The sequence below is a fragment of the Embiotoca jacksoni genome, unplaced genomic scaffold, assembly GCF_022577435.1.
Source record: "Embiotoca jacksoni isolate LCO1_2020_lvr unplaced genomic scaffold, fEmbJac1.0.p SCAF_34, whole genome shotgun sequence".
Lineage (NCBI taxonomy): Eukaryota > Metazoa > Chordata > Actinopteri > Embiotocidae > Embiotoca > Embiotoca jacksoni.
The window spans coordinates 2,337,071-2,481,249 of NW_027185386.1; the positions used below are offsets into that span (position 1 = coordinate 2,337,071).

At 43.5% G+C, this 144,179-nt stretch overlaps 3 protein-coding genes across 5 annotated transcripts; all 3 read right to left on the reverse strand.

The window, feature by feature from the left end:
• Positions 1-6,718: 6,718 nt before the first annotated feature.
• Positions 6,719-21,915, reverse strand: foxk2b (forkhead box K2b). Its single transcript, XM_069165187.1, has 9 exons — positions 21,386-21,915; positions 14,043-14,237; positions 13,073-13,226; positions 11,529-11,675; positions 11,214-11,407; positions 10,633-10,838; positions 10,208-10,450; positions 9,914-10,105; positions 6,719-8,571 (listed from the first exon to the last, which is right to left on the reverse strand). The coding sequence occupies exons 1-9, from the start codon at positions 21,676-21,678 to the stop codon at positions 8,375-8,377; spliced, it is 1,821 nt and encodes a 606-aa protein (XP_069021288.1). The 5' UTR covers positions 21,679-21,915; the 3' UTR covers positions 6,719-8,374.
• Positions 21,916-30,174: 8,259 nt separating this feature from the next.
• LOC138207891 (phosphoinositide-interacting protein-like) lies at positions 30,175-31,008 on the reverse strand. The gene has a single exon (XM_069165461.1). It carries the CDS (start codon positions 30,764-30,766, stop codon positions 30,359-30,361), a length of 408 nt encoding a protein of 135 aa, XP_069021562.1. The 5' UTR covers positions 30,767-31,008; the 3' UTR covers positions 30,175-30,358.
• Positions 31,009-50,259: 19,251 nt separating this feature from the next.
• Positions 50,260-118,255, reverse strand: LOC138207813 (protein shisa-6-like). Of its 3 annotated transcripts, none has more exons than XM_069165335.1 (9): positions 118,165-118,255; positions 116,757-117,679; positions 110,979-111,136; positions 104,362-104,457; positions 103,811-103,867; positions 62,155-62,217; positions 61,233-61,253; positions 59,719-59,847; positions 50,260-55,172 (listed from the first exon to the last, which is right to left on the reverse strand). In XM_069165335.1, exons 2-9 carry the CDS (start codon positions 117,323-117,325, stop codon positions 54,523-54,525), a joined length of 1,743 nt encoding a protein of 580 aa, XP_069021436.1. In that variant the 5' UTR covers positions 117,326-117,679; positions 118,165-118,255; the 3' UTR covers positions 50,260-54,522. The 3 variants fall into 3 exon arrangements, with proteins under 3 accessions (XP_069021436.1, XP_069021433.1, XP_069021434.1); XM_069165332.1 differs by having other exon boundaries at positions 59,695-59,847; XM_069165333.1 differs by lacking the exon at positions 61,233-61,253 and having other exon boundaries at positions 59,695-59,847.
• Between the last annotated feature and the right edge of the window lie 25,924 nt (positions 118,256-144,179).

The window sequence follows — 144,179 nt, forward strand, 5'->3', positions numbered from 1 at the left end:
GAGACATGAAGCAACAACCTCAGCGTAGCCCCGTTATATCATGCTGTGAAAGTAAGCCTCGCAAAATGGAGAACGTGGCGTGAGATGTGCAGGAGGCAGGAAATCCCACGTATAGGACGGGCGACGATGGTTTCCACGCAGGTGCTTTCACCTCAGGGAGGAAAAAAAAACACACAAAAAACACAAAAGGGGGCCTGAAAAGAAATACGAGTTAAACACATTCAGGCCGACAAATGATACTGAAAAAGACAACAACACACAACCCGTCTCTGCTGCAGTGTGAAAGCGGACTCGTCGTTTCCTTGGGAACTAAGAAGAGGCTTTCCATCTCCGAGCTGAGTGCCGCCGGAGAGTGAAACTGGCCAATTAAGAGGTGAGCGAGCCGGCGGCGTTGCCCCCTCACATGGCCTCGGCACATTACCTTCAAGAGCCTTTACAGCTTTTCCAGCTTTTCCAGCCTTCGTAGTCACCGCGGAGGAGAACAGAATTAACCAAAAAAAAAGCAGGACGAAAAAAACAACAACTCCATGAATTATTAAAGCTTTTGACTTGACTTTATTTGAAGTGCATTCAACTTTATTCATCACGTATCCTGGAATTTTCTCTTAAAACCTCCGTCTTAATCGACACAAGCGGCATTTGAAGTCAAAGTTTATTAGTCGAATTGAAAGCTTTTAGGATGCGTTTGGGTAAAAGGCACTCTCGTATTTCTTCAGGTAATCGTCTTTTTGGTGCGAGCCGTTACGTTTTCTAGATGGTTTCTGATCGTCAATGACATTTAAATCAGCCAGAATACAACTTGAAGTGGGCTCAAATATCGGTCCTCCGTCGTCTCCCATTGGACGAGCTCCACAACAAGCCGCCGATGTCCTGTCACCAATTTAAATGATAAAAAAAAACGCACTCGAGGAAACGTTATAGGGTCGTCAGAATCTTTCCGAGTCGTCCTCTGAGGACCACGACCAGCCAAACTCAACCGGAGACAAAAAAAATACAAAAACAAAGAAACTTGCTCGATCTCTCTCACAGCAGTTTCAGCTATTGATTAAATTGAATGGATTTCTGATAAACAAGCTAATTCAGGTTCATGCTGTATTTCTACTCAATTTGTCTCAATTTATTCCAACAGTATCTGATGTGACGGAGTTATTAGTGTCTTCATGGATTCTTATAAACAGACCAAGAAGACATGAAATTTTAAATTCTGCTCAAGTTGAATGTTTTTAAATAAATATCTTCACCAGCAAGTTGTTCCTTTTTACATTTATTTGACTTGAAAGTAACACATTTCCTCGTCGATGACTTTTAAAATGAAACGCTATGAAATTCACACATTCAAAGGCGCTTAAAGGCGCTATCGGCACGTTGTCTGAAGGTTTCTGTAAATTAAAGAAACACACAAACAAAGGCGTGTCCTCAGGACGAGTCCACAGGGGTCGTATGTCCAAGGTCAACGAGCTACTCTGCGAGGACTAGAATCAGCCAATCGGGACGCAGAGAAAATCTGTTGTAAACAAATGGCAGATTGAAATTTACTCAAGATTTTGGGGGGGTGGAGGGGGGGGGTACTTTTTAAAGTATTGGAGCTGCCGTCGACCATCCGTACTGTACGGTGTGCCGTTGCCTAGCGACGGTGTACCGCTGTCGGTGGGCGGGACGTAGTACCGTTGCCATGACACCCTGAAAATGCTCCAAAACCACATTTCACACGAGCGCAATGTGTCACGTGAGATTTATCCACACGTGGAATTCGTTCAGTTTCTGTTTACGGGTATTCTTGGTGGAGGTTTTTTGCTTTTAGTGAACTAAATAATCAATATATAAAAATATATAAGAATATATAAGAATATATAAAAATATATAAGAATATATAAGAATATATAAATATATATAAGAATATATAAGAATATATAAGAATATATAAATATATATAAGAATATATAAGAATATATAAGAATATATAAAAATATATAAGAATATATAAGAATATATAAGCCAGAGTGTTTGAACCCTGCAGCAGCTTCACATCTACATGTTTCACAAAGTATTTTCCACACCGGCTACTTCGCTGTTTGTAGGAGAACAGATAACCCTCCCCCCCCTACACCTCCCCCCCTACACCTCCCTTTGAGCTGCCTCTCATGTAGCTCCAGGAGGATCGTCATGTGATGTTTTCAGAACCGCTCGATGACCCGGAGGCACTGCTTGATCCTCGAGAAAAGGGGGTCAAAGGTCAAGGGTGGAGTCGTCCTTCGGGAGGTCGACACAAAGCAACAAGCACCTCGCACTCGGTGTGTCGAGGGTGTTTTAGCATCCAATTTGCATGTGAGCATCAGCAGCTGAGTGTGTGTGTGTGTGTGTGTGTGTGTGTGTGTGTGTGTGTGTGTGTGTGTGTGTGTGTGTGTGTGTGTGTGTGTGTGGAGGCTTCTCAGTGAAGTGCTCTCAGCATCCATTTTTCTGCTGCTGCTCTCCGGAGTGTTTTTAAGGTTGGTGGGAGTCCTGCATGGTTTTTTTTTTTTGGTGGTGGTGGAGGGGATGGGGCGGAAGGGGGTGGGGGGTGGACTCTGTGATCAGCTGTTGTCCCGGGAGGGGGGGAGGGTGGGGGTTAAAGTCTCAGCTCATCCTCGTTGGCTTCAAACGTCCCCACAGCCTCCCAGAAGTGGAGCATCTTTTTACTCTGCTCAACAACAACAAAAATCACATCTCCCTACTTTTTTATTTTTTATTTTAATTTTTTTTATTAACTCTGCCGTTCAGTCTCCATCACGCTGTCATCCCTCTCCAGCCTCGTCCCCCTCACTTCCTGCTGCTGGTGGAAATAATGGCTGCCATCGGATATCGAGGCTGAGAGAAGCGACAAAATAAATATTAATAATAATCGTTTACATTCAGGAAATGGGGCCACTTCTGCTGTAAAGTGTTGTGAACTCTGGTTTAGTGTGTGTGTGTGTGTGTGTGTGTGTGTGTGTGTGTGTGTGTGTGTGTGTTGACCTGCATGCTCTGCTCTACGCTGCCATCTTGTGGTTCAGCAGCAGTGGGTCAGTTTTTCTGCTCTAATCTGCTCAGCTTCCATCGATACCGTGATTTATATCCTCCGACCTGCTGATGTTTCGGAGTCGGACCACAGAGCGCCGCTACGACGAGACGGAGAGCAGCATCTTCACCCCTCCCCCCCCTCCCCCCTCCCCCCCGCCCGCCTCAAACCACCTGCTGCATGTCGTACTGTCCTGTTTGAATTGTATCTGACGACTAAAATCTCTTTAATAAAGTTTAGAGTAGAGTTTATACACGAGTTCAAACTCATTTTCCTTTTACTTTGAAAAATCACCCAGAACACAGGAAGTGATGTGTTCACAGAGAGAGAATCGTTTTGAGGCATCGCTGCACGCACAAAGCACCAACACAACTAAAAGGTGCCTCAAGCCATTTCTGTGGTTCTGAAATATTTCGGGACTCATTTCTTCTACGGGCTCAGATATGAAGTTCCTGGAAAAGAAAAAAAAAAAAAAGTTTGACCGGACCGGCACCGTGCAAACCTGCAAAATCTGGACCGCCACATGTTTTCTCCTCTCGTGTTTGAATTCGACAAGTTGAGGACCGATGAAAACAAACAGCACACCTGCAATCATCAGTCCCAGCAAGGAGAGAAATGCAACGCAGCGTCGGTGCCGTCGGACTTCCTGCTTCACTTCCTGCAGCTCTCCGTGGAACACAAACTTCTTTCTGCTGAGGCTGAAAACGCTGCTTTTTTTTTTTTTTTGGTTGTCAAAAAACAAGGATTGCTATAATCACCAAATAATTGGTTTTGTGTAACCGGGCTTTGGAGCTCTTTTTTTGGTTTTGTTTTGTTTTTTGCTTGTGTTGGAAAGAAGCCACGTTCAGCTGTAACGGTTCAGTCGCTGTCCTCCACACAGAGACGACTCTGAGGAGGTCCAGCGAGACGCCGAGGCTGGAAACCGTCGGGAGGATTTAGAGGCCTGGAATAGTTTTTTTTTTTTTTTTTCTTCCCCTCTGGGAATATAAAACGGTAGGCGGCCGCACGACCTGAGAGAAGAGCTAAGAAAAGACTCCAAGGCTCCAGTTTGGTAACTGGTCAGGTCATCGTTTAAAGGGAGAAAAAAAAACCCTCCTGAAAAGGAAAAGTGAAAAATCATTTTCTGTGTGTGTGTGTGTGTGTGTGTGTGTGTGTGTGTGTGTTTTGGGTTTTTTAGGACAGCTGGCTCACTCTTCATCATCTCTCCGAAGCCCCTCCAGCTTCCAGAGTATCAACACTTAAAAACGCAGGCAGTCTGGTTTCCATGGCGACGCCACCTACACGGCCAGCAGTGGAGGCAACAAAACACACACACACACACACACACACACACACACACACACACACACACAATCATCCGTCTTTCTCTGCAGCGTTTTAAATGCAGCTGCTGCTGTTTCTTCACCATTCGTCTTCGTTCGACGTCTGCCAGCAGGCCTGAATATTTAGACAGTGTGTGTGTGTGTGTGTGTGTGTGTGTGTGTGTGTGTGTGCGTACGTACAGAGGAGCTTTCCTGTCTGGAGCCTCCAAAACTCGTTAGTGTAACAGTCGTTACATAACTCGCTCTTATTTTGAAAAGTCTGTGAAAGCACCTTCTGCTGGAGGCCAAACCGTTCAGTGTTTCTGTTTTTTTTACAAGCCGAGCTGCAAAAAGAAGACACTTGAGTTATTTGGGACTATTTCCTCTCATTACAGATGATCAATTCAGCACAACACCAGCAAAACAAAGGAGTTTGCACGACCTGCAACAAACGTGGTGCGATGACCTGCTAATAAATGACTCCGTTTAAAAACAGCCGACAAGAAAAATGTGGAAAAGCAACGTGGCAATTTATCTTACTCAATTATCTGATATCTCATCGCTGATTGTTTAATATTTGGTGCAAATTTAAAAGCAAATAAGATGCAGACGGATGACGGGCTTAAAGAAAGATTTGTTGTGCTGTACATGATATTCATGAAAACTATTTAATACTACAAGTTCTCTCTTTTTTACACCATAACTTTTGTTTTTGCACCATTTTTATCCTTAATATTTGTTCTGTGTTTACTTAAAGACATATTCAAAGTTGAAAAATATATCCAAGCAGGATAAATATCAGTTTCTGGCTCCACTTTAAAACCTTTCACTTCCTTTCTGATCTCATACTATTAATAAATGACTGTAGAGTTCCTCAATCTGTAAACCTGAGAACGGAAACAGAAAGTGTTGAACGCGTGTTAATGAGTTTCTAAACCTGTTAATGTCAGCAAATGATGTTGAGCTGAAGTTTAGTGTGAAAGTATAAAACTTTTTCTCTTTAACATCTAAAAAAAAGAAAAGAAACTGCAGCTAACGAGCAAAATATTCAGTAGATATCAACGTTACTGCTCACGAAAGGAAGTGAGAACGCATAAAAAAACAACCAGGATTGATGCATGCAGTACAGCCGTCAGTCCACTAGAGGGCACCGTGTCAGTGTCACGTTTTTTTCTCGGCGTGAAAAGTACACGCATGTCGTTTCGGCATCAAAAACCGAACCAGCGAGACGCACACGGCCAGAATCCGAACTCCAGGTTTCACATTCAATTCGACAAATTATTAATTCGATTTCAGTCTGTTGACGTCAAATCAGGACACAAAGTTTTATGGAATTAATTTAAAATCTTTTCTGGGTTTTATTTTTTTTAATCGAGAAGTTCGATTTTTAAAGAAATTTCAAAAGGAAGTAAACAAATGATTTTAACGAAGGATTAAAAGGAAAAGTGAGTTTCTAAAGACGTTAATCTCCAATTGATTAAGGACATCAGTTTAATTTGCATTTTAGAGAATTAAGTTTTCTGTTTTTTGTTCTGACTTAGTGACTCGGCACGTTTCAGCTCCGAACATTGGATTTCAATCTTTAACAAATCACTCGGAAATACGGACGACGTGAACGGAGCTTTATGACATCATCTTTTTCTCTAAAGCGTCGTTATGAGTGGAGTTTTTTTTTCTGAGGTGAGGAAACACCTTCGACTTCGGCTTTATTTAGCTCCTCCGACACAAAAGCAGGAATGCAGGAGCTCGGCGGGGGTGCCGGCGGGATAATGGTTTTTCGCGGCGTCTGTTTACCCTGAAAACATGCGAGAACGACGGCGCCGAGGAAAAACCGGATCCACCAGAGATTTAACGAGCCGCTCCGCTTCACGGTCCGATGAACAGACAAGTTCTGCTCACCTTTAGATTTTTGGTTTCTTCCTCTTCAGTTTTATTTCCCTCTTTTACTCCTCGTGGCAAACATGAAGCAGTTGAAATGCTTTCTTGGCTTTCTTGTTATTCATTTTCATATTCAAAGTGTCTTTTATCTTGAGGGGGGATAAACCTCTTCTGGTTTTAATGTCGCTTTCAGTTCTTATATTCAAGTTTTCTGCATTACAAGTCCAACTTTTGTGTTTTTTTTGTTTTTTTGTTAAGTAAACTTGAATCTTAAACTTTGAGTGTATTATTTCCTTTTTCCTAATATTTGGTTCTACATATTAAGAGGAGCTAAAATATTGTGCACCTGAGCCCTCCTGTGTCCTGAGGAAAACAGCCATCTTAATGCTCCTGTAACTTGTCCAATAAGCTTAAAGACGTTCCTGTGCTGCCCCTCTGTGGACAGGAGTGGAACTACAACCAGAACTACAACCTTAAAAAAAGAAAAAAAAAATCACAGAAAAAGGACTTTAAATTAATTTATTTTAAAAAAGCATTTCTCCACTGAAGCAGAACAAACATCAATTTTTTTTTTCACTTTTTTTTTTGACTATTTGTTTGGATCGTGTACAATCAGAAAAACAGACTCGCCAGGTTGCCAGAACAGAGCAAAAAAAAAAAAAAAAAAAAAATCAAGCAAATGGAAGTGATGGGGGGGGGGGGGGGGGGGGGGGGGGGATGGAGGAGGAGGAGGGAGGAAAGGGGGGGGTCTGCCAACACCACAACGTCAACACAGCCGGGAGGAAGGAGAAGATGGAGGAGGAAGAAGAGGTAGAGGAGGAAGAGGAGGATGGGAACAAAAAGAAGAAAATGAAGAGGAAGAGGAAGGGAGATGAAAACACAAAACATTGAACTAAGTGCAGGTGTTGGTTTGGACAAAGCAGGGCTTCTTTTTTCTTCTTTTTTTTTTAAACCTCTGTTCAAATTTTTACAGTTCACAACGTCTCTGTTGTCGGATACATGCAAAGGTTCGACATCTGGAACTACACATGGAGATTTCATATGCTTATATCGGTTATCTGTGCAAGTATTAAAATATGTAGGTATAACGAAGCAAATTTCATACGGATATGTCAGAACGGGGGCGGAGGGGCGGAGCTGGGGGCGGCGGGGGGGGGGGGGAACGAAAAAGTTTTACAGAACAAAACTATTACACTGATTCACCGAACGGAAAAAAACAAAAACAAAAAACAGAAGTTCACGTAAAAAGAGTGAGATCTCTAACTTAGTTACCGAAATGTCACCGACCTCGCCGTTCTGTACGCTTCCTTTTTTTTTTTTATTATTAAATTATTACTTATATCTAAGGTAAGTAAAAATACGCAAGAAAAAAAAAAAGAAAATCCTATGCTCCACATTTTGAACAACAAAATACTGCATATCTACGTACAGCTGCGATTAAGGAAGGTCAGTATCGTGAGAGGCTAGCTGCCAAGAGTTTCAGGAATATTGGCTCCGAGTTGATCCCTTTCTGAAGGCGCCGACTGTTTTTCTTGTATTTGTTTATTAATAATAATAATAATAATAATAATAATAAAAAAAACTATAAATCTAACCATTGAATGCTTGTCGTTACTCGTCGCTCGGTTGGTCACGTCGTCCGGAGAGCCGTCCCCCACGCGATGCTGCCGCCGTCGCCCTGCCGGAGTCTCGCCGTCTCGCTCTGAGGTAGGTGGCGACAGAAAAGGCGGGCGTCCTGCCTCGGGTCGCTGGAGGTCAAAGGTCAGCTCTTAAGGGGTTTTAAATGTTGTTAAGGCTTCCTGTGGTCGTGCTTCAGTCACTCTCCTCTCCTGCGCAGGCGACAACCTTCGGGGGTTTCATCTTCTGTCCCGTTTTTTTTTTGTTCTCGACCCACATTTTCAGTCTTTTAAAGGGGGGGGTGGGACTTTTTTGTTTTCATTTTTATTTGATTTTTTTATTGTTTTTTTTTCTTTCCCCAAACTGAAAGCGAAAAGGATTCCTCTCTCTCTCTCCGTTTGGCACCGCGGGAGTCAGTGGTAGAAGAAGAAGAAGGAACGAAACAAACGACGGGGGACAAAACCGTGACGGGGGAGGGGAGGGGGCGGAGGAGGGGGTGGTGGTGGTGGTGGTGTGCGTGTGTGTGTGTGGGATGAACAGACTTTTAAACGAGGTGGGCGCCCTGGTCGTTAGCTGCCGACGAGTCCGAGACCGCCGGGACGGCGCCGTCCTCCGCTTTGATGCGCTTGGCGTCGGGCTGCTCGCCGGCCGGACCGTCGCCGTTCTGCCGCTTGGTGGGGAGGCAGGCGGAGGCGGAGGCGTGGGCCGCCAGCAGGTGGAGGGGGCTGGCCACGACGGGAGCTGCACAGGAGGAGGGAGGAGGTGTGGGGGGGAGAGGGTTAAACGGCGGAAGCATTCGGCTGCAGCGGCGGTTTGGACAGAGGAGGAAAACCGGAAAACTGTCACAATCGCTTCCAACTCGTGTTCCTGCGGTTCGTTCGTGGCAACGATGCCAAATAAAAAAAAATAAAAAAATAAAAAATCACTGACATGATGGAAGTCGAGCCGAGACGATTAAAAGTCACTATTTTAATAAGCGGTTAATAGTCAAGACACTTTTTGAGCTCCATTTCTGCATCCTGCCAACGTACTGAAGTTTTCACACGATGATAACCATCAATTTCACTTTCAATTTCATTGTGTGTGTGCGTGTGTGTGTGTGTGTGTGTGCGTGTGCGTCTGTGTGTGTGTGTGTGTCTGTCTGTGTGTGTGTGTGTGCGTGCGTGTGTGTGTCTGTGTGCGTGTGTGTGTGTGTGTGTGTGCGTGCGTGTGTCTGTGTGTGCGTGTCTGTGTGTGTGTGTGTGCGTGCGTGTGCGTGTCTGTCTGTGTGTGTGTGTGTGTGTGTGCGTGTCTGTGTGTGCGTGTCTGTCTGTGTGTGTGTGTGTGTGTGTGTGCGTGTCTGTCTGTGTGTGTGTGTGTGTGTGTGTGTGTGCGTGTCTGTGTGTGCGTGTCTGTCTGTGTGTGTGCGTGTGTGTGTGTCTGTGTATGTGTGCGTGCGTGTGTCTGTGTGTGCGTGTGTGTGTGTGTGTGTGTGTGCGTGCGTCTGTGTGTGCGTGTGTGTGTGTGTGTGTCTGTGTGTGTGTGTGTGCGTGCGTGTGTCTGTGTGTGCGTGTGTGTGTGTGTGTGTGTGCGTGTGTGTCTGTGTGTGCGGCGTCCACCGCTGAGTCTGACAGGCAGTCGAGGAGAAAAAGGATCATCTCAGTTTGTTGCATTTTGTTTTTTAAATGGTAATAAACTCTTGTGCAGGTATGATAACCATCAATTTTAATAGCCGTGTATAACCGCTGCAACCCGACTACCAGTATTCAAATCATTTTTAATTTTTTTTTATATATAATTACGGCTCATGTATGTCCTCATGTTTTGTTTTGTGTCCTGTGATTTTTATTCCGTCTGATGTTGAGCAACACTTTGATAAACTTATATTGTGTAAAGCGTCTAATTTGAGAAAATCCTCACCAGATTCATCCATAATAAAACAAATTTAAATAATGATAATTTGGCCGCTTTGTGAAGCTGTAACTGTGACACAAAATCGTGTTTGTCCCAAAAACAAATTTTTGTTATTAAAAATAGTTACACATAAGATTAGCAAAACAAACAAAGCAAAAACATGGTGCTGGAGGCCCATTGTGTGTCTCACCTGGTCCCTGGATGGCAGTGGTGATGCTGTGGGTGCCGTTCTGTGTGATGGCCTTGATGGGCAGCTGGTGTTGACCCAGAGGGCCCTGCTGCACTATGGTGACGGTCTGCAGGGGCATGGCCGACTGGGAGCTCTGGATGATGCGACTGGAGGCGCCTATCGAGGTGATGGTGGGGACCGTCTCCACTTTGACTGAGAGGAGGGGACGGAAACGTCACAAAAAAAAACAAAAAAACAACAAATGCAGAAATACTCAAATAAAAAAAATGAAAAACAGGATAAATGCCGCGTCACCTTTGACCTCCGTGTGCTCCCCGTTCTCCAGCAGCTCCTTCTTGATGATGGCGGCTGGCTGGGCGAGGACGGCCGTGCTCAGGGTCCCCGCCGGGATCTGCTGCAGGACGTGGACCGTCTGGACCGCGGGCTGGGAGGTGCTGGTGCTCACCGGGGAGGCCATGGTGTAGGTGACCGGCTTGATGGTTTGAGGTAACTGACGCTGGACTGCTATGAGTACCGGCTGGTTGTTGACAGGCGAGCCTGCGGGTGGGAGGACGGGCCAGAGAGGAGACCACGTTCAAACAAACCTCCTCCGACGTTCAGTGAAACAAGCTTTTTTTTTTACAGTTTTGCAGCTCAACACTTTTTGTTCTGCATCTTCGTAACTTCTTAAAACCGACTTTTAAAAAGAAGCCGTCTGAAAGCGAAGCGCCGACTCGTACCTGTTGTGTTCTGTGCAAAGCGCGCTTCCTGGATCACCGCCAGTTTGGGCTGAACCGCCGCCGGGGTGGACACCGGGGCCGGAGCAGCGGAGGGCTCCAGCTCCAGGGGGACCGGGGAGCCCTCCCGCGATAGGCTGTCGGGGGTCTGGACTCCGCTGGAGTGTGCGGAGAGCACCCCCGAGTGGTTGGGGGAGGCCGGGGCGCTCCTGAGGAGGAGGAGGAGAAATGTGGATCAGTAAGTACTTCGACTCTGCAGCATCAGTGATGATTTTTTTTTTTTAATTAATTTTTTTAAATGGAGAAATATGGAGTCTGGAGGTGTTAACTTAGTCTGTAAATATAAAAACAAGACTAAAAAAATAAAAAATAAAAAATAAAATCACTGCTGGTTTCTTCAGATTAAGATGAGGGCAAAAAACAGGCTGTACAACCCTGTAGATTAGTTGCTGTATTAATATGTAAACTTCAAAGCATCCTGCACCAAAAGTCAATGAGGTCACAACATGTCTGACAAAAGCAGCTTTTCCACCGCGTCCATCTGCAGTGAATTTGTGTTTTTGTTTTGGTGATATCAGTGAGACCTGGAGGAGAGCGGTCCGTGCGGGGTCCTGAAGCAGGGGACGCCCCGCGGCCTTCGTTTCCTGAAGGCCTGCTCGATGAGCTTGCCCTCCGAGGACGGGTCTATCCTCCAGAAAGAGCCTTTGCCCGGCTCGTCCTGCGACCGCGCCACTTTGATGAAGTAGCGGTTCAGCGACAGGTTGTGACGGATCGAGTTCTGCGGCGGGAGGAACGACACGTTAAAAACAACTCTGATTACGATTCAGGTTGTGTTGTGTGTGTTGTGTGTGTTGTGTGTGTGTGTGTGTGTGTGTGTAAGGCGAGCCCCCAGAACCGACCTGCCAGCCCTTGTCTGCGGTCCGGTAGTACGGGTAGTTCTTGGTGATGTGATTGTAGATGCCGTTTAGTGTGAGCTGCTTGTCCGACGCCAGCGTTATGGCCTGGACGATCAGCTGTGCATAGGAGTACGGAGGTTTGGAGTCGTCCTGCAGGGGTGGAGACGAGGAACGCAGATTCATTAACGACAGAACAACAACAACAAAACATAGAAAACAAACTTCCAACTAAAACACAGGTCCAGTTCTTTTCCTTGTTCCTGTATCATCGACAGCTACGTGTCACGTGATGTTCTCCATCAGGACTTTGTTTTTATCTATTTTTTTTATCAAATGTAAAAGCATATTTGCAGACTTTAAAAAAAAAAAAAAAACTAAAGTAAATCATAAATATCTAATGTAATCTGAAATTTTACTGAAAGACTTGTTGCATCCCTTCAAGATATAATAATATTGCAATAATGAATACAAGTTTAACCATGTTTGCAGGAACTTCCAATTTTGAAAAACTCAAATGAATTCTTCACAATAAACTGGTACAAAAAACCCCCACAGCAAAACAGGAAGTGACAGCGTTCATGGATATGTGTTCCTATTAAGTGACCGTGACGCTCTCACAGTTGTGTTGCACTTTGTTTGAGAATACAGTCTGTGATTTAAAAAGCATGTTTATTATCACAGAAAGAAGTGATTAATAATAATAATAATAATGTAGTTAATAAGGAAAACAAAATATTCTATTTTTATCAGAAAAGCTGCTGCTGAGTCAAATATTTTCTGATTGCAGCGATCTCGACATTAAAAAAAAAAAAATCTGGACAGATTTGATTTGTGTGTGGGAGTTTGTTTGAAACGAGACGGTCGGATGGTGAATTTATGTTTCGAGCTGAAAAAAGAAAAACACTTGGAAAATATTTTTCATGCAAAAATAAAAAAAAAAGCCACACATTTGTCGGTTCCAGCTTCTTCACGGAGATCAATGGACTCTGGGAAATGTTTGTTTTTATCATGTTTTTTCTGACAATATTTATAGAATAAACAGTTACTAGTGAAAAAATACTTGGCAGAATAATTAATGACAGAAATGAAGGAGATTCTTAATTAATAAGGAGCCAGAAACTGAAAGGTACGACCGAGTAAGACAAAGAAAATCAATATCTCCATCTCAGAGGGAAGTGACATCACTGAACAACACTCACCGCCACATTTTAAAGTGAGGACGTTTTCCTGACTCGGAGGTGTTTGCTACTTGTTGATGAACAGAAATAGGATAAAACCACTCAGGTAATACGAGGAAACCGGTGAAACAACGTGATGACAAAAAAAGAAAAGAAAAGAAAAAAAGACTACATGGAAAATGTTATATTTTGATAAATTGCAACTCAAATTTTAACGTGCAAACTAAATTCCCTGATTCTCCGTAACTGGGGCCAGAAAAAAGATCCCGATCCGATACCCTGACTTTAACTGTCTGTAAAACGGTTTAATAAAATAAATATTTGTTTCCCCCCCCTGACTAGTGGGACGCCTTCGTCTTCAGCTCTCACCTTGGGACTGTCCCCTCCGGAGGCCTCTTTGTCGTTCTCGGGCTGGGAGTTGTCGTTCATGAGCTGCAGCTCCGCGGAGCTGACCATGCGACCGCCCATCCTGTAGCCTGAGGAGCCTGCGCCCCGCGGGCTGGAGGGGCAGGAGTTAGCAGCGCTGCGGGAGGGAACCACCAAAAAAGACAAAGACGAGTCAGCTGCCGAGATCATTTATGAGACGGGAAACAACCGACAGGTTTGGAGTTCGAGTCGCTTCGACCCGAGATAAAACGAGCGTGGCTTTTCCTTGTGCTGCAGAGGCCGCGCGACTTAACGTAACGGAGCGTTTCCATATTTAATGATTGTTTCAGGCCTCGGGGGGAGGAGGGGAGGTAAACCAAACAAAGCGACGGCGGTTCAGGACTCCCGTGTGTGTTTAATTGTCAACAGTAAAACACACTTCGTTGTTTGACCGTCGCTGAAAGAAGAATCTTGTGTGTTTTTTTTTAAAGCCATCTGGTTGAGATCAGAGGCTGAGAGGATCTCAGGGTCCGAGACGGAGCCGCCGCTCTCAGACTCCAAGAACTAAGCCTGAACTGATCACCAGGTCAAGGTCAGCCGACGCCTCAAGGTCAACGAGGTGCGGCGACGTGGGAGAGACTTTTCTGAACCGCTGATCCAGAATCAGAAAACGTTACGACACCAGAAGAAGAAGAAGAAGAAAAAAAGGTCTATCTGCGATACATCGACGACTGATTGATGTTTAGTTCTTTACGACATTCAAGTGCTTTTATCAAATACAACAAATCCAGGACTTTCCATCGTTGTCCCCGGTGCTTTTCACAGCATATCAACTTTCATAAAAGAGGAAGTGAAGCATTCAATGTGTAGCAGAAATAAATTCTGGGAAAATAAATATATTAAGCTGCTGACTTTTGTTGTTGACTTTGAAATCAACTTTGCGGACTCCGCGACATGCGGCGCCGCCGCGTACCTGATGGTGCCGGTGGGCGACGGCAGCGGGCTCATGAGGTGAGCGATGTTGTCGGGAATGTTGATGGTCAGCGGGGAGATCTGCGGCTGGACTGGTTTCACCGGAGACTCCGGCGCCTCGCGCTTCACCTTCTTCCCGCTGGACAGGGCCGTGAACGTGATCTTGATGTTTGTGCTGGGGAACCTGAACGTGCACCTGCGTCACACACACACAAAAAAAGAACACGGACGTAGGATTAAAAACAAAACAAAAACACCTCGACAGCAGCACCGTCGACGAAAACAAAAACACAAAATTGTATGCGAGAGCCGGATGACATGAAAAAACGTTTACGGATTCTCTGCCCGACTTTAATGTGCGAGCTAATTAAATTGAAATACTGATGCAGGAGCCTGATGGCACGCCGATATGTCCCTGTTTTCAGAGGGGGCAGCCTCAGCGGAGCTGAATTAGGCCACGTGGTAAATATAAGATGTGGTTGGAGTGCAAACAACAAAATGTGCCTCAGATTAAACTTTTTTTCCTGTAGATATTTTCTAATTATTCTGATAATAATATTGATGAATCAACATAATCAGTGATTTTATATCATGAAAATGAAATATTTTCACAGACTGCACCGACAGCAGAGATAAATCCTACTGTTCTGATCTTGGATTTAAAGCACATGATGGCGTTATCCTTTATAATTTTGCAAATTAACATGATAACGTATCATTTTCGGACATTTGGTGGTTATTTGTTAAAATAAATCTTATCTTATTAAACTCTTCTGTTATCTCTCAACATCCTCTGAGCATACCGACATTTTCCAGAATGACTTTCACCACTCTGCAGAAAACAGGGTCAGGACTCGTTCCATTTTTCCTTCCAATGCAGGATTCCTATTTGCTGCATTAAAAACGATGCCGCAAACAGGCTGCGTTCAACAGAGTTTGTTGTCTCTGGATGTCCCACGTTTCCCTCAGTAAATAACGGTTATTGTTGCCGCCTTCATTCATGCAAACGTGGTAAAAGCAGCTGATCAGTGTTTGCTGATCACCGTGACAACAAACCACCTGAAGAGGAGCGCCGTGTTGTTTTTGGGGGGATTTTTAAAGCAGTTTGATGGAACAGTTGCGGATAAATGATTAAATCGTTTTGATGACCTAAAAAATAAACCCGCAACCTGCGGAAACATGGTAATGGCACCAAAATGAGGCGTTAACCGATGTTACCGCACCAGGCTGAGGTCAAAGTTCAGAGAGGCGGGCCAGGCCCGGGTGTCACCGGACGGGGGGAACACATGACGGTTTTTACTCTTGGTTGAGGTGGAGCACACATTGCTCACATTATTACATGACATCCATGTCCATCATTTTTTTTCTACATCGTTTTCATTTGCATTTCTTGTGCTGATTTTCCGGTTAAAATTTTGGTTGGAAACCGGGCGACGGAAAGATGAAAAAGAAAAAAAAAAGAAAAACCTCGACAGTCTGGGGAATATAAATATGAAATAATAACAGCAGAATCACTCAGTAGGGCAGACAAACACAGAGGCACTCCAGAGTTATTAAATAAAAAGAGAAACACCATATTTATCAGATTTCAATCGGCCAAAAACATCAAATAAAAAGTTCGACATAACGACCCGTCCTCGTCAGTATTTGGGAGTACTGCCTTCCACACCCGTCTTAATCCTCAAACCCAGCTCCTACAGTGAAAGACAAACCTCCAGCAGGTACATGTTGACATGGTACCCATGAACTCAACTAAGTCTTTGCACCATCAGAGGCCTCCCAACCTTTTTCTTTTTTCCCCTCCGAGAGCTACTTTTACAAAAATGAAAGTGTCCGTGAGCCGCTCGTGTTTAGCAACATTTACTCACATAGCTGAGCTCCACCCCAAACCAGCCGAATAAGCTTCTTTTTGCGTGAACGATAACACGGTCGGGACTCCAACGGGTCGGCCGACAGCGCGCGTGCCGCGTCCCGGTTTCATGTCGTGAAGTGCTTCGTTCGTTTTCGTTCTTTTTTAACATTATGAACTCTTCCCGGGGCACGTCGGTATTTCCGAGGCCGTCCGCGAACGCCTGCGCGATCCAACGCAACGGGTGTACGCCGCTGGCAACCATGTTAGAGAGAGCCTGGAAGCTTTTCACTTCCTTTGAGATCCAAAAGGGGGAAAAAAACAAACCAACAACGAGGACATTGCCAAGAAACACCGAGGTTGTTTATCGGGAATATAACGTTTTGGATTTGATTAATTTATTTATTGTAATTCCTTGTTGTTAGGATGTCCAAATTACTCATTAAAAACCTGCAGCTGATCCAAAACGCCGCAGCAAGAGTACTGATGGGATTTATCAAGAGATCATATTTCTCCAGTTTTAGCGTCTCTTCACTGGCTTCCTGTTAAATCAAGAATAGAATTTAAAATTCTCTTGATGATTTACAAAGCTCTACATGACCAGGCTCCATCATATCTTAGAGATCTTATAGAACCATATAATCCTAGCAGAGCACTTCACTCTCAGTACGCTGGTCTACTTGTGGTTCCTAGAGTTTACAGAAGTAGAATGGGAGGCGGAGCTTCAGTTTTCAGGCTCCTCCCCTGTGGAACCAGCTCCCAGTTTGTGTTGGAGGGGCAGAAACCCTCTCTAGCTTTAAGATTAGACTCAAAACGTTCCTTCTTGATAAAGCCTATATTTAGGGCTGGCTCGGGTAGACCTGAACCAACCCTTAGTTATGCTGTTATAGGCCGAGGCTGCTGGGAGACCTCGTTACATGCTGAGCTTATTTTCTTTCCTCCTACTCTTTAACTGACTCATACCTCACCATCTTCTTCTCTCCCATAGTTTCTTCTTATTGTCTGTTGTCTCCATTCAGTTCCTTCGCTCACGTAGTTTCTCTTCTTTCTTTTCCAGATGTCCCGTCATGGAGCTGCATGTCTCTGCCCTGCGCTTGTCGTCTCCAACAACAGTTCTTCTCTTCTATCTCTATGCTGTCCTTTTCTCTCTCTGCTCTCCTCTCACCCAACCGGTCGAGGCAGATGGCCGCCCACCTCTGAGCCTGGTTCTGTCAGAGGTTTCTTCCTGTTAAAAGGAGTTTTTCTTCCGTCTGTTGGAGGTTTTTCTCCCTTAAAGAGGAGTTTTTTTTCCCTCCTAGCTTATGTGGGAATTGTTGTGATTTGGCGCTATATAAATAAAGTTGAATTGAATTTAAAGGGGCCCGTCGTCTGCGTTCATATCAGAGGGGATGAAGGGGGAAACGGCGGAAGGAGGTCTGAAACGTTTACGGACACTGAACAGAAAGACTAATTGGCTGCGAGGACCGACACCCCGGAGACGGTGCGAGCACACGTTGGTTTCCACTCAGCTGCAGACTGCCAGGCGCAGCAACTTTCTCCTGCCAGGTCCTCGCAGAGCTGGCATCTGCTGAACGAACTGTACGCCCGACACCTACATCTCAAATTAGCTTCGCCGCTCGCAGGAGGAGACCGAAAACACTTCCTGGAGCCAGACCGGTGAGGTGGGGGTGGGGGTGGGGTGGGGGTGGGCACTTTCGTGATGCATGTAGTCTTTCAGGAAGGGTTGAGTCGTCTCTGCAGAGCAGATCAAAGTTACGGAGGATCCTTAAATAACATCAGACGCTTTTAACTTCTAGGAACTGACAGAGTGGGGACAATGAAATCTAAATATATCGAGAAGAGAGAAAATATATATATATAAAAAAAACAAAAAAAACAATTCAGTGTCTTTTTGGTTCTTCCCCGAGTGTCGGCATGCTGTCGACGATCGCAGCTCTACGCTACGTTAACATGGGAGTACAGGACCAAAACACTTGCAGCTAAATGACATGGGAATAAGAGGATTTAGACAAATCCCAATGATCAACTAATTGACAGTAATAATACAACTTTTGACGAGTCTGATATTTAGCTAAATTGTTTGGACCAATTCTGAAGGGAGTTTTTCCTCGTTTTCATGTGAAATAAACAATTGAAGGAGAAATGCAGGTTGATTTCATAATGAAAGTATTAGTTAGTTGCTTCTATACAAACTACGAGATAAAAAAGAAAAGCAGCATAACCTCACGGTGGATGAGCAGATTGGGACAAAAAAGACAATTGGATTGATTTAAAGGACGCTCCTTGTCTTGCGCTCACGCCATAAATTCGGGCTCAACGAATTGCCATCGAACTCGCCGTCTTGTAAACAGCTGATGAAATGCGCGTCTTCAGTTTCATCTTTGGGACGAGAAGCCGTCGTTTGCTCTGCGTATCCAACATCGGATCGTCTGCTCGGTGCGCAGCTGTGTCAGACTGACGATCTGCAGAGTTTGCTTTGCATCTTACTTTTGTAAATGTCCATACAGAACTTTTAGGCTTGTTTCCGGTGTTTGTACCGAAGCATCTAATCTCACAGCAGCACGCGTTTCACCGCAGCCTGTTAGTAACGTCTTTTTGTTTTTACGTCTTCTCTCGTTTTGTTTTTTTAATGGCAATTGGTAAACAGCTTTTACGTATTGCCTCCAGAAAAAAAACAGGAAAATATATTTTAAGACAGGACAAAAGGCACATAAACTATTGAATTTTTATGATTTAATGACTATTTGTCATTCTTGCTTGCGTACAGATGATTGATTGATCGATCGATTTCTTTTTGTGAACGAAGACAGAGCACCGTTTGAAAAAGTTACAACATCAGTGCTAATTTCAGACTTTCAAAAGTGATAACAAAACCTACACTGTTAAGTATATTAAAGAGTGCTAAACACTTGAACTAATGTTTTCTATAACAAAACGGCTCCATACACTTAAGAAGAAGAAATCTAGAAAAGAAAAGAAAAAAATAACGTGTAAAGTTAGGAAAGCTTCAGGAAACATCTGATAGGATAAAACTATCAGAATCGGATTTTGTTTACTGGCTGTTTTAGTAAACTGCTGTTAAAGTAGTTTCAGCTCTACATGCAACACGTCACTTTTAATTCATAACCCTGCATGTTTATTATCTGAATCAGGCTCACAGAAGGGAAAAGCTGTGCTTTATGTTGTTATTGAACATCCGACCGCCCCCTCCCTCCCTCCCTCCCTCCTTCCCCCTCGTGTATGCAATCACTGAAGCCTCTTTATCAGCCCTAGTTTTTCTCCTGTAAGAACAATGAGGCCTGAACTCCAAACACACACAGTTGCTACGCTGCTAAGCTGCGAGGACCGCAACAAACAAAGCTCAGTTGAGTTGAAGGCTTTCACTTGAGTTTCACCCCCCACCCCACCCTGCAAAAAAAAAGAAGAATGTAAACAAAAGGAGGACAGAGTGACAGGAAGAGCACCAACTTGGGAGAGAATCTGGGGGGAGGAAGGGGGGAGGAAGGAAGGGGGAGGAGGGAAGGCTTGTTGCTCTGTTTACATCACTGGAGAGGAATCCCTGGAATATGAGCCCTTTGACCTGTCCTCCCCCCCCCCCTCCACCCCATGCTGTCAATGTGCTGCACCACATCTTTAGGGGTCTTTCCTGTAGGATTTAAAGCACGTGAAGCCTCCGTCAGGTGGAGCACAGACTGATTAAAAGCTCCTTATTGGCAAGTCGGTGTGATCAATACGAGGAAAAACAACAAAAACAAACGCTGCTGCTGCATAATGAAATGCATTAGGTGATGTGGCCACAGACGTTTACCTCGACATGCTTTTTCGTGCAAAAGGGGCCAATTTAGAAAATTGCATCAAGTCAAAACAAGTTCTTCTTTCAGTGTGTGTGTGTGTGGGGGGGGGGGGGGGGGGGGGGGGGGAGGGAGGGGAGGGGAGAGAAAATACAAAATAAAATAAAAAGGAGTTTCATATTGAGGGATTTGCACAATATCTGAGAGCAGTGGTTGCAAAGTCTGGGGTTGGCAGAAGCTGGAAGGTTTGTCTACATTACAGAGAAGTGAATAAACTCTGCCCACATTTTGGGAAAACTCCAAACAAGGCTGTCTGGACAAAGTGTAAATAAACTGCTTTGGCTTTTATTTACTTGAGCAAACACAAAGTGTTTGAAGTTTAAAACTCTGCATGTAGTTTTTCATTTTAAATGGCAGGAATTACACGTCAAATTCCATTATCAAAACATAAATCTCCCTCGTCCCGCTTCCTTCTTTTGATTGTGTAAAATTTAACGAATTTAGTTTATTTAAATTAACCATTATAAAAAAAAAAACCTAATTAATTAGGGATTTATTTGCAGATTAATTAAATTGTTTGGTCTGTAACATGGCAGAAAAACAGTTTCAAAGAGCTAATGACTTCCAATTAATCGCTGTTTTTAGGGGGTCGGAGGGGTACAGCAAAGAAAAAGAGAAAAAACACTGGATGAAACCAATTATGATGACTGGTTTCCTGGTACATACCGAGATAATTATTACCTACAACTTTATCTGTATTCGCAACCTGGCTTCCACCCAAACAAAAACAGTCACCTTTTTACTGTCTGGGCTCATTAGTGAAGAGAAGGCTTCAGCTTTGAAGGAGAAATATTTCACAACAGCAAGCCTGAAAAGTCTCGGTGCAGGCTGCAACCTGCAAGACACAGCTCGGGAAATTAAACCAAAAGTCCGTTGCGAAAACTTGTCCTTTTAACTTTGCAGGGACATATCGATGTCAAGTTCTTTATGAATAGTTAACGACAGGTGATTATTGGAGAAACACACCGGCTGGCGTGACTTCGGCTCCCGTGAATAGAGGTCAGAGGTGGCGCAGGGAAAGCGGCGCTGTGAGACAGCAGGGCGGGGACCGGTTTGTTTACGTTTATGGGGTCGAGAGGAGCTCCATTCACAAACTACGGGGAGGGGGGGAGGGAGGGGTGGGGGTGAGGAGGAGGAGGGGGGGGGGGGAAGAGCAACAAAGCTATAACACTAGCTAACGTGTTTGGTAACGACCACAGTATGTTTACAACATCACGAGAACACGTTTCTGACTTCAGGGCGTCCACGTGACGAGGAGAAGGAGAAGGAGAATAAAAACGAGGGTGTTTGGACCACCCGGCTCCCCGCGGAGACCCTGCGTGAATGCGGCTAATGCTACGTGAACCACCGGGCTGACATGTGGAGGCAGGCGGCTAACATGAAAGCTGCTAACAGGAATGTCAACAAAGAAAACGGCGTCGAAAACAGGATGCGGGGACTTTCTTGCTAACATGCTAAAACACGTGGTCCCTCTGTTGACCCGCCGGCTGAACAACCCCCCCCCCCCCCCCCAAAAAAAAAAAAAAAAAAAAAATGTTGGGTCACAAATTCACTTTTAGCTGGGTGGTGGAGGTAGGGTGGTGGTGGTAGGGTGGAGGAGGGGGGGTACACTCGGGAGCTAAAGCGTCCACATGTTCAACTTACATCCGCGGCAGCTGCAGAGGAGGAGCGCCCCGCCGGAGGAACACTCCGTCCACGAACACCCCGTTTTTACCGAGACACCGCAGGTAGAAGTCGCCGCTGCCGGTGCCGTCGTCGCTGGCGGTGAATATCTCCAGGTGCCTCCGCGAGATGAAGCTGGAGTGGCCCATGCTCACGTCCACGGAGCCCTGCGACGAGTTCCGGCCGATGGTCACCGAGCGCTTCTTCATCAGGTATTCGAATTCACGGCCCTCGAGCCGGGCAACCGGCCCAGACGATCCGCTCACCACGGCCATGCTTCGGTGGGGAGGAGGAGGAGGAGGAGGGTGGTGGTGGTGGAGGAGGAGGAGGAGGGGTGGTGGTGGTGGGGGAAGAGTGTCTAAACGCCAAAAAAAAATAAAAAAAATGCTGAGGGGTGGGGAGGTGGTGGAGGGGGAAGGGGGAGGGGGGGCAACTAAAAACACCGGTTGTCCGGCCGCCCGACTTGCGGCCTCTTTTCAGAGGCGTTTAAATTGGAGCAAAAAGTAGAAGAAGGGGCATCAAATGGAAAAACCGAAATCTGGAGGGGAACATGCGAGGCCAGGACAGCGGCTCGACCCACCGCCGAGAGAAAGGCTGAGCGGAGGGAGCCAACCACACGGCGCGGGAGGCGGACACGGCTCGACTGACGTTCCTTTCCACCAATCAGAACGCGGGACGCCGGCGCAGCGTTCCGAGCCCGACCAATCCGCACGCGAGAGGTAAATCCGAGGACACTTTTCAAGGTCGGTTGGTGTGTAGCTATACGCGCATATGCTAGCTGGAGAGGGGGGGGGGGAGGGAGGGAGGAAGAGACGGCATGGTGTCAAACGCACACATTGAAAAAAAAAAAAAAAAAATAGGAACGGATTGATCCGTTTTTACACGTGCAAATCAGTCGCGACAACCGCCGCAGCTGAAGATAATGGATGATCCGTGGATGTGCATCGGTATCACCGGTTCGTCGCGGATCCAAAACCCGGAATCGATCACCCGTTTGGAGGGAGTTGATGTGATTTATTTCTGCTTTGGGTGTTTGGGCGCAGCAGCAGATCCACGGTGCATGACGGGTCTTCCTCTTCCACTACAGACTCCACGCCTGGCGTTGCACGTTGCTCCCTTTGCGGCATCTTGTAACTTTGTAAATATGAAGTTAGCTGTTGTTTTTTTTATTTTATATATATATATATAATTATATCTACGATCTGTAATCAACACAAACACATGTCGTTTCCCTGACAGACAAACAAACAGACTTCATCGGACCCCGCTGTCTGCAGGACCTCGTTATCAACAGGGTGGAGGTGTTGGAGGAGGAGGGAGGAGGAGGGAGGGGGGGTGACCCTGCCATCTGTAGGCCACTTGTTTGTAAACACTGTCTGCACTGGAGTGGTGTGGGCGCGTGCGCACGTGCAACCCTCAAGACCTCTGACCAGGTGGAAAGTCATCAGGTGTGAACAAAGTGGTGTCCGTGAACGCAGCAGGGGAGGTAACAAAAAAACAAACAGCTCAGCTATCAGGAGAATAATGGATCATGGAAAGCCCATTTTAAGTTGGAGGGCAGAAACAAAAACAAACAAAAAACAAAACAAAGATATATATATATATATATATATATAAATAAATAAAAATAAAAAAAAATGTTTCAAGGTGACACTTTGTGGAAATGGTAGTTCTTTGTCCTTTGTCCTTTGTCCTTTGTGATGTGAAATCTTTAAAAGCTTAACTGATTAGATAAAAGGATTGCAGGTAATTAATACTAGATAAGACTAATTAAGTCATTATCAAACACAAACAAATATGAAGATTTGCAGCCCGCTTTTCTCTTTATTATCATAAATTACGCATTTTTCAATTGTTAGAAAAACATCAATTTGAAAACTTTGTATGGACTTACATAGTTCTTCACTATATTCTAATATAGTGAATTTTTCTTGTAGATTAAATATTGATTTTATTCTAAATTAAATACCGAACTTATGTATTAATTGGTGAATTTTTTTATGGAGTAAACTGAAGTCTTATTTGGGCATCATTTCCTTGTGATGGGACACTATAGTGTGGTAAGTTTAGTGGGTGACGGTGTCAGACTTATAGGCCTCATAAAACAACAAAAAAGACTCACCTGTTATATTATAGCACTGTTACATTTCATTAATGTTGTATAATCACTTACAGCGACAGTCTATAATTAAAAAAACAACATTGCATTTTCCTTGTCGTCATGAAATATGAGCGTAAACTGAATTTTCTTGACGTGTTTCTGTTAATAAAACCGTGTAAAAACAAAGCTTTCAACTCATTTTCTAAAGAAATGCATTTTTTAATTCTACATATTTGACTGTTAAACCTGAAATTAACTTTAATTATTAACAGTGTTTGACAGTATCTTTTAAAAAAAAAATAATACATGAAATCCATGTAAAATTATGAAATTTTACACAACATTGGATGCAAATTTACCTTTTTTTTTTTTTTTTTTTTTTTTAACAGTGTGGTAACTTTAAAAGATTTGATAATGTCGTGCCTTTAAATATGTACATTTTAAAGACAAGTATTTCCCCTGAAATAAACAAGAATGTGTTATTCTTCAAACTTGTTGCAATCATTTTATTATCACATGAAGTGGGTTATTATTGTTTTATGTTCTATTCTCTTTTTTCCCTTTTGTAGTTGAAGTAGAGGAGCTGATTGCCCCCCCCCCCCCACCCCTCCCCACATTAACCTGTAACTTCAACTCTTGACAGCCACTGGAGGGAGACATCCACCGTCCCCCATCAACCCTCCAAAACATGACATCATGAATTCACCCAGCCATTTTAAGACTTCAGGTTTCAGAGTATAGTGAGAGTAAGAACGAATAATAAAACACCGTATCATCACTTTCGTTACCTTCCCAGAAGACACATCTGTCTGCAGCCGAAGTATGTAAACAAGCACTTATCTGCTTATTAATAACAGCACGAGTAGAGTAGCAGATTATCAACATGAACTTGCCCAATGGGCCCGATCTTTATCTGACAACAGTGAATTGTTTGAAGTAATTAATTCGAATTTCTTTAAGTAAGAACTCAGGTCGAGATGATTTAAAGAGGCCCCACGTCTGAAATATTAAAGCATCTATTTACTTATTAATCTGGAGTTTTCTTGCTCGTAAACATTTTGTTTGTTGCAGGAGGGCTAAGCTGGCCGATGGCCGCCGACTCTTACGTCCGAGCACTTTTCCGAACCGCGTGATTGTGATTCACGGCCATCGGCTCCGCGTTACCTCCAGGACGAGAAACCTGAGCCGGGCAGGACCTCTCACAATCTGCGTTTCTCCCGGGAGCCGTTTCTACGCACAGCGGTGATTAAGATTGTAATCACATATATACCATCAAGGCAAGTTGGGGGGCGGAGTCCCGTGGGGAAGGGGCGGGGCTGAGTAGCAGGGTTGTTGTTTTTTTTGTTCATCTCTTTGAAACCCATTACGCCTCTTCTCCATTTCCTCTCTCGGGGGCAGGAACCAAATGGACAGATTAATAACACTCTCCATGTCTGAGGGGGTTAACAGTGCCTTGAGTGCTGATTACGGCTGGGAGGGAATCGGGCGTGGAGGAAGTATTAGTTTCATCCTCTTCAGCCTGGCAGTGTTTTTACAGTCAGATCTGCGAATTGGCACCTGTGATCAGGAACACGCTTCCTGCCTCTCGACATAGTTTTTTTTTACCTGCGTGTGTGTGTGTTTACGTTGGGCGAGTCGCGCTAATATAACATCATACTGCCAGTTCGGCTGGTTTTGCAACTTCACAGAGAAAACAAACACGTGCGGATCATTTTAAAGCATGTTTAGTTGCTTCATTTTTTTCCCCTTCTTACAAGAATAATCAAAGACATGCTGAAATGTGAATATTAAATTACAATAGATGGTAATGAGATAAATAAGGCAGGTTTATAAAAAAAAAAAAAAAAGAAGCTTCCTCCTGACAAAAGTGCTCAGAAATAAATTTGTTCCACTCCGTCACCGTCGGGGAATCACTGCTGCTCAGTCCACTGAGAAGTCGGTTTCTCCCGGGATGAGTCGGATGCGATCCTTCCCGGATCTGGATTCCTCATGTATCCGTCTAGAGAACCGCACGCAGGCTCGATTGATTTCATGCCTTTCGATTGAAGCCCCGGCCCGATCTGCCGGTTCCCCTCCTCGAACGCCTCGGCGTGTCAGGGTTTCGGAGGAGTCCAGGTTTGACCCTCGCCGGCCCATCACAGTACGTCCGTTTTGACCAGGTTGAGCTCCTCTTCGGTCACGGTGAGGTTCCCCAGGTACCAGAATATCCAGAACACCAGGCTGAGGAAGATGAGCAGAGGCCCGGACAGCACGAAGAAGTCCCAGAAGGTCAACGGCGCGAAGATCCCGATGAAGAAGAGGAGGAGGCCGACCACATCCAGGAAAATGGCTAGAGCGAGGAAGAGGATGGTGCAGCGGCCCTGCTCCATCGCCGGGGACGACAGCTGAGACGGACAGGTGGACGTTGTCCGCAGGTCGGACGAGAAATGAGCCTCTCAGAGGAAAAGAAGAGTTTCCATATCAACACGCCTTTACATTTCTTTCATAGCAGAAGACTTAGTAACAAGTGTGAGCCGACCACAACAACCGGTTACGGCGCTCATCAACAGCAGCTCAACGCTGCCTCTGGCCCGACTTCATTCCTCTGCAGGGACCGACTCCTTTATAATGTCATTAACGCGAAACATCGCGCCATTGTCTTTAACCAGCGTGACAGATTTATGCACATATATTTCATAATCATCTGCCACTGAGCTTGTGTTTACACAGTGATAAGGTTGCTGTAATTAATCAGAGGCGCCCCCCCCCCCCCCCCCACACACACACACACCCCCCCCATGTTCCTGAGTCCATGCAGTGATTTCCACCACGGATTTGTGTCTGTTTTTAATGCCTGACGGGCCCGAAGAATCACCGCCACCCAATATTGGTTTTCAGCCTTGTCCCTTGAAATTTCCGCAGATCTTTTCATGATATTATGAACCGGAGATGATGAAATTAATAACAAATTCTTTAGTTTTACGTTGAGGAACATTATTCTGAGATTGTTGCACTATTTTCCCACGCAGTCTTTTCACAGAGTGGTGAACCTCTCCCCATCTTCACTGTGCCTCTCTAAAATGATCTTTTTATACCCAATAAAGTTACTGATCTGTTATTAATTGACCTAATTAGTTGTGAGATGTTCAATTAGGTGTTATTTTTTTTTTTTAAGCTTTACAACTTTTCCAGTCTTTTGTTGACCCTGTCACAACTTTTTAGAGACGTGTTGCTGCCATCAATTTCAAAATGAGCATATTTTTTTCATAAAACCTAAAAATTTCTCAGTTTCTGTCTTTTTTCAATTAAATATGAGTTTGTGTGATTTGCAAATTATTGCATTCTTTTTATTTTATATACATTTTACACTGTCCCAACGCTGTTGGGGAAATGGGGTTGTAACACAAATGTCTTTTTACATCCAGTTATGTAGGGTGGACACACTGCATTCAAGCCTTCTCTAAATATTTGATAATTGACGGTTGGTGCGTCGCCACAATAGTGACACCCATTGTTAGGTGAATGTCACAAAGAGGAACCAGCGAATGGAAACTTCTCAGCGAGCAGCTTGTTTGACCAGTCCAGCTGTCGCTGTTTGTCCTGTCTGCTCGTACAGCTAGTGTACACAGAGATGAGTTAAGGTTTTATTTACTGTAACGCTGTCCTCACTATGATTAAGGGGATTCATGTCCTCATTTATCAACTGAACCATTACAGAGCTGGCGTTTGCACAAGGTGTGCACTGTCACTCAAACATGCATCAAACTGTTCCATGTTTTATCTACAGATACAAACTCATTGTAATTAGCAGAGATACCACATATTGTAAATCCTAGCAGCGATATATATGTATATAGATAGATAGATATATATAGATAGATTTATATAGATAGATAGATATATATATAGATAGATAGTAAATTAAGGTCCTGAGTCACATGATCCTCTGTTGAGGATTTTTTTTTAAAGTTTGTTTGACCAATAAAACACCAGAGTGAAACCAGTCGGACCAGTGTTTCTGTTGCTTTGACAGCAAATTAAACAACAAACATGACTCGACTGTTTCACCTCGGTGGACTGAAGGAAAAGTGAAGGTAAAAGATCTGAGCTTTGACCCAGCAAATGTTTAAACAGTGTCTAAACTGAGAATTTGACCCCTCAACAAAATGGGGCCTCAAGATTAGGTAATAACGCAGGCGATGCCTCATCATTTCAGTCTATAATGAGCTTCATTAATGGCAACCTTAATACAAATTTACCTGAAACTAATTATCACTAACTAGTCACATGGGGAATCCAAAGATAAATTAATAAATAAAAAAGTATGATAAAGGAAATGTTGGATTTTTATAGAATAATTCCTGAGAAGTTTTCTAGAAAGAATGACGTAACAGTAAAGTTTCATCCATAATCAGCTGACCTGTGCTGTGATGACAGGCCTAGTGTGGTTACACCAGCAACTAATTTGAATTGATTATTTGACCTTTATTTAACCAGGTAATATCAATTGAGAACCAATTCTCATTTACAATGATGACCTGTCAGCACAGTCCACAGACCTGAGGTGCATGTTTTTGGATGATGGGAGGAAGCCGGAGAACCCGGAGAGAACCCACGCAAGCACAGGGAGAACATGCAAACTCCTCACAGAAAGGCCCAGGACCGGATTCGAACCCAGAACCTTTTTGCTGTGAGGCGACAATGCTAACCACTGCGCCACCGTGCCGTGATTAAATGATAATGTATGTTTTCTCTTCTTTTAAATTATTTCCAGGAAACTTGAGAGGAAATCATCAGGAAAATTAAGGCACCTGAAAAATAAAGTGAGAATTAAAACCAACTGAAAATTGAGGAGAACTTTTTGAGTCAAAACTGTCTCTGTTCAGTCATTTTGATGGCTTCCTTCTGGGTTTGGCCCAGAATAACGACCCTGTTTTGAAGTCGATCAAAGCAGCTAATCGACCATAATTGTTCTGTGAAGGTACCAGTCATGACGTCACATGGTGGCCACGTTCTTCTCCACGTCAGAGGAGTCCATGGAGTCATCGTACCCTGTATTGTCGTAAGCGGTGGATTTGCCCCACGTCACCCTGCTGGCTTTGCGCGGCGGTGACGCGGGCCGGCTGCGGTTCTCGTCCTCCACGCACTTCACGCGCTCCCCTTCCCCCTTCAGCTTCTGGCTCAGCCGCGCGGACATCTTCCACGCCAGCTCCACGAGGCTGCTGCTGCGGCTCCTCTTCCTCGCGCCGCCGTCTTCGTGGCCGTCCTGCGACACCTGCAAGTTGCCCACGTACCACATGAGCCAGCAGGCCAGGCTGAAGAAGACGACCAGGGCGCCCGTGTAGATGAAGAAGTCGCCGTAGAAGCGGCCCTCGAGGCGCACGTTGGCGAAGATCCCGACGAACAGCAGGATCACACCGAGGACGTCGCACGCGACGGCGACCAGAAACAAAGGCAAGCAGCCTCCGATGCACTTCATCAGATCCATGGCGGTGCGGGCATCACGGCTGCCGAGGGCTGGAGTAACGGCGGGATGCTTCATCCTGCGGACCTGAGCCGAGGCTGCGCACCTGAGGAGAAACGCCCCACCTTAAAGTGAAAACAAACACGGTGTTCCCCAGGCTCGCACGCACGCACGCACACACGCACACACACACGCACACGCACACACACACACACACACACACACACACACACGCACTGAGGAAACACACACACAGCAGTTTCCCTCACGCCACCGGATCACCAAAAAAAAAAAAAGAATCATCTGATTTGATGCAAATGACGCAGGACTGACGGGACTTTTTATTATTTTTTTTATTTGGTTGTCAAATGAGGCTTCAAACTTGTACGTCATGTTTGTCTTATTTTCCTGAATGTTCCTCAGAACTCATGAATATGAGGAAGAGCAGCTTTCACTGTGTTTGGAGAATCAAACGTTGAATCTCCTCGGACCTGACATTTTGTTTATGCTCATTAGATATTTTTTCCACCCAATAAATCCAAAATCTTCACGTAATTTAGCTTTTGTATGCCTGCTGGATGTGTACAATTAGAACACATTTCTGTTCATAGTTGTTTTATCCATAAAAGCTCTGCAGTTTTGTCTGATCAGAAATCAGGAAACCAAACAATGATCTGAAGAGCTGAGAGGAAACTGAGCAGATGGGCGGTAACTCTGCAGGGTTCTTCACTTCACGTCACGTGATCCCTTATTAATATCAAATATATCGACCATCGCCGTATTAAACACAGTCTGCCGGGGCGGTGAGATGCACCTTGAGTGGACAGATGAATATCTCATGCCGGGTCTGAAACGTCATGTCACCTGATATGTAAATCACATGAAAATGTGCTTTCAGGTCACACCAGTCAAATTCGCAGCCTTTACATAATTCAAAGACGAATTCATTCAGATTCAAAGCATCCCTTTGGTTGTTTTTTTCAGTTCCACAACAAGGACCAAAACGAGACACAGTAAAAAACCGGGAAGTAACAATTATAAGCTCTCACAACTTTTAATTATGCATGAATTGGCATATAACTGTACCGCAAAAGCATTAGGAGCTCCCTCATGTCCACTTTTCCTCCTTCATAAATATTCACGAGGACACTTTGCGTTCTGGCATCGTCCTCGCTAAATTGCGTGTGAACGTGTGAATAATTGCATTTCATACGGCGCGTTGTCGTCCTTTTGTGCTCCCGCGGTTATTAATGCAAAAAGTCGTCATGCACACTCGGGACTGAGATCGTCAATCCCGGACAAATAAAACAGAAATGTCACCAAACAAAAAATATTTTTCCACGAATCCCATGCTGAAGAAGATGAACTCCCTTCTTCTCCCGATTTACTTCCAAAACCTCACGAAAAGCTGTCAGAGGTTGAACACCGGGGGCCGGTAGTAGCTGGGGGGCCTCCTCATTTTGGAGCACTTCCTGTTCTCCTTGGTGATGGGGATCAGGACCACGCCCACCACGAAAACCATCAGCCCGATGGACAGCAGGGCCGGTCCCAGGATGTTGGTGACCTTCTTGCAGTGGCCGGCGAAGTACAGGCCGCTGATGATGATGCCGCACGCCAGGAAGCTGCCGCCGGTGGACATGAAGTGGATGGGGAACCAGAAGACCTCCCGCTTGCTGGGGGCCGCCTCGGTGGTCCACAGGGAGTCGCTGTGGGACAGCGTGAACACGGTGCTCTCGGTGCGGCTCGGCGGCGTCAGCTGGTCTTGGGACTGGGAGAGCGTGCACTCCCCCAGGGGGATGTTCTCCGGGCTGCCTGGCATGGCCTCCTGGGGGGTCTCTGTGGAAGTAAAGAATCTATCTCTGTTAATAAGACCATCTTTACGTTACAAAAAAAATGCACAAAACTGTGACCTGGAAGTCACATTTGAGCACGTTAATCAAGCTGAAGCTGAAAATGACTTCAAAAATCGCTGTTAAATGAACTTTTTCTTTGAGGAATGACACATTTTTTCTCTAAACTCGTCATTTTCGTCATTTTTAAAACCACCGCTCGAACACAAATTGCTGCTTTTGCCTCCGGAAATAAGGTTCCCACCAGAAAAAACTATGACGTAAACAAGAAGACAAACACCTACCTTTAAAATCTGGATCAAATATCCCTGTTTGTGAAGAATCAACAATAATTTTAAAAGCCACTTAAAGGTCAGAAAACATCCCAGAAATCAGAAGGAGAAGCTGAGAAGAAGATTTCCGTCCCACCGCGCAGCCGGATAAAACCAGTAAAAATGCTGGCGATGAGCAACCATCTGCCCCCCCCCCACACACACTCCCCCCCTTTGCTTCCTCCACCTCCTCAAGAGATGCCACTGACCACCATCGCCTTACCATCGTCCACTCTGGTAGGCGGACTGTCCTGATGCTGCATCTAGAGCGAGGAGCTTCCCTTCGGGTCCCCAGAGGATATCCATGGACCCCTCCCCTCCCCTCCGCCCAACCTCCCCCCCAAACCACTCTAAAATGATCTCCAAAGACTTCCACAAACAGCTTGCGTGATGACTTGTTGTTGTTGTTGTTGTTTGTCTGACATTTTCCAGAGTCAGGACAAAAGAATGTCTGCTATAGTCTTTCCACACAAAGCGCAGCAGGGCAGGGCAGCGGTGAGGAAATGGCTTCTCTGTTATAAGCCGGATTGATGCGGCGAGCAATCACCCACACGGAGACTTTCCAATGCGGCCTGGTACGTTGGCACCGTATTGATCCCAAAGTACCCCCGCAGCAATTATCTGCAAGTTGTAATTTTCCTCACTGAAACATGAGATCGATGCGATCGGGGCAGCACAATTAACCCTCAGAAATATGGAGGAAATGGTACAAAACTTTTGCTCAAAATTAGGGAATTTTTTGGTTGTTGTTCAGTTTCTGTAAGGGGGGGGGGGGGAGATGGGGGGGATGGGGTGGGGGTGGGAGGGATGTTGCTGCAACATTACACTCCTGCTTCCATCAAACAGCCTCCTGATTTATTGCATTTGTGTCTTCGCTGCTTTGTGTTTTCTTTGGGAAAAGACACAAGTGGCAGCGTGTGGCCATCGACCCGAACACGAGCTCACACTTTAACGCGATGACGCTCCGCAGAGAGCTCCGTGGCAGCGGCTGCTGCTCAGCACAACGCCGCGCCTCCTGCCTGATTTCATTAGATCGCCGTTTAAAACGCACCGTCCCGTGGTGCAACGCGGAGATGATCGGAAGCTGTCGATACCTGCGATGAGCCGCGCCGTCCGGCAGAGGGCGGTGCCGACACGCGGCTCGGCCCGCGGGTGAGCGTTGGGGCCTCAGCTTTGCTGTGTCATTAGCTTTTGCGTGTGACGTTTCATAACTGGTTAATTCGGTGTTTTGGTCATTTACCTTCGTTCGTTGCGACATGCCTTATGGATCAAAAGTCTTCTATTTTGCAGCCACACGTGAGAAATGAATCCCCCGTCCGGCGGACTGATGCAGTGTCTTGCGATGATGACGTGCCGAATTCTCTTTAATGGTCCGTTTAAGTGGGTTGCACCCTCTTCACTGGATCACAGTCGTGTGAAGGTGTTTTCCACCGCAGGAGGATGAAGAGGAGCTGCAGACGGTCACGTGACTCTGTGTTTTAGATGTTTATCAAACTCATGAAAGCATTTTCGTAACATGCAGGACTCTAGTTTTCAGTTTTTAAAACAAAAAATACTCAATGTTCTTCAGCTTCTCCATTGTGCAGCCCTGTATCGTGTCAAATGTGTGTAGTACACCCGTCTGTCCACTAGAGGACACCGTGTCAGTGTCACGCTTCGCCTCGCCCAGGCGTGAAGAGCACACGCATGTTTAACCGGGGTCGAAGACGGAGGTCATGTGACTTTGACGAAGGACAAAGAGTGATGAAGTCTGAGTTTGGAGGCGGTCGGGGGGGAAGTTGGATGGAACCGAACACATTTCTTTTAAGCAACGTAAGTATGTTATGAACATAACGTAACGTATGTTAAGTAACTTTACTTATGTAATATGACTTATTTTAATCCCAACCATGATCTTTTTTCAATTTAACCATGTCGTTTTTGGTGTACTTTTTTTTAATGAAATTTTAATGAAATAAACATTTATTTCATTAATTTGGACCCACTGACCTCCATTCAGATTATTTTGGGGATTTTAATCATGATTTACAGCAAGTTTTTCATTCGTGATATTTCATGCAAGAATTAAACCATCTGACACTAAAAGCAAGAAGTGAAAGATGGATTGATGAACTTAATTTAAATGTCAGTAACTGTGCGAGACAGCGGGACTCACCTCATTTATCTAATAGCCCTCATCTATTATCATCCACTTCACACTCAGGACCGACTCTAACATTCAAATTATTTATCTTCTCATAACACAAAAATGTAAAATATACTGTAATTAGGATTGTCAGACTTGTGCCTGTGTTCAAAGAGACACTTCTGTCATATCACTTTATGGTGTTCAAAAGTTTAGAGTTAGAGCCAGTGTATTGGTAAAGCAAACTACAGGTATCAGGCTAATCCGGTTTGATAATACAAACACTGAGGGGTTTCCAGGGATTAGAGCTAATAAGCCTCGTCTTCCGCTGAGTTTGTTGGTTTGGCGGAGGGTTTTAAGGACGGGTTTGAAATGAACTGTGGACTTTGAGGTGCAGCGTGCGCTCACACCCTCTCGTTAAAGCCACCAGAACTAAGATGCTCTAACAACTCTAACCCTTGCAGGGCTTTTTTTTTTTTTTTTTTTTTTTTTTTCTCGAGGTTTTGGATTAAAACAGGAATACTTTTTGGCCAAATGAAGCCTCACGCGGAGCCTCGTTAACTCCTGAGCAAATATCAATGAAAAGGCGTGCAGCAGCTCATCTGCAGGTCTGCAGACAAATCTCACTTCAGGAAATACACCGCTGGTTTATTAACACACACCGAAGCCCTTTTTCTGTACAGGTGACCTTGCTAAACTAATTAATCTTCTTTGCATATTTACAGTTTTTTGTTGAGTAATCCCAGAGGAGCATCACGAACAACTGTAGCATAAAGGCTCCTTTTCCCTCCTTGTCCTGCAGAGACAAATGTGATATTCAGAGTTCTCTGAAAGGTAAACACCAGCCGCTAATACTTTTATTTGATATCAAATGATATCAGATTTTTCCCCTGAGAGATGTGATGCACACGAAAAAACATCAGTTTGGCCATCGTTCTTTTTTTCCATCTGTTGAAAAAGAATAAACATTTACCAATTAAAATGCAACTAAAAACGTGGATTCTCTAAATGTGTACTCAGCTGGATCTCTCCATTCAGTTTTCACAAACATTTTTCAGGGTTGAGAGTGAAGGCATGCTTTCACTCTGTGCCCATCCTTTTTTGGGGGGGGATCATCTCAACAGCTGAATGCATTAATGTGCACGGCCATCCAGGGGATTCAGAGTAAAAATAGTGCCCATAATACGTGCAGTGAGAGAAAAAGGGCCTCCGGTGGTCCTTGGACTCTCGTGACGTCAATGAACCCGGACCTCTCCTCCCCCTGCTGCGGCATGTCAGAGGTGCTGGAGAGGCAGGCGGCGCTGATAGAGGCTGTGGGAAAGAGGGGCGGAAAAAAAGATGTGGATTGCATAAACAGATCAATAAACAGATTTGTTTTCCCAGTCTGATAATTGGAGGAAGAAGAAAACTGTGCCGCCCTCCTGCTGCTCCAACGCTTCGTGGTTTCTGGGTTTCTGGGTTTGTTTTTCGGTCAAGGTGGAGATGTGGGAAGGTGCCGATTGACTGGACGCTGGTGAGAGACAAAAGAATTCAGTTAATTGTCTTTTTCTGCACTCAAAAAAAAAAAAAAAAAAAAATCCCAAAGGTAAATATTCTTTTGAATCCATCTACGTCGAACATCCGGCTGCGTTTTGAGCGTAATTGTTCACGTAATTTGCCGATACTTCCACTAGAGGGCACACCAGAGAACTACGGGTATAAATCTCTATATTTGCATCATGTAAACAGAGAACAGCGCTAATGCATCATTCTATTGGAAATTGCTCTGAGTGGACCGGTAATTGGTAAAAATTGCTTAGCGAGCTGATGTCTGTGGGACCGAAACACCGTCCACGCTCTGTTTTTCCAACATTTTCCACCGTGTACAGACGTAAATGGAAACAGGTCTCTGACTTGTTTCCATTAGTTGTTGTTTTTTTTTGCAGGTTTTCACGTCACCTTCGAAAAATGGATGGAAGCATATTTTTTGAGTTCGTACTGATGCAGGCAGTTGCAGACTTGGTCTCTTCGAATCCAAACTTTCTGCCGTCGTTGTCGCTGCTTACGCTTTTGCGTTCATTTCCGAGGATGCGCACAACCGACACTTATAGGAAAAGCGAGGCAGGACGTCACACAAACACAGAGTTTAAAGCAAGTACCGTTTACCTCTTAAGAGGGTAAAAGCGAGATTTGTGACCTGAAGGTGCTTCAGGTGAAAAACCAGACAGAAGGAACGTCGCCGATGACGACAGAAACCATCTCTGCACACACACCCGAGTCTCAAGCGAGTGAAGCACACGGGCCGGAGGAACGGACTCAAAGGGCGATTTTCACACTTGAAATGAATAATTTGATGATTTCTCTAACATGTTATCTAATAATGAGTCCGCGGTGACTCATGTATTTGTCCCATTTTGTTTGTTTTATTTTAGCAGACAGGCAGAGACGAAGAGGGCCGGCAGCCTTCAGATAGAAAACAGCGCAGAAAACCGAAACGTGGAGTCTAAGATAAAGAAACCAAACACCTCTTTGTATTTTTCGGTGTTTGATGTTGGTTAAATTGATTTCGGCGGGCGATAAAACTCCCTCCTTACGAAAACAGCAGCGTCGACATTTTGATTCAGGCTCTCACGCTGAACTTTCACCGGCGCATTCGGAGGTGTTTTTAATGTACAAACCCAATGGTGCACTTCAGCTGAATAACCCTTTAATATCAGCTCCACGAGGGTTTCTTGTGGTCCTTCTGTTAATGTATACAACAGCGAAGAGGGAACAAGCGCGGTATAAATTGTGTTGTTGGTCTGTACGAGAGCTTAAAGAGGCGCTCTGCGAGACTCTCGTAGGTCAGAGGAACGTCTGCAGCGAGGTGACGCTGAAAAAAGTTCAAACGCAGCGTGTAAAACTTTAAGAAAAGAAAAAAAAAACTCAAGCACATGAAGCAGCGTGTGTAATAAGTGCAGTTATACAGAATATACTGAATGTAATCACAACATCAAACAAATCATTACTTCACAATCATTTTCTTATTTGCTCTCCCGATTTTAAATGCATGTTAATTTGTCTTGATTTTTTTTTTTTTATTTCTATTAATTTTTGTTTTAATGTATTTTTTATTATCATCAATTTGTTTTATGACTTCACTTGTCTGTAATTAAATAATAAAATGTGAAAAAATATACATGAATATATACTTATTTTTGCAGTTTTTCCATTTTAAAACGTAACCGTCGTTGCATAAAAAGAAGCACTTTATATTCCAATTTAATTAACAGAAGAAGATTAGCATGAGGTGGAAGGCAACAAACAAACAAACAACAACAACAACAACAACAGGATGACTAATCAAGACAAGGGAGACGAAGGAGACGAAGGTACAAGCACCGCCCACGGGATGTCAAACGTCATGAAGAGAGACGCCAAAGACGATGATGTCACAGGTCGGGACATTGATTGACAGGTGACCGTCGCGAAGTGGAGCACCAAATTACCACAGCAGTGACAGAACATAGGAAGATCATCCACGGACGGCCTCTTTCAGGCCAGAGCGAAGGTTTCTCCAGCGTGGACAGACGCCGCGTGACGGAGATCAACGGGAACGACAGCAGACAGGTGGACATGAAACTTTCAAGACGTCATGGAGGATCACGTCAGGTCTTTTTTGAGCGTGAACGTCTCTCCGAGCCGGAGTTTAGACCACACGCAGGGAGGAAGGGATGATTTTCAAGATTATTTTCTCATCACAGAAATAGCTTTTGCACATGAGATTTAGAAATGAAACGCAAGCTTGGAAAATGTGAGAGAAACCGACTGAAGCTGCAGTCCGTGAGAAAAAAAACCTCGGGAGTCTCGCTGAAGATTGCTGCGATGCGACTCGCGTCTGTTGCTTATAAAAGTTTCAGGAAACCATCTCCGCTCTGCTACGATCCTCTTAGAAGCAATAAAACTGTAACGATGTCAGCCCCGAAACTGAAGTTGAGAGCGTTCGTTCGAAGGTTTCAAATGGAGTGAAGCAATATACGGCGAGTTTATGACTCCGCTTCACGGCGGAGACGCTGACATCTAATTTCAGATATCAGGAGGGCTCGCCTTCCTGAACCTTGGGAAATAAGAGCAATCTATCCGGGGTCAGGCTGCCCCGGACCGCTATCTCCAAGATTTTTTTTCGAGTTCGGAGCGCCGTTAATGCGGCGGTTTCCATGGCGACCGCAGCTGTAAAGCTGCGCGGCGTTTGATGGAGGAACCCTCCAGTGGCTGGAACACTACAGATGAGGCTCCGGTTCCTTCTGCTCTCCGAGCAGCGGGGACCGATCAATGGCATCGATCCGCACGCCCGTCGGGGGTTTATGGAGAAGATCCTGTGGTCACATAGATAAGTATTCCACCCCCACCCACCCCCACCCCCACCCCACCCCCACCCCCTTCTCCTCTACATTTTGTGTGCGTGCTGAGCCGAGCTAGCCGCGGCTAACGCTCAATGACGCTTTTGATGGCCGAGGCTGTTCGGATGTTCGGGCCTAATCAAGATAAATGGGATCCCATTGTTGCCCGCGGAAAAGTCGATGCAGTCGTCCTGCCGAGATACCTGGAGAAACTCCCCGCGGAGCCTCGCAGACTTCAGATCGCTCGCAGGAAACAGTTCAGGGCTCTCAAAGCAAGCAGCAATTAGCAAGTTTCCTTTCGACTGTACTCGGACGCTGCTGTTTCAGCTGAGAGGGGCACTTAGCTCAGGATTCAGAAAAACAACACGATTCGACACGACGTTGAACACTGGGATAAAAATAAGGTTGTGACACATACGGGCGCGGTCTCTTATATTTTGGTTGCTTCAGTTTTCAAGTTGAATATGCCTTTAAATAAGCACATAACGACGGGGCGGCAGGACCTGACAAAAATGGACTATAATCAAGCGAAAAACAGTTTCATACAGAAAACCTTTAATTCTACCAGTTTAATTATTCATTTTCAGCCGCCTTTTCCGGCTTTTTTTTTGTTGACAGTGAGTTCCTTTATGTATTTAAAAAGAAGTCCGGTGCAATCAGGAAGCATTCGATGCGGACTGAAGATGAGTGGGGGAACCTGGGACACATAAAATCACATCATCTGCAAAAGAAATTTACTTTGAAATACCGAGTAGGATTATTCCCCAAACAAACTATCGTCAGTTCTGAAACTATGATGTAAAAATCATCATTTATTGGTGTTGGCGTGACCATGAACTGTATGTGGTATGTATGGCTGTTTATCTCAGCGTGACGGGCGGCTGCGGCCTCCTTTCATTAAATTTCCCTCTGAGTGGAGACAACTCGGTCTGTTTACGTGTCAGTCTGAAGGAAGAATGAATTGCTTTTACGCAATTTTGATTATTTGGTTGTTATTGTTTTTGTATTGCCATGAAAGAGGAATTAATGGCATTTGTTTAACCCTTTATTCACTGCAGCAGAAAAAGTCCCTGAGATGAATGTAGATGTGGAGTTCCAGTGAATATTTGTAAAAGGTAGATCTGGATTCTGCCGGCGGTCCAGACAGCGAGTCCACTATGAAGACGTTTGCTCGTCGCTGAGCTTTTTTTTTCATTTATTTTTTTTTATCAATGAGCCGCTCCATTAGACGTTCAGTTGATGTAATTTATTGATGAAATTCCTGTCCGATGATGAAAGTCTCACTTCCTGTTTGAGCTTTAAAGATTTCAGTCAGTACTTCTCCGACAAACGAGCGGAGAAACACTTCAGATTCAAATCGATACACGATTGATTTCTTCTTTTTTTTTTTTTTTTACTCCTCGTTCATTTTCATCTCTCTATCCAGACAGACATCAATTTTCTTGTTTTTTTTTTGGACTCGTTTCATTTCAGAAAAGGAAGAGGATTATAATTACAGCAGCTCTTCGGCATCTGAAGACTGGAAAACAACCCCCAAACCCCAAAATGCTTTTGTTTGGCCCGGATGTATTTATTGTGCAGTTACACTCTCGAAACGGTATCTGCATTCGTCACCTGCTTTCCGTGCGTTCACACTTGTGTTTTGTAATTGACTCAAACATTGTCAGTACCAACACAGTCTTGGCAGCTTTACTTTCCTGCGCTCGACGGTCATTTTGAATTATTCATGAGTTTACTGTTTTCTTTTCCTCCCGAATCTGTTGCCGTGCGCTCCGAACTGTCATGCCGCATTTTAATTGTTTTTTTTGCAGCCTCCACAGATTTGAAGAGGAAAACACAAATAGCTCTGACCTTAATGGGGCAGGGGGGAGGCAATCTTTTTTGCTATTTGAGATCAAAACATTTATGAGTTTTCTTTTTTTTTTTTTTGCACTTGCAGGACAACTGAAAGGCCAGATAATGTGAGTTCCCTGAAGATGCGGCTCCTTTTTTTTTTTTCTCTCGGTGCCGCACGCCTGGTAAGGTCAACAGCCTTTTATCAGGCTCAGTGAGAGCTCGCCCATAAATCCAGCGAAAGGAGTGTGTTTAAGAATTTCTTACACTCAGATCAATATGTGTGTGACTGTGAATGATTCCTACGCCAACCCCCCAAAAAAAAACAGAAACCAGAGAGGGAAGACTCAAAAACTGATATTATCAGGTATACGGCCCGGAGCTGCTGCACAGACGGGGAATTAGAAAAGATAGCGGAGGTGAGTGGTGGAGCTTCCAGGGTTATTTTCTGGTGATATAAGAGCACATCTGGCAACACAACAACAACAAAAAAATAAATAGCAGGAAGCGACACCTGAAAACAAAAAAATACACATCTTCCGCCCATGTTTCCGTCCGGCAGCTTTCAGGGTTAAAACTGTCTTTACACATTCGTGGGGCAATTTTATCATGCAATTCATTTTACTTTCACACAGAATGAAAAGCGGATTCTTTTTCTTGTTTTCGGAGCTTTTGCATCATAAATAAAGACGAACGCATCACATCGATCTGAAGCATGGAGTCCGGTCTTTTCGGCCGTCGCCGTCTTGCTGTTTTGGAGCCAGAATTGACCCCAAATAATCCTACTGGTTCACTGCTGGTTTGGTTCATGCATTATAATAAAAGATTTTTAGTTGAGAAAACAGTTTTACCAGAAGGTCTGTTTATTAGCTGCTATTGATTCGGTTAAAAAAAAACTTGTTGTAGTTGCTGTTCAACTGTTATTTGCAAGAGACACGTCCTCTGTACCTGATTATTTTCATTTGATAGTGTCACATCCTGAGTTACTCTGTGGTAACAGGAAATGAACACATTCAAACTGCCACCCACGGCATTACTTCTTTTTAATGCTCATCTTTCACTTTAAGTTTAAAAACGAAAGCAAAACGTGGAAACTTTGACAGCGAACTCGTATGTGAATGTTGAACAGTCCAACACAATGGCCGCTAATCTGCTGCAGTGGCAGCCTCCCTCTCCGCTCTTCCTCCCTCCGGAGTTTTTTGGACGGACTGCAGGGATTTGCTTCCCAATCAGCCACCAGAACGCCGGTGAGGTCCAACACTGATGCTGGGTGATAAGTCACATTCGGTGTTCCAGCTCATCCCAGAGATGTTGGCTTCGTGCACGGGGGAACAAACCCAAAACTGCTGCTACAAAGCACTATTGTCTGCTGAAGCTTTAACCCATCGAATCCCAGAGTTTTCGTTCGACCACTCTCATTCTCAGGGCGTCGAATGCTGCCGTCGTTGGCGTCAGGGAGAGTTTTTGTTATGCAGCATGACGGTGAAGGTCGAAAAAGATCAAGTACAAATGTGGGGGAGAAATCTACATTGGAAGGAGGAGGTTGGAACAAAGACGGGACTTTTACGTAGGTTTAAAACCAAGAAACTTTGTCCCTAAGCCGAACCAAATGCCGACTGTGTCCATTTAATCCCAAACAGGATCTTTTTCCAACTGTAAACATGTCGGGTTTTTTTTGGTTCGTGACGTAAAGCACATTGTTTCCGTCTATAAACTGTGATAAAACATGAGTAATTGACGCCCTGGAAACAGCCTGTAAGGCTCTAAACTTTCTTTTCAGCACCATTACTTGGATCTAAACGATTTTAAGCTTCCCATCTTAATTTAACAACGAGGTCACGCAGAAAGTCTGTGCACGTTTCATTTATCATCCAGGTTAAAGAAAGTATCTAGAGAAAGAAAGTAAATATAATCCCTGTTTTTTTGTACAAAAAACAATTCAGAACAGATTTCCTACAAGCTTCAGGGCACAGATACTTCTATTTTCTTGTCTGTATCAATTCATTTCTCTGGTACCTGTGCTGTTGAAATATTCTGTAAACACAGATCTTTACCTCTACTTTTTTATTGGATAGTCCAGCCCCTCGGGTAGATTGGATTTTTTTTTTTCCTGCTGAGGAATATAAGGGCAGGAAATAGCGGTTAAAAGGAAAAAGGTGCGTGTCGGGTGGGTGTGTTGCTTCACGAAGAGATTAGACGATGAAGGTTTCAAACACGGCTTTCAGTATCACCAACTTTAAGGTGTTCTCTCTCTCTGTGGTCTGAAATAGGCCGCACCAGATCAACCCGCTTCAAACACAAGGTGCAGCTTTTTCTTTCGGCTTAAGGAAATAAATCAGAGCTCTGTAGGTTCCTCTACTGTAGAAATCAAGGTCATACAGTGTCTGTTGAAATCTGGGACAGTTCGCCTCATGAGACGAGCTGTTCATCTCCCTCGTATTACTGAGGAGGCACCATGCAACTGCACACAAAAAAAAACCTGCACCACAAGTAGGAAATGTCACTGCACAGCTGGACCGGTTCTCCACGCAACCCTAAAAAAAAACAACCACGTTGATATGAAAACTTTATTTACTCGTCCTTAGATCAAGATGTTTCTGATGTAAAAGGAACCGGCGGCCCACTGCAGGGTCCCGGACCCCGTGTTGCGCCCACTGCGGCATCAATGCTGTTGATTGATGAATTTCGGTCGTCGAACCAGCCGGCCTACCGCGGCTGTTTACTGCGCTGAGTGTTTCCTTCTCTGTTTTGTGCTTTACATTGAGCCCTTGCAGTAAATCCCTCAGAGAGACTTCAGCCCAGTTGCCCAGATTAAGAGTCTTGCTCGTTTAGCGGTCGGCTCGAGCAGGCGTGCAACTTTTAAGAGAAGAAAAAGCCAATTACCCCGCCTGCAAATCTAAAAAATGTGAGCGTTGTAATGTAATGTAAAGCGCTTAAAACAAAAGGAAACGGCGTGCGAGGAAAACACAGTGAACACGTGCAGCAGCACACAGAAACAAGTCTGTGTGAACGTTTCTCTGCTGGCGGCTCTTCTCCGTCAGAAAGCTCTCAGCTGCATCTTGTCGACGGCGCGTGAACATCCTTGTTTCGTCGTGTTGGAACGGTGGGAAGCCTCGCGTCTCCCCTCAGAGGAAACACACCGCGGTGCCGCCAGAAAACCCGACCGCCACATGTAACGCTGACTTAATTGCAAACGCGCACGAGACCGATCGGAGAAGTTCCCTTCCTTCATCAACATCAGCACCCGAGTTCCACACGGTTTTTTTTGTGACCGCTTGGTGCGAGGACATTCGCGATTTCACCGCGGAGCTGAAACCGGAAGCAGAGAAACGTCCGATTTTGACCATTTTGTCAACGTAGACCCTCGAAACGCTTCAGAAAGTGTAACGGAGACGAAGCGGCGAGCCGGGCGAGGTGTTTCTGAGTGACGTTCCCGTTTCAAAGAGGGGCGGAGCTTCACCGTCCGAGACCGAAGAAGGCGTGTCAAGTCAGGAGACACCAGCTGGGTTTTCTTTGACGTTGGCGGTGGTTGCGTCACCGTGAATTCGTCCCCCAGAGTCAGACTGTCAACACCGAGTTCCACTGGGACCTTCTGAGGCATCTGAGGGTTGTTAGCTCTTTGTAAAAATTTTGCAAAATGAGCTGTTTGTTAGCTTTCTTAGCCGATTGCTTAGTAGTTTTTTAGGGAAGCTTAATGTCACTGCAGAGTTAGTGAATATTTTCTGTGGGTTGAACCCTTTCACATCAGTCGATTAGGTGTAAATATAAAAAAAATATTCATTCGTTAATTTTCAAATTTTTCCAGTCTCTCTTTTTTTTAAAAAACTTTTAACCAATATTTGTTAAGTTAAAGCACAGCATTAGTTTTAACTTTAGTTGTGATATCAGAGCTCCTCTCTGGAGAGTAGTCATTCATTTTTTAACGAGTTGACAGCACGGTGGCGGTTTCACCTTTGAGTGAACCACAACCTTCAACTGACTGCTCATATTATGACAGCAAATAAAGTGGGAGCGCTGCCATTCGGCCGCACTGTACAAAAAGGTGTTCTCTCAGATTATTCTACATATTCATATATTTCACATCTGCTGACATTTGATCAAATGGACACAGGAGCAAGTGTCAGACTCTGGAGAGGACCTGATCTCTGCTCATTGATCCGCTGTCTGACGTCTCTGCTTCATGACTTGAAGTCCAGACTGGGAGGGAAAAAAAACCTCAGTGACTTTGACCAGAAGATGGAAAAAAAACTTCAAGGTGAAAAGAGGAAGGAAGGCGGTGGAGCATGACAGAAAAGAGTAAGAATCCAGCGTGTGTGAATTTAGCAAAACCACTGCCATTGTTATCTTGGTGGCAGATGGAGAATGAATTGTGTGTGTGGTTTGTGATTAATGAAGGTGGTTGTCAATAAGACAATGCAGGCAGGATATTAATTCATCAGTCTGGCAGGATGCTCTGTCTATAATTGAACGCTGCATGTGGAGCACACAGAAAATAGAACTTGTTTTTTATAACAGGGAATATGGCTGCAAGTTATGTTCAACGTCAGAAAGTAACGTCGGGAAATTAAACATGACGTATGGATCTCGCCCTTATCGCAATTCAACATATTTTAATAAGGAATTTGCAGTTTTCCAAAATGCAAAATCCACTTTTTTTGCAACACATCCACATGACAAAGTTCGTCAGTGATTCCCCCCCCCCCCCCTTAAGTGTTCACACTAGAATAAATCTGGTGTTTACCATCACTCACTCAGAAAAGTGGGAAGAACCACAGCTAACCTGCTCTTCTGTCCGAGCTACAGACGCCTTTCAGTTTTGGGCACGTTACTGGTTATAGTGCAACCCACCACTTGTGGAATATAGTCTTTACAATTTTGTGAAGACATTCATGCAAATTAGCAACTGTTAGCATGCTGATATGTTACAGTAAGATGGTAGACTATGGCTGTGTTTCAAATACTTGTCTTTGTACACTAACAAATTAGTACTCCTACCTGTTAATACTCTTTTTTTTGTGTGTAGTATCTGAATTTAGTGCACTTCATATCTCAGGAATGCCTAGAGGGAATTTCTTCAAAGTTGGTACAAACATTTACTCGGTGCCAGGGATGAACTGATTCAAATTTGGCAGTCAAAGGTCACATTCCTCCAATCCATTCACCCTACTTTTGTAAAACGTAATATCTCAGGAATGCTTTGAGGGGATTTCTTTAAATTTGGCACACCCATTCACTTGGACTTGAAGATGAACTGATTCGAACTTGGCGGTCAAAGGTCACTGCAACCTCACACAACACCACACAAGATTTCGTACCCTAATTAAGACACAATTTAACAAATAATATCTTATAGGGTGAAATGATGGCATTTTATAACCAAAAGGTCAAAGGTCACCACAGTGATACCATAAAGTTCTGCAAAACCACTTTCCTGTCCAGTATCCAGCACCATAACTGAGGAACAGAAGGGGAGTTTGTGACCATATTTCACGTGAGGTCAGATACTGAGTTGGTGACACTGATCTTGGGTGTTCACTCTTAAACTGTGCTGATTGTAAAGATCTTCTTTGCTGTCAGTTGTGTGTGAATTATGGATGTTTCAGAATTTGTAGCTTCTCTGCAGCCACATCCATATTTGAAGCGCTGTCTGCTGTCAGTCAGATTTATTGGCCGTGCATGTGAACACAAACAAGGATCCCTTAAAAATCTTCACAACATTATATGAATCTGGACAGATATGGATGTAAACTGGGAACTGAAGGGTTGATGGTAAATCTATTTTTTTGTGGTTTTTTTGTGGCTCTACCAAATGCTCTATTTTTTCTGTGCTGAACTAAAATCACTGCCATCTACTCCTGTTTATTGAGTAAATATGAATACTTATTATAAAAAGAGCAGCGTGTGGATGCTTCACGAGGTTTAAAGCAACATCTGCTGCGATTTGTTGTAAAACTCTGCAGCTGCTGTGGTAAACATGAGGCTCTCTTTGAGCACAGCGCTCTCTGATGACAATGTGTCCGTGATATTTGAGGAGGGTTTAAATAATAACTCCCATAATTGTTGTGATTACTGTTATGATGGTAATTATCATCATCATTTCCTGATTCATCGCTGATACTTTGCGTTGCTCAACGGCCCCGTAACTTGGAGGGGAAAATTGGCCTGAGGTGATGAGGTCTGAACACATTCGGGGTGTACGGCGGATCGTCTGCCGTCCGGCGGTGCTTCGCCAAGCCTCATTAGGAAATTACTATAATCATATCGAATGTTATGGATTATTACCGACAGGTAGCCGCTTCATAATCATTCACCTCTTCATCTGTAAAGGCGCCAGGTTATAAAAACAGGAGCGATCTCACTTTGTAGACTGCACAATGAAAAATCTCCCCGACACAAAGGAAGTAATGAGGTTTATAATGACGGTAAAGTCTACTGCCAATCACACCGGGGTAAAAGGAGGGTCTTATAAAATATAATAATCATGTTTGACTTAATTGGTGGAGTTGCTTATTGGTCTTAATTGGTGTTAATTCCCTGGCGATGCCACAAATGTGTCCGTATGTAAAAGCTATAAAGGAGACGGAAGCAGACATGAAGGTGATCTAAGCCGGAGCAACGAAGAGGACTGAGCGAGCTGAGCAGTTTAGTGTTAAACCATCTACAGAGAGCAATAAAACAGACTAAAAATCCTCTCTGTTGCTAGGGCGTTGATAAGGGTCGGACTACTTCCTGGTGCAGTAAACATTACGTACGTTACATACGAGTCTACTGACTGATTGTTTTCCAGTTCTTAGTCATACCCCATGTGTTGCCATGGAAATGGAAAAAAAAAAGTATATGTTGAGAGCGAAATTACTACATTTTGACAACATATTTTATTTAGTTAGAAACCTGTATAATTGCAATATTACATAGGAGGATGTGCTTTAAAGTCATTAATTGGCATGACAACGATGAGGTCAGCGCTCTGTCGGCATCTTGTGTAATATTCCTTTAAAAAAAATAAAGCGCTTTAGAAAGATTTTCATCTCATTTCCCCTCCCAATCTTTGTCTATTCAAGGTCACCATTGACCTCTTATGAAGGAATATATTACCCAACACATTCTTTTTTGAGCCTCAGATGAATGTTTGATGGTTACCGTGTTTCATTTTCTCTTTTAAACTCACATAAAAACTGAAGCAGCTCATAAAACTCAAGACATTCAGACCAGTGTACGTTTACAGTCGACGCAGTGATCAACTTTTGTGGATTTCTCTCTTTATGCTGGTGTTACACAATTTCCTACCTTTTTTTTTTTTTTTTTTTGAGAAAAAGAAATTGTTCTTTCGCTCCTCATTCAACAACCATCCATTCCACTGCAGAAACACTCGGGGCCATCTCCCAGACAGCGCTGCTATTGACTGCTCTCATTTAAGCAATGGTGAAGCAGTATGTCGGAGGGATCGATACCAGCCGCCTGTTAGAAGCACATAGGTGTGTGTGTGTGTGTGTGTGTGTGTGTGTGTGTGTGTGTGTGTGTGTGTGTGTGTGTGTGTGTGTGTGTGCAGTGAGAACAGCCTCGTCCTATGTGCTGCATTCATCATCAGACTCCCATGGCGGTATGTGCTCGCCGGTGAATGCCATGTTGTTTACACAGCCTCCTCCAGCACCCTACTCTATTAACTCTCTGCATTTACATGATGCCCGCATCCATTCATTTCTCTCTCCAGAGGTGAGAGCTCCAGCAGCGAACCATAAACTACACGAATTGTCCAATTTCTGCTCAGGTTGGATGCCACTGGTGCGATTACAGCTCAGATAATGGCTCCTACTTATTCTGGTCGGCAGTGGAAAAGGAGCTCACGACATTTAATGTTTGACTATTTCTTTATTTCGTACTCCACCAACTTTCAGTCCAACACCGATGCTTATTTACATACTCAGCAGTTCCAAAGCGACGTTCATCTTACATTTTGAATTTGGATTCTGTCTGAGTTTAATTTAAGTCTAATATTTAACTTCCTTTTAACTCTGTTAACTGTAACTGTTTTTGGTCTCCACCAACTGCTGAAGGAATCATCCGACTCTTCAGCAGCTAAATGCTCCACCGCAGCGGGAAGCAACGAGTGAGACTGTGACCCAAAACAATGACATATCTAAAGAGGTTTTTTTTGTGATTGTTAAAATAAAAAAAATGTTTGATGCAGTGCCGGCTTTTGTTTGGTAGAATTTTAAGTGACTTTATTGCAGCAAAATGAGCTCAAATTACTCAACTTCTCTCATGAAATACAAAGTCAATAAATGTTTTGCACGAGTTATTTCAGTGTCGTTAGCTGAAGTCACCCCTTCTTATTAGTTTTCTGGGAGGTCATCTAAAAATAATCCCATCATGAATTATATATTAGGCCTCAAAAAGCGGTATGTTTAGGGGTGTGTCTGTTTGATTGACAGGTCTGTGGTGCAGTCAGGTTTATGCTATATGCCCAAAACGCTGAACTTGAGGCTTATTGCTGCAGCAGAGCTTCTACTGAAGACCTTTTTGAGAAGAAATCATGGGAATTTTGCTTACATTAGACAGTCAATCAACATTTGTGCATCAATAAAGGCTCTAAGGCAGATTTAAACCATTTCCCTACTCCTGCCACCGCTGTTGGCCCGACTATGTTTGTTCGTGTCTCTGCCTGGTTTCCTTCTGTCCGTTCCTTGTTTAGCGTCAATCAATCAGAGCAGAACTTGTCCCCTCACAGTGCCGCCGCCTTGTGATCGGATCAGATGCAGAAGGTCAACCGCAGCCCTTTCAAATCCTTCACTCTGCCAGTCAACTCGCCGAAGAAATTTCAAGACTAATAAAAACAGAATGAAATAAAGTCCGAAAGCTCCGGGTTCTTCCCGGAGGTCTGCTGGGATGTTTTTGTTCTTTTTTTCATGCGAACTAGAAAGGTCATCCAATCGGAGACCGACTTCAGGGTTTGATATCAAAGATACACAATGTCTGTAAAGGAAGATTTATGGGCAAATGTGGGTACTTTACATTGCTGGAAGTTGTGATCATGTAAAAATGCACACAACAACTCATGTTTCTGGAAAGTAAATTGATGATCGGACTCCTTCAAGCAGCCCGCTGAATTAACCGACCTGATAAAAGACACCGGGAGAACAGAACTAAATTGTTAAACGGCCACGTTTGACCATCGCTCCACCGTTTGGGCCGCAGTTGTCCAAATAACCTTGTTTCCTTTTTCCATCTAAATGCAAATGGACGGGTGTTGAAGAAACCACTGCTATTTCCTATCTGCTCATTTGTGTGTGCACTATTGTGACCGTAAGGTTTCTTTCTTCTACCGTAAGAAATGCATTGCCCGCTCTATGAATTTCAAGGAGGTCTCAGATACTCCAGGACATGATGGGAACAGTAGGTATTAATAGAAGTGTCATAGATGTAATGAGAGTCTTTTTGTTGATGGTGTCAGTGACCAGATCTAAAAGCTACCAAGGTTTTAGTCCGGCAATCAAAGGCCGGCTGTTTTTTTTCTTTTTCCATGCTGTGTTTGAAAGTAGTTTCGATTTTTATTCTTAGAAATAGGAAGCAAAAATCTTGTGTGACAGCACAGTTGGCACCATTGACTCAATATCAATCCGGGTCTGAAAAGTGAAACCAATGCGGAAGTGACATAATGTGCAATACCATGAATAGCCACTAGTTTCAAAAACCCTCTTCAAAAACTTCTCTCATGAAGTGAAAAAACAGAAGAGCTGAAGCAATAAAATTTAAAAATACTCAAATTCATAATTATATGTGTTTAGTGTGAGTAATGCCTGACCAGCGTGAGACGGGCAACTGAAAAACACAGCTGTAATAAATGTAAATATTCACTACACAAGTGATATTCAAACAGGGTCTTAGTAGACTTACGAAAGCTGTTTACTCAAGGTAACACAGATCACAGATGTATCTGTGCAACAAACAGATAAAGACTACCTTTGAGTTAATGTTTGTTCAGTCACATTTTGGGATTATTTTAACTCTGAGAGGTTTTGACAGTGTGAGAAATAAAAAGCGCCATATTTCATTACACTGTTTACTGGTTAAATAAACCTGACATCAATAGTTAAAATCTTGCGCTAATCCATCTGCTATATTTGTTCCGTTTCCCTTGGCACAAATTCACCAAAACTGAAAAACTAATTGTGAAAAGTAGAACTGAAAACAGCAGTATTGTCACGTTCATTTTTTCGACGGATAGGAAGTTAATATATTTGTTGTTGTTCCCAATACATCTTTTCCGTGTGTCATCATGCTCAAAGAGTCCTTTGGGTCCATGTTGCAAATTCTCTAGCAGCGGTGTTTGGATGACTTAACCACTTGAACGCTAAGCATACCGTGCACACGACTGCATGTTGTAACCACGAGCTCACAAGCATTTAGCCAGAAGGATATTTTGGGAGTAGGTCGCACTGAAACTCTATATTTTCCTACTATACAGCACATTGTTCCACTTAATTATGATATGTTTAAATAACAAAGATAATCAGTCCATGCCAGCTGACAAAATTAGGTCTTATCCCATGAAATTAGGTCTGTAGTCTGCTTATTTTTCAGAAAATATCTTCTTCTGGGTCACAAGCTGTCCCTGTGCTTTGAGAACAATGCTGCTCTAATATTGCATAGCGACGGATCTTAAAAACTCACCTTTGTTTTAATCTTGGCAATTCGCAACGTAGCAAATCTCAGCCGGGCTAATGGTAGTTTAGCAAACTAGTGGGTTCGACAATTTTTTTTCAGCAAACAAGTTATATTGTTCACTAAATCTGTTATTTGATGACTTATTCATAAATACGAAAAAGCATAAGTGATTAAATTGATGTATACGACACGTGATGTGCTTTAATAATTCGTAACAAACAGAAAAATCCACAAGAACAGTCATATTTTGTTATGAAGCCTTTAAACTAGTCTCCAGTAATTTGTGCAATTACACAGACACCTGTTTCATTCATACCACATTTATCTGTATTATATAAAAAAAAAAAATATCCTCATCGACTATGAAAGACAGTGCAGTCCTAAATCAAGAAGGACAACAAGCCCGTATGGCAGCAAATGAACCTCACAACTTTTTAAAAAGAGTAAGTGGCTATAGATTTATACTGCATGAACAGGAAATATTGCACATAGAGAAAAAGGCTCTTGGGATGACATCATTATTAATTAAGTGAAAGGAAGGAGCTGAAGTTTGTGAGATTAGTGGATGGATACAGATAATCTGTCTAAAGCAGTCTCCCCAACAGTTAACACCCCTCTCTCACCAAGAGAGATCAAATGTTCTTCCTTTTCTTTGAAGCACTCTCGGACAAAGAAAGGAAAAAAAAAAAATCATATGTACAAAAAGAAAAAATTTGGAAAAACATGAACCTCTAATTGACATCATTAAATACATACCTGGCATAAAAAAAGTAAAGTGGCACATCAAGTTAAAAGAAATACATTTTCTCAAACTAACATTTGGCCAACGTTCCACGCATCCCCTCTACGACGTCAATCAATCATAAATTCATTATCATTAAAAGCAAAGCTGGAGCCAACTTAACAAAGACGTGCAACAAGACATGAGCGTATTTAACGTACGGTGATGCTGGAAAACTTGTGAACATTTGACAATTTTGTAAAAATTTTGTGTAAGTATGACCTAAAACATCATCTGATTTTTAGTCCTAAAAAGTGGATAAAGAGAGCTTAATGAAACAAATTATACAAACATATCATACTCGGTCATTTACTTATTAAGAAAAAGATCCAATACTGCATATCTGTATTGGGCAAAAGTATGTGAACCTCCAGAATTAGCTGTTTTCAGTCAATAGGATGACAATCAAGTATGAGTGCGCACCTAGTTTTTCATTTAAAGATGAGGGATCCATCAAAGTCTAAGCTTCACAACAGATATTTCTATATTTGTGGAGGAGCCATCATGGCAGGACTAGAGGGGATTTCTGAGGAGCTCAGAAAAATAGTTTTGATGCTTATCAGCCTGCAAAAGGTTAAAAGAAAAACTATCTCTGAAGAGTTTGGATTCCACCAATCTGCAGTCAGACAGATTGTTGGACAACTGGTTTAAATTCAAGACTGTTGTTCCCCTCCCTGAACAGCAAAGGTGCGCATGGAAGGGTTGCAGGAAGAAAGCCAAAGCTCTCCAAATTTTTGTATTTCTGCCCACCTGTAGTTTGCTAAAGAACCCGTAGACGAGCCAGAAGGATATTAGAAAAAAGGTTTTGTGGACGGGTGGACGGATGAGACCAAAATAGAAGTTTTCGGTTTACATTGGAAGTGTTATGTTTGGAGAAAGGAAACATGGTGAAACATGGTGGCGGTAGTATCATGGTTTAGGCCTGTTTTGCTGCATCTGGACCAGGATGGCTTTCCCTCATTTATGGAACAAGGAATTCTGAATTATACCCCCAAAAATATCAGAAAACCTGTTCGTGAAGTGAACTTGAAGAGAAAGTTGGTCATGCAGCTGGATAACGATCCGAAGCACACGAGTTGTTCTACTAAAGGATGATTAAGGAACAATAAAGTTAATGTTTTGGAACAGCCAAGTTAAAGTCTTGAATTAATCCAATAGAAGTGGTGTGAAAGGACCTAAGAGAGAAGTCAACTAACAAAAATGTGATATTGGATAATTTTCCTCAATAAAGAAATGACCAAGTATTATTAAGTAAAATCTGATGATGTCCCTCAGTCATATTTACGCAGAAATGCAGAAAATAATGAGGAGTTCACAAACTTTCAAGCATCTCTGTATTGAAATGATTTATGCGTAATGAGACGCTTCTCTTCTGCAACTGAAATAATACAGTTCAAATCGTCATCAAGTAACGTCGTGTTCAAGTTTTTAATATACATTAGCTGACAACTCAAATATCTGAAGAAACCTTCCTGATGCGTTACTTCAACTACAAAGTCAGTCTTGTTCAGTGTTTCTACCAAGAACACAAACACAATCGTAACTCTTGGCATTTTGGGAATGGACATCCTGAAGACTGTTTTTTGACCTTTGAACCATGAACACACTTTATCAAAGCCTTTGGACTCACCGGCGGAAGTTCGTCACGGGTCCAAAATGTTTGGTCACACCCGAAAATTCAGCCGTGGAACATCTAGCGAAACGTTTGCAGTGTCTTAACCTCGGACTTTATTTGTCTCAAAGTTAATTGTCGGTACGCGGGACATAATTGTGATAAGTTGGGGCTTAATTGCTTCGAACCTGAATGGGGACTCGAGAGCCAAAACACATGACTTTGTCAGGCAGCAGTATGATGCTCCACCAAATAACCTGCACTCGTTAAACTTCTTAAAAACTCAGATGATCAAACCTTTTATATTTCCTGAACTTCATAGAAATTGGCCTTGGACTTATTTTCGGCGAACATCACGACACAATTTGGTGAGTCAATGTGGAGCCACTCTGGAGTAGAAATATTGGCACACACTCAAGACCTGCGGCAATAAAACAAGGTCCTACCGACATGATTTCATTAAGACTGTATATAATTTGGATCCTGTCCAGCTCGGTTCCTGCATTGGATCATTCATTATGGGGAACAAGGAGAACCCGTGAAGACTTATGAGCCCGCAAACCTTAAACAAAGCTAATTTCAGGCACTGTAATGGGTGTAGTTTGACAAATTTCCATGAAGAATCAGAAGAACTAAATGATTGTTCAGCTTTTAAACTTTTAAACTTCCTCAACTGAATTTAGTGTTGTTGAGGTGTACCGTATGTGCCGTGCCATCCAGCACTGTACAGGTGTTCACTGCTGGTTCTGCTGGGAAATTATAATCAAAATATTGCACAAAAAAGCTGAGACGACAAGACGGACAAAAGCATGATTGTTCAATTAAGAGCATATGGGATTCCATACAATAAGGCATTGCTTTAATGAAAACATCTGGACAAACATGTCACAGTTTAATTACTGCTTGATTGACTAGCGACTATGACATCCTTTGATTGTTTCCGTCAACACAAAAAACGATTACTTGACCTATACGCTCCTCAACACTGAATACCTGATATGTAGAGATGGAAGCAGCTGGCCAATCACAAACCAAGCAGGGTGGGCAGTTCGGGGGGGAGGCGGGAGAGGTGGGGGAGGGTCATACTTCATGGATGACAAAGCAAGAAAATTCAGCAATGACCATCAGGCTCCATTTTCACCAGTGGAAATGAAGCTGCCAACTGACATTGGTGGAGGGTTGTTTCACACACAGTCATCCTATGCTACAAGCACAGTTAGAAAAGAAAAAATAAATACTCCCAATATGCATATTAGATCCACATATTTAGCAGACATCTGTGGAAATAATATTAATTTGGGATCTTTGCCTTATCTAAAATCAAAAGCATTAAGTGGGAATCTGTGATTGATCCCAGGTGGGAGAAAATAAAAACGCGAGAGGGCCAGCTTTTATTGTTTAATGCTGCTAATATAGCCTATTTACAATCATCTATTGTTCACAACAGAAATAGCCTCTGTTTTTCACTAATAAGCTGATATGTTCTGGCCGATCACCGAAGAAGAAGAGAAAACTTAATCCAAAAACAGAAAATAAAACCAAGGGAATTCATTAATTGTGCTTTTTAACCCACAAATCCACTTCATCGTTGAAATGGGACAATTTCAAGAGGCACCACTTGAAGTGCTTACATTAGTTAATGAGAATCTCTAAAGCTATAACAAGGACTGAAAATACAAATAGTAAATATAGTATATTTATATATTTATAAAGTTGATACAATTCCCCTCCACTCCCATGTCTAGTTTTAAAAAATAGTTTCTTCACGTTGTCAAACGTCTGACATGAAGGATCTTTGTGTCAATGCGCAAAGCCCTTATGATGCTCTAAGAGAGAAAAAAAAGTCTTTGCCGGGGTTGATTCTAGTTACCCCCAAAAAATCTGGATGACACAAAAAGCTTGTGCTAAAAAGCAGGAAGAGTTTTTAATGTCGGCGGTTGTTTTATCGAGAAGACCGAGCAGCTCTGCCGAGGAGACTCGCTGATATTTCTGTTTCATGTTGTGGTGGTGTGCGCCGACGGGAATCCTTCCACTCTGCGGTTAAACAGTTACCTCGTTCTTACTGGCAGTGCGGTATGTGTGGTGGTGGCCGGGAATGTACTGTAGGTGGTCCACCGTGTGTGTTCGTCGGGAAGCGAACGCCTGCCGCTTAGACGTGGTCGCTTGGTGGTTGACCGTCAGCGTGTTGTAGGAGTTGCTAGAGGCACTGGGCTGAGAGTGCATCTTGGGCATCTTGTGGCGGTCCACGACGGGCGTGGTGGGCATCAGCATGTCAGCGTGAGACATCGCCCTTGCCATGGCCTTCTCCCGGAACTTGTCGCGCCTCATCGCCGGGGACAGCAAGGGATCCTGGGAGTGGAGGCGGTCCGCCGAGAGTAGCTGTTCCTCCGAGAGGTGGCGGCTGCTTCCGTACGCCGCGGCGGCCATGACGCCGTACGAAGACAAGCCGTAGTCTCCGCGTCGGGGCGTCCGGGGAGGAGACAGGACGTGGTCCTGGGACATGGCCCTCTGGACGCGACGGGGACGCTGCCGCTGCTGGTGCTGCTGATGCTGCTGATGCTGCTGGTGCTGCTGATGCTGCTGGTGCTGCTGTGGTTCTGCACTCAGCTTCACCATGTGGGTCGGTCCCCGGCCACCGAAGTCGGGATGGTGATGCTTCCTTGTGTAGTAGTCATCTATGTCTTTATCACCTGAGGATTTCGAAGACGAAGATAATCAGAGAGCGAGATCGTGGAATCAATAATTATTTGCTTTGCTTTGAATAAATACACTCTTTGGATGCTGGTACAGTTCGAGGTGCGGTCAAACGGTTCAGAGACGGCGCCTTCAAGAACCAAAAAAACGTACAATGTTGTGGGCAAGAAACTTGTGCATTTTCAACACAAACTGGTCAAAGTTCAGGTCAAATCTTTTCCCTCAGACAACTCGGAGCGTCACGGTAAAAACTCAGCTTTGACAAGTCTGACGAAAACCCAACCCGAACGCGCCTTCGGCCTCGGACCGTGACCTTCTGCCCCCAAATCTGACGTTGCAAGCGACGCAACTTCCTGACAAATCACATCACTGTGCAGATGTTTTTGTGCAACAGGAACCTTCTGAACTTTTCGATCGCACCTCCAACTGAATGGAAAAACACTGATTTGAATACTCGTCTGTAACTATCGGGTGTAACACATCTCCTTTTAGAAACTCTCTGCATTCGATTCTAAATAGTGATTCCCACATCTCCTAGAATATGAAATACAACTGTCACGATAAGATACCTCGGGTTCATCTCAATAGCATTTTGCAAAAGAGGATAGGTTCTGCTCATTCATTTCGACAGTACATGCATAATAAATGCACCCCATGCGTGACCATGCAAGAGCCCGGTGCCGACAGGTTTTGGGCAGATTTAGGAGAGATCAAAGACTTCTCCAGTGACTCACTGCCCAGCTGGAAGGAAGCTCCTTATTGAACATCCCTTTGTCTTATCTAAAGGTTTATGGCAACTCAGATGTAATTACTGGGAGGCTTACACTGGTGTTTGGAAGGACTCGGCACAGATCAGCTGTTGCGCAATGTCTTTTTCGTCACATTAATAAATAACGTGCCGAATGTGATCCGTTGTGGTAATAGTGGCAGGAACAGGAAGTTATAATGGTAATCAGCACAGCAGTTGCAGAGACCTACTCAAACTGTTTTCAATTGTTTTGTCCTCTTTCCTTCATGAAAGAACAAGACAGCGTCGGGAGCGTCGTAGCTGCCCTTCAGCACCGAGGGTGCTCGTCGGCACGCCGCGGCACTCGACGGTTCACGCGCTGGCTGGATGGCCGACCGACCGACCGGTCCTTTGGTTCAGCTGCCAGAGAGACGCTCGGTCATTACGGCGGTACGAGCCGCGGGCTGCTCCCGGCAGACTTCACCCTGTCTGTTTTTTTTGACTGTGGGAAAGTCTTCAGGGGAAAGTCTACCCAGGTATCCCTCTGATTAACTGCTGCAGCTGAGGGGTCGTTACTCCGCGGTTGTTAATTATTGCCGGACGCCGAGGTCGAGTTGTCGTTTTTAGGACGCTTCGCCGAGTTGTGGAGAAAAGGGACGGTGGGACTTGTTTGTCTGGATGCTTGCCTCTCTGGGAGAGATGTCACGCCTGGATACAGAAGGTCACCTTATTGCCCCCCCTCACCCCCCGCCCTCCTCCCTCCCTACCCACTGCAAGAGGTTTCATGTCCACTGCTCGGTGCATTCCTAATGAAGGAGGCCCGACTCCGGCCCTGCGGCGATGCGCTCCAGCATTTTTTTCCCCTGCAGAGCTGGTTTTAGAAGTGACATTATGGCAGAAAATGTCAACCAAACTCAACCACAGGCTCCAAGTATACCGCCGATCGACAGGCCGCAGCCCACGGCGCCATTAATAGGTCAAACCGAAGTATCCAGAGAGAGAGTAGTGATTAGACGCTCCGATGAGAGGGTGGTAGGAATGTATAATATCCCGCTCCGACGGGAAAAACACACATTATATATTCTCCAAAAAAAACAAAACAGATGACAGACCGTGTTAAAAAAAATAACAACAGCGGAGGTTGGGTCATAAAAGACAAGAAAAACAACCTGAATTCATCGTGACAGCATCGAGCAAGGAGACAATGCTGATCAGAAAACAGGGAGGCGTCTCGAAGTAAGAAAAACGCTCCCGGCGGGAAATGAATGTAATGAAACGTGCTGCTCCATTGGTTGATCCATAATAATGATCAAATACGTGTATAATTTCAGTAGATTTGAGGCCTTTTTCTGTCTTTAAGGTCAGTATAAACTCTTCGTCCTGCTGAAGCGTCTCTGCTGCCCTTTGATTCAAGTCCTGGCTTTTATGAGCGTTACAGCGTTCACACCTTCAGTGATTTAAGAAGGGCGTTGATAGTAATGCACCACTTTACTATTAGCGTGATTGCGAGAGGCTGAAGGGTCCCCGACGTGGAGCGCAGGGCTACAAACACAGGAAATTGCTAACAACAGCTAATTAAACCCAGGCTTCCACTTTGCTAGATTGCATTCGATATCGCCAGCGTATTTATGTGTCAGCTATTGATGGCAGAAGACTGTAATCATATAATGCACTCGTGAAACTGGTGCAACATCAATTATAAAGTGATCTTTAGAGGTTTGGAGCAGGAGTGGTGGGATATAAAGGGCGAATGCGGCAATGTCTGTTTTGTTTTTGAGTGGGGGCGGGAGGGGTTAAAAGGTGTTTTTGTTCTGAAAAGGTGTTTTAATCCCTTTTGTTTTAGGGTAATTAAGGTGACGGACAACCGAGCCGAGGAAGATTTGTTTCTCCACGGAGCGGCTCGGAGGGTCATTTCGGAGCAGCGTCCTCGATCTCCGCCGCATCAGTGAAGGACGGGCGGGCTGGAAGAGCCTCACACACACACACACACACACACACACACACGGTTAAAATTGCTAATTTTAAATTGCAAATAAACTACTAAACGTACTAATTTAATTTAGTAATCATCGCTCCAGATGGTTTAATTAAAACAGCAACTAATTATATTACTTTCAGGCTTGTTTCCAAAGACCTCACTCATGCTTGGATTTTTTTGTTTTTCTCTCTCTCTCTTCGCCTGTTTGACAAATTCTGCCGAGCTCCTGTCTGAAAATATGAAGCTGCTCTGTAGTCGGCTGTGATTCATCTCTGTGATTTTTCGGCATGTGTACAAGACTCCGGCGAGATAACAGCAAAGACCCCCCCCCCCCGCCCCCTCCCTCTCTCCCGAGAGTTGATAAGAGGGAAAGAAAAAACGTATAAAAAGAAGAATGTGTCAAGAGGAGATTGCAACGATGCGTGTTTTTCTGTCGTGAAAAAAGGGGAACAATGACACATTTAAATGGCTTTTTCCCTCTCTGTGTAACTTCTTTAAGTTTCAAGGAGCCGTGAATGGGAGCAATTGCAAAATCTGCTGTGCATCAACTTCATTGGCGCAAGGAAATGTTGCGGGAAGGTGCTCTGCGTGTTTTCACTGCCGAATCATGTTAAAGCTTTAATAGCGGGAAGGTTTCGGAAGATTTACCGTCAACAAATCTGTTGAACGTCGAAACTCCCGACATCATACACCAGCAAACGAACCAACGAGCGTTGCTGCACATTCGTGTCGGTTCGTTCTCTTGAGTGTTTTAAATAATATCAACATGTGAAAGCAGAGAATTTTTTTTTTAAATAGATGGTCCCAAGCGCAGGATCTGAGGTCGAAGTAAAAATTATTATTTTTTTTTTAAAAAGAAATAAAGATATTTTGGTTTCTACTATTTTAAAGATTTTATTTGAACCACTTTTGCCAAAAACCCTCCAGAGCGTTCGCTGAGTTCGGAGCAGAAGAGACGTAAATACACAGATTTCTGTTTTTCATAAACTTTGTTATCATCCGAAGCGAGCATTCAAAATAAATGTGTTTTTTTGGGAAAGCTGCAGATTTGAAGAATAAATTACAAAATAAATGTAAATTCAGAAACGCTGCCTTCATGTCAGACAGTCAAAAATGTGTTTCATGAAAAATTCACCTTTTTTTTTTTTTTTAAACAGTCAAAACTTTTGGCCACGTTTCTCTCGTAAAAGATAACATACCGAAAGAAACTTGCTGCTTTAATAGAAATAAAATCGATCAAAGAGAAGTGGGACGATCACATGAAACATGCAACCAGTCGACATGCGCCGGACTCGAGCTTCCATCAGCGTCCACCTCATCACCAAACCGTAAATGTCACGGTGGCGATAATTAAGCGGAGTATTGCTCAGACATTAAAGCGCCATCCTGTTGGCGTATAAAAACCATTCAGCTTAATACGTCATTAAAAGACATTAGCAACATGACATGGGCCGCAGATGGAGCCAAATTACACGCCAATTAGATGTCAGCCGATGAGGCGGCGGATGAGTCGATGGAGGCTGCGAGCGCGTCGGGATGCATTTCAAAAAGGACGTTTATTTCCCTGAAAAGAGGTGAAAGGAGCGAGAGGACTACGTGCGTGATGAGCCACCAAACATCTGGAGACACTTATCTCGATGTCCGTCACAGAGACATGCATGATGAGGCGTCATCAAGGCCGGACGCTCGCGGTGAACGTGGCGACCTTTAAATGCGATGATGTCATTCCTGGGACTTTTTTTTTTTTTTTTTTGGTGCATCAGGCAAAAAAAAAAAAAACACAATGATGGAGGACGAATGAAGGAGCACCTACTTAATCTGTGCAGAGAGTATTTACTTAAGTCAGACTTGAGGGCCAGCTCGTAGGCCGGCGGCAGATGGCTGAGGTTCTGGAAGGATCTGGAGAGGGACAGGTCGTAGGGCTCCGTGGCCGAGGTCAGGATGTTGTTCATCCGCTGGGGTCGCTCTACAGGGGGTACACGGGGGGTGGGGGTGGGGGGCGGAGTCAGCACACAGTCAGTCAGAGGGATGGGTTACGTACTGGAGGAAGGGTAAGTGATGCAGAGGGGAAATGTGCAGGACTACGGAGGGTTTTAGGTGTTGGACGTCCTCTCTTTAGTGTTTAATTTGTTAAAAAAGAAAACGGCGTGTTTCGAGCGTTCTGCAGACGGGGAGCCTTAACATGCAGTTTACTTCTAAAAATGCATTCTGACTAAATACGACTGAAAAAAAAAAAAATACGCTGCGCTAAGGGAAAAACACTTTTGGATGAACTGACCAGAAAAAGATCATCCTAAGAAACGAAGAACTGATTCTGGACAGCATTTTTTAGAAACTATGATGTTTCTGTCAGGGAGGCTGAAATAAACGCCCCACCGAGGCTCTTATTGATTTATTGTTTCCCCGAGTCGTAGCACCCGTAAGATCGACTGATCTGTCGTCTCTGCTGTTCTGAGTCAGCTGGAAGCTGCATCTGTCGTCTGTCTCGAAGCAGCTCGAGCGCCGGTTTCAGTTTCTGGCTGTCGGTGATGCGCGTGACGCCGTTAAGGCTCCCTGCGCTGCAGCGACGCTCCCGTGGCTTTCGGTAAATTTGGGACGCCCAGTCACGGGTCAGGAGGCGCGGTGGGGCGGGGTGGTGGTGGTGGTGGGGGGGATGGGGTACGGGCAGGGGCGCTCTGGTGCTGGATTTTAAAAATAGGACTGGGTGACTACTGCAGCAAGGAGGGCAGGGACACACAACACCGAGGAGCATATGGTGGTGTGTGTTTGTGTGTGTGTGTTTGTGTGTTTGTGTGTGTGTGTGTGTGTGTGTGTGTTTGTGTGTGTGTGTGTGTGTGTGTGTGTGTGTGTGTGTGTTTGTGTGTTTGTGTGTGTGTGTGTGTGTGTGTTTGTGTGTTTGTGTGTGTGTGTTTGTGTGTTTGTGTGTGTGTGTGTGTGTGTTTGTGTGTTTGTGTGTGTGTGTTTGTGTGTTTGTGTGTGTGTGTGTGTGTTTGTGTGTTTGTGTGTGTGTGTGTGTGTGTGTTTGTGTGTTTGTGTGTGTTTGTGTGTGTGTGTGTGTGAGAGAGAGATAGAGCCGGTTCAGTGGAGTGAAAGAGGAAAACTAATGCGTGAAGAGAGATTGGACTAAAGGTCATGGATTGTGATGCAGCGGCGTGAAGTTTTGTGAGTGCAAAAGATTCACAAACGCTTTAAAAAAAAAAAGAAAAAAAAAAAAGAAGAAGAAGAGTGCAAGAGGGGAGGAGAGCAGGGAGGAGGGGTAATTTCTCCTAAACCGTACATGATATATGTTGAAGGAAAAGGTGATGGGGAAAAGAAATACACATAAACACCACGTGTATGTGTATCACTTACCGTATCGCATTTGTCTGTGGGCTAACAAATCCAAGTGAGAAAGAAAGGATCAATGAGTTAGACAGCACGCTTCAGCCAAACCTTCCAAAAACTACACGTTTCCGTGGTAACCCGACGCCGCAGGAGCGCCGAGCGAAGGGTTAACGCCAAAGCGCGCAAACCGACCCCCCTCTTGAATTATGCATCGAATGCGAGCTGCGATCCTCGTCAGAAGCTAAGTAGACTTCAAGAGCGCCGTTTGAAGAGAGTCTCTGGGTGCCGAGAGGACTTTTGAAACCCATTTTCCCGGCAGGAAGTTGAACCTCGGCGCTCCGTTAATACCGTTAATGGCGGGAAAAAGGTTGTGTAATAACTCGATCTCTTAAAATACTGACACTAAACATCAGCCTCGGCACTTTTATAACATCAGAGGGGATTTTTTTGTAAAAAAATGTAGGAACAAATAAGTCCCCATTCCCTCTTTAATTACACGGTGTTTCATTTCATTGTCGTCTAGTCGGTGGAGATGGGGCGGGGGGGCGTTCGGTTCCTCCACACTGAAAGCTGCTCCCGTCACAAAAAAAAAAAAAAATCACATTTAGAGAAATAGATGGGATGCCGTCACCGTAATTGGGTTTTCAATAACTTTAGAAAACTGCGAAGATGATCTTTTGATTATCAAACACTTTTTTCTTTTCATTTTCTCTGAGGATCTTTCTTTATCAGCGTCTCGGATTTTAATTTCCCCGTGAAAGACACACTTTTATCTTGGAAATTGGAAATAGTCTCTCGCAAGAATTGTTTGGCTTTCTTTCATTTGGAGAGCGAGAATAATGCATATAATTTTTGGAAAGTCAGGTCAGGTCAAAGCGTCCAAATCTTTTTTTAAAGGTTCAACATGGCGTGATGTCATTCAGAGATACGTGACTTGTGTTTTTCTTACCCAGTTTAGGCGTGAGCGCCGTCAGGTCCAGGTGGCTGTACTGGTAGTCGTGGTGGTGGTTTCCTATTACGAGAAGAACAAAGGGAATTAAAACGGAGCTTCAAACGACCGTGTGTTGTTTTGAACCTTGATGTCAAACCGTCGGTTCACTCTTACGATAAAAAAAACAAAACAAGTAAAACTCAAGTTTGAGATTTCTGCTGCCACACCGATACAGTGGAGGAATGGCGGCAGGAGGCATTTGTGGTGCTCAAAGCATCGAATATTGTCTTCAATAGTTCAATTATTACTAATTTATAGATTAATTATGTTTATTTAAGCGGACTCATAAATAGAGATGCTGGTTGGTCAGTTGGTCCAAATGGTATCTCTACAACTATTGGTTTTGTTGACATGAAATATTCAGTAGATATTCTTTGTCCCCTAAAGAATTCATTCCTTGTGTCTTTGGTATCTCCAGACTTTTTCCTCTAAATCAGAGGTGCCTATATTCTTTCTGATGAAGGGCCATAAATACATTTTTTTAAACTGTGGCGGTAGCCGCCTGTTGCTCCACACTGGGATTATAGTCTGGAAACCCGGCCGGAGACCAATCAGCGAGCAGAGTCTCTTTGCGTACCGATTGGTTAAAGCCGCTCCAATTGTTTCAAAATGACCCCGAGGTCTTGTCCAATAGGATCCAACGACTGCAAGCGATTCCCGATGGATCGTACCCGGACCGGACGTTACATCGGGTCACAAACTCGGTCCACGGGACCCAAATGGGTCGACTCTGGGTGCCTCCATGAGATTAATCCAGCCGGCTTCACAGATCCAGCTCCGCCCGCAGTCTTCTTGAACACATTACACGAACACTTTTTTTGTCCTTCAGTAGATATTGTACCGTTTAAATAACGCTCATCGCCCTCAGGTCTTCGACATTATCTAGAAACGACGGAGAAGAGGGGGAAAACCGGCCCCTTGATTACCGCCGGGCTTCTGCTGCGATGCCGCCTGACACACGTTATCCTCCATTATCAACACGGCACCAGTCGGCTTTTCCATCATCAACTCCAGCCGGCGTGTGAGCTGCATCCCGGGATGTGAGAGCTTCGATTTGTCTCTTGCGAGCGGCGAACTGCCACCGCTCGGTGATGAGACTCTGAGAGCGTTTCTTCTATTTGACAGAATCCACATTTTGCCAGCGCGTTACCAAAATGATTGATTACAGCCTCTTTACACGGGAACACGGAAGCAGCTGCGCCCGGCGGTGATCCATCTTCGCTGTAAAGTGAGTCATTTTGACGTCGGCCTAATATCGTTATGTGTCGTTTGCGTGGTTAAATAACAAAAGCGGCATCTTCTGAGACCTCCGTCGCTGAGCGGCAAACGTTGCGTTCAAATCATCCCACACAGTGAAAACATCCCTTTATTCAACTGCGCCTGTTTCTCTTCTTATTTTTCATTCAAAGCAACGTGTCCGTGTGATGGCTTGATAGCTTATTTGCATTTAAATATGTTCATCTATCATCCAATAAGAGCACTAAAGGACGAAAGAAAAACGCGTCTCTGATCGCTCCAAAACGATTCGTACCAGCTGTTAAAAAAACACCACCAGCTTTTGAACGGCCGACGGAGGGATGGAGTCGCCGCTGCCGCCGTCCCACCGGGAGCATGTGACATTTCTGACAATCGTTATTTGACTTTCGCAGGAGATCCAGATGTTAAATGTGCAGCTGCTGGAATTCCTTTTAAATATCTGAGAACGTAAAGACGGAGACGGTTTTGAAATGGTTTTAAAGCACCCGTGTTGCATAATTATTAAATAAAACAAAGCTTTTGTTCCCCCCCGACCTCCTGCAGCAGCACTTTGCTTTCCTATCACACAGGTTTAATCGAGGGACCAATTATTGCAGCTGCAGAGAAACTAACTGAATTACTCTGCTATGAACCTGAAAAGAAAGCGCTTTTTGCACCAAATAAATAACCTTTTCCGATCTGTGTAATTGCAGAAACTGTGTTTTTGTGTTGTCCCCCAGCAGCAGAGAGAAAACCAACTGACACATAAATTTCACACGTTAAAAAGAGTGTTTAACCGAGGTTCAAAAGTCGATCACCCCGCGAGGATGTTTTTTCTTTTTCCTCTGAGGTTAATCTCCTGGTTCAGAGATAACGTGTGTGTGATCCAATTAGCCCCCTTCATGTGACACCTTTTGAATGTTATTTCTGGTATTGCGCACTAAATGCTAAACTGAGAGTTAGATGAACCTGGTCCCAGCGAGGCAGCGAAACGCGCCCGTGTCCTGAAGTAAAACTGAGATCTCGTGTTCGACCGCGTCTTCATCGCGTAAAAGTCAAGATCACAAGTACCGGGATCAGATTTTTTGCATTAAAGGGAGGTTTGAACTGCTTGACCTCAATTATCAAGTGTTGCAGATACTTAAATAATAAATAAAATTGGGGGGGAAAAATGCGGCAACGCTAAGACGTCATATACAAACGTTAGACAGCATCCGTGAGGCCTTCTGGGAAATTCAGCACCTGATTTTGGTGCAACACAGTCAGGTTTTGCTCACGTATACATAGATATATATAATATCTGGATCTCCCTGACGGGGTTGAGATCAGGATCTCTGTGCAGGCTCGTCAACTTCTTCCACACCAAACTGGGAAAAAATAAATAAATCTGTTTCTCAAAGGAGCTGGTTTGGAGTATATTCGTCACACTGAAACCAGCAAAGAACCGAAACACAACACAAACCAGGAATTCACTTCACTGGAACGAAGGAGGAACCGCAGAGCAAAAACAAAGTACGAGAACAATTATGCAGATGAAAGAATCTCTGTGCGTAAACATTGGTTTATATCGACAGTTTCCACTCATCAGACCTGTTTTCTGTAAAGTCAGAGTTGCATTATTTTTTTGCCAAAGAACAGAATGCAGATGAAAATTGTCCAGCTGGAAAAATAAACCGAAATACAGTCAGACTAAATATATATGAATTAAACTGGACTTTATGTATGATTCCTCCTGTTTTTGTGGGAGAAAACATCAATATTTGAATATCCGTAGGTAGATAATCAAACTATTCTGCCGCCGAGGAAATTCTACACAAGTTTAAAACGTAAATCATAAAAATAGAGGCGTTTTCTTTTGTCAGTTTTAAACATTTGTCGGTTTCAACGCGAGGACAAATACAATTGCACAGCAGAGCATCCAGTCTATGAAGAACACATCCGTCCCTACAACACTTTACAGCAGCTGATGTTAAAGGTTCAAACTGTCGTACGAGTAGCGACTGTAAAAAGTGGAGCGAATGTTTGTGGAAATTCGTTTATTATCGGTTTCACTTGAAGACGTCGACACAGTGAATCCGAGCGTTAATACATAATACAGCAGCTCTCGCCGACGGTAAAAAAAAAAGTGTGTCACACGGATCGGCCAGAAATGAATCGAACGCTTCCAGGTTCCAGCGGGTGGACAGAGGGGATCCCGCTGTGACCCAGATCCATTTTAAACGCCTCGCTGTGGGGGAAGCGGACGGACAGACGCCGGCCGCGGCGAGAGCCCACGCTATGTCATTATGCCGGCGGACTGCGGAGTACCATGTGGACTTGGTGGGATGCGTCACCTCGTTTTGCCCTTGCGCACACGCATGTGACGGGAAAAAAAAAAACAGCCGAGAGGGAAATAACGGGGAGTTTTCTTGTCATTTTTAAGTGTCTTCATTCTTGAGCTATCGGGACTTTAACTTCTAATAGTTTGCGCCATATCTGAATCTGAAGGAGTCTCAGTCGAGCAGAACAATTTCCAACCTCGAGCTGAAAAAAAATAATAAAAATCCCAGAGATATCCGACAAACAGGCACTTTAATCTGTAAAATATCCCGGCGTCTGGTAACTGCTGCAATTTATCACCATTACTTTGAAATAAATAGTCAGGGGGGGATTCGGCGGGAGTTCAAAAACAAATACATCAAAAGGAACTTTAATTTTCAGCGAAGATCAGGCGAGTTCGGAAAAATCTCAGCGGATCACAGACGTACGGAGATTTCAGTGTTCTCAGAGGGAGAAAAAAACCCTCTGCCTTCCAGAAGTGACGACTCTACAGCGACTCACTGCTTTGCGACACTGATGAGCAATTAACTAATACAAGATATATTAAAAGCATGATTATGAGCAGTGACCATCTTCAAATCAATCCACCGTGCAAGGGGTTAGCCCCTGACGTCTCCTACATGAAAATGATAAATATTTGGTACCAAAACTCTTCGACTAGATGTACACGCCGGTGTTTTACGCTACTTTCTGCACGTGAGACGGCCTCCTGCGTTGGATTAATATGATTATATCATGATTATGATTAATATGGTCCCGAACTGTGTCGTCTTTGTAACTTTTGAGTCGTTTGTCGGTTTAACGCCAATTAACCACGAATATCACGACTAGTCGGGACGTGACGTTTGATCCATTTTTGTGCAACGTGATTGGTCAATGATTGTTCCTCCCAAGAAAGTTTTTTTTCCGGCTTTTTCTTGATAAAATTCTTTAGTTCTGTGTGAAAGTTAAAAAACAACAACAACCAACAACAGTTTGAACAAATAAACATTCAAAGTCATCGTACGAAAAACAAAATGGCATCAGTGTGTAAAGACCATAAGACTATAAGGATACCGTTTGTGTGCCAGAGCCCGAAAAATTGAAAGAAATGTCACAAACATGACTAAGAAAGATGATACTGTACAAGTGCTGCACAATTTTAAGTATACTTTTTTTTTCCCCATCAGCATGATGTCACTACTTCAACTCAACTGCTGCCACAGTTTCCACGTTAATCGGACAGATCACGTATTCACTGATTGGTTAGAGACGAACAAATTCTTCAGGTTGAATTGAAGGTCAATGGTAACTAAGGCTGGTTGTCAAGTAAGGATTAAAGAGGAAGTAATTAAAACACCAGACAGACCAAGTTAACTAGACAGTTACAGGTTATTTTTCTGAAGTCTGACACTCACTGTTGTTTTAAAATCAACACACAAACTGATGCTGTAAATGTTTTTTTTTTTTTTATACATCATCTCTTAACCACAAAAATTACTTAAATTATTCATTTAGAGGGCCCAAATTTTTACTGAAAAAAATGATAACTTACTTCATGTCTAAAAAAATAGAACCGACAACAACCGAAGCGGTAAACTTGCTGCATGAAAATAAAGAGGGATGCCTTAATCAACCTGCTGGCTGCCGTCCATCTTCGCCGACTTCCCGGCAATCGCGTCGACGGCACCTCCGCACTCTGCCGTCTTTTCTTCGGTGAAACGCTCTCAATGGCACATCTCAGTGTACCGGGTGTCTAAAACATTTACGCCGTCTCGGTGGCATTTTCCACTTTGTGCACTCAACTTAATTACGACATTTCTCTCCGCACATGAATTAATCTTAATTCTGTCTGCAAGTAAACAGCGTCAGACTGAAATTGTCACGTCCTGGGAAGACATCCAGAAGATACTTTTCTTTTTTTTTGGGATGATTTACGAATCGGTTCTTTTTTTTTTTTTATCTCACAAACTGCAGCGGTGGAAGAGACGGTTTATCCGTCCTGCTTATTTGGATGCTGGGAAAGCAGCGTCTGACAGTAGCACATTTCCAGACATGTACAAAGAGGGAAGCAGGCGAATCCACACCAACACAAAGTCTGCGAGCCTTACCCGCCACGAGCTTGACTGACGACGTCTCGGGGAGCGCAGCTTCTTGGGAGTCTGTGAATTACTAACAAGGATAAGCACAGATTTATCTGATGTCTTCTTCGACATGTCAGAAGTAACATCACACAAAGCTGCCGTTATCCTTGCCGTGGAACGTGGGACTCTGTGATTTTAGGACGTCGAGAAACAGAAGAGAGAAGCTGGAGAAAAATCCAGAGTTCGCTGCTGAGGCTGGAACAAAGTGAGGGGATGTAAAAGGAAAACCACCCAAAAAATAAACCTGCTTTGAAAACCAAAAAGCGATCAGAAATGACACAAAACCAATAAGAAAACCATTCAAAAACAGTGCAGTGAAACCAAAAGCTTGCTGCTGGAACGTCTCCTTTCCGTTTCCGTTGGTGGATTTTTACCAAAGCTCGAGAAGCTGGTGAAATTCAGGTGAAAACATCGAGGCTCAAGTTCACCGAGAGGCGTTTTCACCGTGAGGACAGCGGCAGACTTTGAGTTGACCTGCTGAGCTGTCCAGTTTTTTACTAATATTTTTAAAGCACATTTTAACATGTTGTTATGTTAAACGCTACATATCATTTTCTTGCTGAAAAGTAAAAAGTTTCTTATTGTTATCATGTTGTTATTATTATTATATAAATATAATTGTGTCATTTTGGACTAAATACATCCGTATCATGCAGCATCGGTGTTGGACCTCACTCCGGTGACCCAGCAGCACCTTTATGTCCATGGTTACGCAATAACGTTCAACATCCTGTGTGTGGGTGTTATTTAAAATTTCCACTGAAAATATAATAATGTGTAACATTAAGAACAGAAGTTTCTGCTCTGCTGCTTCCTGAAACTCGTTAAAGAAAAGTTTTTGGCTTCTTTTTCTTTTCGTCGACGACGGACGCTTGTTTGCATATAAAGTACGTTCACAGAACCGAGTTTATACTTAATGATCAAACTTGGGTTCAAACCTGGAAAAGTAGAGTTTAATAAGCCTCGTGGCACAAACAGAAGACAATATGTGGCAGAAGCAATTAAGTGAAGACGCACCGAGAATTTTAAGTCCATCTTATCGTGTTTGGTTTTAAACGAAGGCGGCGGAGGATTCCCAAAATGAAATTATCCGGTGAGTTATTTTCCATAATCACGCTCCGTGTTTTTCCGTTGATTACGTTGGTCGTTTTGGCACAAAGCGACTGTCGATAAGGCGGCTGATGAAACGATTGAGCGGAGGGAGAGGGGGCTTTGTAGAGGCACCGCAAACTGGAAAATTACAACAGAGGTCCTTTAATGACTTTGTAATTACGAGCCGGGCTCAGCTGCTCGTCGGCATTTTTAACGCCGAGCGTACGTGGAATGCTAAAAATTGTTGACGTCGCTTTGCTTCTGGCTCGGCAGCGTGTTTGGTTTTTAGACCTCCCCCCACCCCCCTTTTGAGCTGATGATTGAGGAATTATTTATCCTTCTTTGCGCATCAACTGAAGCAAAGCGGAGATGGTTTCCAGCCCAGGTGACTCCTCTGACATTGTTTCAATCGCACCTCCTGTTCCTGATAGATCGGAGTGTGTTTTCAGATCTGTTTTCTCTCCAAAAAAAGAAAAGACAGTCGAGCCGAGGCGACTCTCTCAGCCCCGCATGACGACTTCCCTCCCGGCCCCCTGGGGGCCCTGAGGGCCGGGGATCTTTGTTCCTCCGGTATCGATTGGGGATCGTGTGTCTTGGACACGTCATGCGCTCCCTGACATGCTTTTTCCAGTCAGCCCATTGTTTTTTTTCTTTTCCCCTCTCAGTTGACCTTGTGACTTCTCCAGAGAAATCAGAAACAACCACAGACCCTTCGGGCCAAAGAGGGCAGCGACAAACGAGCGTGGAGGGACGAGGAAACCAAACAAAGACTGTGGTTCGCTCTGAGTAATATTTTGTATATTTTGTGGGTTTTAGTCTTTAGGATGAGTCTAAGATCTCAAATAAAAAAATTTAAAAAAAAATCATCATCTATGTTGACTTTAGTTCAACATGAACTCCACTTTTGGTCTCCACCACCTCCTGAAGGAAATATCTCTTTGGCTGCTAAACGCTCCGCGGCGTTCACCAGTTCGTCTTTAACCGCCTGTCTGCCGTTTGCTGCCAAAGCAGGTCGTGTACAGCGTTTCTTTTTTCGAGCTTATTCACGAACAACGGGTGCAACGAGGAACACGACCGATGAGACTGAACTTCAACTCGTTGGCGAGAAAGTTTGGGAAAGCGCAGTGTCGGCTAATAACTCTGCAGGCGGCGGTTAAACGGATCACTACAGTTCATCACTACAAGAAACTCCCTGTTAAAAACACATTGGGATATGATCCATTGTGAATATAAAAACATAAATCGGTGCAGCTCTACATGTTAACACTTATAATTCTTGCAGATTTTTATTTCCCGACATGATTTAAGTGTCGCGTCAGATTGAGAAATTAATTTTCTTTCACTATTTTTTGTGTATTTTTTGTGTGCCTAGAACAGAATATTAGATGTGTCTTTCCTGTAATTTGAGTTCCTTTTTCCTGAATTACATTTTGTTCTCTGCCGTGGAAGAAGATCAGTGAAACGTAAGACATTAGAAGACGCTGCTTTGTTTCAGTAATGGTGCGATAACAGCACATTAAAGGCTCTGACTTTCAAGAATGAGACTTTTATTTTTTACTCTGAAGATGTGTTTTCTCTCTTATGATCAAAAACAGGCAAAAAAAAATAAATAATAATAACCTTGGTGCTCCAAAAAACCCAACAGAAGCGGTATCAGTGTGGAGCCATTTACAGACCACTCAGAGAATCTTTTATCAGGAAGCTTGGGAGTGAGCGGGTGTTATTTTACAGCCGTTCCCGTCGGAGGAGAGTTTCTTGGCTCGGCGCTGGATGTCTTTCAGAGGCTTTTGTCTCCTTCACACTTCTGCCACTTTCACAGAATTAAAGCAACTCCCCCCGTTTTTTTGTTTTTTGTTCTTTCTTCTCTGCTTCATGAGTAATGTGTGATGATTACAACAGATAATTACATCTATTTACATATAAATGTTATTGATACTTGTCCTACGGAGTTAAGCTTCCTTAAGCCTGCTGCCGGAGCCGTTTGCCACTGATCTTGTTCTAATCTATCCATAATATTTGGATCCTTCATCTGAAGTTACCTAATTAAATGATCATTCGCGACAAGTAAACAATCGGGGATGATGATGCTAATTAACAACGGCTGAATGCTGCGCGGCGGTACGTGTTTTGGGAGACGGCGCTATCGCGTCTAATGGTGTTTATTAGAAGACGTGTGATTAATGCGGCTTCATAAGGAGTCGGAGTCAGATCTGTTCTCCCCCCCTGTAGCAAAAACGACTGCAGCGCCGCACTCCAAGAGGCCGCCGGGCTTAATTGATTCGATGCTGTCATCCAGGATATCGACCGGCCTCATAAGAATCTCAAATGAACGCTCCGGTGATAATGCCAGCACTCGTTAAAACCGCAGCGCGGTGGGACTTTTGGAAATGTCAAGACGAACCTAAATGGATTCAAAACAGGAGGGCCTTTTTTTAAATAGATGCCAGAGACCCCACATTTTCATAACAATATCTTGATTGTGTATTCATGATTTATTTTTTATTTTTTTTAGATATAATCAAAATTCTGTTCCCTCTCCCCCGCTGCGCCTTTTTAATTCTTGTCGGCCCGGCATGAAGCCCCAGGGGGAAGGTGTGGAGAACATTTGCTCACCCTGTGCAGCCTCGTGTCAAACGTGCCCTGCAGTCAGGTTGCGCCTCAACAGGTACACAGTCAGACTGATTATTAAAACTTTGGCCGCAACACCAAACAGCTCGCGGGCTTTTTTTTTGTTTCTTTCTGTTTTAACTCCAACACGCCTGCAGCTTGCCGGTGGGCCGAAGGTGCAGCGCGTCTGCCGAAAGGTCGGAGGTTTGACCCCGGGTCAGAACGAGCCTTCGTTTTCTTTGACGTGTCGGGATCATGACGGCACGCTCGGGAACCTTCGCTCGGGTGCCGGCGAGTGTCGCGCTGCACCGTGACCTTTAGAGCACGTGTGAGATGATTTCGTAGATGGATTCTGGCTTTGAGCAGTAACCGCTACAAGTGTTCATGAACAGCAAACATTTAATGGACTGTTTGACAACTTTAACAAAAACAAATTGAAAAAATGTAGTGAGTGTGCAGCTGACACGACCTGCGAGGCCGTCGGGGGAAAGAAACTCAGCTGGCTGTTTTCTGAGGTTGAAGGTTTGCGAGAGCAACTTTAATCCTCTCCAACCTGGTAATTCCTCCTGTCGGGGGCGCCGACCTTTTTTTTTCTACCGAGATCTACTTTGACAAAAATGAAAGTGTCCGGGAGCTCCTCGTGTTTGGTAACATTGATTCACGTAGCTGAGCTCCACCCAAACCAGCTGAATAACCTTCTTTTACGTGGACACACACGTACTCAACTCCAGCAGCTGGCGAGCCGCTGCGTCTCAATGGGACCATATCTGGTTCTGAAAACACCATTTTGAGAATGCTGGGCTCGCTGGACTCTGGTTGAAATGGATGGAAGTCTGGTGTGCTTCATTTCTGTTGCATCAAATTTGGTGGAGTTGCAATGGAGAATTTTTCGAACAGCTATGCAACAGTATTGTTTTGTAAATCTCCTCCTGGCCTGGTGATGGGTACCGCAAATCTTGCTGCATTTTGAAATTCTCCAAAGTGTATTTGGACGGCGCCACAAGTTACATTTTTCTGAAGGGAGTGTTTAGAATATTCAGTCGTGCCACCTTTTGTTTTCCATTTCAAAAATGTTATATTGGGTCCAGTGTCGACAGCGATAAAGCCGTCACCTCAAACGGGCTTCTCAGATTGGAAATCTGCAACGCTATCTAGTCAAAACGCCGCAAACCGCCACCTGCAGGACGAAAACACGCAGGAAATGGAACAGAAGGATGGAAATCGACTGGTTTACGATATAAAGACACTTAAGACTCATCATTTCAAACGGTCCCGTCAGTCCCATCATCCAGCCTGGTTGGACTTCAGAGTTAACTGAGCACAACACACAGCGTCTCCGCCTTGATGCACATCTTTCGGTTCCAACTTTGTGGTATTTCTCAGCACCACCACACATCCTGAACAGATGCCCCCAAACCCTGACTGCTCCTTCTTAATCTGTGCTACGGGGATTCAAATAGCACTTTTTTTGCACACTAGAAAGTTCTTATTTCCAGCTTGCAAAAACTGAAAGTGTCTAAGTACTTTCTGTATCATCGTTCCCTCCGCTGAAAGCTCCAATTATGCCGTTACAGGGGAGCTGAAAAGGCATTTCTCACTGCTCGTTCAACAGCAGCCTGCATCCTGTAATGGTCCCACTTCTAAAAGGTAAACATATGTATGAAGGCATTAACAACTGCACGATTATACCGGCGAGTAACTACACTGCAGTTCTTTTCTGAAGCCGGTTAATTGACTTGTTTCTCAGGGAGGTCTTTTTGTACTCTCTGTGTGTCCACAGTGGTGGGTTGTCTAACCGGCGCTCACAACACCCCCCACGGTCCCGACTGCAGGACTGACTACTAATTAACAACAGCAGGGAGGCACACAGTGAAAAGGTATCTCACTCGCCTTATAAATGTGGAAAAAATAGGACTTTAAAATGCTTTCTTTCTACGGCTTTTTATGAATGCATGAGCTTCAAGATTGAAATGTGATATCGACGGATATCATTTTGATGGATACAAGTGAGAAAACGGTTTTGAGGAAAGTTTCAGAGGAATCGAGAAATTACTTCTCGGCCTAAATCTGATAGTCTGACTTTTGAAAGGTTGCGATCAGATAAAGGAAAACAAGCGGTGATAAGGAGCAGGTGAAAGGCGGCAGATGAAAGGGAGGACGGAGAGGGAGAACCAACGTGTACGAAACAAGCGAAGCGACTGTCGGGGAGCTTTTGAAAAAGCTGTCTGGTTCGTACAAAAGGAGGTGGGAGGGGGTGAGAGGGGGCGGGAGGGGGGGGGTCAGTGAACAGAGGAAGGGAGGTGCACAGGTGATACACACAGGTGAACAAATCCCACACCGCCAAATAAAAGAGAATAAAAAGATACAGGTGAGGCGCGGAGGACGGGATGGAAGCCTTCGAGGGACGCGAGACATTTCGTGATCCGGTGAAACATCAAAGAGGCGAAGACGATGAGCAAGATGAAGAGTCTCATAGGAGTCGGGGAGCGACTAAAAGCCGTGTCACTGAAACGACGGGCGTCGTGGAAGATCGGTGAAGCGGCTTTAATTGGTACGACATAGCGGACGTTTTTTTGGTCGTGAAGAGAAATGTAGTCTTTGTCTTTTAGGTTTGGAGTCGTGTGACGTAAGTGTCGTCCGCCACAGAGTCACTTTTTAGAATATTTGACAGATTGTGAATTATGTTTTTGTGAAGCCACAAGTACACGGAAGGCTGTGAAAACCATCAATTGTAGAGTTCGGTTTCATCTCATTTCCTCCTCTAGTACGTTTTTCTGATTTATATATAATTGCTGTTATTTGTGCTCTCTGTTTCAAAGCTATAAATAAAGCAAAGGGAGGGAAAAAATGCATATGTTAATTTTCTGCTACAAAGCACATATTTTGTGTTTTGAGGTTCTGCGTGTTTTAATTCTTGTCTAAATGTCTTTGTTTTTAAACTCTTTGTTTGATTATTTCACCACTTCTATCCAGCGCAGCAGGAGGAGATTAATGCATATATAAATATAATGTTCACTCATTTATGTCTGATAACATAACTTTTATCACACTTTGTACACTTAACTATTTTCATTACCAATTCAACTTATAATTATTTTTGCAATTAAAAAATATTTCAGTCAAAAAAAATGCCAGAAAACATTGAGAACAAAAGGTTATCCTCAATTTCTAGTCCTCCTTTTGTTCAGACAATAATCAGAAATCTAAAATATTCATAATACTTTGGAGACAAAAAAAAAAAAAATTCTGATCATTTTAGCTTTGTCAAAATAGTAAAAAAAACCAACAAAAAAAACAGCCTCTTACTCTCATTTCCACTTAAAGTCGCTCAGCCGATCGATTCAGACACCCAACACCTCTGCAAAGATTTGTTTTCCTGTGCAGCAGTGAATGAAAAACATCTCCGCCTCCTGCTGTTGTGACATTTGTAATACCATTACAACCTTCACCCTCCTCCTCTTACAAACAGCTCCTCTTTTTCCCCATTTAATACCTGTCGTAAGTTCCAGTTCTTAAAGCACAACCTGCTCTTCTGGCAGAGAATCAGACGTGCAGTCGCACAAAACCCAAAGAGTATTCACACCGGAGGACCTCATGTACACTCGGAGATGGAGAGGAGGAATCCAACATCAGTTTGTGTGCGAGATTGATTCAAGTGCGTCACGTGGTTCGGAGCAAATGAAGCTCCTGCCACCAATGTGACGTTTAGGCATGAAAAAAAACACGTAGTTAGGTATCGGAGAAGGTCGCAGTTTCTTACGAACGTCTCATTGGTAACTTAAGAAATCCACGTCGACTTTTGCTTTCTCACGGACGCAAACCCCGTCACCGCGGGTTAACGTCCTCTGTTCGCTCCGTCTGACCACCACCTCGTCACGTGACCTCCATCTTCGAAGCTAAAGGATTCTACAAAAAAGTAAAACAAATACAAATAAAAAAACTGCAGTTCCTCAAATGGCCACTTGAGGCTGGCTCCAAAAGCAAGTCAGTCCCCCACAGTCTCCCCTCTCCCATTTTAAAATGCCCGACTTTTACAGCAGAAATAAACATCCTGGTACAAACAGCGGTTTTGGTCTCTGTCGCCAAATTTCCCCTTGCGTGAATATTTGTATCTCATCAAATTTGTACCTCATCCAATTAAAGTTATGCATAATTCAGGGTCCTTTGAGTGACAGGTGGGTGCCGTCACAGTTCCACTAGCTATAGAAAACCTATCGGTGACGTCACGGAGGCTACGTCCGTTTTTGATAAAAAATCCACGGGTCATGGAAGGCAAAACTTAACACGGTGCCTCTAGTGGACAAATGGGTGTATTACAAGCTTTGGCGTGATACCAGGCTGAAACCATTTAGGTAAAAAAAACCCACTCCCATTAGCATAGTTAGCAGAGTACTTTGTGTTTCCTACAAAAATGGGCATGTAGCCAATAAATGTCACACAAACAGCACTTAAGAAAAAAGAAAAAAATCTGAAACTAATCAAAAGTGAGATGAACATGCCTGAAGCAACTGGAAAAAAAAAAAAAAAAAAAAAAGAACCACACCTGTGCTCCCATGGGAACAAACAACACCCGGGCACTTCTCACAAGACGGAGTGAAGCACTAACAAGCCCTCAGAGTGGCTCATTTTTCCACCTCTCGCTGTTTCCCCTTATTTTGGGTGCCAGACACATCGCTCTGTGTGTTCGCAGAGGTGGTGACTGCTCGGAGATGAAATCCAGGGGGGCGTCGCATGACTGGAATCCGTGTAGGGGATTCAGGCGTTGTAGTCTGTGTCTGCTGATGCTCCCCGACAAGAAAACATAATGTCAAACCGAAGGATGTTTGGGGAGTCGCGGGAGGAGAGAAGCCGAAGATAAAGCTCAGGGAATGTTTTCGAATTAGGAGAGGCACCGAAGAGAAAAACAAAAAGAACAAAACATTGACCATGAATCAGAGCGTCTGCAGGGGATTGATTAGTTGATACTAATGAACTCCTGCTAATGTCTTGCATTTTTAACTCATCACTGATGAAGGTCGTTGCTTTGAGTGAGCCGCAGAGATTTACTTTTAATCTATCAACATGATTTTTGGTCTGTTTTTTTTTACGGTTTGGGACAGTAAGAAAAATCTTAATGCATATATCGAGATATATCTCATATATCTGAGATAATCAGCTTCACAGCAAACAGAAACAGAAACGAATGACTGGCCACACCAAAACCGACTTTGCGCAATAAGTTGTCCGGTCCGCACAGATCCCCGACCTTAACCCACAGACTGGATATAAAAGTGTTCGTAGCTTCCAGGTCTGAAAAATTAAGGCCGATGTGAAAGTGCCTTAAACTGCAATACCACCGAGTGCCACTGGAGGTCGGCTCCAAAAAAGCCTCCACAGTCTCTCATTTAACTTCTCTCGTGAAATACAAAGTCAAGAATTCCTTGCATTGTATAACAGAGCCTTCGCACCACTCGGTGCTCGGACCCGAGTCATTTTTCTCCAGCAGTTATCTCAGTGTTGTCGAATAAAGTCGCTCCTTCTTATTAGTTTTCCGGCGGTCCATCTGAAAATGATCCCGTCATTCAAAAATAATCATGTCAAGTGTTCATGCTTCTTCAACGTGAAATGGTTTCCTCTAGCTTAATTTAATCAAAACTACCATTTGGTGAAATGAGCCTGAAAAACAAAAAAGGGAAAGAAAACTGTTTTGTAGTAATTTCTGCACAGTAAATGTTTTTATTTATTTTTTTCTCCCATCACCGGTGAATATTCGCATCACTTGGTCTGCAGTAATAAAGCTGTCATTCCAGCTGTTGATAGAGTTCATAGATTACCTTTAACCCTCATGTTGTCCTTGGGTCAAAATGACCCGCAGCTGTGTTCAACCAATTTCTATTTTATTTTCATATTTTTTGGGATCATTGGTGACAAGGAGGCTGTGAGGGTTTCTTTAAAGAATGATCACCAATGATCCCAAAAAAATATAAAAATATAGAAATAAAATAGAACTTGGTTGAACACAGTTGCGGGTCGTTTTAACCCGAGGACAACACGAGGGTTAAAAGGATCGAGCTGACAAAATGAGATCAAACAAGTGAAGGTGGAGATTTAAAGTTAATTATAAAAAAGGTCTCCACACACTTCACAGAAATGCTGATGGGAACTGTGTGAAGTAATGAGCCTCCATTATGAAGTGGCGGGCTCCTCCTTTACTGCTGACAGGGTTAGAAACCTATTATCACCTCGGCAGATTAAAACAATCGAGCGCAAACATTTCGGTTTCATAATTCATTTCCGTTGTGCGGCGTTTGATGAATGAAACCCGACAGGGAAAAATCAGCATCCTGAAAGGAGCTCGTGTGAGGAGGCAGCAGACGTCGTTACATCGGCGTGTTGAGAGAGAAAACCACAGCACAGAGGGAAAGACGATTTCAAATAACATTCTGCTAATTAAATTCCTCTAAAAAAGTCGAGCGAAAGCCATTAAAATGACTTCAGTGCTGTTTGAGCGGAGCATTATTGGAATTGCATTCATCTGAAGAACATCAAATACTAAAACTGATGATAACGGGAGGCGGGAGGGAGGGGGGGGGCACTGCTGGGTCACGTCATTAGACGAGTGTTTCACTGCTTTCTTCACAGATCTGACAGTATCAGTTTTTACATTCTTCAAACACAACTTCATTCACAAATGGTCCATGATAACAGCAGAGCAGATAAGTTTGATCTACGAGTTCTGATCGAGGCGCAACACGGAAACATGTTAAAAAAAAAAAAGAAGAAAAGTGATTCATCATTCCTATTTATTTATTCATAAATGTTTTTTTATCTGTCCGGGAGAACGACGCTATCGACGCAATCGAGTGAAAGAGGAGGGAGGTGGAGGCTCCGCCCACAGCGAGACACGCAGAGATCAGAGGACAGAAACACTCTCGCACCGAGCTGGAAACAAAAAACAGAAAACAAAACAGAACTGCAATATTTGGACCCCGACAGGGGGGGGCGGAGCCATAAAGCGAAGGAGAGAACAAAGTTACACTGAGTGCCACGACTTTTCAAATTAAAAGCCCTGGGTGTTGATTTAGACAGGTTTCTTCCCAAGGGGGGGAGGGGGGTCTCAATCGAGCTACTGGTCGAGTGTGTATTATTTGTTATTATTTACATAAAAGAAGCTGATTCAGCTGGTTTGGGTGGAGCTCAGCTATGTGAATAAATGTTGCTAAATATGAGTAGAGACCCCTGGTTTAGGCCTCGTTTCACATCTAATGCCCTTTTCATGTTGTCTTTTGTGACTCGTTAGAGGTCTTTCTTAGCTTTAGTGTTACAAACTAACGTTTGATGACAAAAAAAAAACTCGTGCTCATCCAAACGCCCAAAAAGTGGGGGAGGATGAAAAAGGATGTGCAAACCCTCGTAAATCACTGCAAATTTACAAGTAAAGTCAAATAAATCAATGCAAAAAAAAGCCACACATAATGATAGCGCGTCTATTTGGCTGCACGAATGCTGCTGGAGGACCAGAATAATATAATCCAGTCAAACTGTTCAAGCAACTGGTGCAGCAGACAGACGGATTACAGCAGCGCGTCCTCGTCTATCCATCCATGGTTAACCGGTAATAAAGCTCACGAACATTCACACACATTTCACAAAGAAGTACGGCTTCATCAATACGACAATCTGTACTTTTGTGTTCGCTGCGTCAAACGTTTTCAGGTTCAATCTCACGTAAATCACGTTTAAATACTGTACTGTATATACATATATATGTTGACTGTGTTTCTTGGTTTGTTTGTATATAATATATATAGATATATAATGTACTGTATATACTGTGCATTTTATATTTTATATTTATATTTTCTACTGCTATTTACTGCTATTTTATTGCTTTTCTATTATTCTATTCCCCTCGGGGATGAATAAAGTAAATACTTACCTACCTACCTACCTACCTTTAAAGTGTTGTGAAAGCAAAATGTGACGTGACAATGCTGCCATACCTTGAAGCTGCTGCGGATACAAAGCTTCACTGCAGTTTGCATTCCCACTCTTAACCGTGATCCTTCCTCCTTCTGTAAAAGCACAACGGCCGTGACGTTCTGTCAGACCAACGCAGTGGAGTTCTCGTCGCCTGAACACAACCGGATCTCAACCTTCGAGTTAAACGACCTACTCGTCGACTTGTTGCTGCAGAACTTTTACGGCACGCCACAAAAGTCTTCAACAATTCGCCGTAACGACGGTGCTGCAATCGTCTTGGGCTCCTTCCAGCGGCGTGACACTAAGCAACGCTTCGAGAGAAGAAAAAAAAAAAAGAAGCTGAACTTGAGAAGGAGATAAGGGCAAACGAACCCGTGTGGGTAGTCTTAAAATACCCTTTTAACTAGGGCAGCACCACGAGGCATCGGGCAACCTGTCCACGCAGACGGCACACGAAGTTACATAAACCAACGCGGCAGGATCCCGCTAACTGGAGCTTCTGGTGATGAGAAAGGCGTGGCGAAGGGGGGGCCTCCGAGTGATCGGGATTTGGAAATGTCCTCAACTCACCTGCTGCACGGCGACCCAGATGACTGAGCAGCGACGGGATTATCTCCAGAGTTTAGATTCTTTTTTTTTTTTTTTAGCTCTGCCAGCGAAGCAACTTTAAAACAAACTGAAAAAGGAGCACCGGGGTGGTTAAAGATTCACGGGCTCCGCGTTCACCGCCATTTCACTGATGGGCTCTACGCCCAGGGATTAGAGGGGGGGAGCTTTTTGCATATTGTTAAAAGTAAATTGGCACCTTTCAAATCTCGCAGCATTACCCGTTCCGTCCTGCACGTATAATGGATACCAGTAATGAGCTGGCCTCATACAGGAGAGCACAATATAAGCTGTAAAGTGTCGCACCATGCAGACCGCATTTGTCACCATTATGGTCAATATTTGGTGACTGCCATGAGATGAATGTGGCCTCGGGGAGCGATGAAAGAAGCCCGGTCTAATCTAATGTGAGTCATGATGGTCTCCGAGGTTCCCGTTGGCCCAGGTAATGGTCTGCGTTACACAATGCAACGGCAGCTATCCTCCGCCACACAAAAACAACATTAATATCAGCGTGAGAAGAAGAGAAGTAACACAACAAAAAGGGGCTTTTAATGTTCAGACCAACGATCAAATGGAAGAGTTTTATTTCCGAGTGGAGGCAGCGGTGACCCAAATATTAGAAACACAATCACCTCCTTTTTCTATCTGTGCTAGTTGTCTCTGGTGACCGAGCTGGAATCAATTTGACTAATTGGGGGACTTCAAATGAAATTGTTCTCGCCCAGAAACTTAATCGTTGCCAAAACTGCCTTGTTCAGCCAGCGGGAAAACAAACGATAGCGCTACGTCTATTAGCCATTAGCTACGGCTACAATTAACTTCTGCAAGTCTTGTTTATCTCGTTAAAATGTCTTTGTTAAAATTCTTTAAATTAAAAACGATGGGACGCTTTCAGACACCTTGTTTTGACGCCACCGGGCGAGCCGATCCCGTCTGAAAGCATTCTGACCTAAAGGCTCGATGGCGTTACATTTCCTTCCGATAAATATTCACAAACGGGTGCAACCTCGCGGATGTGCTCTGGCAGCCAATAGAAACCAATGTGTTTGGGAACGATGTGTTTCATTAGCATATTTAATACATTATCACACTAATAGACGACAAACTTCAGCTCCGCTCCCGTGCTCTGGTTGAAAAGTTTGTTTTTCCTCTGATCAATATTCTTTCTGCTCGACAGCTTTCACACCAGTCGAGTCACAACTCCAGAACTGAATCAACACCATTTTTTTCATTTTCTTCAACATCGAACCAAACCAGAGGCAGTTGTTTGTACATGCGAGGACACCCTGCAGGCAGGAACTGCAAACAGCTAATTCTGCATGCTTTTAATGGTGCTAATTTTGAAAAATGTAAACAAATATAGGCAAAAAAATTGGGCCAGAGTTGAAGCTCAGAGTGGAATTTAATAGGGGGTGTAAGGTTGTAAGTTATAACGTAAGCTATAACTTTTGTGAGTAAGTACTCCAAGTTACATCGCTTGATCAACCCTGAACTGTGGCGCCATGGCAACAGGGTTCACCAACATAACAATGCATACGCAGATTCAAATCAAGTTTCTGGTTGTTACCGTCTTGGAACTCCTCGATCGTACATCGTGTGCCAATTTAGGCTGAAAAGCAGCTGCAGTCAGGTCGAGTTCGGGACAGTTTCGGCAGCCAGATGAGGATCAGTGCCCCTCGGGTCATTTATCCTGAGTCTGGAAATCAAGCGTCAGATTTATGCTTGAATTGGACCGAAATGCTTTTGGATGTAAAAAAAAAAAAAGGTCAAGCTCATTCAAGTCCCCTTTAACCAAGAGGTCCATTTTTCAGAAAGTATTTCACACACTAAACCCTTTCAGCCAGCCAGACTCTCGGAGGAGGAGGACAACAGCTTAGTCAGCCAGATTACGGCTGTACTCTTGTATTTTTTTTTCTTTTCCTTCTGACCAGGTAAATCCAGCCACAAACTGTCCGACCGTGAAGAATTTATTTCCCCCCCGGAGTGTTAGGGGGACCGTCCTCACCTTCCCATTTTTGTTTTTACACTTCAATTCTTCGGCTTGATCAGAATCACCACAGCTACTACGTGACCGGAGGGTCCCGGGCCGCTCGGCGTCTCCAGCCGCGGACCGGACATTAGCATGCACACAGCGTACTGGCTTTATGTCCATATCACAGCCTGTATGTGCTTCATAATCTAACCTCCCCCTCCAGCCTTACACGCTACAGGCAACTCCATTTATAAACACACACACACACACACACACACACACACACAGAAAAAGGTGTGTTGCCATGGTTACCGAACACAGATCAGCATGCCAACGCGTCTCATGAATTGTAAAGAGGCATTTGAATCTCGGTCTACAATCGCCGCGCTCGTGCGTGAATATGTGCAACATGTTTGTGCACAAATTTGAAAAACAGGTTAAAGATAATTCTATTTTTTGTATTAACAATTAATCAAATGACGAAATGAAAAAGCCTCAGAATTAACACCCTACTCTGCAGTTCAACTTCACCCCTGTGGAGCGTTTTAGTGTCCTTCGGTTCATTGTTTTTGTTTTTTTTGGATTATGTTCACTTACTGTAGTGCGAGACAAAGGCCGCTGATTTCAATGAATAAGCTCTGATCGTACACCTGCTGATTAATAGATGCCACACAGACTGTATGAGCAACGTATAAAAACAATACGCCAGAAAGTATTTGAACAAAACACGACTAATAACGCTGCTTTGGGTCTATTAAATCTGTAAATGGCCAATGTTTACTCCAATGTCGTCCGAGGCAAATTTTTGAAATTATTTACAGCCTTTCGGGTTTAAGAGAAAAAGGTTGAAGTCCTACTTACATCCGATACAGGTCCCCTTATATCCTACGCTGCATGGAAACATCACAGCATGCAAGTTCAAGTTATTTGAATTTATAAAAATTAGGTTGCAGAGGACCAAACATCTACGTATAATTAATTAATGAATTAATCACACATACAGAAGGTGACCTCGGCGTCCCATATGGACGTACAAGCTGCTTTATGTTTCGGCATCAAAAACTGACGCGGTTGGGGTGCGTAAAATAAAAAAAACCGTGGTTTGGATTTCTTTTTTTCATGGACCGCTCTCCCAGCTAAAAAGTTGATCCTTTATCCTTTGTCACACGTTTTATACCTGCCTCGTCACTGTGACTAAACAGCAGCATTTGACGGCGTGAGTATTCAGTCCGTTTAGATTTTTTTGGCAACATCCAAGCACCCGTCAGAGTTTAAGATTTGGAGCGCTGCTATTTTCCCCGATGCTTCATAACACAAACACACAGAGGGAGACTGCTGGAAGTCTACTGGGGCCCAACTGCTCATATTCCCGGGGGCCGATACGCTGCACACACATTCACACCTAAAAATGCTTTTTAGCTCCAAGTTTCAAACCTCCTTCAAAGTGTAGCTTCACTTTCACTGTGACCGTTTCTCAGGTGGGCTGATAACGCATTTGAAGAATTAATCAGTTTTGTGTTGAGGCTGCATGGAAAAGAACACTGACCTGAAAAAAATAAAAATAAGATTTAATATAGGAGGAAGCGGAGAGTTGAAGCGTAGCAATATAATAATAAGTATGCCGGTTATTAATTCAGAGTCGGATCTCGACAGTGTGGGTATCGCAGCAGAAGTAGGCCACGAATCCCAACCAAAGATCATGTAATTTTCTGAAATGAACATAGTCGGTGCAAAGGCCAATAAAGCGGAGCCACGCCTCTCGGCTCGCTCTCCATAACGGGGTCAAGTGTCAAAGCCGCCTCTCCGACTGAATTTCATTTCCCCCTCTGATCTCGCTCTGATTTGCCCGCCTGAGAGCTCTTAAGCCTTTTTTTTTTCTTCCTCTCTCTGTGACATTTTAATTACCAGCATACTGCCAGCGCAACATCTACAATTCAATTTAAATGGGACGCAAGAACATCAAAAGCCGTCTGTAAACAAAATAATGACATTACAGCAGTAAAGGTTTGATCTTCAGCTAAAGGAGCTTCATTTTTTATTCTTGCCACCTGCGCGAGTCCTCGACACAAAAGTGAAGTGTGTTAACAGCCAATAAAAGCATCAGTTAAACTCCTGTAATTCCTCTTCACGTATATTCTACTCACTCTGTGGCTGTGTTTTGTCACTGCATGTGCACCAGGTCTTTACGTTCCCCTGAAATCTACCGAACTCATCAAAAATGAGATCTTTTTCTTCCATTTATTATCCCCGCTGACTGCTCCGTTAATTGCATCTTGTTTTAATGGAGGATATTTATGTATATTTCATTTAAATTCAGTGAGGTGCACTTTAAATGCACATATTAGCAGCAGGAAGGAGATGCTGTGTGAATGTTTAAGGAGGTTGATGTGCAGCAGAGAGGTTCGGTATGAATGTTAAAACAACTGGATCTTCCTGCAAATGAAAGATGGATTTAGTTAAATGTTCATGAGCACTTTACCAAGCGAAGGCACTAAACTTGTGTAAAGAATTAATGGAGCTATGAAAGCTATGTTTAGAGTGTCTGCACCGTGTTATGTTGGTTTTATAAGGAAGATCTCCGGTCAATGAATAAATCTCATCTCTAATAACTCTTTAAAAGTTTGTTAAAACTCAGAAGAGTCCACATAAAAACTGAAGAGAATTTCATAACGTACTGACGCTTTAATTATCAACGTGTCATTTTAAAGGTCTAACCTTATGATTATAAATCAAGTCCCTCTGCAATGTAAGTACTCTAACAGTGTCAAAAAGTTCAGTCCCCCAGAGAAATTCAGTTTGGACTTCTGCAAGTTTGTGATGTCACAAACTCCCGGGCATGTCATTGGTCTGCCCTCAGTGCGGCCCACTGTCCAATCTCACAAGCCAGCAAGACCGATGATAACTTGCAATTGGCCTGGATGTGTATCACTCAGAAAAGAGTCAGCCAATCAGAAGAGACGGTCGTTGATGTCAGTGTGCCTTAAAGACACGGACACAAAACAACCTTCTCTTGGTATAATTCACAAAGAAGCAAGATATATAAGAAATAGCTTCTTATGAAAATCACAACTTTAAATAAATTTAAAAAAAAGGAAAATGTTGGACCTTTAAAACGTTCATGCCAAAAATCCTCCCACCCCCTACACACACACACACCTTAACATTCACCTCCCCCTTTGTGTGCTTCCTGGAGCACAAAGGTCAAATTGATTTCATTCAGCTGGGAGGTTAATTAGAGTCCAAATTACAAGACCTAAAAAGGTTTTTCGAAAATGAGCCTCTTCATCCAGATCACCTCCGTGAATCCAAAACTCTCCGAGCATGATGATTTCAGTGAGTCATCAGCTCAATAACAGACATGATCAAGGTGTCAAATGTGCCGTCAGGGTTTTCTTCTTTTTTTTTTTTTGTTTTTTTTTTTGGACCAAACTCCTCTCGGGTCAATCTCCTGTTGATTAAAAGTCTGCTGTTGCAGGTGGTGAGGAACCTCTGGAGGAAGTTATTGATGCCGTGTGGAGTGGCAGCTCTCTAACGAGCTCAGTGGGAGAACGTGATGCGCTTTAAAGGGAGGCCGTTAAGGTCACCACGCTGAGCTGCAGCTCCTCTGTTACCAAAGGCCAGCGAGGTTGGAAAACAGCCACAACATGTGTCCAGACGTTTTTTTTTTTTTTTCAAACTTATTTTTAATTTCAAAATAAAAGATCAAATATTTCTCGACAACCTTTTCAGCTGCTTGCTCGAGTTTCTCTGATCACTGGTTTTTCTGTGATACACTTTCACTTGTGGAAGCGGTAGCTCCCACGTGTCGCTTCACATTTTGTGAAAAGTCTTTCCATGTTCTGAATCACCAGTCAAAGCACAGCCGGTGTCACAGGTCGACCCGACACTAAAACCCCTCTGGGACGGCTGAGGCTTCGGGCTGTATACACAAGTTTGTGTGACCCAACTTAAACGAGATTAATCCCGAACACCTGAGTCGGCCCCTCGTTAGTGAGAGCACCTGCACATGGAATCGATCAGAGGCTTCTTGGTTAGTTAAAGGAGGGAAGGTGGAGTTGGAGGATTAAAAACACTCTAAAAACAATGTTGACAAAAAAAAAAAGCCACTTCTGTGCTACAAATCGTGCAACAACGGAGCCACTGAACTCAAAAACTGTAACGATCAAAGGACCCAAACTGGTGAAAATCATGAAAGGAATTGGCTGACACTGCAATAATGCATACATTTGAACAATGACGTTAAAAATGACTCCATCAAATTAGCCTATCACCGCTGTATCTCACTCACACTGCACTTTTGTTTATTTTTTTTTTTTAAAGAAAATGATCACAATTGATGCTTCATTACCCACAATGCAACTAGACCAGACAGTGCAATCAAAAAATACGGGTATTTAACGCAATATTTTCTTTTTCTAATGTTTAAGTTACTCCCTGACTGGACCTGATCCTCGTGGCTGGTTCTGACTGTTGGAGGACAAAACGCTGGACTGAATAAGGAGTTTTTTCTTTATCCTGTTTGACATTCTGTCTGTTTACGAGAAAAATTACAAGCAGCATCAATAAATTGGCAGCAGAACGCCTACAAAAGCAAAAGCGCCCCCAATAAATGTCACAACAAATAATTATTAGATGATACGGTGGGTTAATTTCTCACTAAACTTGAAACAATTTATATTGGTGCTTTTTCTGACCTTTTTAAGTGCTGAAATCTGAACGGACATTCCTGGAAAATAACAAGCCAAGCACTCCGAGTTGTGCCGTGTTTCAAGGTTTCGCTTGGGCCAAAACACCATCCAATTATTAAAGAAAAACAAGGAGATTGTCCTTTAACACATCACCCTCGCATCGAAACCTTGACAGCAGAGAAACAGATAGAAAATGGAGTCGGAGGAAACGGCGCGTGTTGAGAAAGAACACGTCCAAGGTCTGTTCTCACTTTCAAAAAAGGTCATTTGTCTTTGTGTCAGGAGGCAGCGGATGACGTGTTTGATACGTAGACGGAGGACAAAAAAAAAAGAAAATACTTTTTGTGCGTCTTGCTGTCAATAATGTGCAGATAGTACAGATGCCACATGTGATTGGATGTGTGTTCATGCTTGGAACGACTGCAACTGGTTTCAATCTCACACAGTGTCTGGTTTCTCTGTCGCAGCCTCCCGGTCTCCTTCGCAGCGTTCGTTTCTATTTTTTTCTCCTCAGCTCCTCTGAAGGATAAATTACAAATGATAAAAGACTGTTTTGCATCCAATCTCCCAAACACAATGCTGACGCCTCCAGTAATGAGGTCATTATTATGCATATCACAGATATCAAGAGGAATGAGCTTAAAAGCTTACACATTTAATTGATTAAGTAAGCAGGCAGCCATGCCGCTTGATAACAAAGTCAGATGTTATATTTCTATTTTTTGAAGGTCGTGACATTTGAGCGACGAGTTTTAATGAATATCACTGTACGACGACTTCTACAAATAAATGAATGTCATGCTGAGGTTCTTCCTCGGAAAGCAAACAGCTACATGTTAGTGATCATGTGATAGTTCGGGTTAGACTTGTTTAATTAAGTTTTGACTTGATCTCTGACACCAACGACCTGAACCGTGGACTTGAGACAACATGTAGATTATGTCTTCAAGACTTAATTGGATGTGACTCAATCTGGACTCGTACCAAGACTTAAAACACTTCTGCTTTTTATCTGCTTAAAGTGTAAAGATTTTCATCGTCTGCAGGACGATAAAAATCTGTACACCACAGCAGAATATTAATATTTTACTCACGAGATATTAAAGTCTGAAAACTTACAAAGTCTCACTTTTTATGATTCTCAGGGTGGTAATAGAGCACAAAACATACTTTTCAGTTTTGTTTAAAACAAGAAGAAGCAACATATGAAGATAAATCTCTGCAGCAGGAATCCCATCAGAGGTGCGCAAATCCTTTTGGACTGATTTAAAGACGACCTGTTGGCGTGACAAACCTGTGAGTTCAGATCTATTTGGAGCAGCTGACCTGAACCACTTTGAATGAAAAAAAGAAGAAGAAGAAAAACGCTCTTTGTCACGTACGCAGTATTTTCTCCACCTGAGTCCTGGAAGCCCTGCTGCACTCTGCGGTGCAATGTGACCTGGATGAGAGTCGGAGGATACTTATCTAATGTGGGGCAGCGCAGATTGCCTCGTATCCACGGGGCCAGGGACCACAGCGCCGGGAAACTTCAGGGACACAAAGTGCTTAAAGCGGAACTCTTGTGGAGATGGCCTACTCTCTCAACCGGTCTGAGCCTCCAGGACGGATCAGCTCGGCCTCTGGTCAGAGGCCAAAAGGACATCTAGAGAAAATGTAATTGATTCATTTACTCCCTGCTGATTAAATTCCAACAGACAAGGACGCTGAGGTTTCAACAGTCCGGAGCGTCGGAGGCTGCTGTTGCTTAACCTGCATATGTGACATGTTTTTATTGATTTATTCCCCCCCTCTCCTCTTCCTCCCCTTTGGCAGTGATCACTACTGGAAGCAAATTAAACCAGACTTTAATAATTAATCCTGCCGTTAAATTGGCTTCAATACAGCTCAGCTTTTCTGCAAAACACACATTTGTATTCGTTACTTTTTTGACTGCAGTCCTGGATCAAATTAAACGAGATGAATCACCTCCACCTGTGTTGGTGCTCGTTAGCGGGGGTGGATGCACGCGTCACCGGTTTCAGGCTTCAGAAGAACGGAAGCAAATTATGAAAGCTCAGAGGAGTAATAAAATACAGAAATAAATGGAGGTGGAAAAAAAGTGCCACGAACTTTAGTCCATAACAATGCAATCATGAGCTCCAACAAGAACCCTGCTTACACCACGTTTTCTTATTCCCTTCGTCAACTGCTGCGTTCAAATGGGATCCTATTCATCGTACGTACATGAGAAGAGTCCATATGAACGGCGCCCTCTTGTGGTTTTCACAACGTCAGAGATTTACTTCGGTCTGACGACGACAGCGAACCACGTGTGAATAAACAGCGCGTGAATGCATCTAGATTAAAGGATAAATTACCAAAATAAAAACTCGGCTTGCTCAGAGTTTTGGAGGAAAAACTAAGAGGGCTCGTAATAATCTGTCATCGAAGAAAAAAACTGTACAAAAACCTCCCGTCTGCTGCGGCAGGTTCAAGATGAATCAAAGTAAACAGATGGATGTTTAAATCACACAGTTTGGGTAATGAAGATAATGGTTGCCTTTGATTTTCCTTGTAAAAAGGTCTTGCTAACCTGTAGGTTTGTTTACAACCTGCCTGATTGCTCCTCTGACGTTTTGTTTCTTCTGTTTTCCACGACAGTCAGTGCATGCCGAGAGCTCTAATGAACTTGCTAAGTACAATTTTATGAGAGAAATGGTGGCCAAAAAACTACAAAGAAATCTGTCCCACATTGAACCGAAGTGTTGTTTCTTTAAATGAACTCTGGATCTTGGCAAACCGGGCTGAATCTGTGCCCAGAAAAATCTGTTCCGAACGCGGAATCATTATCTACAGACTTATCATCGGCCTCGACGTGATGGATCGGCAAACGAATCCAATTTCTCTCCGAAATAATGTCTCTAACGAGAGCCGGCAAGCGCGGCGGCACGTCTCGCACGATCAGCTGCAACGTCACCCGAGTGGAGTGAGGCCGAGCCACGGCCGTCCGCGGACATCTTGTCGAGGAGACTGACCGTCAGATCCGGCCGGCGCCTTCCGGGCCCGGCTGTGCCTTTGTCACGGGCTAATGTAAGCACGGATGCACACTCGCCTCCTCGGGCCGGATGCTGGTCTCTACCCTTCGGATCACAAGTTCAATTAATTTCACAGTTGGCGGCACCCACAGTCATTTCGCCGGGGCCTGTTGTCTGGAAACTGCAGAGAAACGGGAGGAATATGATGCACCCGGAGCCTCAGCTGCTCAGCCCCCCCCACCCCCACCACCACCCCTTACCCCCCCACCCCCCTCCTCCGCCCGTGAGGGCTCTAATCGCCCGGAGCCACATCTGATCCGATAGAGCCGCAGCGTATTAACGCTCACATTACGATGATAACGGGAGATGAGATGGATGCGTGCATCATTACTGCTCCGCGACGAAGTCTCTCATTCTGTCTCGTTCCACAGAAATTTGGGGGGAAATTGATGAGAAAACGCAGTTCGTTAAGGAGTTCGAGCCGTCTGCTGATCAATTGCAGGGATTTGGATTTCATCTCGAAGTGCCGGTAAATAAATCAAGCGAGTTCTGCAGACACGACCTCGGGTCAACTTCAGCTCTGCATTTTTGAACACATCACGTGGAGTTGCAGCATCTCCAAAAACACCAAAACAGCTCAATATCCTGCCCTCAGTTCACTATTTTATTTTCTCGGCTGATTTGTTTTCTTTCACAAAAATGTTTTATTTTTATTCTGCTGGTGAAGTGTCAAACTCTGATCAGGCGATCGTCAGCAGGAGTTGAACACCTGGAAGTAAAATTAGCACCAATGCAGTCATGAAACTAAATACTGCAACTTTATTATTTTACATCTATTTCTTTACAAAGCTCATATATGTGCAAAAAAAACAACAACAAAAAAAAAACAGCTGCAGACATGACTTGAGTGGTTGACTGAATAAAACGCTCACGGTTTCAGTCTTCGGTCTTTCTGGCTTTCAGTTATTCATTTTATTTCCCCGCATCACTCCCTCTGCCCACCAGCTGGGGTTAGGGTGAGTCTCCTGTTGGCCACGCCCACCTCACCTGCTCACAGGTCCACAGTCTGCTGCACCTGCGGCCGCTCTGCAATCAGCCCACTCAGTCTCTTTACTCTCAGTTCACCGCTATTAGTTTGCTGGTTTATACGTTTTTGACACTTGGATCAGAGCCGTACTTCTCCAAAGAGTTTTCTGGTTCTTTGCCAAAATTTCTTGCCAAAGTCTTGTCAGCTTTGGGCGCTGCTTCACCCCCCCCTCCGCCCTACCCCCACCTTTTTTGTATTTTAATGTGTTTCCCCACCTCGCAGTTGAATTATGAATAATTCATTGCAAGTAAGCGTCGATCTTTATCCTTGTCAAGCTATGCCAGTTGACTAACTATAATCATTCATAGTTGATTGAAAATGTCCGACATTAATAAATGTAACAATTGACAGCTCTTCTTTGTCATATATTATAGTCAGTGAAATATTGTTGGGCTTTGCACTGCTGGCAGGATGGAGAATAGAGACGTGAACTTGTGGCCGGTTTGACAGGTTTTCATCAGATTTGTTTGCCGTCATAAACGACGATCAAAAAAGTACTCGTCACTACTGAAAGACAGTTAAAGGAGCCGGAGGATGTCGCTTTAGAAATCTAATGTGTGACTCACATGCTCGCCTTCAGAGACTGACTTTGTTTCAAGGGTGACCTGGTTTTATTTCTGCTTCGAGTATCCGTCCTGTTGGTTCAGGTTCAGAAACGCCCTGAGAAGTTCTGCTGCTATCTGTCCGTCCATCCTTTCTTTATACTTTATATACTGAGCACACAGCTGAAGGCACAAGAACAAACCCTGCACAGGATTTGTAGTCTAACATTGAACTGAATTAACCAATCAACCAAACCTGCATTTGAGCCTATTAGTGTGTCAAGGAAATCCCCCCCCCCCCCCCCCCCCCCAAAAAAAAAAGCGTCTGGACGCGACGGAGCGGCGGCGGGCTGCACATCAGCCAGATAGAACGAAGACAAACCACAAACCGCAGCACAACCCGCAATGAACGAGAGCAACTTCTGTTAATATTATAATGAGCCATCGTACATTCCTGCAGGCGCCCAGCTGGCGTCGACTCTAATGAGCGCCAAGAAAAGTGGCCGCACAGCTTGTTGAAACGTCTCTGATAGATGTTTCACAGTACAGCCTCCCCGCCCCTTTTGATTCTCCAAGTCGGAGCGCTCACCCGGCTCCCCCCCCCCCCCCCCCCCCCTCTCCGCTTTCCCATCCCTAACGTTCCCCCGCCCCGTCTTTGCCGCTCGGTTCACGCAGGACAGAGCGTGTGCTGGTGTCTTTTTCAAGGACGAGGGACGAGGGACGGTACTAATCAAAGACCGATCTCAGTCTTCACAGCTCCGTTGTACTCCGCAGACTCGCTCTGCAGTAATCCCTGATCTTCCTGTCACACCGTGTTGTTTTACAGATGAAGAATTTTTCATATCTGGGCTCCCTTTTTTTTTTAATTTTTTTTATTTCTAAAAGAGCTGGATTTATGAATGAAGCCTGGTGTGTGGGATGCAGTCTGCCCAAAGGGTCACAGGAAATCTGTGGGCGACTCGGCTTCTCCCGTTCACAGAAAAACATCCAGAGGCACCAAATAATGAAGCGTTTAGAGGAGAAAACTCCACCAGTGTCGTCAACATGCGGATGAGTCGCAACTGCAATCTCAGATTTCTTTTTTTTTTTTACATACAATTATGGTCCATTTGGGCCCGGAGTGAAAGCAATTTGACACTCGAGCTGTGTGGGGGTGCATGGAGAGTGGGAGGTGGAACAGATATCACATCTCTACCCGACTGGGCACTGATTTATTTGTACAGCAGTTTTCAGTCAGTCTGATGAGCTCATTGTTCTTTTCCCCGTGTCGGTTTTGTGTAACGAGCGCCAGCGTTTTCTGATCGTAGACGTGCAGCCTCTCCAGATTAGATCGTCGTGCTCACATAGAGACGCTGCAGTCAAAAGGTTGATTTTCTCACCGTCCTGCGAAAACTGTGTCCATAAAGGAGAAAAAAAAAAAAGAAAACAAGCTGTGAGACGACACGTGTTTCAGGCTATTTGAAGACGGTTTATTTCAACCCGGTATTACGGCAAAGCAAAACGCGTTATTCTCACGCCGAGACAAGATGTAGGTAACCACACGTTTTGTGGACGGGCGTGTCTATTACACGCTTTGCCATGATACCGGGTTGTAGGTGATTTATAGGAAAACGAAACGTAAGGTGGATCTAGTTTCCAGTGTTCATTCGATCAGAGACTCCATAGAAAAAAATGGACGCAAGAGTTTCCAGGTCTGAAAAGCCAATACCGAAGTGTTTTAAAATGCAATACCACTGAGGACCGTAGAAATTATCCGATATCAGGCCGGCTGGGTTTGTGTCAGTGAAGTGCTTCCCCCCCTATAAGGCGGGATGGAAAGTCCTTAAATAAATAAATAAATAGTAGTTACTGGACGTAACTGCAGTTCTATGAGTACGTTCGTATTCTGTATCTTTCAGACAATGGTAGGGGTTTTTCTTTTCTTCGCAGTAACCTCTGCTTAGTTTGGGGTTATTTGGACTGAAAGACAAATTGTGTAAATGTCTTCTGGCTGTTCAATAAATGAATAAAACTATTCTGAAACCGAGCTCTATTTGTTTTATAAATGAGAACATTGTCCTTCACAACAGAGCCGTTAACACTCCGCACAACACCCAAACTTTTTCTTTTTTTCCCCCCTCATCCTTGGTTTGTCAGCTGTTTTTCTTTAATTATTCCACCGTTCTGGCAGCTTGCTGGTTTCGATGCACTCGGTCCTCATTGTGAAGGGAGAATACTTCCCCGCATCATAAAAACAAACGCCGCCTCCGGCTGCCCGCCTACTGTATCACAGCGAATTCTTTGCATACCAAATACGAGCTGTCCTCTTTAAGTATTGGTATTTGGTTGTGGCCGCTGTGCTGACAGAAGCATTTCCGTGTCCAGCTCTGCCCCGTCCTTGCCCTCCGCTCATAATAGATATTGGCAGGTGCGGCGCAGATAACGCTAATCTGCATCCTAACAGGATTTTACATGTCATATAGAGCTTTCTCATCGCCGCTGCATTCAATTCGCGGCTTTGTTATGCTGCTAATAGCATTTCACGGCGGGGCAGCCCGGCGGCCTTGTGAAAGTGGAGCCCGACTCCTTCACAGGTTTTTACTCTCCGAGCTGCGGCTGAGCAGGTGAACTAATAGGGGCCTCTGGTGCTTTAACACATGATAAAAAGAAAATGTATATCTTTAAACTGCACCGGTGCTAAACTTCTTCACCGAACAAGGAGGATGAAAATGCTGTTTTGTCTTAAAGAGGCACCTCTCTGACTTTACAAGATCAGTTCACTGTCACCCTTTTGGCTTTTAAGTTATTCCTTGTATCACTGCCTCCACCAATCAGTTAGGGTTATTCTGCCACGTCCACCTGACCCGGGAAATTGGGATGAATTTCCCTTTTGTGGCTCTGAAGGAGCTTTTTAAAAGTCTGAGATAATTATGAGTTCTCTCAGCTTTGGTTTGAAGACGATAAACTTTTTGAACAAAAAGTCTGTGCCAAACTGTAGGCAGCAAAACAAACAACAATGGGTTTGAAATGTGGGAAAACTGAGGATATGTTTTTCTAACCGGTCTCTTGTGAGCCAATTCATCCATAATATTTTCTCCCTTTATTTTGTTTTCTCTGTGTTCCCATCTCACTAATAACTCCTGTCATTTCAAAAGCAGCCCTTCACTTCCTGTTGTCCCCGGTGAGTTCCCGCCTTTCCACATCGCCTGCTCCTAATTCCCTCACATCCACCCGCAGTCTTCCTTTTTTATACTTTTCTTCTTCTTTTTTTTTTTTTTTTTTACTCCATGTGACCTTTTACTTTCCTGCTGAGACTCCTCGGACTCGGCTGCCTTTTCTGACTCTTATCTGATTCTGCTCTCTGAACAATAAAACAGTCAACTTTGCTTTTACTTTCAGTGGTCTGGTCTCTTTCTCAGCCACCTAAGATGTCAGGCCAGTCAAGATTTAAAGTGTTGATAACTTTGTGCTACGGTTCTGTGAACTTTGGACATCTTTTAAGGTCTGCATTTTAACTTGCATATTGTTTGTACCTTCTTTTATTTACTCTTAAAGTTTTTGTTTTTTTTTCTTCTTTTTTTTAAGTTTAATTATCCGCTTCGGTTACATTTTTCTTGCTTTGCCTATTTTATTTTGACACTGTAATATACAGAGTTTAATTCAACTCAATGATAAGTTTTAAAGGAAAACTGCCCAGAATGCAATCCAATTAATTAATTAAATTATAGCTGCGAAATCCGAGTGTGAGCCAAACTGAGAAGGTATTTATCTCTGCTGTGAAATAAACGCATCTTCAGATCTAAATGGGCTCATTTCTAAACCACATTTCACGCCAGGCTACAAATCTTTTCCAAAATTAAAAAATTTAAAAAAAAAATTTAAAAAAAAGGTGAGCCACCAGGTTTGAAGATTAAACCTGATTTTTGAATTCACAGGACTATTTAAAAAAAATACCCTGAATGGCACCACATAGAGAAAGAAATGAGTTCCCTTCATATGAAAAAGGACTTTGTCTACGTTTCTAAATTGCTACAATGAATGTTTAGGGGAGGATAGTGCAGGTTGACCTTCCCATCCGCCGAGCTCTTCAGATGTGATTTCAGTGTACTAACATGCACTACATAATGCATGAAGACAGCCGGGATCAGATGAGCTGTTCAGAGGCCATCTCTGTGAATTAATGAATAAATCTCAATATTCAGTCTTGGGTTGGAAAAGCTCGTAGGATTCTCAGAGTGTGAGTTTCGTCCCACCGACCTAATCAGGGTCATTAGCCTCCCGTTTAATGGACAGGCGAGATAAGAAGACTAATCAATTCATATTGTGCACTTGGCAGTCGCAGATCTGTGCCCTGTTTGAGGACCGTGTCTCCCTGCTGCTCCGACTCCCGCTCATTGAGAAAGAAGCGGAAATTACTACTCTGCTGCGCCAACTTGAAATGACCTGATAAAGACTGACGGCAGCCGTGATGGAGCCTGAAAACTGCCCGGTGACAGTTCAGGTTTTTACAGGTCACGTAGGCTTAAAAGCCATTGGTCAACTAGAAGTCATATCAAAAGTGTAAACAGCAGTAGATATGCTTGAGGTTTCTACATGTTTAATATCCCGTCCCAACCAAGCGATAACCAGCAGCGACGCCACCCGTCGGTTTGTTGAACGGCCGTTTTTGAAGCCTCGAGTTCAAATTTTGTCCGTCACCATCTTTGCTAGTTCGGAGCGGTTTGGAACAGGAAGTGACCATATTTGGACGAGCTGGGGGCGGAGCGAGATCTGACTGATCTGATTGGAAACCTGACGATACTACGTCCCGCCCACCGATAGCTGTAACCTGACTGCACCGCAGGCCTGCCAATCAAACAGACATGCCCCCCCAAAACACATCTTTTTTATGCTTATTTTCGAATTAACGACAGATTATTTTCAGATGGACCTCCAGAAAACGAATAAGGAGGAGCGACTTTAGCTAACAACACTGAGATAACTGCTGGAAAAAAATTAACTGAGTTTGTATTTAATGAGGGAAGTTGAATGGGAGTTTATGGAGCCGGCCTCTACTGGCACTCGGTGGTATTGCAGTTTGAGGCACTTCCGCATCGGCTTCATCTTTCAGACCCAGAAACGACGAACACTTTTATATTCAGTTTAAAGTTCCAACTGATTTCAATGAATTCAATCTCTTTCTGTTCAGTTTTTAGATGTCATATTCCTCCTCTCCAAAAAAATTATAAAAAGGTTCAAGATTTTGGGGGGTTGTTTTTAAGACCTGTTTTTGAGTCCCATTAAACATCGTGGGTTTGATTCAACGGAAGTCATGCAAAAGACACAGCAGTTGTATATGTAAGAAAAAAGGTGAAAAATGTTGATTTGACTCATCGGATACAGTATTTTTGAAATGTAATTAAACATACAGGCACAGTATCACCTGTGACCTTCAAACTTTAGTTCATTGATCTTTATTAGACTCTTGATTAACTGTGATCGGAGCCATCTGCTTTTTTTTTTTTTTTTTTTTTTAAATGGAAACCTAATTCACGGTGTAAAACTCTTCTGGGCAACATTAATGCTTCCACCTCGGGAGCAAGTGCTTTTCACACATGTTTATAATGGGTTCTTCTTTTTAAAGCTATGAGTTTCTATGAATATATAATCCCACGGTGGCCCAACAACATTATGCAGATACATCTAATTACTGTTTGGAATAAATGCACGTTCATTTTTTTTCTTTTTTTCGGCAGAAGCACAAAATGCAAAAATAACTCATTTAACCTTGCTGCCACATGCTCCTGTGATCTCGGTAAACAGCTGCACAAATGCCTCTCATCCTGTTTGACCCTGACAACGGCATAAATATTTCACTCTATCCTCCTTTTTTTTTTTTTTTTTCAGAGGAAAAAAAAGTTCGAGAGTCGTGTCGTCTGGTCCAAATGCCCGGCTTTACAAGATTTGTGTGTCAGCCTGGGTTCATATCTGGCCCAGCGTGGGCAGCGATAAGCTCCCACCGTCAAACAGAGCAGCAGCTCGGTGACGAGAAGCCGCGGGGGTAAAGCTTTCACTGCTGTCTCGCTCTATCTGATGCCTCGTCTTTAAGCCTCAGCCCTCCAAATACTCTGATCATCTCCAGACTTGAAGCTTGGCGTCTCTGACTCGTGTGTCCGTTGCTGGATGCATCGCAGCGCCCCGACCTCACCCACCCCTCCCTGTCTGCCATGTTTCTTTGGTATCTCGCGTTGTGCTGTACGGACGCAGACAGACGGGAGACGAGCTGCGGCTTTGACGTGTAGAAAAACCAGAACACTTTCCTTCCGTGGCGAATCAGCTGGCCAGATTTTCACCACCTGCGGAAGCTTTACGTCTCCGGTCCTTCTGATTTAGATGAGTGTGTTGGGATGGGAATCTACCCGAGACTTCCCTGATCTACGGATAGAAGTCATGTCATCTTTTAATAAAATGCTCCACTAAATGAAGACCTCCAGCCTTTCCTTCAGTCCACCTAAAAAAATGGAGACCAGCAACGGGGTTTCCGGGGTTTTTATAGCAGGAGGTCTCCCTCCTGATTGGCTTCAAGGGGATTAACCAGTAGTGAAGCCAGTTAGAGGGCGTTAAAGGATTTCCTCCTATGACACAGAAACAAACCAAAGGACCCGCTTGTTAAAACATTGTTCCACGGCACCGACCGGTGATTAAAAAAGGTGAGAGTCATTTATCGGCCTGTGATGGCACTCCATTTACTATCCTGAACTCTACACTTGAACGATGGTACTGGATGGTAAGGAGAAAATTTGTCCTTCAGGGTTTTCTGGAAAAAAAAGTCCAGCCAACCAATAAACTTTAGCAGAAATAGATGTTTAACAGTTCGGGGAGCCTTTCAGCAGCTTTCACCCCGACAGAAATTTACCAAGATGAAATCTCCCAACTAAGATGATCTGTATACAGTCCACACTCACTCATCTCCACACATCACTGATTTCATTTATTATTTCCATGATTTCCCTTCACGTAGTAGCGCGAACATCTCATTTCAAAACGGTAATGAAAGAATTATTTTCACTCTTATTTCATTTTCTCCCCGTGTTCTTTCAATTTCAAGGCTTCTCTTTAGCCTCCAATATATTGTAATTCCTTCAAATACAAGTCATTCTCAATATCCTAAGTTATTCTCTTTCTTTTTCTCAATAAAGGAAATATTCATCTTTTTCTGCATTTCTCAGAGGTGTTCCACCCGGCCTACAACAGCAACCCATTCACATTTGAATGTTTGGAGATACTCTGGTCAGAGCAGCACGGAGCTCGTGAGAAATCAGTCAACAACAGAAAAATGACTGGCTTCGATCACAAACTGGGGCAGCAAGAAATAGAAGGAGAGCATCCACTTCTACTCAGAAGAAGACGCTCCGTAACAAAGCAAATGTTGGCAGCCGATTCAGACGCTTTTCTGTCCACAGCAAAGTCACAAAGTTTGGAGTATCATTTCCCTCGATCCAGAAAGAGCTCGACTCGCCGCCGTGCCGTCTCTCCGGATCGATACGAAGCATCGTGCGTGTGCATTGAGCTGACGATGTCACGTCACATGCTTTTTATTGATGAATGATTCTCATGTTCAAAGTTTGAAGTTTCCATCTGCTCGACGTTCGCGGCTACTAGAGAGACGTTTTACAGACGGAGACACGCGAGGACTCGGTGATGGAGGCAAACTGGGCGAAGCGATACCTATTTGGCACACTTTTAACGCACCCCTCCATTTGCAGTCCGTACGGCCGCGCACGCACACGCACACACACACACACACACACACACACACACACACACACACACACACACACTACTGTAGGCTGGGAGGGGATTACAGCATGGGGGCGGGGAGAGGGGGGGGAGCGCTGCAGCAGTGCGTCCCAATAAGACAAGGTCACCTTAAGTGGATTGGGATGAAGAGGAGGTGGGGTGGAGGGTGGGATGAACAATTCCCTCGGGATGGAAACAGGGAGCAACTCATGAAAAAGTAATTAAGCAGGATGCACATCGGTGGATGCTACAGGCGGTGGAGAGCAAGGAGAGACAAATAAGCCCCGAGGAGGAGGGAAATGTTTGTACACAAGATGTCAGCGGGATTGTTTAACCTCACATGTTTTGGGAGGGCGGTGGTGGTGGGGGGTGGGTAACTCGAGTTAGTTTTAAAAGATTTAATCTTTTACACAAAAACGTTTCCTGCTTACAGCTTCTCAAATATGACGCGACTTCGCTGGACAACATTTCTAAATTTCATCCTGCAGTGGACTGACAGGGAGGATTACACGCTTGGAGCGATCAAGTTTTCAAGGCCGAGAGTGCAACTCGGCATCACGTCAAAGCCTTTTCAAAAAGTCTGACAGGACAAAACACACCCTTCTGGCTAAGCCAGGTAAGACGAGTAACATCAAATCATCTCAATCACTTTGAATGCACAGTTTCTCACCCAGGTGTTGGAGACACACCCGAGCAGCTGCTTTGCTTTCCATCAAAATAAACCCGCTCGGGGTCCCGGAGCTGTTAAGTGGCCGCATCACCGACGGTCCATCACAGGAACTGTAGACGCGCCGGCCGGGCCAGCGAGCATACCACTCTCCCTCAATCCTCCCTGATCTCACACATAAATCCTGCTCACAGCCTCGGCGGCGGCGGCCTCACCGGATCGCTTCGCCTCGTCGGGCCGACCGCTTCGAGCAGGTCGGCCAGGCGACGCTCGCGTGTCTCTGTGGAGCCTCGAGGTGTCGCAGGTGTATGAATATTAATGAGGCATCTTTGTTTATCAGTTTGTTAAGTACTGACGTACATTCAAATCTGTACTGTTTGTACTGTTCTCTTCCCACGCAAACAAAAAAATGTTACTCACACGCAGATAAGTCTGAGGTCGGAGACGTTCCTGCTGTGACGGGGTTTAAAGGAGGTTGTGAATGAAGTGTTTGTCTACAAAAACAATAATTTTAAGACAAATAAAAGCAGCCAGAACAGAAAAACAAGTTGGATTACTTCATGAATAATATATTTTCCTATCAAACATTCTCCTTGTAAAGAACAGAGTAGTACAAACTTGGGGTGAAAGCTTTAAATCTCCAACTGTGAGGATTTGAAAAATTTTTTACGGATCAGCTGAAGGAGAAATGAAAGCAAAGAGGAACGAGATTACGGAGAGAAGGAATAAAGGAAAGATGCTAAAAGTAATGCTGAAAGAATGAAAAGAAAAGGAGGGAATGATGACAACATGAGGGGGGAAAGAGGTGAAAAGAAGGAAGGATGTAGGAACTGAGGATGAAGGAAGGAGGAAAGGAATAAAATAAGAAAAGGGGAAGGAAAGGAAAAGGATAGAAGGAAAGAAGGAAATAGCTGTAAGAAAAAAGAAATGATGTAAGAACAAAATAAACGTGTTTTTGGTAGTTTAATCTGTCCTTTTGGGTTTAAAAAAGACTCAACTACAAAAACAAACCATATTTTTTTTACATTTCTTTATACTCAAAGTACATCAAAATTGCACTTAACAGCTGAGTAGATCTTGAGTTAAAGGTCTTTTCCACCTCTTATCATTAACACCAGAACCGTGACCGGCCGGCTGACCTGCGCTGATGTGTTTCGATGATATCTACTTTCAAATAAATAAAACCGAGTTGGTTGTGGAGGAGATGGGGAGCGATGGCAGGATGCAGCCACAGCGCACATCTGTCAGTCTGCTTCCCCCTGACAGGAGCTGTGTGTGTGTGTGTGTGTGTGTGTGTGTGTGTGTGTGTGTGTGTGTGTGTGTGTGTGTGTGTGTTTGTGTGTGTGTGTGTGTGTGTGTGCGTGTGTGTGTGTGCGTGTGCGTGTGCGTGAGCGTGCCCGCTGTTAAACTAAGACATGTATGACGGCGGCTGACAGGACCTCCGCTTTCAAGTGACAGGCGGCCTTCAGGCCCGTAAAGTGTCACTTAATAGGTGCGGGGTGGGGCGGGGGGGGGGGGGGGGGGTGTCAGGAGAGGGTCGTTGCCTCCGACGACATCTAAAAAACCCCACAGAGTCTGCTGTTGGAGGGATTCGTTGGGTTCAAGAGAGCCGACGTGGTGTTTTTCAAACCTGCTGCTCAGCGTTTGCTTCCAGCTGTTGTGTCAGGATTTAACGGAGGGTGCGCGTTAACTGGTTGGACGTCCTTTCAAATGCTAATTTCCTTCTTTTTTTTCTCATGATTTTCCAGATATAATACCCACATTTTTCAGTCCGTAACACTAATTGGGCTTCAATTTTTTTCCTTTTTTTTGTAACTTGTTACCAACCATGAACGTCAGTCTGTTCAGTACAAGCAGCAAGAGCAGCTGCTTTTAGGAAGATAAGTGTCCACATCTCATCACACTTAAGAGAGTTAACGTACATTCTGCTTTTCTGTTGTAGGTCCTTCATGAACCTATTAACTTTCCAACACATTGAAAAATGTAAAGTCTGTTAAAGTTGGATGTCTCTTTGAATTAAACCCGACTTTAATCGAGTCCAACGCTCCTCTTGGACGGAGAACACCCGTATTTGAGCTCGTTTTCATTCCTAACGACGTCGTCTTGTCACAGCCGTTGGCGTTACAGACGCGTAAGAGGTGAACTTTGAAACAGTGTAGGGAGGAGGTCGGGGTGGATGGAAGGAACAACATTGAACCCTGATCTTTTCCTGACCTTCACTGAGTGGTTTTAGAGCCTAAACGTGAGGCATCCTGCTCATCTACGAGACGCTAACAGCTTAGATTAAACGTCAGTCTCTAAATCCCCCGAGAACGTGTTGTTTATTTGCTGATGTAAATGTAAAAAAAGGAGCTGGAGATAACATACGGCGTCCAACAGCCGCCTGTAGGGGGGGGGGGGGGGGGGGGGGCCGGATTTTCTGTGGCAACTCGGGCTAATCAGGCTGCTGTGTGTGTGATATGATAAACAGGAAGGCGTGTTTGTTTATATATCTCTGAGCTAATTTAAGATTTATGTTTGTATGTGTGTGTGTGTGTGTGTGTGTGTGTGTGTGTGTGTGTGTGTGTGTGTGTCTTCGTGACAGGATGTGCTGTGATTGACTGGGATTACACTCGGCTCTGCACCTGCCATTCTCTCAAACTCAGGGAAACTCGAAGCCAATCAGAAGCTTCGAAATTTGAACTCTCAAAAATCGCCGGAGTGAAAGGACCGAAAGGTGTTTGTTTACTCCGCCAGCAGCAAGAAGTAATAAACCGGCGTGTCAATTAACGGCTTCAAATAACTCTCATCCGTTGCACAGTAAAGTATTCTGAAAGGCCCATGAGATTTTGCTTCTTGGCCGACTTGCTATTAAGGTTGGATCGCTCCACTTTATGGAGACAGAAAGCTGGTCAATTTGAGCTGCTGGTGTTTACTGCAAGTTACTTAATGTTTACCGGTTGATAATTAAGACAACACGGAGCGAGTTGGAGGGTTTAGAAACTGCAAAGCGTCGACTCACAGCGACTGAAAGAGACTCTAAACTGAAAGCTGCCATCAGTTCAATGAAATACACAACAACTTTCTGAGGAGAGACATCTTCGGGAGCGTCAGCGTCACTCAGAGCAGCGACACCAGATCGTACACTTCAAACTTCATGAGCGGAAAAAATGTAGTCTCAAAAATTCAACCCGAAACTGATGAGCATGAATTAAAAGCTCAAATTCAGAAATAAGCTTTTTTTTTGTGTGTTTTTATGTAGTTCAAGTGTGAGTGATTATCCCGGTTAAATAATCATATTCATAATTTAAAATGGTGATTTTAAAATGTTGGTTTTTTTCTGTGAATGAGATTCATTTTTACACGCACGCAAGTGAAAATCAACTTACTTTAGATTGCACCTACAAATAGAATGAGGAATAAAAACTGGACCTCGACAACAAACTGACCAAGACTTCGTGCGGGGAAAAAAAAAAAAGTGCCACATCGGGAAATCAAGAAATAAGACCCCAGAGTTTTGTGAAAGAAAGTTGCACGTAATCGAGAAATAAGACGTCACAATCAAACTCATTTTTCACCACCGATATCTACAAACCGCAGATCAAAACCACCGCTGAATGATAATAAATCGGATTCTGTCCGATGGTCCGTCTCTCACTTACCTGCCGGACACCTGCACTTTCATTTTGAATCAGCCTGTTAATGTCTGTCCACAGAAGTCACACCGATACAGCAGATTCATTCAAACAACCACCAGTGGAAACATTTTGGCTCCCAGAACCACCTTCTATAAAAAATAAATAAATAAGGCATTACGGCACTGGCTCTCTCTGCGAATGCCGGCCGAGGCCGCTCGTCTGCGTGAAGCGCCGGGCGACTTTTCTTACCAGGTGCATGCAGAAAAAAAAAAAAAAAAAAAAAAAACGGGCCAGCGGGGAAACATTTGGAGAACGTACCGTAGGACATGGGGATGTCCAGGTCGCCCTGCCAGGACTCGTCTATGGAGTGCTGCGCTGTAACAAACAAACAAACACAAACACAAACACACAAACACACAAACAACGGGCCTCTGGTTTACGGCTTCGTTCTCCAAATCCAACACTGCTTCTGATCTTAGGAGGACAACAGCGGGGAGATGTGCCACTGTGCCATGCTGCGTTCACACTGGCTGCCTACAAAGTGTGGAGGTGTCACTTTGTCATTGGAAGTGTGGATTTAATCATAGATAAGAAATGTGTGTTTGTGTGTGTGTGTGTGTGTGTGCAAGATGTCACTTATGAATCGTAATGTCCAAACTTCCCCTGAGCTCAAACAAAAGTCACATTCTTTGACTTTATTTCGCCGCGTGCAGTCATTTGGCAGATCGAGGACGACAGCATGACACAGTGGCTTTGTGACTGAAACCATTATTATTATTCTGTGCTGTTTTTTATTATTATTTTTTTTTATTTATTTTTTTTACTGTACTGGGAAGTTGAAACAACACCAGATAATGAGGATGGACTACCTTTCAAGTGGCCACGTCCGAGCGTGACGAACCCGGAGGAGATGAAGTTGTGCATGTCCTGGCCTCCGCTGCGCAGGTTCTCTTTCCCATAATGCCCTGGGGAGACAAAAACAGGGTGGGGGGGGGGATTCTGGCTAAATAATTGAGGTTTTATTTGAGGTTGATGAACTCTTTGCTTCAAGGTAAAGTACAGGTTTGGGGACATAAACCTCTGGTTGTTGGACGCTGGGTCAGGTTTTGGAGATTTTAATAGAAATTATACCTTGCACTGACATTAATTGTTCAATTTAGTGCAAAATCCCCTTGTTGCGTGGTCCTAATGCACTGTACAAACCCCCAAAAACACAGTAAAATATCACATTTAAAAGAAATAGTTGTACATTTTTGGTTTCATAAAAGGCTCAGTGATACATTTTAATATTTTAAGGTGGTTGTTTATTCGTTTATCCACTGAAATTGTGTTAAAACGTGAATATTAAAACAACATGCGGTAATGTAGTCTCCAACAAAACATGTTCTCTGAAGAACCATCGTCAGGAGAAGCAGTCGGTGCTGATATGGCGTGTAAGATATCGAAAGACTGAAAATATTTGATATGTCAAAGTGTACCACTGATGCCGCATGTGAATCTCTTCAAACACCCCCCCTCCCCCCACACACACACAGTGCAAGTGAGTCTCCTCCAAATCTGCATTTTTGACACTGCATGACAGCGTTTGCAATTTTGCATATCACAGTTGGACATTTTTAGTGATTGAGACGATAACATGTTGACTTGAAAGAGAAAACATCACGTTCAGTCTCATTTCTAAAGGTTTGAGTGTTTATTTCTACGTGTTCCTGAATGCATCCTTTGGATTTGATCACATTTTGGACCAATTGTATGTTTCTGCTCTCGGTTCTTAACTCCCCCGAAGCCACCGACGTCAACGGTACCGACGTTTGGACCAGACATTGTGTGGAGCCGTGCTGCTGCCAGCTTTTTGGCACCGTCACCGGTCTCTTTACAGGGAAACTGGATGGAACCGGTTCTAGATCAGGCACCCGCAGTACCATGTCAGTGGGGACAGTATTTGACAGTGACAGTGCTGGGCCAGTCAGATCGGATTGGACTGTAAAATTGGAAGCAGTTCAATGCCTGAGATACGTTTTGATTCCTTATTTTTAACTGTCTTTAATACTGCAGCTCATAGAGTTGCTGAGGTGCCACTTCAGGCGACCCCGTTTCTGGAAGTCCCATTCGTTTATACAACAGACCTTATTGTCACTCACAGTTGGAGCATTTCTACCACCTGGCCTGTAGCGATTTATTGGGAAATAAAACCTACACCTCCTGGATTCAAACCTCATCATCCCGCATTGCAGTTGCCTCCAAATACTGCAAAAAATGTTCCTTTGTATTTGGTCTTAAGACGTATGATGATGGTCACATTATCCTTCTTCATGTGATACTTACATGTGCGTAAGTTTCACGTCAACAAAGCGTGTAATAGACACGCCTGCCCACAACAGAAAAACATGTAACTCTCACACCTAGACAGCTCCAAGCGTAGCTATCTCACATTTTACTGTAGTGGACCGTCGTGTCTATTTCACGCTTTTGCCGTGATACTTGGTTGGATTAAAAATCCGTTTTGCAGCCCCGTGTTTGAGCAATGATAGCTTCTGCCATCTTGGAGTGAGTTGCACTATCCATTAAAGGTCATCACTGTCGAGACCGTTTGGTGAACTTTGCGCCATTGGCCGCTAACAAAGTTGAGCTCAACAGAATAAATTCAGATGAATTTACTTCGCTGCCTCCGGCGAATCCACTGATCAAAGCCGTTCTATTGAAAATAATTGATTTCAGTCAAAAAATGGTGATGCTGGTTTGACTGAGCCTTGAAATTGAGGACTATCTAAAGTCAAATCCCCATCCTTGCTGCCATTTTATAAAAGAGCAGCCACATGTGACGGGAATGCTAAACAGGGCTAAAATGGCATGACTGACAAAACGGATTCTCAGGTGGGATCATCAGCTCGTCAATATGTATGACTCAAGGATGCCCGGGATGCAATCAGCAGATTTCAAGGCTTTCACGTTGCCCATTCATTAGCACACTTTTCTTCTCCACAGTCACTAAAACATTAAATTTAATTAGACTGTAAAAATTGCAGCACTTTTGGCTCCTCACAGGGAAGATGATTGGGAGTTAGACACACTTGATTTTGATTTAAACTCCTGTTAAAGATTTCGGAGAGCTGTGTGGAGGAATGCTATGCAGTAAACCTCAGGTACGCACCCTTTTTTGGATTTCCCCTGTGTTAAAAGCTCCGTAATGCAATTTGCACCGCATCGCTGTTACCTCTGCTCCGATCCACGGCTGTAATTGAGAGTGCAGTGTGAACACAAAGTAGCCGGACAAGAGGCCCTGCTAGTGCCGTGGCAGGGTTCAATTGTCCTGTCAGTCACGGACAAAGTATTTTAAAGGAAATTAAAGAATGTGGCATGAACCGAGGGAAGGAAAAGGAAAATGTGGAGAGTTGGTTTGATCAAGCCGCCTCTTCGCCTTCCTTTCTGTCCGTCCCTCTCTCTCTGCATTAACAAGCGAACAGTTAAACGCCTCCTTCCTCCAAGGAACCACTTCAAAGTCAATAACATCAGTCAGGCCTTTGGGCCAAGGGGAAGCCGAGATCGAATAGCATTTCAAATTATCATAATGAGAAGAAACACCTGGGACCATTACGCCTGGTCTTCATCACACCGGTGTTTGGCACCGTAGCCTCAACAACACAGCTCGTTTGTTTCTTTTTTATCAAACCCGGAGGACGACTAAAACCTGATTACTGACGCCCCCTGACCAGCGCTGCTAGTTTGGGACCTTTTTTTTTGTTGAAGAAAACTGAATCCAAAGAAAGGAATTAACATATTTCCCAGCATCTAGTGACTCTAACATCTCTTGCTCTGTACGTAGATGATACGGTATATTGATGTTTTGTTTCCCCAAAGTGAAATGCTGACCTTTCATAATGTCTGCGTTCCCCAGCGACGGCACCATGAGGCCAAACTGTTGTAGCCGGAGATGCTGACTGCGATGTAAACCGCTCCCAGGTGGCAGCATGAACCTATAAACCCACATTATCTCTGGGAATGTTCCTAAAAACTGCATTATCTACGCTGTATGATAAAATCTAACCTTAACAAAAGTGAGATCTGCAAAGTGGTGTTCGAATTGGCCTTCAGGGAAAAGCAACCAGTCATCAAATTAGTGACTCGAGTTTACACATTTCCACTTTCCTGTCATGCAGGGTTAGCCCGGCTCCGCCCACCTATTGCACATAGAATCAGTCTGTGCTGTTTTTATAGTCCAGAAATATTAATGCAACGACATAGTTCTTACAAAGGCGGCGTTACATACAGTCTATGTTGGTCAAAGTTGTTTGAGGATGAACTCAAAGTCTTACAACACTGGGCGTAACACATAGCTTAGCATAAAGACAGGGGACACAGATAACCTAGCTCTACCTAGACTGTTCAGACTGAAAAGGAAAGCCATTTTTATGTCTTGTTTTTCAAGTGAAATTATCATTTTGCGTTGATTTATCCAAAACACCCAATTTAGATGTCCAAAATAAGCCTTGAATTTGATGCTGCAGCATAAAATAATGCCCTAAACGATCGTGTCCTTTCAACTTTATGGCAACAGTTTGACTTTCTTTCATCTTGAAGCATGAAATTACCCAATGCAAATACCCAAGTCAGCTCTATGAAGAAATGGTTTTCTGCCTACACAGAGCCCTAATCACAACTCCATCCAACGCCTTTGGAAAATCGACTGTGAGGAACGCCTTATAACACCCAACATCACTGTTGGACCTCACTCATGTTCTTGTGGCTGAATCTCTGCAGCCAGGTTTCAAAACCCGGCGCAACATTTTCCCAAAAAATATGGAAGCTGGTGCAGCAGCTGCACCACGTGATACTTTACATGGGTGTCCAAATACTTTTGGGTGAAATAGTGTCAAGTAAAACGATGGAGGCAAATTACAATGTAAAGGGCGATTGTCGCTTTCAATGCAAACTGAAACATCATTTCATCAGCAGCATGACATCATCTGCAAACTTCGTCCCAAAGTCGCTCTCGTCTGAAGTAAAATGAACCCAGCGGCTGCGAGTGTCCTACAGAGACGCTTTCGCTCTGTCTGCAAAGTGTGGAAGACATTTGTCGCCTATTTTCACAGCAGCACAGAAACTTTTGGAGAGACAAAAATGAGGGAAAAGTACAGAACTGCAGGATATTGAAGTGATATTGCTCACTCTGGGACAGTTGTGGAGGAGTACTATCCTCAGCAGAGGACACACTCCATCAGCATTACATCTAGATATAGTAGCTCCTCTGGAACAGCAAGTATGATTTGTTCCTATCATATCCTGGATGTGATCATCCTCTTTTTTAATGGGATTTTTTTTTTTTTCCTTTTACTCACACTGTCCGTTTCAAGAGAAATGCCATAAAAACTGCTCTTGTTGGCTTAAATGTAATTATTATTTGAAGGGTCGTTTTTATCACTTTTTCAGAATATATTAAGACAAGTGAAGAGGGAATGTGCGACATACTATACAACACCACTAATTGGCTTCTGTCCCACAAAAATCAATTACAAACTATCCTTATTCTCTTTGCTTGTTAACTCAGCAGAAGGTTTCAGACCAAGGAACCGTCGTAGCTGCTGACCGCCCTTAATAACGGCCATCTTTATAGACCCAAAGTGGATCTGAAATGTTGAACAATTTCCTCCATCCTTTTCTTTTCTGCATGTCCTTGGCTTAAATGGTAAACGCCACGGGGGTCAAGGAAGTAGTAAAGGAGAATTTGTAAGAGGAAAAACAAACACTTTTGTCAGTGAGCAGTGAGCTGCAGTTTTCCCAAATATACATAAACATACAATATTGATTGGAATATTATTTATGAGGAGCTTTCAGGGTTTATTTTGTCCTTGTGGTCTTTACTAACAAAAGGTTGAGACCTTGAATTAACCTTCTGAGTGGAAAAATAAATCACTTTCAATAAACAGTAAAGGCCTAAATTGTTTTTTTTTTTTTATGTATTCTGCTTTTTTATTATTCCATCCAAACTGTTATGAATACAGCAACATCATCTGCATATTGTAGTAGTCTAGACAGTTACAGTTTTACCATTTTAAAGGCTCAGTGTGTAGAATTCTGGGAAGAAAAGTCATATATATTCACCATTATGTTTTCAGGCGTGTTTAATCAACCTGAATTGTCATCTTATAACGAAACCTTTGTGGATGATAAAAAAAAAACCCTTCAAGTTTAAGCTCCTTTAGGTGTTTAAACACGAGTTGTGGTCGCAGGTTGACATCCCAACTCCTCCCACTCAGAAGCATAACATACATTATACTGATCAATTTGAGTTAATAATCTGCTTTAGTGGTGCATGCAGGATTATCAAATAACTTTGGAATAAATCGGATTTACTGCTGGTGACCCATGCTTGAGTCTCATGAAGGTTTGAAGCCATGAAGCAGTTGTTTTTCCACTTAGATTTTCTGACTACCTACTCTACTAGTTTTTCTTCTGTTTATTGCAAAGAACCTTTTTCTTATAATAAACTTCTTTATTGTAAACGATAGATACTGTACATCCAATGCTGGATTACTGCTGTGTAAGAGAGTGATTGTATTAGCAGAAAAGACCTCAACCTTGATGAATATAATGTTGTTCGCTACTTCATAGACACTCATATACATATACATATACAAAGGAAAGGGGACATAAATGATATAAAAGTGATGGTAAAGAATGAGGAAGAGATTATTTAAGATCTGGATTGGTGATGACACAAATCGTAATCTACTTTTCTTTGGTAGAACACAGACTAAAAGGCATTAGTCATTTCTCCGAATGACTGGGTTTCATTTCAATCATATGCATCAATGAAATAAAGTAATTCTGCGGAGGAAAAGTGAGTAAAGCAGCTCATATCCTGCAGCTCGTATCAGCACTCCTCTGACAGATCAGCTCCACGTTGGGCGCTGGTGCTGACGGAGAGGACGGTGGAGGCAGGGTGACACGAGAGTAAAACGTAACACGACTGAATCTGGGACAGCATACTGGGGCACTTAGCAAACGAGCTGATCCCTGGAGCAGGGATCTGGAGACCGACCTGAAAAAAAAAACAAGTAAGAGGAACAGCGCTTCACGCCAGAATTATCTCTGGACAGAAAAGCTTGCATCTTCCGCAGAAGATGATAATTTGCATTTCAATTTTGAGTCAGTGCTGAGTAGGCTTATGGGACCACAGTATGAGGGAGAGGAAGACCTCAGTCAGGGCCTTGCATTTAAATTGCTATATAGTTCCACCACACATATTCTCTTATGCATTTCCACTTCAGAAAGATTGGGGGGGGGGGTCTATTTTAGTGGACATCAATCAAAAGGATGCTGCGGCAGATTAAAGAGAGCGAAGGGGGTCTCGCAACCACCATCGATTAAAGCTGGATTTTTTTGTAAATGGACACGCAGTGAAAGCTACACATAGCAGCAGTTCTTTGGCCTTCAAACACACTCCATTTCACAGGTCTGACTTATTGATCAGTGTAGAAGCACCTACCGTGGTTTGATGGCTTGGCGTGGACAGGTGTGTAATGATTCTTCGAGGTTCTGACCGGCGTCTCGTCTTTGGGGGACCCATCAATCGCTGCCATGTTTTCGTGTTCGTACTGAGATATTGGTACCGGTCCTTGTTGCCTCAAAATGTCTGCCAGGGCTCTGTAAAGGCAATCACACAAATGGAAGAAGAAAAGAAAAGGTACTGAAATGTTTTCCTTTTCCAATTACCAACATTTTCTTTCTTTTTTTTTCTCATCACCATCGCCCCAAAAGGTCTTCCTAATTTATTTAGCTACAGCTTCAATTTGGATCGTAGAGGTTTGGAGCAAGGCAGAGAGGAAACCCTAATTACACTCTCAGTCATGAGGGAGTTAGGTTTTCAATAACGCGGTACACAAAGTACAGACAATTACTGGTGCTGGACTCAAGCTCAAGACCCATATGTTCAGCGTTAAGTCTCGTCTTTGAATTCATAAGATTAAAGTGATATTTCGTCAACACGACTTCCATCTATGTGCCGTCTGCAGTGTGTTTTCTTTAAGGAAATAAAAAAGGGCAATTTAACTGTGTCAATGTCAACCTAAAGCAACCACACAGTCCACTTTCCCATAACTCTGTGACTTTGGGAGATATACAGTATATTAATAGCGTTTCCCTTCCAGGTTGAGCACACTTTAGCTGTTTCTTCTTCGCAGACACAGGCGACCTGATTTTGCACTGTCCCAGTTGACTACCTCGTCGTGTGCAGCAGGAGCTATAATTTACAGGAGCAGCACCAACTTTTAACATATAGCTTAATAAGAAAAGGTAAGAAACTGTCAAGGAAGAGAAAACACAAAAGTAGTTTTGATTGATGTGGAGTTACCAGAAAACTGTAGGAGCCTTCGTCATAAACGCTGTAACTGTATATGACTCTCACAGATCCTAAACATTTTTTAAGAAAAAGTGTATGCAGATATTGTGCTTTAAAAACACTAAAACCTGAAAAGTTACAAGTAAAAACATGAAAACATAAATTAAATTAAATTAAATTAAAAGTTTAGATAAAATATAAAGTTGAAACCCCAAAGGGCGCTATTCAATAAAACAAAGGTTTCTTTATTTAAAAATCTTAAAAAAACAAAACAACTTAAAATAAATCTTGATGTCAAAGCAGGGTGTTTCCGAAGTCTGTAAACTTTATGTGCAGACAGCCCAGGAATAACCAGTCAGAGCCCCAACCCTTCATCAACAATCCTATACGTATATTTTGTAGCAAGACCATTTAATATCTTGATATTTAACAAGAAGATTTTAAAATGAATGCAGAATCTGAGGCTGTTCTGTGTTTCCTGTAAGGAAACCTTTAAATAGAAAACAACAGTGGGCCGAGAATGGACCAATGGGGAACGCCACAATTAACTGACTTACATAACAGAGCCTCTGTTGTAAGCGCAGACTTGTGTTCCTCTGTAACAGTTTTATATACTTAAAGGATAAGAGTGGTGATATTCCATATTCTTTATCTTGTTGTCATAAACCCCGTGGAAAGTCAGTTAGTTAAAAGATATATCACTTAATTACTATACTACAAAACAACATCTGTGAGTCACATTTTTCAGGGAACAGCAAGTTCTTTCATTTGTTTATTAAGTCAATTCCCCGTCCACCATTTTGCTGCCCAAAATAATCACTCAAGTAGCAAATGTGGATGAATCCGCCACTGAAAATAGTCCCCAAATAATCCACCATTGTTTCCAATTTGAATAAAGTTGGTTAAAAACTACAGTGCCCTGCCATTTTAGGAAATTTGGCCTTTTTCAAACCATGAAATATAAATTCATAACTCATCTTTAAAGACTTACATCAGCTGAAATGCCATGAAGCCACAGAGAAACGTGGGATAATGGGACACAACTGTTGACAGATGGACTAAAACATTGTTAGTTGTGTTGTTTTCAGGAGATTTTCTGACAGTAACAAACTAATCAGCCAATTAAAGCATAACAACTAAAACTGTCATCTCTTCTGATTGTTGGACAAACTGTGCAGCTACAAAATGACCAAAAACGTACATTTGAGCTGCACTTCTGCAGTCAGAAATGCCGGAGAAGAAAGCTTTATGCTCTCCACCTAACTGGCATAAATTACATCTGGGTTTTGCTCTGTGGCAGCTGATCGATACAACCTGTTCAAACCACTGACTTTAGCTCTCACTCGCATTACTTGTGTTTTCGGTGAAGGTCACAGACCAAACAGCAAAGGTCTGCCAACGGCTCAGTATTCCTCTCACAGCCCTCTCTTCAGTCGCAGGGGTAGAAGTTGAAATCACTTTAGAGAAGCACCGGAAATTAACAGAGACGCTCCTGCCTTTTTTTTTCAGGAGCAGAAAAAAAAATCCTTTGCCGAATATAAAGCTAATCCCATGTTCCACTGCTTCTTTTTGGTCACGGCTGTCAGCGTGAACGTCTGCTGCCAGCCTCTGAGGTCTAACTGCAGCAGACATCATTACGATGGCTCCGTGTGCCAAGTGGACGGGGAAAATAAACAAATCATAAAAAAGAAAAAGAAAAAAAGAAATGCTACCCAGGAAGCCGTGCCTCCTCGTTTAATTGCCCTCTCTCTAAACTCTCATGGCCATTGTCGCATTGAAGTGGTGGCACTAAGCAGTTTCCACTTGAAAGTGCGCCCCATGGCTAGGACAGAAGAGCAGGAAAAAGACATAAACGTCTCTTCAGTTCTAAGAGCGGCAATGTTGTTCCTTTCTTGTCGGTTTCTAAACTAAATGCTGTATTATAAAAGTCTCATGGGTCCATGCGGACATTAAAAAAACTTGCTGTGCCAAGTTTTATAAAGACACTTACGGCCATCTTTGAGATCTTACATTTAATCTACAACTGATTCCAGTGAGAGAAAGAGAAAGAGAGCTTCTTTTAAATTGTTGTCGGTTTCGTTTTCTATTGTGAACTGTTCACTGTGTGTCTCTGAGAAGGAAAAGCTGAGTCATCTCCTTTGACATTTTCAAAGCAGCAGGCACCAAATTTTCATGACCGAGACATAACAATGCTCAATTATCTTCATATCGGTAAATCAACTTCTGGGCTTAACCGAAAGCAGACTCTGGATAATCGGAGGTGACTCAGGTGACTTTTTGAAAAAGAGCAATGACTAAGTGGCTTGAATCTTTCTCTTAACCGGTGGGTGGAAAACAATTAAAGTCAGACCTAACCCCAATTAAACTTCCATGGATCCTTTCGTACGTTTCAACACCGGCTTCGGCGGGGATGGAGCGTGGATCAAAATTCAGCAGTCGGTATTGGCTCGTTTTTCTGAGACTAAAATAATCTAGTCTATCAAGCAGACAAACACTTTTCCACTTCACTTGTTCTGCACGTTTAATGGGAGAAAACTAATCAAAGCGTGACCAACCAACGCAGGAAAATTCTTCCTAACCACCAACCCATGTAAAAAAATAAACAATTCCTCAAGTAAAACAACTAAATCATCGCCATTGGACACAAATGAAGTTGCCTTTGGGGTTTTGATGTCTCACCCTGACTTAAACTTGTAGTAACCCATCTGGCCGCTTGGCGGCAGCAGAAACAAGCTGTGAACACATGCTAGTGTGAACTTGCCTATTTAGAAAAAGGTTGCAGCAATTTGGAGCCGCGTTTCTGGCCAGCTGGTGAATTTAGGTTCAGTGTTCACTCCACTTTTAGCTCGGTTTTGGTCTCTAAAAACTCAAAAATATGTGGCTCCTTAGCTGCTAAATGCTCAAGTGTGTACGCCAGCTAATTTCCAACTTTCTGCGGTTTTGGTGCAAAGCCGGTTGTGGAATTTTAAACAACGCTATGAGATCAGTTGGAATCAACCAAAACAGAGAAGTTGCTGGCCTGAAAACCAAAAACAACGAGTATAAAGCTTCTAAAAAAGATCTGCAGGAATCAGAATTATCAACAAAATCTCCAGTTCACTTCTCTGGTTTGGACACTGCACGCCACCACATTTACAAACAAACAATTATGTCACAGTATTTAATAATTTGTCATTTATATGTAAATAAAAGTTAGTAAACTATCAGAATTTCCAATAAGAAATTCCTAGAGCGCAAGTAGGACCACATGTCTTCATACTGTCCACACAGCAGTCCAAAACTCAGACATATTTGAGATTTATGTAATGTTGAACATTTTTGGTCAAAAAATGATAAATAGAAAAATCATAATGGCCTTTGAATCTTGTAACAACAGCTGAAATGATCACAATATTAACTGATCATCAGAAAATTGATCCATAACTACTTCTTTCGAGCAGCAAATGAACACCAAAAAAAAAAAAATCAAATAATAATCAGTCTTTCACATTTACAGCATTTGGTGTTTTTTTTTTTCCCTCTGTGCTCTTCACAATGGTTTAAAGTGGGCGGGGCTCCGTTGGCAAGCGGTGATGTCACATACTTCTGTGCACCAATCACAATCCGGCAACACCTCATTCTAAATCTTTAGACAGCTGCAGGGCTGTTTGCAGAATTGCTGTCAATGAAAACTTCACATCCACAAGGTCCTTAAACAGACCTCTTTCTTTAGAAATCATTCAACCATTGAAAAAACTCAGGATGTTTTTTTGTGTTTTTTTTGTTTTTTTTTTTACCTTAAATTGTTCTTAATAACGTTAAATATTCATGATATCAAAGTTAAAGAAAGCTTTTGAGATGCACTTAAAACCATTTGCTGTGCACGACATACTCTACACAATGTTGCTCATCAAGAGGCCAGCAGTCAAAATGTCAAATTACGCCCAGAATTTGTCCATCCGAGTAATTTTTGGTGCAACAAAGAAGGCACCGAGTAAATCAGCTGAGTCTGATCAGAAGTGACGAGGTCGTCTGGGTTTGATTCGGGGCACAGAGGGTTGAAAACCGCATCTCGTTGCATGGAAATATATATTTATCATTGTCAACATTCAGAGATCATTTGCTGCTCTGATGATGATGGGGGGAGGATAAAAACATCGCCTTAGGTCTGTTCCCCACATCAGTATACAGCAATTTGTTTGGCTGCTGAGTGAAACGGCCACAAGATGCGTTTTTTATGTGACTTAAACGTTCATCGAGCAGCTCAGTGACCACCACTGGTGCCTTGAGGATTCAAAAAATATTGTCGTTGTCGAGGAGACAACTCCCATCAGTACTGAACGTGATCTCTCGTAATGGTTTTCAGTGGCATTTGCTTTATTCCCCGCCCGCCCCCCCCTCTCCCACTCCCCGAGGTTTGGCAGACATGAAATACCAGCCGCTCTCCCTCTGAGGGTCGACAGAGCGGGATGAGGTAGCTGTCTTGACATTTTTTGAAAAGGGAAAAGCTCTGGGAAGGAGAGTGATGGCATGCGTTAAAAGGTCACGAGCTGGACTCAACCCATGATATTGAAGCTGTAGGTTATGGAGGGCTTCCATGGATCAGTCGATTGAATGTGTTTTTTGTGTTGAAGCTATTAGAGGAGAACTAAAAAGCCAAAACTCTCATTGTAGGTTCCAAGATTGTAAAAAGTCCTGATTACAAGAAATACTGATGAATTCAACCACATTTCGAGTAGAAATGATGAACCAGGAAACACATTTGACACATATGAGCATAATAATTGGTTGTAAATGTCCTACCAGGTAATATAAAGATTAAAAAAAAAATATACCAGGAGTGACAACACTGTGACAACAACTCTTTTATTCCACCACATTTTCACCACCCAGAATGACTTGTGAAAGCATTAAAAATATATATATATAGATAGATATGTATCTTACCTGTGCACATTCATTTCCTGAGGGGGCTTGGTAGCGTGATCGTAGGCAACTTTGACAGAAATCCCAATGGCGATGATGAGCGCGATGACCCCGCATGTGATGTACACCGTGGTGTTGGTCTGGTCCAGCTCGGGGTCGTACGTGTCACCTGTTGGCGCCGGTGACGGGGGCTGGGTTTTGATCCAGTCCGGGGTGTTGTAGTTGGTGCAGCTCTTCTGCTCCACCCGCTTGCCGCGGTCCGCGCAGCAGAAGCGCAGGAAGCAGCTGCCGCAGCAGAAGCGGTGGTCGGTGTTGTTGCAGGAGAACTCTTTGTCGTACTGCCCGCTCACGTCGTAGTAGCCCATGCAGGTGTCGTGCTGGACGCCGAGCGCGGGAGCCTGCAGCTGGGTGATCTTCCCCGGGACCGCCGCCGGGACCGCGGTGGTGCTGCCGTTGACCTCCTTCACCTTCACCTCCTTCCTCCTCTGCGGGATCTTGTTCTTCTTGTTGGTGGTGTTGGCGGCGGCGCACAGGACATTCAGCGGGTCTAAGTAAATCAAAAGCAGCAGAAGGTGCTTTATCCCCATCATTCGAGGACGCGCTGGTGTTTACTCTGCTGGTCTCCAACTCTCTTCTGCTCTCTTCTCTCCCTCTTGAGTACCACTCCTCCACTTTCTTACCGAGTTGAGCTTCTTGCAGGTTTCTTCATCGCAGGTACTCCCGTTTGAGCCAAGCTTTCTTTTTTCTGGCAGGTTTTGCGCTCATCAGACACACAATGCATCTTCACACTTTTGTGTTCATCCAACACGGAGCCCGTTTTTCGAGCAAAAGTTCTCTTTGGCCAAAAATATCGATTTTGATTTTGGACGCGATGCAGACTCGATGTCCCTCTTTTTCTTCACATTTAACTGTTGATCTGAGGATGATGGAGGCTCGTGGTTGCACTGTGGAGGAAGGAAGGGATGTGGTCGGTAAAACAGGACTTTACGTTGAGCAAAGTATCCATAACAAACTTGATCAATAAGCAGATACGATAGAAAGAAGATGAATCTGCAATAACTTTACAGAATAGAAAAGCTGAGAGCACTTTCAGCACCATGGACAGCAGCCAAGTTTCCATATTGCATGTTGGAGGTTTCAGCGTCAAAAAAGTGAATAAAAATCGACACTTTTCTGTATTAGTATCACTTAAAACACCAAATTTAGCTTCTCAACTACAAAGCACACCCTATTCTGTATCTTGCACTGCACAGGGATTTAAAAAAAAAAAAAAAAAATCTGCGTTGTGGAGCGATTTGTCGCCTCGTTCTTTTCTTCATTTTTACGCATTCAACTTTTTTTCTTCCGGTGAGTAAAAACTTATATTCTGTTCTAATGAGAGATGAAAAGATAGATAGAGAGAGAGAAGATGATGAGGAGGAGGACTTACCGGGTAAAACAGTGGTCGGTAACCGGGTTGTCTCAGCCACTGCCACTGAATCAAAGAGCCTCGGCAAGACAAGAGGCAAGACCTCTCTCTCCTCTCCGGCCCGCCTCCCTCCACCTCTTCCTCTCGCTCTCTCTCTTACTCACTCTCTCTGTCAACCCCCCTCCCCTTTCCCCACCTCCCACCAACCACGTCACCAATTCAGGTACTTCCAGTTAATTATCAATCGCCATCTCCACCCCACCCCCCCCCCACCCCCCTTCTTCTTCTTCTTTGGTCATATGCCTCCAGGCTTCACTCGATAACTCGCCGAGGTGGAAAAAAAAACAGAAAGATAACAGTGTATTAGAAGTTGTCTGAAAGCAGCCAGGCGCTGTTGTTGGTGCAGGTCACGCATCAGTGCGCGCGCACACACACACACACACACACACACACACACACACACACACACACACACACACACACACACACACACACACACACACACACACACACGCTGTGTCTGTAAAAACATGCCAGAGCCGGTTTACTTTAGAATTATAAATCAAATGCCATCCCAGTGGAGGGGAGGGGAAGGGAGAGGAGGAAGCGGGGAAGGTGGGGTGGAAAGGATTTGGGTGCTGCAAAAATGTCTAGAAACCAAGGGGGGAGTTTTAATTTTACTTTCAAAGTAAAACCAGCTATTTCTGGATGTATGGAAAGGGCTCTATGATCAAAATATTTTGCTGTCAAGCACATAAGAATCTGAATATTTCTGAAGCCAAGTTCGTTTCTCACTCTCAAAATCTGTCTTTAAAATTCAGGGATGAAAAATCAGACTTAGTCATATTGAAGTTGGTTTACAAACTGACAAATCTGTGTAAATTTTTTTTTTTAAATTCCCAGATTGTGTACATTATCTCAAAAATTAGCACATTTTCAAATTCAAAACTTTAATCTGAGAGAAAATTCTGAGAATAGAGTTATTCTAAAAATCCCAAACTTTTCAGTGTCAAACATTTTAAGATAAAAGAATATTCAAATATCTTCTTGTGCAGTACATAGCACTTTTTCTGAGCGTACTTATTATTATTATAATTACAGAGCAGTGAATTTATTGAAGCAGTTGATAATGCAACACCCCATCTCCCCAAAGACATGCCAAGGTGAACTATTGGAAGTGGGAGGCAGTTAAGAGTATTAATAAAGAGTCTTTTCTGTTTTGTTGGGGATTAATTGTATTCACAAAGGTGTTTTAATCTGGTGAAATCTGGCGCAGCAGATGGTGAAAATACCACATTAAAACAGCCAGACAGGTAATTTGACAGCAAAAAAAGAAGTCATATCAAATTGACTTTCAGAAATACTTTGCTGTCATTGCCTAAAGTCCGCTGTCCCCATTCACTCCGTTATTATCCGGCGTGTCAAAGCTCATCCATCTGGTGGGCAGACGAAAACCACTGCCAAGATTTATTTGTTTTAGCCAGCCTGAGTGCTATTTGAGCAAGGTGAATGCTGTTTGACCAAGGTCTGCTGTTATTACTTTTATAGCGGAGGGGTTTCGCCGAGCCGCCGTTCGTGAAAGGTGATGATATTTATTGGGATCCTCTGACACATTTAAGATATATAAGGCCGGTAAAGACAGGTGCTTTGTGGTTCTGTTACAAGTAGAACTCACGACACACAACGCTGCTTCAGCACATCTCATGGGATCTCCCAGGGTTTCGATTTTGTTTTTGTACCCAACAAAACATATTCTCTCAAATAATGTTAAACGTAATGAGCTGTCATTAGCCATCAGTTAAGTAAAAAAAAAAAAAATGGATTAGATGGTTGATTTTGACATGTCGGGATTGGACGACAAGGTGAGAACTTTTTAAGGCACGATTTCAGGTTCATGCCGCAAAGAAGTTATGCACAAAATACATTGTTTAAGATTTCACAAACATGTCAGAAATCATAAAAATCTTAGAATACAGAAAAAGGTTGATTTTATTAACTTTTCTGAAGCTGAAGCCTCTAATGAGCCAAATCGCAACTTCGTCGCTGTCCGTGGTGCTGAAAGCGTCTGCAGCTTTATAATTGGTCCAGTTATTGCAAATCTTTTTTACAATATCTGCTTATTGATAAAGTGGCTCATGGTTTTGGATCTGCTCTGATATTTTAAAATAAAGTTTAAAACCATCATGACTTTATTTAGGAGACACAATATCACAAGTAAACATCTGACTTGTAAGTCCATGCTTCAGCAGAGATAAGGATTACAATCTCTCCTGTATATGCAACCACCTAAAGTCCCACACTGAGGTGACAGATGAGACACTTGTACATGCTGCTGACCAGTGAGATGTTGTTATAAGCTCAGAAAAAGCAAGTAAATTGCCCCTAAAATTGAGACTATTTTGTCAGTAAAAGTGAATCAAGCTGCCACGACACAGTGTGATGGTTTTAAAGTCCGTAACCTTTCATTCTGAGGACGAGGATGACGTCAAGGATTATCACAGGAATTAACTTTTTCTACTATTAATCAAGGCACTTATACAATCAATTCCCAACAACAATGGTTCCAAGAGGAAACACACTATGAACAAGTTCGAAAAGAAAAACGAAAAAGTATTTTCTGTTCCATAAAATTCTTTATTTTTATGAAGATTTTTTTAATGAAATTGCACCCAAAAAAAAAAAAGTGTAACACAAGCTTTAAAGAAACGGTTTGCTTTCTTGTGATATTTACAGCTAACACAGCTACTCAACTCTACCACGTCTGCTCTAAAGTCGCTTGAGTAGGTTTATTAAAAGCACATAATATCACAGGTGTCCTGCACACTTCGCTCCGGACAGACGGACTCACGTCTCACGTCGGCAGTGATCCCTGATCGGCTGCTCTTATTCGACTTATCAGATGTCCAAAGCATTTTATCTCTCACTGCTAATTTCACATCGCGGATGGAAGAAGAAGAGCAAGTGGACATTAATTGCACGCCCATACTTGACACCGTTTGAGTTGATCCACCCGTTCAGGCCTTTAGAAATAAAAGTGCGATCAACTCTGCAGCGCCCCTGACAGCACTGTACTGATAATATGACAAGAAGACATGAAAAAAGGGCGCAGGGCTCTCTGATGAATGTCTTTCCACTGTAGATGCTCGGGGAAGAGAGCATTTTGCAAATTGGCCCTCCGTTCCTCTGTCAGTCAAAATGGCACATCAGATGGCATGTTGAGCACAGAAGGAAGAGGGATTGTCCATTAGTGTTAAACAGCTCCGAGTGCAAAAAGCTGGTCTCAGCAAAAAAGCGCTGACAGGTAAACGACGGGGGTCGAAGTTGGCTGAAGAATAATGAGTCCGTATTTCCGCAGAAGAATGAAATAATAAATGACATCAAAGGGATCTGGAGTTTCGGATTTCCAACGACAAAACAATCAAACTGGGAAAGTAACGCGGCCCCTGAAAGCACCATCGTGCAATCGTCACGTCGACTGGCATCACGGATATTTACCCCACATTCCCTTTCTCGTTCTAGTTGGTCTATATTTTGTCTTTCAATCAGGGATTTTTATGTGGGTCCTGATTTGGCTTAGCTCGGAGCACCAACCGAAATGTCTGCCCCAGTTCTGGTGCAGAGGGGAATTGCTCTCCTTTGACACCGGCCCTGTTCAAGGGTCCGTTCTGCCGCTTTTGTTAATGAGCCAGGCAGCCTCAGCATGTCTCGTGAAGCTCCGCGCCAGATGCAGACTGAGTCTCTGCACTGTTTTGATGAGACTGTGGGTCGTTAAACAGACCGGGAAATTTGTATCTGTCCATTTTACGGGTGTCTGATCCGCCGTACAGCAAGTGGCTGACTTCAAATCATCCCATAATACTCACAAAAATCCACTTTTTTGAAGTTATCAGCATATAAAGTGTACTATGTTGTAGGGACGAGCAAGTCTGTCTCTGTATCTGTTAAACCAACTAAATTATCCATATCTGTACTCGGAAGGGGCAGGGCTTAATCCAGAAGTGGGTGGGAACTAACCGGAAGTTGTTTATTCAATCCTGAAATTTATATGGGTTGATCAGAAATTGCTGAATTTTTTATGAGAAAACTACGTTGCCAGGAAAATTTGAATGAGAATATTTCTGTCAGGAAATAAAAATGTCCATTTCCTGATAATGAGTTGAGTTTTAATCATTTAAAAAAAAAAAATTACTCTTCATTATGTATTCGCATTTTTTTTTTTTTCATAATTACTGTTTTGGTTATTTATTATTGAACTCTTCCATAAAAAGGAAGCTTGTAAACATTTCTGTATAATTGATGACTTACTTCATGAAATATGCACAAATATCGAGTTACAACAGCTTTTCACTCCGAGAATTGGAAAGATTTTTGACGGACAAATTTACTTGCAAATTATTATTAAGTCTCTCGTGAGGCAGAAATGAAAAAAAAACAAAAACATTGCAGTTAATGGATAATCTTTTAAGTGATGACAGTCGGTGTGCCGGAGCACTCTGGGTTTGTTCAGCCCACCTGTCAAGCGAGACTTTTATTCCCCCGACGAAGAGATCCTGATAATCTGATGAATTATTTACCAAATATTATGCAAAGGAGGAAAATGTCTGATTTGACCTTTTTTTTTTTTTCATGGAAGGTGCTTCTTCTGGCCCGCAGGGAATACGACCGTCTGACAAAAGTTTTCTTGGTGTGTTTATACAGCACATAAACGAGCAGCATCGAGTACACCGATGAAGCCGAATTGTTCATTTATCTAATCTTTGAAGTGTTTATCAGTAAAACTAGTACGTCTGTAATCTGGAATAAAAAATATCTCCTTCCTGTCTGAAGTATGTGGGAGTTTATTTTCTTTTGGGTCACTACACATCTTTCCCTCCAAAACCATTGCTGCTGTTGCCACGGCAATCTACCTGTTGATCTTCATCTTTGATGTTCTCGAACTCCTCTTCAGTCCAACACCTTCCTCAGACTTGGACGAAAGGTTAAAGGGAAATTAAAAAAGTAAATCTGCAGACACGGAGCAGGAGAAGGAGAGGAAGAGGCTGAATCAGGGATATCAAGAATCGTTAGCGTCTGAAGGAACTGATGGTGAAAGGAGTTAAACTGTTAGTATACTCAGTTGGAAACAATCGTTCAAAAGGTCGGATTGATTCAGAAACCATCAACACCTCGATGTCAGATTGAGTTCGGCACTTTGTTGTTTTGCAGAAAGTTGCAGAAATGAGTTGGACGGTCAGATATTGACGACCGCTTCACGCCATGAACAGCCAGTGGTGCGGAGGTTAGAGAGGTGCAAGGGTGGTTAACTTCTCTATTCAGCTCGCTTCTTTTTTTTCTTATTTTTTTTTTATTGCTGTTGACACAACTACTGTTCTCGTTTTTCACACGGGTAAATGTGTGCAACCAGCCCAGTATCATCACGTCATACACACCCCCATCCACCAAAGAAAAGCTGCCGTCGTCCAGACGTGAGACCAACGCGTCCATAAACCGACGGGTGTCGCATGAGGCGAGGTCCTGAGGCCAAGTGGCCGCAGAAGTCCTTATAAGGAGGTATGAAGGACTGTCGCTCAAAAGAATAGCGTACAAAAGGCTCTTTTTTGAATTTTATTTCCGATTTTTTTTTTCCTAACCAAGGATTTTTAACCCTCTAACATGATTTTGTTTTCCGAAAGCACATAAAGACAAAAAGTCGCACGAGGCAAAGACGTGACACTGAAACGCTTCCCTCTAGTGGACGGGCGTGTGTATTACATGTTTCGCTACGATACCGCAGCAAAAATTACCTGAAAATGCACACTGATTAAAGCTGTTGTTGGTCAAGAGAATACGACGGACAAGGTAAACAGTTACAGCGCTTCAAATAGTTTGGGAGCTGCGTGAAACGATTTAGTTTCAAAATAACAGCTCCAAAAAACGTGAAATGCCTTCGTTTGAAACTGGTTTGCTGCAGAAGTGAGTCGGGAGTGAAGCGTTTGAGTCTGTGAGGAAGCAAAAAGTGTACAAGGATTTACCTTTGGCAACATAAGGAAGTCAACTTTTGTAAGCTATTTAACTTGAATTATGCCCCGCCCACCTATTCCAGAAACCAGATTGGACCCCAGGCACGTCAATCAAATCAGACACGCCCCCAAAACATAGCTCTCTTTGAGGCCTTATATCCATTTTGTTTTTTTGCACCGCTGGGCCACTTTAAAGATGAGACACCACACTTTGTTCGATTTTTATCCAGGGCATTTGTTTTTCAAAATGACCAAATCAACCCTGTTCATGATCGCAGCAGTTGTGACAGCTCTTTTGTGGACGTCCTACATGGTGACAGCATAACAGTCGTTGGTGAGAAAGGTTAAATGAGTTTGTCATGATGTGAACAAGCTGAATTAAAGGGGAAATAAAGCTTCACGGCTGAATAAACTTCTCAGATGTTGAGCCTGAGAGTGACAGGAGACCGGGAGCAGCCATCAGAACGGATAAATAAAAGGAGGTTTTTTTTCTTCTTCTTTTTTCTCAATCAAATCCAGTAAAGCTGCGCGGCCACAGAGACTTGTTGGTGTGTTGATTCCTGTAATTTGTTTCTATTTGACACACCTCACCGCCCGATGATGCATAGAAGAGGATTATAAACTACAGTAAAAATTCTAATTTGGACCTCGGCGACTGGATGAGTCGGACCTTAAAGAATAATTAATGAATTGGTAAAGAATGCAAAGTTGGGTCTGGGGAAATTAAAACTTTCAGCTTCTTTGTTTGTGTTTTTGAGATATAGCTTAAAAAAAAAGAATAAAAAAAACAAAGCAAATGGACTTAATGCAAAAAAAACCTGCAAGAAGTGATGGTGAGAAAATTGTGTCCATTCTCCTCAGAAGAGAGTATGAACTTCGTTTTAAAAACTCGTTTGTGCCCTTTTCAATTCACATGTTAAACAAGGGACCCTGATAGGAAGGAATGGTTGTGTAATCTTTATTGGTGCAATATGATCATGCTATGGGAGCAATACCCACGATGTTGAATGTCTCTCAAAGAGGCAATATGTTTCATTTTTAAGCTTGTCTACGCTGCAGTCCATTTGTGTTGGATGCTACTGTTTATTTCTTAAGTGAAATGCAGTCTGTTTTTACTTAAACCTCGCTATTTATGGCACATGAATGTGTTTGTTTTTTTTGTTTTTTTATAATTTTATGTTTGTCCAAACTGCAGAATTCTATCAAATGCACCAACACTTGGCCAAGAAACATTTCCCCATGGGGACAATAAAGTATATCGCATCGCATCGTATCGTAGATCGATGATCGCAAAGTAAATATCAAAACAGGAAGTCAAGGAGGAGGATGTGTGTGTGCTGTGTGTGTGTGTGTGTGTGTGTGTGTGTGTGTGTGCTGTGTGTGTGTGTGTGTGTGTGTGTGTGTGTGTGTGTGTGTGTGTGTGTGTGTGTGTGTGTGTGTGTGTGTGTTTGCGTACAACACACCACCACAGATGTATTTTTTTATGAGGACGCATCTGGCCGTCGGTCGGTGGGCAAAATAAAAGTGCCTTTTTTATTTTTTTTAGAGCGAGCGCTCCAGCCTTTAACTCGTAGCTGGCGGATATGTTTCCACGCTCCATAGTTAAAGTCGAACACAGAAGAATGTTGTTATTGTGGGGGAGGAGAGACGTTCTTCTCCTTATCTCGTTGGGTTTGCATGATTCTGAGGGAAAATGGAGTGTAATGAAAGAAGCCAGAGGAAACGAAGGCCCAATGATTTCCTTCTTTTCATCACTTTGTGCAGCACTAATGACTGGGGGAGTGGGAGGTGTGGGTGTGGGGGATGGAAGGGGGGTGGGGGGGGGACAGTGCATTTGTCTTGTTTAGCTACGATTGTTGTGCTAAACTCATTTCACCTCAGCTCGAACGGGGGCGGCTGCTGGTTTTCTGGAGGAGCTCTGGGTTTCTGCACCGACGGCTCCTTCGGGTTTTGCCGTACGTCGTCTTTTTTATGACGCCGTGATTATCGTCGTCCGTGTTAGCGAGAAGGAAGGAGGAACACTCTGCGGGCGGTTTGTCAGAGGTCACATGATACGGCCAATCACCGCTTCATTTGTTCTCGTTAAGCACGTCATAATTGTAACCGTCCGCCGCTCACGAGCGGTAATCGTGAGTGACAACCGCGGTGGCCTGCACAGCAGGCCGGACACGATGCCATTATTTCTGTTCAAGCAGGCTTTACAGTATCTGGGGAGGATTACTGCTGCTGCTGCTGTTGTTGTTGTTGTTGTTGTTGTTGTTGTTGTTGTTGTGGTCGTCGTCGGTGCCTCGACTTGGCTAGGTAGGACGCACCAGTAAACACAGTCCTGCAGCCTGAGTGGAGAGTACCGCCTGTGACAAAGTCCATTCAGTCAGTGGCATCCAATCAATAACAGCCTCAGCAGCATCCCTCCGCACAAGTTCTGTGTGTGTGTGTGTGTGTGTGTGTGTGTGTGTGTGTGTGTGTGTGTGTGTGTGTTGAGCTGGGCAGCAAAATGTGGAAAACAAGCCGGCTTCTCTTTTTCCAGTCTTCTCTCCCATCTCAAGAGGGGTGGGGGGAGGGGGGCGGGCGGAGGAGGGCAGAAAACAACACCAACCACCACCAGCAAAAAAAAAAAAAAAAAAAGGAGGAGCATCCTTTCTCCCGTTTCCAGAGTTTGATCCTTCCTCCTCTCCCCAAGAGGAGTGTTGTTAAATCGTAGCTGCATACTAACAGCTTCCTCTGAATCAATTACCATTTGGATATAAATGTCACAGCTTTGGAAACTGTCACCGGGCAGAGACTGAAAAGGAAGTGCTGCTTTATTAAGGATAGCATAGATGCTCAGGGTTTCATAAACACACACACACACAAAAAAGAAACGACATATTTCCAATTAAACTATCATCTTACACTTGGAATTTATTTTTTTGCGGCATCGAGCCAGAAAATGGGAAATGGGAAATTCAGCGGCCGAATTGTTGTGTTCAACTTTTTCCAGCTGAGGGTTTATTGCAGGTTGCTCCAAGATCAGCAGAGAAAATGTGAAGGTGTCGAGTTCTTTGAGTGAATTGTGAAAAGCTGGTTATTGGTGGTAAAGGTCAGCTACAAAGACGACTACCTCTTCGCCCTCGACATCGTAACGTTCACGTACAACTGCAAAAAAAGTCCAAAGAAAAACGTCCTCCGGTTGGAGCCTTCGCTGTCGGAGTCTCGTAGAAAAAGCAATAAGGCTGAGTGATTGAAATATCAATATAACATTTACTTTTAATAACCCGGTGGCAATAAGGACTTGACGTGTATTATGAGAAGAGGAATCTCTTCAGCCTTCGTGGTTAGTGGACAGTGTTTGTTAAAAAAGAAAAAAAAGAAAAACACATTGGAGGACTGACGCTCGGTCGAAAAAAAGATTGGAGTCATTTCTTTGACTTCGTTCAGAGATGTTTTAAGCCAGTGGAAGTCGGTTTATGTGATATTGTCTCACTGTAATATGCGTCTCAATGCTGGCGTGAATAGACAATGTTGTTCCCATTAACTCTTTAAGACAGGACATTTTGGAAGTCCTCAGTCCTCCTCGAAGTTTGGTTGGTGATGCTTTTTTTTTTTTTTTACAAATCAATGCCAATACGTGCATTTTATTTTAAGGTTTTTAAAATAGAATTATTGCAATTCTATTTGAATCATGATAATACAAACAGACTCCATTGGCTGGATGTAACACTGTAAATCTTTGAGCCGGAAGCAGCCATATTTGGACGAGATTTGATGGATCTGATTGGGACACTAAGCCCCGCCCACATATACTGTAAATCTGGCTGCACCCCAGGCATGTCAATATAAGGCATATAATATCCGATGACTGAACTTATCTAATGAAGCCATGATGTCTATTTTAGTTGCTTTTTGAATGGGAGTCCAGAGCTTCTTTTTTTTTTTGAGCCAGCCCCTAGTGGCCCTCAGTTGTATTGCACTTTAGGGCACTTCTACGTTGGCTTTACTTTTCAGACCCCGAGATGTACAAACAACTTTATATCCAGTCTATAATTGCAATTCAGAGGCTGATTCAAACTGTCACACGTCGCTGCTGCTTAAACATATGAGCCGACTCGACTGCCAATAGTTCGACGTCAATTCAGGACAGCTTTGTTGAGAAACCCTGTGACGGAAAACGCAGCTCAGGACTGCAGACGCTCATCACAGAGGTTTTACTCTGCACTGCTGGAGCTTGACTTCACTACACTGTAATCTCCGCCAGCAACAGTACTGCATGCGCTAACGTACGAGATTCATCATTGTCACTCCCCCGAACCCTGTTGCTTCCAAACCCTTATTGCGTTTTATAATCTGTGGGCTCTCAACCGTTTTTTTGCTATTGTCGCTCCTCATTCTCTGCGGCGCTGAGGTTGGTGCATCCACGCAGACAGCGACAAGATCAAGAGCTTAGACTGTGAATATCACATAAAGCTTGCCACGTTTCACAATGTGCTGGCTGACTCTGACCTGCAGATATAGTACATGTAAGCCCCCCCTCCCCCCTCACCCCCCCCCCACCCCACCCCACCCCACCCCGCCATCCCGCTGAGCGGAGCTTGGTGTACGCTTTGCTCGAAGTGACAACATAAAAGCTTGCTCACCTGATATTCGATCTTTTAGTTGATTATTGCGGCAGGAAATTAATTGGCCACTATTGTTATGATTGACTAATAATTTTATGACCAAAAACTGGGGGGGTAAGTCTTCTTGGAAATTATTTATTGATGCCCTTCTTATAAAGTTGAGACTAAAAACATGGTATAGATTTCATTAGGACTGTAAATCTTTCACAATATTTTGCAGACTAAACTCTTACTACAGTACAAACAAATTAATTCCTTTTTTGTCCCTAAATTACACTGGAAGTTATTGACAAAACTTTCCTCCCTGTGTATAAAAGTGGCCATATCCGCTTTTATTTTTCATATTTAGCGTTAATTCAACCCAGTATCACAGAAAAGCGTGTAATTGACACGCCTGTCCACAACAGCAAAACGTGACATGGCTACGCTTAGCGATGTCTTGGCGTGAGAGTTACACATTTTGCTGTACTGGACAGGCGTGTCTATTTCACGCTTTGCCATGATGCCAGGTCGGTTATTTACGCCACTGTATGTATTCTGCTTAAGTGCGTTCATTTGAGATACCAAACCGAACACTGTTCAGTTCTGTCAAAGCCGTGAAGCACAAAACGACCAGAAGTCGCCAGAATTAGAGGGAAAGGGCAACTTTTTCCTGCGGTTTGCAAACTCAGTTACAACGCGCCCTGCAGAGCTACATGGCTGTTTGTGCGATTCTCCAGTTATTGTTTTTAAACTTGATTTTAACTTGTTGGTGTGTCTCCAAGGGAAAATGAAATCTAATGTACTTATTACATACACACACACACACACACACACGCAGTAAGGAGAAATATTGAATTGTGAATATTGCAGGAGGTGTGGGGAGAACGTTCGGGTCCAGCAGCATAAACTTAGAAGAATGAAAAAGAATGGAGACGATTAAACCTCGACTGAGGAGGAAAATGTGAAACTCTTGGAGCGGAAATGTTCCCGCCCGTGCCCTTGCTTTTGTTCACACTCTGAGCATGTGTCAGTCTTTGAATGGCTGCGGCAGGAAGATGCATAGAGCCGGCGCGGGCATAAGATGATGACTGATATGGTCACATCTCGCTGCTCACAAAGGATGAAATAGAAGACAGCACCCCCCCAAACCCCCATCCAGCCTGGCGGGAACTTTACTCCATTTTGTCCACTTAATGGTCCAGCGCCACCTGCCAGTCGGCCTTTATCGCCTCCATCACTCCACTTAATCAGAAGTGCTAGCTTAGGAGTCCCTCTAATCAGACCAATTAGCCGTTCAGGGCCTTGTCTTTCCGGCGAACGTCCTCTCGGTTCAGGAAACTCCTTGGCTTCCTCCCGCCTGGCTGGCAGCGACCCAGCCGAGCTTCCGGAGAACAACCTTGAGCGTTTCTTTTCGTTTTTATATTCTGCATAACCTTTATTTAACAAGGGAGGTCGGTTCAGAACAAACTGTTACTCACGATGACATTAGAGATAAATGCATCCTCGGGGTCTATTAGGGACTCGGGTTTTTAAAAACACAAACAACAAGAACACACACTCACACACACCCGTGGCCAACAAGACAATTAAATCTCCTCCAGAAAATGTCATTCGGAAATATTTTCTCAACTTTCTGCCATTTTGTTTCCTTCACACAGATTGACAGGAGACTTCATCAGCATCCGTCGCCCGTCCGGCAGGCGTCAGTCAGTCAGTCAGTCAGTCAGTCAGATTTCACAAACCTGAACATCAAAGGAGCGTATTTTCACACTGTGCGGCATGACTGCCATGGTTAAGAGATTTAATCATCATCAACAAGACACACGTGGTTTTACGAGGCACATGCTGTCACATTTCATGACACACTGCTTTTCCAGGAGCGTCACACGATTGCCGACCACAAACTGTATTTAACGGAGAGAATTCATAATCTCGTGAAGCATTTTAGCTCCTCAATGCAAACAAATTATTATCTGAGGAAACTGGACTGCCAACTCTCCCGCTGACCTTGTAATAGTTTATGACATTTGGAATTTCTGAAACATGTTTAATCTCAGGATAATCATGGCAAATCTGACAGCGCTATCCATCATAGCCAATTGTAATTACCTGCATATAGATCACTGTCGCTTGAAAAGGGGCCATTAAGGCGAGGCTCCGTGTGTGAATAGAAAACATTCAATCAAAATGCCCCGAGGCAACACGACCAACAGCCAAGAGCGGTGATTGAACAAGAATCCTAACCAGGACATCCCGCTCTGATGGCACCGCTCCCAGGTGGGCTGGCTGCATGTGACAGTCACACACACACACACACACACACATCAGCGAGGTGGAGGTTGGTTTCCCCGTGTTTGACCAGCTTGGTTCAGCTGAGCAGGCGGGACGTCACCAGGCCAAGAGAGAGTCTCCGATACGGTGGTCGGTGAAAAGAAAATTGAGGTTTGTGTTGACAACCTGGGCCGTGTTCTCACAGTTTTAGCCAGTACGTCCATCTTTTATAATAAATTATGAGATGGATGAGTGCAGAAACTCATCGGAGAGTTGGCTATCATTTGCAAATTGGCATAAAACACAATGTTTCAGGTATTTTGTCATAAACCAACGTATTGGACTGTGATGGTCCGGTCGCCTCGGTACTGTGTGTGTGTGTGTGTGTGTGTGTGTGTGTGTGTGTGTGTGTGTGTGATTGTGTATTGCAGGTCTTTGGCCGGGTGGAGTTGAGGTGCAATCATGTTAACTGGGACCAGCTGGCCTGCATTAGTTTATTTAACCACGACGATGCAGCAAGCTTTGCTATTTTGTTTTGACACCTGAAACATGCACCTCAATGTAAATTTACTTGAATCAATTTCAGTTAACCATTGCAAGTTTAACCAGATCTCCCTCCTTTGCTGCGGCCCGCCCACAAGCCGGTCGAAACATTAACATGTTGAAATTTTGAGCTGATTTTGAACAAACCGTAGACCGGATATAAAAGTGGACGTAGCTCCCAGATCAGAAAATTTAGGCCGATGCAGAAGTGTCTTAAGCTGCAATACCACCGAGTGCCACTAGAGGTCGGCTCCAAAAAGCCTCCGGCTCCATAGACTCCCATTCAACTTCTCTCATCAAATCCAAAGTGAATAAAATGTGTCCATCAGTTATCTCGGTGTTGTTAGCTAAAGTCACTCCTTCTTATTAGTTTTCTGGAGGTCCATCTGAAAATAATCCCTCATTCATTAGAAAAGAAGATTCAAAAAGACCTGTTTTTGGGGGCGTGTCTGTTTGATTGACAGGCCTGTGGTGCAGTCAGGTTACAGCTATCGGTGGGCAGGACGTAGTATCGTCGGGTTTCCAATTAGATTCAAGTCAGATGGCGGGCAGATATCCTTTTATTTTACAATTTACGAGCCATCAGAAAGGTTGGAAACACCTGGTTTATATCATATAGATATAAAAAGGAAGCTGTTTGTATTGTTTATTCAACAGTACTGGACTTAATTAAAAAGTACATGACACGCTCTACAACTAACATGCTGAGTAAAATCGATCAAAACAAATAGCTTGTTATGAAAAAGAATCGGACGAGGTTTCAACATAAAAGGCGAGAACAGAAGTGTGCAGATTGAAGGTTATTGTGCAACGTTGAAGAGATCGGGGCTGTGAATAAAAGCAGGGAATAAAACGCCGTATCAGAGATATTTCAGAGACTCCCAGACTGCAGACCATAAATTAGTAAAGGGAGAATAACGTGTATGCCTGCAGCGAGAGAGTGAAATATCCAGGAGAGTAAAACGACCCACTGCTTTAGAGAAAAGAGGGCAGTCCATTTAAAAATAATTGATTTAGGTCTGATAATACTGAAGGATTAAGATGGCTATCAACTGCTGCCGTAAAGTCTGCATTCAGGATTTTGCGTGTTGTTGTTGTTTTTTTTTAACCAAATGACTGTTTTGTATCAAATTACATGCAACAACCGCAGAGCTTCGGACTTATTAAAAAAATGTAACAAGATAAACTAAAAGCTTTTGCAGGTTTTAAATTGTGCTGTCATAATTCTTTTCTGCAGGAAAATTGCTGCTTTTTTAATAAAAATCACACCTTTTGCCCGTTTTCTTTGGTAAATACATAATGACAGCGATTATATATTATATATATATTATATATTATCATGCATATGAGGCCCTGTAACATAACTAAATATGACACATTTGGCAGTGCAGCCCAGATAGAGACAAATTCACCATATCTGAAAGTAGATGCATATATACCGTTTTGCTTCCATTATCGCCTGACAGGCAAGTAAGTGGTGTAAACTCCAGCTGTATTGACTACGCGTTTGTTATTGCCTCCAGCAAAAATACCCAGGAGGGTGTTCTTCCCTGGGATTATGGCTATAATGTTGGTGCAGCACCAAAGCACCCATAATCACAGAGAACATCCTCAAGGTTATTGCAGCTTTAATACAATGGCGGCAGAAAACTCTGCAAGCGCTCTAAAAAAGTTTGCTCCAAAGAAGTAAACATAAAAAATAAAGTTACAAGTAAATATTGTGCAAATACAGGTGAGTAGTAGAAAGTCCCTTTTTTTACAAAATAAATAAATATGCATGTGGCCAAAAGGGTCAGAAACAAACAAGACTAGTTAAATCCAAGATGGTTCCTCCACATCATGGTTTGATCTCCAAAGTGTCTTTGACCAAAACCCCGAGCTGTTTCTCATGAGCTGGTTTATTTACGCAGATTAGCACTTTTTCTTATGATTTCTTTGTTGGATATGCTCGAGGCCGCCTCCTTAATATTTCTGCCATTTTGAAAAACGCGTTTATTTAGCCACCTGTCGGATTTTGAAATTAGTTTTAAATATGTAACCAGCTGCCGGATAAAAGTTGTCACATGATTGTCTTTGAAATGACCAAACTCACCTGTGAATTTAGTGTTCGGTCCTTCTGTATGACGTGTTTACATGAATTTGCTGGTCCGTGGCTGGAAGCAGGTCTGAGGCTTCGGAGCGGCCCCGAGCCCGCCGGGTTTGGTTTTGTCTCGCTCCCCCGCTGAGGGCTGTTGTGGTGAAAAAAGTCTCTGAACTGGGTCACAGCTGTGCAAGCACACAGTGGCACCATGGCACATTTCTCGGTGAGTGAGGACTCTGTGAGGGCCGGGAGAGAAAATGAGCATGCTTGTTAAACTGCTCCCCTTCCAAGCGAGATGAGAAGAGCGAGAAGCCAGAGCGATAAATCATTAATCCGCCATAAAGGGACTGGGGGAGGAGAGGCAACGTCTCTCCGTCTTTTAATGTGAGGTGGATGTATGGCACTGCGGCTTGTACGTCTGCCACCTCGGCGTGGCCCTCTGGAGATAGAGAGAGAGAGAGAGGGAGGGAGAGAGAGACTAGGAAACAGAGCCTGGACGTTGGGAAGAACAACAACAAAGAAAAGTTCTCGATGGCTCTCCAAAAAAAAAAAAAAAAAAAAAAACGCTCAGCGGGTTCCAACCGTTAAAAATCAGTCAAAACTGAACCGGTGACATCACTTCGAACTGAGCTGTTTTTGTTGCACATAATTCACATTAAAACATCAGAAAGTGAACTCAACCACTCAATAATTCATACATGCAAAGCTAATAGTTTTAATTTCCTTCCAAGCTCGACTCCGGAGACTCGGAGGTCTGCCATTAAATGACTTTGTCTTGCCCTCAATTACCGAAGGGAATAAAGATCACCGAGTCAGAGCCGAAGTGACGCAGACGCCCAGGTGATAAATTTGTATAATCTATAACTCCGTTGGCCCAGATTGTCATTAAAGACACGCTCTTATGCACTCGTTGTATTAACAGCTAAATCCAAAAAGCGTGACCACATACCTGAGAAGGTGTTTTTCAAGCGATATTCATGATCAGCATTAATGCAAAGGGAGCCTTTAAGAGGTCAGGTCCGAAAGGTCCTCAAAGCCGAGCTGAAGATTTGAAAAGACGGGCGGGGGGGGAATTGACTTCGCTCCCTGCTGACAGGAGGAGGCGTCCTGCTGCGACATCCTTCTGTGCTCCGGCTCTGATTTACAGAAAAGGATGAGAAGCAGATGCAGACTTAGTTTTTCTTTTTTAACCGGTACGTCCTCCTTCTGTTTGTCCTTTTCATGCAACGTCTGGCTTCGCTTTCACTCATGTACTGTTGCTTAGGTATGTACGGGCAGATATTACCGGTTTCCTTGGCGTTTTTTTTTTTTTTTTTTTTTTTTACAACGTAACACCTTCTAAACTTAAATTAAATGAGGGAAAAAAGTCCAAAAAAAGGAGAAAAATCCTGTGGTTGGTGTTAAATTAGGAGTACGGAACAATCAGGACGACTACGTTATAGACAGACTGTAAACATATGATGATATTAAGTGAATGCAGTGCAGGTGTTTCTCCATCTCATGAGTGAAACATTAGCGTCACAAATGATCACCGTGGAGCCTGAAGGCCGCGCCAGCAGCTTTTTGCGATGTTTACTGAAGCGTAGTGTCATGCTGCTGTTCGGCAGGTATGTGAGCACGCCAACCGTTTCGCCTGGCTCCGCCCACCTACCGCTCACAGCGTCGGCCTTTCCTGGCACTGCAGTCTGGAAACCCTGATCGTATCAAGATTTGCTCGGCTGCTCAGTGCTGACTCATCAGTGACCCGTTTGGGTGGCTGATTGCATAAGTGTTGAAGTCAAGCGTTTTTTTTTTTTAAACCACAGGCCTGTGGTTCCGTTCGCTCACTCCTCCCTCCAGCTCGTCCAAATACGGTTCACTTTGGCTTCTAACCGCTCCGAACGTGCAAAGATGGAGGATTCATAACGGCTGTTCATAAACCAACAGGTGACATCACCAGAGCCAAGATGCTATTGTGGCTAAAAATCCAGCATATCTGATCAAATTTGTTTGTTTTAAGTGAGTTATGTGGGGAACGGGACGGTACCCTGACACCACCTGTTTTTAAAACCTGGCTTCCAGTGCGTATTTCTGCAGCAGTTTCACTTCTAGCATCACGACCCGTCTACGCTCTGGCAGACCTGGTCAACAATTAATTATTGGTCAGAGAAACATCTCTGCTTCGGATTTACTCTATTTCCTCATCCCTCACCAATTACGACTTGTAAAGTGTAGAAAAATGTCAGAGAGACACAGCACTGAGAGATGGAGCGAAACCGGGAGGCTTCTATTTTTACACCTTGTCCTATTGCAAGGGCTTACATTATGTCCTTTTGAATGGAGGTCAGGTCCTCTGCTCACACTCAGGCTCCTCGTGTAACTGGCGTATTAAAAAAAAATGTGTAAAAAGAGAAAGGAAATTTACAGCCTTTTTCTTTACAGCTGAGATTGAGTGAGTCTTCGTCGGCGTCGGGAGGATTCTCGGGTGTCCACACGTTTCTGGCTTTAACAGAGCTCTTGGCTGAGATCACGCTACTTGCAAATTGTATCTTTGGGTTGCATTTTGCTAACAAATTAGAGAGAGCATTTTATATTAAAAAAAAACAATCCTTAACGAAGGTTTCTCATTAAGGAAGACGTCTTGATCCTCCTCCTCCTCCTCCTCCGAAGCCTCAGCTGTTGCCTGCAATCACCAGCTAATTGTAGCCGCTATTAGCCCCGCGTGGCCGTGCTCGCCATTAGCTGATTACTGCACACCCACTATCTTATTAATGTAAATCCCTGGAAGAAAATATGTCGGAGGCACCAATATTTACTTTGCCAGCTATATTCATATGGTACGCAGCCTCTTGCCTCCGACGCCTTTATCGAGATTTTTTAATGAGTCTTAACCAACCACCAAAGAGCCCGATTTATTATTCCATCCTGCTGCCTGCTTAAATGAAAAATAAATATATAAGCAAATAAATAAAGAGATGGGGGGACGGATGGGGGAGAGGGGGGGGAGTTTTGCAGCAGGAGGAGGAGGTGCCTGCTGAGGTGAATATGCTGCATTATAATTTAGTGTTTGGGAGTCAGAGGTAATCCATCTACGTTTGTATCTCAACAAATATAATTTAGACCCCACACTTATCTTGTCTGCAGCAGGTGATGTACAATACTCTTCCCTTTGTCGACTCCTTTGTTACAAATTAATCAGCGAGCTTGTCCCATCTCTCATTATGTCGGTGTGTGTGAATGTGTGTGTGTGAATGTGTCTGAATGCAACGATACTGCATCCTTAGCAAAAAAAAAAAAAAAAAAAAAAAAGAATCATAATTGATAACAGGGTCGGCTTTATTGATTTATACAGAAAAAAAAAAAAAGTCTTGTTATCGTATTTGAACAGACGTTCCTACACGACAGTCGTAGTTTATCATTTGTATTTCTACCGCGTTTCTGTTTCTGGGCGGCTCGTTTTTTGCCGTCCAATTAGAATTCATGTCGTATCGCCACAACGCAGCCGATGTAAAAATGGTCGATTTCGTGTCATAACTAAACTTCTTCTTCTTCTTCTTCTTCTTCCACATTCAGACCGGAGGAGACGTCCGCTGTCACCTCTCAGGAGCTCTCGGGCTGCGGCTGACACGAAGACCCCCCCCCACCCCCTATCCACCCCCCCTCCCTCCCTCTCATGCAGCTTGGGCACCTGCCAATATGTCCTCATTTAAGAAAACCACCCGGGCTGATAAATAGCCGCACTCTCTGTCACCGTAACTAACAGAGTGCCGGAGGCCGGCGGAAGGGGTGGGGAGTAGGGGTTTGGGGTGGGGAGTAGGGGGGTTGGGGGGGTCAACGCAGAGGTGCTCGATCTGGCGTGACGAAATTACATCTCGGGATGGAGAGCGGGGGGCCCGCGGATGGGAGCCAAATCACAGCATCACCGGTACAAGAAAAATCCCTCCCCGCCGCATCCTAACTGGGTTATCTTCCCGTCTCACTCTCTAACAGTGTTATCTGATTTGCTGCAGTGGTTCCCCAGAAAAAATACGCAGCTGAGGGCGGAGATCTTTTCTCCGTCTTGAACCCTTCCAATCGATACCGGATCGATAACGGAGAGCTCCATTGTCTCCCTCGTATGAAAAGAGGCTGTTTTCTGCGGTGGGTGTCTGCCTCTTATCTGCCTGCAGCAATCAGCCAATAGATTAATGTCTGTTTAATTAGATTTTCGTCATAAATTAATTTGACCTTCCCTGGAAATAGTGCATGCCCAGCAATACATTTCGCGTTTGACTTAATCCAAACAATTCTCTAACAAGTGTTTCGGAGCTAAATTAGTTTTATATCACCTTAACCTTTAACACTGGTGAGAGATTTCTTTGCTTCTTTGCTGAGGGAGAGAGGGGGTATTCGGGCCAGGGTATTCCTGCGGAGGCGGGGCAGTAACCTCTCTGTCGTCCAAAAAGGGCTAAATTTGGCGACGTGTTAATTTTGGACTCTCCCCCCCTTTTTTATTTTTCTTGCTGGACGGGCTTGATTAATGCGGCTGCTCGTCACAGTGAGCTGGCAGAACCAGGACATGCACAGATTTTCCAATGCGCTTTCACTTCTCTCCGGCAACTGTAAGCTTCTGTTTTTTTCAGTTGTCATGACAACAGAAATAAAAATAAAAATAAAAAATATATATAAATATATATATATATATATACATATATATATTAACGACAATATCAGAACTGGTTGTAGAGAAACAACAATTAACGCTAAACAATTGAAAAAAAAAAGACAGAAAGATGAGACTGACTTTGAAATTTGTATATTTTATACCGTTAAAATCTTAAAGTTTTCAAAATCTATTCTGTAATGCAAGAAATGTCCGTCTGCACGCACACGTTTGTATGCATGTTTGTTTGTTTTTTTCCTCGCGCATATCTCGACAATAAGGACGGGCATTTCAAGTAAAAAATACTTTTCGAAAACAGGGCAAGTTAGCATAGAAAGCACGGCGCCCGTATCCCGGCCGTTTGATTGACACCTCCCCGAGCCAATAGCAGCCTCCATATCCTGTCCACAGCCTTACAACAGCCAACCAGAGTCCGTGTCGAACGCGAATACTCGTCCTCTTTTGTGTTGTTTACATATGTCGCCAATCGGAAGTGAGATTGCTGACGATTGACGTTTTGTATCGCCAATAAGGTTCCAAACATTTGTGAAAAAGCATCTTTCTGCGATTTGACGGAACAAAGTACGACAAAGTGGACCTCCGGTTATTCTTTATCAAGTGAACGCAGGTCTTTTGCAAACAACAAATGTAATGTCTGCTCTGAAAAGGTTTAAAGCTGCTCTGTACACACACCAAAAAAAAAGATTTGTATACAGTCTGCATGACTGCACAGGGGACAAACGTCAGCGGCATCTCACTGTTAACTTTCCCTTTTCTGTCTCAAGTATTGGTCCATAATTCTGCTTGTTCCGGAGCGCCAGAGTGCAGCTTACACAGTGTATTATGTGAGGAGAATAAACAGCGCTCCCCCAAGACAGCCGTTAGATGACTAGCACAATGCTAACAGAACGAAGGTAAACACAGGCCTGCCTTGTGTGAACACCTGCTCGGGGAGATTAACGCGGGTACCGGGGCCAGTAAAAACATCATTATCATTCAGTCTTATTTAGTCGGCTCGACAATACAAGGTCAGGCCAGATGTTCTGTGGACAGAAAGCAGCTTATCAATAGTGTTGCATTCTCATTATTAGGCAGGAACGGCTCATATACACACACAGATACGCGTAATACAAGGCCGGCCTTGCCAGCATAACGCAACATCAAACTCTTTTTTGTTCACTATCTTCTAGAGTAAACTGCCTCCCGCATCAGTTTAATGTTTACAAAAAAGTCCAATTAGAGAACTTGGAACTCATTTGTCTTCATTTGAGAGGGAAGTGTGTGTGGACGGGTGCATTTCTCTCAACAATGTGGGAAGAATGACTCATTTGCACACACACAAAAAAAAAAAAGGCAACAAGATTGATAATTATTTAGTTTGTGTGAAGTTGTGCACAAGTGGTCTAAAGATTAGACAAACAGGCTTATTTGACATTGTGGAAAAAGTGCTTATCATTTCTTCGTTACCAGTTCTGAGGTGCCTTTGAGCAACACGTGCCAAGAATGCAGGTCACCGAATGACCACTTGAAACTGGTCTGAAGTTTCGGCCGTCGCCATCTTTCGATTTTGGAGCCAGAAGCGGACCGGAGAAGTCGAGGAGGAGCGAGCGGTGGATCTGATTGGAAACCCGAGGAGACTACGCCCCGCCCACCTGTTGCGGAAACCTGACTGTACCACAAAGCCTGTCAATCAAACAGATACGCCCTCAAAAAATGCCGAGGCCTTACTTAGACTCTCCACAGCACGGCTTCATTCTGAGCTCCGCCCACACGCCACCTTTTTGTCCGTTTTTAGATCGCCGGGAGTTAGGCGACGTTAGCTAGAGCCACTTAAGCTCCAAAACCAATCTTAAGAAGACCAACAGGTGATGACAGTCCGTGCAAACTTCTGCAATATAAACCTAAAATCATTTGCACGGGGAGATGTCGTTACAGTTTCATCAGCATCGCTAACGTGTTCATGTTTTTGGAAGGCATTGGCCGTCACGACGATTACCAATTTCACGCACACCAAATGGAAACCGATGACGGCCTCCTGTCGCGTAGAAGCGTGGACGACTGGGGAGGATATTTATGTGGAACTGCACCTCAAATTGGAGGTAAAACAGAGAAGTTTCATGCGTTGAGACTGTTAAGATGCACTTTATTTTCCCGTCGTCGCGGTAACCACCAGTTCACCAAGCACGCCCTGCATTTGGAGCCCTTCGCATGAAAGAGCAGCTTCAATCCGTTGGTGTCAACCCGGTAAAAGACCAATATAGAGAACATGGGAGGTAAACACACCTGGATAAGACAGAGAGCTCTCCTATCTACCTTCAACAAAGCTCTCCATCAGTGTCAGTCTGACGTGTGATCTGGCGGGCCGGGATCTCGCGTGGCAACCAATCTTTATCGCTGCGGCGAGGAAGCACGCGGTGATGGACGTCGGATGACAGGCGCAATAGAGCTGCCGGCTTTATCTACCGGCGCGTCTCCTCGGCTTCACCTCACCGAGAGCTTTGAAGGGCAACTTCCTCAAACTGATAACAGACAGATGAATGGCGAGATGAGAGCGCGATGGGCTTCCTTCTTTCCCCACTACAACGTTACTCCTGTTCCCAACTTCATTCATGGTATTCATGTACTGGGACGCCGCGATGCGTCAGGAGCCGCCCGGCTGAAGAGGAAGCCCGGTTTTAGTGTGACTCGCAGGGAGAAGCACAAACAGAAAACAAACAACAATAAAAAAAAGGAAGAAATCTCAAATGTGGCGATATTTACAGTGGAGGTTTTGTTTTCTGTGTGCAGCTACAGCTCCGAGCAACAAAAACTCTGTGATTTATTTAACAGCAGCGGACATGAAACCGACAGACGGCAGATTTCACGGCCTCTCTTGTTTTTCGGTTTTTATTTGTCATATCCTGACGCGCGCATTTACTGCTATTTTTAAAAACTTCAGTCGCTTCTGTCTCTGCTAATTCATCATCAAACACGCTATTATTGACGTAGAATGAAGGAAAAGTCTGACTCCAACCATGCCGGAAAAAAATCCACACAGTAAAGTGAGACAATTCAACTGGAGCTATTAAGATATGCAGCTTAATTATGAATGAGCTACGTGTGGGCGTAATAAGCACCGCTCACAGTGCCTCTTTGCCTCGGTGTATAAATTAGAGCCAGTTTAAAAAGAAAAAGGGAAACGCACCACGTTAGACTTTGATTATGAAGCAACAATTTCATTATGTTGCTGCACATCACATTTTGCTCATTCGCTGGTTTAAACTATGAAAACAGAAGTGGAGTCTGATTCTGAAGCAGCCGGTCGGCCTTTGAAGTTGGTTCAGTCATGTTTCATCCACTCTGAATCTCTCCAATTAAAAAAAAAAAATCAAATCTGGTTCAGATTTTACTGTAAATACTTTGATGATTAAAAACAAGACCTGAAGAAATTTACAGAAATAATACTCTGTAGATATTTAAAAAAACAAAAAAACATAGACAGTGGAAATTCCTTCTATGTGGAGCTTTAATATTTTGCAACTGAATCCAAAAATAGCAGCAGCTAAAAGGAAAAAAAAATCCCAACAGATAACATCAAACATTAAATAAAACCTCTTTACACACAACTGTTAGCTGAGTTTTAGCATGTTTATGAGGGACCCACTCTTCTGTGTGACTCCACATGAAAAAGTCTCCTAATATTGAAAAGAAAATTGTTAGATAGATAAAATGATTAGAAAGAACATTATTAAAAGCCAGCATTGAAATGATCAATAACTTAAAAGAGTAACTGACCGAGACCTGAAAAACGGTCAGTTTCCAAACACCGACTGAAAGTTACTCAACTCAATCTCCATACAACGCTGCATCCCAAATCGTCAACCTCGGTGGCTTCTAGACGCCGTCCGCGTAGGCAACGGCGTTTTTAAGTTCCATTTGAAAGCAGCAAGATATTTACTGGCTGTTACGTTGCTCTGTCAGTTACAGGGAAAAATACTTTAACTTACAGAGGTGGTGGTTTGATGACTGCATTCACTACATGTTGTTGTTGTTGTTGTTTTTTTAAGTGGAATCAGCTGAAGTTTATTCAAATCTTAAAACATGCAGTCGGTTCAAATAGAGGCAAAGGATCTTTTACATTTTCACTTCAACTTACCTGTTTCCACATTCACCCACATCCTCCTGATCAAGCTGCAGCTGACAAGCTGCAACCTCATATTTGAACTGAAGTGTTTGTGATGCCTGAGAGGGACAAAAATCACAGCACCGCCGTTCCATTAACTCGTAATGTTTTCACATGCTAGTGGCCTATTAAGACATTTCACCGGGGTTCATTTTCTGAGCCATTTCTCGCCCGGCTATCTGCACGCTTGTCAGCAAGAATTAATGTGCAAATTAAGCTGTGAGAAGTTGCTGTAGGCCTCGTTTTCACAGGTCTAATGCACAATGGTCCGAGGTTGCATTGTAACAGAGGCTCTGCGTCCGTAACGAACAGTCACGCTGCAGCTGGAGCCCATCAGGGCCTTCAGCCTAAACTACTTTAATATCACAGCTGGCTCACAGAAGATTTAAGAGCTCAAGGAAGATTTGAGCTGCGACAAAATAAATGGCTTTTTATTTTTTTCCCTTTCGTGAACACAGTAAACATGGAGGTTGTTGTGCTTTTTTTTGTATTCAACAAATGGACAACCAAAAAAACGTGGTTTTAAGTCCCTTTTGGGACAAAAGTTGCAAAGTTTGAGGCTCTTTTTATTATTTCATTTTAAGAAGCAAAAAAAAAAACCTCCTGCACGCAGTTGATCCCTTGAAGTTTAGTGGTAAATGTCAGCCGCTAACACGACAACTGACAACAGGGAGAAGTTCGCGATGAATAAAAACACCTCTGCAGGAAATCCTAAGACTCCCTGGCAGTTTCCAGGATATTCAATGTTCTGTGCAGGATTTGTCATCATTTGTCTCCCATGCCTTACTGAGACATCCATCCCCGTCACGACTCCCAACAATGAGGAAAACAAAAACCTGTGGGCCATGATAAGCTGTCAGCCGCGGTCGTCCGGAGGTAGCACGCTCGCTGCCGGAGAATTCATCGGCCCGGCTACAAAATCGAAACAAGCGTCTCCGGCGGAACATTTGGGAAGCAATTAGTCACGTAACGTCAGGGACGATTGCATCAAGGCGTCTTTTTTTTTTCTCCCGTGCGAGAATCCCCGGGTAGCTTGGAAAAAAACCTGCTGCTCATTACGAACAGGCAGCCGGTTGAACATATGAAGCTCGAAAGCTCTTCAACGTCGCCGGATCGACGACAGCTCCGGTAGTTTTGAGCGGTGACCTCGGATCGTCTGAGAGTCCAACTTTCCCTCCAAAGTTTTCCCTTTTTTTTTTTTAACAACGTGCAGGTTTAGCTGAGGAGAACCATCGCTGAGCTGCTTTCTTTGCCCTTTATGAAATTAAGAGAGGAGGAGGAGGAGGGGAAGGAGGGGAGGGAGGGAGAGGAACTATTCCATCAGTAATTCCATTTTCCTCTTCGCAAACTGCATATTGCTCATTAAATATTAACTGACAGGCCTGCGCTTCCATGCATTTTGATTGTTTTTTTTTTCTAAATATAATTATTTATGGCTGACGGGTTAAGACAGTCAAGAGAATGTCAATAAGAGCATTTCAAATGATGCAAATTGGGAAGCGAAGACACGGACAATTTAGATGCTTTCTAGAATTAGAACTGATTTATAATTCACCTGAAATTAGTCGTTTGTGACTCGGGCTGATATCCGGACCGGAGTGATGCTTAACTCCAACAGATATGTGGGTGATACAGAGTCTCAGAAGTGACACACTAACTGGAAGTTTGATTGGTGAAAAGTAGATTGAATTCAACAATTTAAATATAACAATAATACAGGTGTTCCTAATAAGGTGCTTGTTTCACACCGACAGGTTTTTCTTGAAGGGAGCCTGTATGGAGC

Bases quoted from the DNA above. Each gene is read 5' to 3' on its own strand.
- LOC138207813 (XM_069165332.1), bottom strand. From the start codon at position 117,325: ATGATGGGGATAAAGCACCTTCTGCTGCTTTTGATTTACTTAGACCCG. The intron at 62,218-103,810 runs GTACGTTCTCCA...TTCTCGTAATAG, and splicing joins GGACATCCCCATGTCCTACG to GAAACCACCACCACGACTAC. The intron at 55,173-59,694 runs GTAGGTGCTCCT...CGAAATCCTCAG, and splicing joins ATACTCTCTGCACAGATTAA to GTGATAAAGACATAGATGAC.
- LOC138207891 (XM_069165461.1), bottom strand. From the start codon at position 30,766: ATGCCAGGCAGCCCGGAGAACATCCCCCTGGGGGAGTGCACGCTCTCC.
- foxk2b (XM_069165187.1), bottom strand. From the start codon at position 21,678: ATGGCCGTGGTGAGCGGATCGTCTGGGCCGGTTGCCCGGCTCGAGGGC. The intron at 14,238-21,385 runs GTAAGTTGAACA...TGTGTGACGCAG, and splicing joins CCTCTGCAGCTGCCGCGGAT to GTGCACGTTCAGGTTCCCCA. The intron at 10,451-10,632 runs GTACGAGTCGGC...TCCCACCCGCAG, and splicing joins CTTTGCACAGAACACAACAG to GCTCGCCTGTCAACAACCAG.